Source organism: Protopterus annectens, chromosome 5.part1 (genome assembly GCF_019279795.1).
Source record: "Protopterus annectens isolate FY-2018-M chromosome 5.part1, PAN1.0, whole genome shotgun sequence".
NCBI classification, from domain to species: Eukaryota; Metazoa; Chordata; order Ceratodontiformes; family Protopteridae; genus Protopterus; species Protopterus annectens.
The window spans coordinates 620,938,992-621,083,170 of NC_056736.1; positions in this window are offsets into that span (position 1 = coordinate 620,938,992).

Below are 144,179 nucleotides of genomic sequence, written 5' to 3' on the forward strand. Positions count from 1 at the left end.
GTTTCCTCTTACCTTCTTCCTATCTGTCCGAAATCATCTTCACCAGATTGCCTTCTGCTTTCCTGCACATTTGCTCAAACCACTGTAATCTGTTCTCTTTGACCTTTTCTGCAATTAGAGCTACTTGAAGCTGTTAACATGTTCCACTGTTTTTCCTTTTATCTCAGTTACCAGCTTCTACTGATTTCCCCCATTTACTGCAATTACAGCTGTCATATCTGTACACAGTTCCATCCCGTGAGCCTTCAGTTTTGCATTCCATTCCCACATCCTTTGCTGAAGTTCTTGCTCAGAGTCTCCCTGTAATGACTGATTTTTTGATTGGTTCCATTCTGACCTCTTTGCTAATATAGTCCATCACCAGTACGACCAGCAGTGGCTTCAGAGCTGAAACCTGATGCAAACTCAGTCCCACTGAGAACCCCTTTTTAAGACTGAACACTGTTCATACCTGAGTCCTTGTACATGACTTACACTAATTCAATCAATGTTTCTAGGACTTTACCACCACAGGACTTCCCAAATCAGCTTTCTTGGGACCTTGTCATATGCTTTTTCCAAGTCTAGGAATGTCTAGCTGGACTCTTTCCACATTTCTAGCTTTTTCTCAAGTATCTGCCTCACGACAAACATTAGGTCGGATGTGCTGTATCATAATCCGAATCCAAGCTTCTCATTTCCCATATTACTTTCTACTATACTGCATATTTGTTTATGAATCACCCTCTCCAGAACTTTGATACAGTGTGATAGGAGTTTGATACCTCTGTACTGTCCACAGTTGTGAATGTCCCCTTTGTTCTTTAAAACCGACAATAGAATGCTTATTCTCCAAGTCATTTGGGATACATCTTTCTATCCATACTGCTATGAATACCCACAGGAGCCATTTCTCCCCATCTCACCCATCACCTTGATCATATCTGCTGTGACCTCACCTGAGCCTCCTACATGTCCTGACTTCATTTTCCTTAGTGCTGTTCTTACTTCTTCTAGGGTGGGCTCCCCCTCTTCTCTCACTGTAGGCCGTGAAATATATACAAAAAATATGCAACTAAATGGGTAAAACACTGATTATGCAATAGCATACAGTGAACCAAGTTGGAGATTTGCACTATTTTCTCAGAAATAAAAGTGGAAAATGAACTTCAAATATTCAAATAACTTGACGATTTCATCCTAGATACTATAATTATCTCAATAAGATATGCCACAGTACTGCAATATGATGTACAAAAATGCATACCTGGTGCTGTAGTAATGACCTCAGTTTTAATATCATTAACTTTATTTAATTATTTATTTTTAACTGGGTAGAACACTCATCCATGGTAGGACCTACTTTTGACGAAGCCCTAAATAATATGTACAAGGTACTACTGATGTATGTTAGATAGTTATAAAGACAAATTAATAGAGTGCTCTGTTTAGACAAGAAGACAGCTAACAATAACGCTTCATTATTTACAGGAAATTCTGACACTGTTGGTATACAGTATTTACAATAGTCATGTCTTGGCTAATCAAGTTAAACAAAGTCAGCAGGAGAACTGTAAACGTTAGAAAAAGTAATGATACAGCAAACATTGAAAGAACATAAGACAATGAATTAGATGAGTCAGAGGCAGAAATGTACGAGGTGTGTAATAGTGTGTGGATGATTAACGTGTATGGGGGAGCTAGAAGGCGTGAGAGGGGCTGGGTTATAGGAGACGGAGCGTCAGTGATAACAGAGTAAGCTGAGTGAGCATAAAATATAGGTTAGGCAGCTTTTAAGTTATAATGATGTCATTAAGGCAATGGCATTCTGCTTCTTTTGTTTAGGTGCTGTTTACATCTTTTCCTGAGCACTGGAAGGCAGGATGATTCTTTCACAGAAGGGGAAATATTTTCCCACAGTTTGGGATCTATGGCAGAGAAGCTGTGTTGACTTCAACTTTTGCCAGTGAAGATGGTGTGCAGAATCGTAGCTTGTGAAGGCTAAGACTTGAGGATGCTTGCTCTTTGTCAGACTGTGAGTCTTCCAGACAGAAATGGGAATGAGTTTTACTTTAGACATTTGAAAAGGATGGAGCCTAAAAGAACTGATCTTTGGATGGACTGGAAGATGTTTTTTTTTTTTTAAGGACCAAGCAGTGAAAGGGTATAAATTATGACTCAAATATAGATCCATAAATAATGCAGGGGTGTAGGGGGTGGCTGCCCCTAAGCATAAGCTATAAGGGGATGCAATGGGTGGTGCCAGTGGTGCAATGATGTAGTATCATTATTAAGTTATGAAGCATCAGGGATATCACAGTGTTATAAATAAATGCCAATACTGCATTTGTGGCAATGGCTGAGGCACTGAAGCAATCAGTGTCTGAGTGTGTGATACTAACACGCACAAGAAAATAAAAGACAGAAAGGTGGCCAAAAGGACCAAAACAACAAAAAAGCAATATCAAAAGTAATAAACCACCGGTCCAACTGTTAGAATATATTTATTAAAAAACAGCAAAGCTTTCAAGCCACTCATGACACTTTATCAGTGTTACAACTAAAAGACATTCACTTCCTATTTAAAACCAAATCCAGCCTATCAAAGTACTTGTGACAAACACATGGCTTAGAGATTTATAAAATCACATGACAAAATAGTATCACACAGAATAAAAATCACATAAAAATCAGTAATAAATAATCACTGCACAAGAAATCTGAACAAAGGGAAAAATAATGGGAGTCCAAAAATAGGCACGGATTATACATATCGCTATTATAAGAGGTGCATGACATGTAGTAACCCCCATGTAAACACCCAATTATATCTGCTTTGTAAACACAACAACCTCTGCATACATTTCTTCCATTTTCAGCTGCCCTACATGTAATTCAATAAAGAGGCCATGTGTGACTGTAACAAGAAGGCATGCAAATTTATTATAAAAGATAAAAGGAAATGTCCTTCAAATATAAATGGTGCAACTTCAGTAGTAAGACTTTAAATGTCCACTTAAAAGCTAGCCATGGGGTATCTTTTGGAGTGTCCTAATCAGCTCTGGAAGTAGAATAGGAGTGGTGACCACACAAGTAATACTTGCATCGAACTTATGTTAATTATACTCAGGCAGGAGACAAGGTGGAGACTGAATGAATTCAGGCATGGTCATGTAATATAAATAAGCATTACGATGGTCATGTAATACAAATAAGCATTACGATGGTCATGTAATATAAATAAGCATTACGATGGTCATGTTATATAAATAAGCATTACGATGGTCATGTAATACAAATAAGCATTACGATGGTCATGTAATATAAATAAGCATTACGATGGTCATGTAATATAAATAAGCATTACGATGGTCATGTAATACAAATAAGCATTACGATGGTCATGTAATACAAATAAGCATTACGATGGTCATGTAATACAAATAAGCATTACGATGGTCATGTAATACAAATAAGCATTACGATGGTCATGTAATATAAATAAGCATTACGATGGTCATGTAATGCAAATAAGCATTACGATGGTCATGTAATACAAATAAGCATTACAGTGGTCATGTAATATAAATAAGCATTACGATGGTCATGTAATACAAATAAGCATTACGATGGTCATGTAATATAAATAAGCATTACGATGGTCATGTAATGCAAATAAGCATTACAGTGGTCATATAATATAAATAAGCATTACGATGGTCATGTAATGCAAATAAGCATTACGATGGTCATGTAATACAAATAAGCATTACAGTGGTCATATAATATAAATAAGCATTACGATGGTCATGTAATGCAAATAAGCATTACGATGGTCATGTAATACAAATAAGCATTACAGTGGTCATATAATATAAATAAGCATTACGATGGTCATGTAATACAAATAAGCATTACAGTGGTCATGTAATATAAATAAGCATTACGATGGTCATGTAATATAAATAAGCATTACGATGGTCATGTAATACAAATAAGCATTACAGTGGTCATGTAATATAAATAAGCATTACGATGGTCATGTAATATAAATAAGCATTACGATGGTCAGGTAATGCAAATATGCATTACCATGGTCATGTAATACAAATAAGCATTACGATGGTCATGTAATGCAAATAAGCATTACAATGGTCATGTAATGCAAATAAGCATTACGATGGTCGTGTAATGCAAATAAGAATTACGATGGTTGTGTAATGCAAATAAGCATTACGATGGTCGTGTAATGCAAATAAGAATTACGATGGTTGTGTAATGCAAATAAGCATTACGATGGTCGTGTAATGCAAATAAGCATTACGATGGTCGTGTAATGCAAATAAGCATTACGATGGTTGTGTAATGCAAATAAGCATTACGATCTTAGAAGAAGACTCTAGTCCAGTCTCACAAAATGGTTAAAAGTTGAAAGAAGCACTTATTTACAGGTAGAAGTACCACACTGAGGAGAAATGAAAAGTTGACTTTGATCTGCATACATCAATCTCGCCCAGGGTCAAAATCTGACTAGACATACCAAATAGACAAGATCACGATAACACACACGTGACAGTGAAACACTAAAATGGTAAGGTAATGTTTTGAATACAACGTAAATCCAATGTATTGATTTCCAATACATTCAAAGACATTAAACCATTTTAGAAATGGAAGTAGGATAAATTACAGATGAGGGAAGGAGCAAAAGATGTCAATAGCTGAGTCAGAGTGGAAACCTGATAACAGCATATCAACAATATCATCAGAAATAGTTCTAAACCCTTCAGAACTAGTGTTCGGTCCACTGCAGTGACCCATGAACAGACAATAGCACCTGAGAGTATGTGCAGTTACAAACACTGGTGACTCCATGTGTCATTTCTTGCTAGGGGACAATCGGTGGTTGTAATTCCAATTTCACTGAGTCACCCTTGTTGCCTTACTAGACTTCACAGCAAATCTTTTTAGTCATACTTTGCTTTTCTTGCTGTATTTCACTGAGTCACCCTTGTTGCCTTACTAGACTTCACAGCAAATCTTTTAGTCATACTTTGCTTTTCTTGTTGTATGTGAGTGCATGCAGATGACCTGTATGCATGACAAGGTCACTGGTTAGTATAAGAAATCCTTCACTTTCCACCACCAAGAGACAAAGATTAATCAGTTGGTGCATTTGAAGGTTTACTAAAAAGGGTCCCCTGAAACTTAAAAATTGCTAACTTCTCATGAATCAGCCACATTTCTTTATAGGTTCATAGGTGGGTACTAGGCTAATGGCCCTGGAGCCAATACAAGCCTAGCCCAAGAATATTCCCAGTCGTATTGTTGCCAGATGTTAGGTCCTTGTGCCCCTATCAAGCAAGGCTGTTGAAGTGATCCCCAAGTGGCTGTATTTCTTGATGTTAAAATGCAGCAAACAATATACACACCATTTATACAGTACAAAATTCAAAATACAACCATACACTTGCTGAGAATTCTTAATGGCTAGGTCCTTTGATTTGTACAGGTCACTCAGTTAATTAATACCCCTTTCAAATATAAAACACATTTCATATTCTGCTTATATGGTCTTTCTTACACGTGGTTCCCCCACTGTCCAGCATATATTTTTATGGAAAAAAAGATTATTAATATGCTGGACATCATTAATAATGGATTTCCAATTCACAAAAATCTGTAGAACCATCTTGGTTGAAATTGGCATTTAGAGACAATGTAGCATTTGTTGCACATTTACTGATTTTGTGTTCATTGTGTGAGAGATGTGGTTATATGATGCTATTAAAGGCAAACCTCTAACACATAGTTACTACAAACAAGAATCAGGTTTTCAGTACCATACAACAACATACGAAGGCTATCACAGAGCTCATACATAACACAATGCTGAGAATCTTAAAGTAACCCACCTAACCAAAAAGGCCTCCAAAATGTAACATAAAAAACAAGAATCCTCAGCAACCTGACAAACACACAGAGGCAGCACATACCACAAAACATGCATTCAGAAGACACACTGTCACAATCCAAAATGTCAAAAGACTGAAATCTACACAATCAAATATCCTAGTTACTGTACAAGGCAAATTCATAGTGCAGCACAGTGATATACCATTCATCAGGCTGTGCAAAGAGTCACGGTCATAGTTATAGGTAAATCCATAGTGTGACACAGTGATGCACCACTTATCAGACTGTGCAAACAAAGAGTCACAATCATAGTTATAGGTGCATCCATAGTACGACACAGTGATGCACCACTTAGGCTGTGCAAACAGAGTCACAATCATAGTTATAGGTAAATCCATAGTGCGACACAGTGATGCACCACTCATTGGGCTGTGCAAACAAAGAGTCACGGTCATAGTTATAAGTAACAGAGTCACAGTCATAGTTATAGGTAAAACCATAGTGTGACACAGTGATGCACCACTCATCATGCTGTGCAAACAGATTCACAGTCATAGTTATAGATAAATCCATAGTTAGACACAGTGGTGCACCACTTATCAGGCTGTGCAAACAGACTCTTAGTCAGAGTTATAGGTAAATCCATAGTACAACACAGTGATGCACCACTCATCAGGCTGTGCAAACAAAGAGTCACGGTCATAGTTATAGGTAAATCCATAGTGAGACATGGTGATGCACCACTTATCAGGCTGTGCAAACAGAGTCACAATCAGTTATAGGTAAATCCATAGTACGACACAGTGATGCACCACTCATCAGGCTGTGCAAACAAAGAGTCACAGTCATAGGTATAGGTAAATCCATAGTGAGACACAGTGGTGACCACTCATCAAGCTATGAAAACAGTCACAGTCAGTTGCCTATTGAATGCCAGTATTTGCCACATCATACATTCTTGCAAGTCCTTGGCCAGAAATTCACAGGTACACATCTAGCACACTGATAGCGCAGGTGTGCATAAATGACTTAAGATGTACCACTCCCTGGAGTATATAAAAGACAGGATGGAGCTCTCAGAATATGTTTGAGGCCAGTATGAAGCTAGCGTTGACCAACATTGTAATTTTACTGAGCGTGATGCTGCACTACAAAAGTGTGTTGACTTCAAATACTGGGTTAGATTTCTGGTGGCATTCAACGAGTGTCCCATATACATATATCAGCCTTGCAGGAGATGGTAGGCTGTCATATCTGCTTTGCCAAGGATGGTCAGCAACTATCCACCCAAGATTTTTGTATATTAGCAAAGACATCATACAGCAACATAGTCCCTTTTTAGGCATCATATGTCTTTAAAAAACATAACAGTAGTTCTAAGCATTGCAGTCAAGCTCACTACAATAAATAAAGACAGTGTTGTATCCATGTTCGTAAAATAAAATCTCATCCCTAAACTCATTTCAGTGAATAATGACCTGGATCTCCCCCATATCCAAATTACTGTTAACAAACACCCGTGTCACATCATGGGCAGTTATAGGAACCCCTGTATGTCCATAATGGCCTATACCTCCTACATGACTAGTATGGAGTCCCTATTCATTTAGCCATGCACAAATCTCACAGGGGACTTCAACTAACCCTCCATTAAATGGAAGGTTTATGCATCACCTAACATGTACAGCCAGAAAATTTCTGTACTTCATAAATACAAGGTTGCTGGACCACCCAGTGCACTGCCCAACTATGGTCAACAAACTAGTTGTCTTTGGTCTAACCTATATGGAAAAGCACAGTTCACTAGCAGTTGTAACTTCCTTCCTAGACAAACTGGACCATAAATCAGTCACATTCACCATAAGAATGAAATCAGAGACATCTTCCAATAAAACATTATTCACAGATTATGTTAACACTCCTACATTAAAACTGAGCAATGACTAGAAGAAATTCAACATCCATTTCAACCCTGATGACCCCTCTGCATATGCAGAAGCCATTACTGTCAAATGCGATGCATATGTAATTAGCTGCATAGATATAACTCTCCCCCTTCAAAGTAAATGGAATGCCAAATTAAGAATAGACCCTTATGTTTGAGCCCTAATATAAGCTGTCTCTGTAATAAAAGAAAAACGTATTTCTACACACAATGAGTGTTTTAACTATCTAGACGTTGAAAGTGTCTTTGCTATACTTAACAAGGAATTCCAGTCCTTGATCAAATCAAATAATTCTAGATGTAAGGTAAAAACTAGCCATCCAGGCAAGTGACAATAGTATTCTTTAACAATCTGATAAGGTTCATAGGTGCTTACTAGGCTAATGACCACAAGGGCCTTTTTAAGCCTAGCCATGCATTCCAAATCTATGACAAGTTCTGATACATTTGAAGTGTAAGCATTGGCCTGGGAGATGAACCATTTACAGGGTACCTGTGTCCATTAGAGACATAGATGCCAAACGAGGGAAGAATTTCTGGTTTCTATCCAGTTGTCCAAGTTGCACTTGAATTGGGTTAGGCAGGAACTCTGCTCCACATGGATGGGGAACCTGTTCCATAGATGGGCTAGTCTCTGGGCTACATACCTGTCTCTCCAAAAGGTCCTATTTGTATCACAGGCAAGGTTTAAGTCTTTAGAATGGGTAAGTCTGGTGCTGTTTTTTTTGTGGATACAGAGAAGGTCCATCAGAGTGGGGTCTAATAATGCACTGTATGCCAAGCATAGATCTCCCCTCAAAATCCTGTAGGAGAGGCGGTCTGCATAGGACATTTTACTTATGCCCTGTATTCTTTTAGTGAGGAACCTCTGTGAATGTTCCAATTGTTGGATGTGCCTGGTCAGCTACATGCCAAAGGGGGCAGTGGACCAAAATGACAGGTCTGATAAATACCGAATACAGTGGAACAATGACTTCCTTGTACTCAGGTGTCATACCTTTGTTTATAAGTTGCACAACATAAAATGATTTCCTCACCACTGTAGACACGTGATGGTCAGAAGCTAGATAACTATCTGTGTGTGTCGTGTCCCTAAGTCCCTGACTGCTGGGTCAACTCTAAGGGATGTGTTGTCAATATGATAGTTACCAGGGATGGATGACTTCCCAAAGGACACTATTATGCATTTCTTTGCATTTAGTTTTAGTCCATGGCTCTGACACCAGTTGTTTGTCTGTGTCAGCCCCTCCTGGAGAGCATTTGTGCCAATGTGAGATTCAGTGACAGCTCCTAATTTGCTGTCATCTGCAAATTTAGTCAGCCAGAGACCACTGACATTGGCCTTGACTTCTGTGAGGTAAATGTCAAAAAGAAGCTGTCCAAGGGCTGATCCTTCAGGGATTCCACTTGTGACATGACTCCTTGTAGAGGTGGACGCACCAGTTCTAACTTCCTGGGTCCTATCTGTAAGCCAGTTGGCTATCCACTGGGTGACATATGGGTTTGTACCGAAAATCTTGAGTTTGTCAACAATGCCTGAGTGTGGTATTGTGACAAATGCTTTGGCCAGGTCAGGGTAGACAGTGTGAATGATTTTGCCCTCATCCATTGCTTTGGTGACCTTCTCAAAGAAGTCCAACAGGTTGAGTAGGCATGATCTGTCCTTGACGACCAAACTGGTTTGAGTCCAGTGTCTGGAGGTTTAATATATCTCTGTTGATCATCTCCATGATAATTGTTTCCATGTCTTTACATATAACACTAGTGAGACTTATACGTCTGTAGTTTCCAGGGTCTGTAGACGGTCCACCTTTATACAGAGGGATGTCTGTTACCTTTCTCCATTCATGAGGCATGAAGCCTGTTTGGAGGCTACAGTTAAATAGTAATTCCAGAGGCCCTGATAGGTCATATCTCATGCTATTTAGAAGGCATCCTGAGAAACCATCTGGGCCCATTGATGCAGTGTTCTTAGCTTTAGAGAGAGCATTAAGGACCTGTTCCCTACTGATAGTAGAGGGAGTTATATTTGATGATATTTCCTGAGGGAAGGTTGAGGGGGAAAGGAGTTAGGTTGGAGCTGAATTTATCAGCCAGGAGGTTTGCTATATCTTATGGCTCAGTGTAGGTGACTCCGTTTACTATGAGCTCTGCACACAAGGTTGTGGAGATAGCTAAAGAATGCTTTGTGGTTGTCCTTGGCCTGGGAGGACAAACTTACCTCAAATTTGGCTTTGGTAGACTTTATTTGTCCTCGGAGTTGTTTGTTTAGCTTGATGAGAGTACTTTTATCCTGCTGGGTGCTGCACCTCCTAATTTTTGCATGATTTTCTTCCTCCAGTTATATAGCCTATTGATTTTGTGATTCCACCAGAGTGGCTTGTTTTTTGAGTTAGTTCTGTACTTCTTCCTGGTGGGTACAGCTGCCTCTATGCAGCTATTAACATGCTGGTACAGGGATTCTGTGAACAGTTCTGCATAGGCAGCAGTATTCTCAGGGTTTATGGGAGCTTTACATTTGGCCAGGTTCTCACTTAATAGCAGGAGGTTAGCCTTAGAATAGTTCCTGAATATGCCAGGTTTAGCTGGAGGTTCAGGTTTTATTTTTACTTCAAAGGAGAACATTTTGTGGTCTGACCTTACCAGGGAAGGCATTACACTAGGGGATGTGCAACATTCTCCCATATTAGTGAGGACCAGATCCAGTATGGTTGCACCCCTGGTTGGTGTACTGGCTATCTGGTCCAGGGAGTTTGTGTTTACAAATCCAGGAATCTATGTGCATGTACGTTTGGTGTAGTATAGGATTCCCAGTTAATAGAGGGGTAATTAAAGTCACCCATGAATATGGTATTGGGTTGAATGGTTAGCGTTTCTAATAATTTTAAATACATGGTATGGGTTTTCTGGGTCATGGAGGAGGACCTATAGCTTGCAAGGAAGTGGTATTGGATTTTGCCTGTGGTGATATGAACATGGAGCAGCTCAAGTGGATTGCCCTGTTTGACCAGCCTTTAAATATATTTATTTTTGATGTAACTAGAGACACCTCCACCTTTAGTCCCTGCCTGTGAAGTAGCTGGCCTAAATGTGTGGAAGGCATTATAACCTTGCACTGCTGGTGTGCTCTCCACAGCTTTAAACCAAGTCTCAGTGACCACACAGATGTCAGCATTCTCTAGGGTAAAGACAGCTTCTAGGGAGTGGAGTTTTTTGTTTCGACTCCTAGCATTGAGCAGTAATACCTTTAGAGTTTCTTTGTGTTTGATTTGCTATGTCAGAGGTACATTCAGTTTGGCATTGCCTTAAAAAGGCACTATGGGGGAATGACAATGTTTTATCTAATATTTGAAAGCCTAGATTGGAGAGGTGCAGACCATCCCTGGCAAATCTTAGTGGTCTGTTAACTGTCTCCTTCCATGCTGACAAATATTGTACCCCCTTAGAATGACACCAGAAACTAAGACAATTATTAATCATCTTTTGTTTGTATTGTGGCATCATCCTTGGAGAAAGTAAAATGCTGCTCAGTGCTAGGCTCATAACAGCCTGAGACACATATTCCGAGAGCTCCATGTTATCTCTCTTTATATAGTCTAGGGAGGTACGTCTCAGATCATTTACTCCCACGTGGACTATGACTGAGTCATATTGGTAATTGTGGTCCAATGACCTGAGTGCATGCATAATGTGGTGGAGCCTAGCTGTCAGAAAAATATGTATTAATGTGTTTATGCTTAATGCTAATTAGAAGCTAAATGAGTTAACACGTTTCTAATTCTATTTTATATGCACTGTTTTATATATAAATTGAGTTTCATATGAGACTGAAAAGATGCTTTTTAAAACTGCAATGTGCTTTCTGAAACTTGCAAGATGCCCTCTGACCTAGTAATTGCTAGCACAGCAATATTCATGTTTATGCCTTTTGAAAATGTACTTGAGAAGCAGGTGCTTATCTGCTAGGTCAGGAGAGAATGAATGAACAATGCTATATCCTGTAAATGTAATGATTCTAAACAATCAGCTCTGTTCAAAGTATGAGAACATGTACAGCTGCAGAAGCTTAGAGATAATGTAGACAAAGGATTATTAGAAAAATGAACTGCTAACTTTGTGCTTGAATTAACCATAGTACCTTGAATGGTAACATTGCATGTATCTAACCGGTGGTAGCCAAGGCCACGTTGTTTTCCTTAGGAAGTTTCTCATAAAAATTGATAAATCAGCAGAATTTCATGAGAACAATTATTAGTAAATAATGATGAAAAGACTTGTGATTTGTTACGTCAGCTTGGTAGGCAAAGTCTTATTAGAAAGGGTATAAAAATGAAAGTATTTCCTGTTTCTAGTTAGACAAACTCTGTATTAGTACGTTTTTGTCTCCTTGTTGCAAGATTAAAGTGCCTTAACCTGAACCTGCTGTGTTTTGATCATTTTTAAAGTATATTTTTCCTTTGACACTAGCCCCTGATAAGCAACTGACTGTGACTTTCTCCTTACTCAGCCTGGTAAGAGGGACACCAGTGTGCCTCATGATAGAGTCTCCAATGACTAGAAGATTGGATTGTGTGATGGCTTCCCTTATGGGCTTAGAAGTAGAAGATCCATGAGATGTGGCTGCATGTGTTGATGTGTGGGGGGGGGTGTTGAAAGAGTGCATTTGAGGCTGCTGAGGGTATTTATGTGTGCTTCATCTAAGAGGTCTTTGTGGTTTAGGAAGATTACACTTAATTACCTCAGCATATGTGGGTTGATATGTCTGCTTTGAATTGTGTGTGATGGATGCAGCGTGTTTGCAACTGACAACCTTATTGACATTAGGAGTACAATTATGTGACAGCTTTGCCACCAATGACATTGTGCAAATGCATCTCTCGCATACCATATCAGTTTATTTGAGAATTAACTGGTTGTCAGTAAACATGAGGTAATTTCTACATTGCCTCAGGATGCCCATTTCCACCAAACTGGTAACAGAGACAGTAGGACAGTTACTATCCATGGCAACAGATCCTTTTTTATTGATTGGACAGTTGGAATGAGAATATCAGTCACTGTCAGGAGTAACTGGTTTGCAACTATGGGGATAGTGCTTGTCACTGCAAACTAGTTGTCCAATATGCAACTAGGTATTGGAGAAATTTCAATTGTACTTTTACAGGAAAAAAGTCACTGAAGGTGGCTGAGTCTGTACAGACTACTGCCAAACATTTGAGGGGAAACTAATACATAGACACTGAAAATTTAAGGATGAAGTATTTAGGCAGAAATTCTGAAGTTAGGAACAAAGCAAGCAGTATTTACTAAAAACAAAGAATTAGCTTATCAATAATGAGGAAAAGAGAGGAGTCATAGTAATGGCTACTGCCTGGCTACTTCTAATGCTGTATGTGAGGTATGTGAAATTCATATTCACACAATGTCAATGGAGGCATACCACTCTCACATACAAGCACTCATAACACAAATCAAGTTGTCAGTAATAACACACCCCACATACAGTATGGACCAAATCTTGAGACCCAAATAAGCTAAGTCTCTTATATGTAATCATTCTAAATCCCAAAGACCTCACAGACATCACACCTACAGCAAGTAATTCTAGACAACTGTAAAACATTCTGACAAAATGACCAGCACAACATATACAACCACAATTCACAAAGCCTCGTCGTATAAGGCTGTAGGGCAACCCACCAAACAACCTAATATTTGGGGGGCACAGAAAACTTAATCGTGAGACACACGGATGTCACCCCCACAAGACTAAGTAGGGAGAATATGCTGGCAACTTCAAAGCAAAGCGAGGCTGCACAAAGCAGCTGAATGGGTGGTACCAAATACCATGTGGTGAGACAGTATTACAGCAGCTCAATAACCATTTCCTGTAGTCCAACAGATGTGGCCACTCACTTTCATCCATAGAGTGCTTCAGTACACCAACCCACTCAAAATAGCCACTTTACTGACTATATACAACAAAGATGTTTCATAGGTTCATAGGTAGGTACTAGGCTATTGGCCCTAAGGCCTATATAAGCCTAGCCAAAGGTACCCTGGCTTTCGCCAAACAAGAAAATTATTTTCCGGTGCCACTGTCGAGCAGAGCCACAGAAGTGATCCCCGGGGTGAATTTCCTATCTCCCATCCAATCATCAAGATTTTTCTTGAACAGTGCTAATGAGGAGCTTTGTTTGATATAGAAAGGTAGTTTGTTCCAGAGTATGGGAAGTCTCTGGGACAGGAATCTATCCCTCCAGCATGTTCTGTTTATTGTGGTGCGAGGTTTAGGTCCCTAGGCGTGTGGCTCGTAGGGATTGGGATTTCTTTAAGTGGAGCATGTCTAAAAGCTCTGGGTTTGACATAGCTTTGTGTGTTAGGCAGAGATCGCCTCTGAGTAGGCGATATGCAGGAGTAGCGGCAGTTTTGAGACGGTCTGCATAGCGCATCTCTTTGAGGCTGGTAATCCTCTTTGTGAGGTATTTCTGTGGCCTTTCCAATTGTTGTAGATGTCTTGTGAGGTACATACCAAAAGGGGAATTGTACTCTATAATGGGTCTAATGAGTGGCAGTAGGGGAACAATGACCTCTTTTTTTCTGGATGAGAAACCTTTTGTGATGAGGTGTGCCACATAGAAGGATTTCCTTACTACTGTGACGATGTGATTATCAAAGGAGAGACTACTGTCCACCTGTGTCCCAAGGTCTTTTATCACACTTTCGGTGTTAAGTAGACTACCACCTATGTGGTAGTTCATAGGTTCATAGGTTCATACTAGGCTATCTGCCCTGAGGCAATTATAAGCCTAGCCCGATTCTGTATGGCTTACGCCACCCCTTGATTTGAGTATACTGTGCCCTTTTTAAGGTTTAGTTTACTGTGCCTCTGTCTAATAGTGACATGGGAGCAATCCCTATGACAAACCTACGATCCCCCATCCATGTATCGAGATTCTTCTTGAAGAGATTCAGTGAGGTGCTCTGCCTCACATGAACTGGAATTCTATTCCAGAGCGAAGGGAGCCTCTGGGTTATGAACCTGTCCCTCCAGCAAGTTCTATTTATTTCTGTGCTGAGGTTCAAGTCCGTCGAGCGTGTGGCTCTAAGGGATTTAGATTTACTGAGGTGGAGCATGTCCATTAATTCTGGATTTGACATAGCTTTGTATGTCAGGCATAGATCGCCTTGAAGTAGGCGGTATGCAACTAAGTAGAGCTGGAGTTTTTTTAACCGAGCAGCATATGGCATCTGTTTGAGACCTTTGATCCTCTTGGTGAGATACTTTTGGGGTCTTTCTAATTGCTGCAGGTGTCAGGTAAGGTACATCCCAAAGGGGCATTGTATTCTATGATGGGCCTGATGAGGGATGAATAAAGGGGCACGATTACCTCTCTTGATCTAGATGTGAAACCCTTCGTGATGAGGTGGGCCATGTAGAAGGTCTTTCTAACCACTTTGGCAATGTGGTTTTCAAAGGAGAGATTGCTATCAACTTGGGTCCCCAGGTCCCTAATAACTTTCTCTGTACTTAATGGGTTTCCGCCTATGTGGTAATTTGTGGGCACATTGTTTTTGCCAAAGGGTATGACTATATATTTTTTGGCATTTAGCTTTAAACGATGGTGCTGGCACCAGTTAGCTGTCTCTGTGAGACCTTTTTGAAGGATGTTTGTGTCAGCTGGAGAGTTGATTATGGCGCCCAGTTTGCAGTCGCCTGCAAACTTGGTGAGCCATAGTCCTCCCACATTTGCCTGTACCTCGGAAAAGTATATACCGAACAAGAGTAGTCCCAGGACAGAACCCTGTGGGACACCACTTGTGACCGGTTTCGAGTCTGACATGGCTCCAGCAACTCTCACTCTGTGGGTTCTGTCTTTGAGCCAGTTTGCGACCCATCTTGTGACATAGGGGTTTATATTTAAGCTGTATAGCTTATCTATGATGCCCAAGTGGGGTATTGTGTCAAATGCCTTTGCAAGGTCCAGATAGGCTGTGTGGACTACCTTCCCTTCATCTATGGCTTTGGTGACTGTTTGAAGAAGTCAACCAGGTTCAAAGGCAGGATCTGCCCTTGACAAAGCCGAACTGGGTAGGATCTAGTGTCTGTAGGTCCCCAATGTCTTTGTTTATGAGCTCCATGATGATCCTCTCCATAGCCTTGCAGACTAAGCTAGTCAGGCTTATGGGGCGATAGTTTCCAGGGTCCGTAGAGGCTCCACCTTTGTGGAGTGGGACCACTGTTGCTGTACACCATTCTGTGGGCACATATCCTGTAGTGAGGCTGAGATTGTATAGCTGTTTTATTTGAGGGATTAGTTCCTCTTGGAGTTCATGTAGGACGCAACCTGGGACGCCATCTGGTCCCATGGAAGCAGTGTTTTTGCTTTGGAGAGGGCAGCCTTCACCTGAGCATCAGAGATATTTGGGAGGCAGCCCTCTGCTGGGATAGATACTTGCTCTTCTGTGGGGGAGGGGTGGAGAAGTTTGCACTGAACCTGTCTGCCAGGATATTGGCGATGTCTGTGGGTTCAGTGTATTTTTTGTCGTTTAGAATCAACTCAGAACAAGTCTGGGAGTTGCATCCCAGGTTTCTAACATAACTGAAAAAAGCCTTATGATTGTCTTTGGTGTCCTGTGCAATTTTTCTCTCGAAGCTGGCCTTGGAGGATTTTATGAGGATCGTAATTTTTGCTACTACTGATCAGAGATGCCTTCCCTATTAGGGATTTTGCTCTATCATGTAGTAGCTTCCTCCTTCTGTTGTACAGTTTATTTATGGCAGGGGTCCACCAGACTGGACACCTGCCTTTGGATGATTGGGTCTTGGTTTTGTTTGGGATAGCATGATCCATGCATTCCTGGAGATGTCCGTAGAATGCGTTTATATAGGATTCTGCAGTTTGGGCCATAGTTTCCACTGGCCCTGGGGCCTTGAAGGATTCCACTTGGTTTTGAGAAGTGAGAAGTTCGCTTTGAGAAGTTTTTCACTGTGGTTTTCTGGGCTGGGGTGGGGTCGGGATGTGGACATCCAGTGAAATTAATTTATGGTCTGATCTTACCAATGAGGGATATACTTCTGGTGTGGAGCATAGAGTCCCCATGTTGGTAATGATCGGGTCTAGTATGTTGTCCCCTCTTGTGGGAGTGGTGACTAGTTGTTCCATAGCATTTGAGTTTATAATTTCCAGGAACCTTTGGGCTAAGGTGCTGGGGCTTGAGTAGTGCTCCCAGTCAATGTTTGGGTAGTTGAAGTCCCCAATATAATGGTGTTCGGAGAGATCTTCATGTTCTCCAATGTTTTCAGGAAAGCTGAGTGGGATTCCTGACTTTGAGAGGGTGGTCTGTAGGATGCTATAAACTGAAAAGCAGTCTTGCCCACTGTTAGTTGCACATGGATGGTCCCGATACTTCGTGCAATGCCACTAACCTGGAGGTGTGGATATCCTTGATAAATATGGAAACTCCCCCTCCTTTTGTGGTTCGGTCCAGATTTTGGGGCCGAAAAGCATGATATGAGGTATAGCCTGGTAGTGCTGGGGTGCTCTCTGGAGCCTTGAACCAGGTTTCTGTCACTGCACAGATATCGATGTTCTCCATACTAAGGAGAGCTTTGAGTGCGTGCATCTTGAGGTTAAGACTTCTGGCGTTTAGCAGCATTACCCTTAGTTTCTTGTTCCTTGTACTGTCTATGGGGGTGGGTTTGACTTTTGAGCCTTGCCTAAACAAGGCACTATGGGGGTGGCAAGAGCCTTTGCCAATATCCGAAAGCCCAGTGGTGACAGGTGCAAGCTGTCCCTAGCGAAGCAACGTGGCTTGTCGAGCATGTCATCCCAGGCTGACAGACACTGGATCCCCTTTGAATGACACCAAAATTTTAGCCAATTGTTAAAATCAGTCATTTTGTCTTTGTACTGTGGCATCATTCTAGGTGAGGGTAAGATGCTGCTCAAGGTCAGGGTCATACCAGCCTGGGCTACATGATCAGAGAGCTCCTCTATGTCTCTTTTCATGTAGTCCAGGGAGGTATGTCTCAGGTCATTCACACCAGCATGTACAATGACCGAGTCATATTTGTATTTGCTTTGGAGTGACCTGAGTGCTTGCGTTATGTGGCGGATCCTAGCACCCGACAGGCAGCTCACCGTGACCTTCTCTTTATTCAGCCTGGTGAGCAGGACGTCAGTGTGTCTGACAATAGAGTCACCTATTACAAGAGTATCAGGTGTGTTATTCAGCCTTAAGGGCTGTGGCTGCTTGGCACACTGACTTTGTGGGCTATGTGTTGTGCGTGTTTTGTTTTGAGGTAGCGTTTGCTTGGATGTCTGCTTTGGAGGTCTCTGTTGCTTAGGTAGATTTTTATTTAGAGCCTCCGAGTACGTTTTTGTGTATTTATGTGTTTGGTTCGCTGATGTGGTGGGACTATGTGATACTGGAATTGTGTTGTGTGAGGTTACCTTCTCCTCCTGACTGGTTACACCAGTTTTGAGATGAGAGAGCTTAGCCTCCAGTTTGGCTAAATAGTTGCATCTCTCACATATATTTGAACCTGTTTGGAGGAGGAGAGGGTTGTCCGTGTACATGAGACAGTTGTAACATTGCCTCAAAATTCCCAGATTCACCAGCTGGACTGGAGAGGAAACCATTGACTGACCTTTGGACATGTTAGAGTAATATAGGGAAATTGAATTTAAGACGGACCAATAGAGGACAGGGTAATCGTAGAGAGTATAAGAGTAAGTAGTGCTTATGGTTTAATAGTGCTAACTTGTAGGATTACTTAATTGGACCAGTGAAGGGCCTTAGAATGAGAATATGGTGTTTAAATTGAGAGATACAGTAGTTCTAAGGGAAAAAGTGAAGAGCAGACTTTGTGGAGCCAGGAATAGTTTAAACCCAATTAGGCGCTGCCGCTGTTGCGCTATGCAAAAAAGCTAAAACAGCACAAAAGAGGGTTTTAAGAGAGGAAGATGAAGGAGTTTTGGAATTGACCCAAAATGGCCAATAAAACTACAGTTTCAAGTCAGTAACCACTCCCACAGGGGCAGGCAGGCTGCTCAATGTTTTTCACTGCCACTGATCAACAGAGAGACTTCCCTTTAGCCCAAGCAAAAAATGGCCTCACAGAAACTTACAAACAGTTCAAGAACAGCAAGCCTGTAACTGAACTTTTTTAAATCTCAGAAAAGTGGGAAAAAGCAAGATTTTTTTTGTTTTTTTTTTTTCAGAGATAGCAGAGGTTCACAAGTATCAACAAGTTATAACAGTGCAGTAAATGACCCCACACAAGAGTGCTAGGCCAAAGACAGATAAAATGCAAGTTTTGAGAAAAAATGATTTTAAAAATAAGTGCAAACAGGAAATTCAGTAAACAGCTCTAGGTTGTGCTCTAAATACAGTTACTAATGCAAAAATCAAGTTTAACAAGCCAGAAAATGCTCAAAATAGGTGGTTATGCAGAAAAACTTAGCAAATAAACAGAGGAAAATACTTAAAATCTCAAAAGTGGCTCCTTTCTTCTCTCAGCGTTTTCTCCTCTTGGTGGGTGCTTCACCAACAGCCAACAAGCCTGAAAAGATGCCAAAACCACGAGGCAACCAGGTTTTAAGAGAGGAAGATGAAGGAGTTTTGGAATTGACCCAAAATGGCCAATAAAACTACAGTTTCAAGTCAGTAACCACTCCCACAGGGGCAGGCAGGCTGCTCAATGTTTTTCACTGCCACTGATCAACAGAGAGACTTCCCTTTAGTCCAAGCAAAAAATGGCCTCACAGAAACTTACAAACAGTTCAAGAACAGCAAGCCTGTAACTGAACTTTTTTAAATCTCAGAAAAGTGGGAAAAAAGCAAGATTTTTTTTTGTTGTTTTGTTTTTTTCAGAGATAGCAGAGGTTCACAAGTGTCAACAAGTTATAACAGTGCAGTAAATGACCCCACACAAAAGTGCTAGGCCAAAGACAGATAAAATGCAAGTTTTGAGAAAAAAATAATTTTAAAAATAAATGCAAACAGGAAATTCAGTAAACAGCTCTAGGTTGTGCTCTAAATACAGTTACTAATGCAAAAATCAAGTTTAACAACCCAGAAAATGCTCAAAATAGGCGGCTATGCAGAAAAACTTAGCAAATAAACAGAGGAAAAATACTTAAAATCTCAAAAGTGGCTCCTTTCTTCTCTCAGCATTTTCTCCTCTTGGTGGGTGCTTCACCAACAGCCAACAAGCCTGAAAAGATACCAAAACCATGAGGCAACCAGGTTTTAAGAGAGGAAGATGAAGGAGTTTTGGAATTGACCCAAAATGGCCAATAAAACTACAGTTTCAAGTCAGTAACCACTCCCACAGGGGCAGGCAGGCTGCCCAATGTTTTCACTGCCACTGATCAACAGAGAGACTTCCTTTAGCCCAAGCAAAATGGCCTCACAGAAACTTACAAACAGTTCAAGAACAGCAAGCCTGTAACTGAACTTTTTAAATCTCAAAAAGTGGGAAAAAGCAAGATTATTTTTGTTTTTTTTTCAGAGATAGCAGAGGTTCACAAGTATCAACAAGTTATAACAGTGCAGTAAATGACCCCACACAAGAGTGCTAGGCCAAAGACAGATAAAATGCAAGTTTTGAGAAAAAAACGATTTTAAAAATAAGTGCAAACAGGAAATTCAGTAAACAGCTCTAGGTTGTGCTCTAAATACAGTTACTAATGCAGAAATCAAGTTTAACAAGTCAGAAAATGCTCAAAATAGGTGGCTATGCAGAAAAACTTAGCAAATAAACAGAGGAAAAATACTTAAAATCTCAAAAGTGGCTCCTTTCTTCTCTCAGCATTTTCTCCTCTTGGTGGGTGCTTCACCAACAGCCAACAAGCCTGAAAAAATGCCAAAACCACGAGGCAACCAGGTTTTAAGAGAGGAAGATGAAGGAGTTTTAGAATTGACCCAAAATGGCCAATAAAACTACAGTTTCAAGTCAGTAACCACTCCCACAGGGGCAGGCAGGCTGCTCAATGTTTTCACTGCCACTGATCAACAGAGAGACTTCCCTTTAGCCCAAGCAAAAAATGGCCTCACAGAAACTTACAAACAGTTCAAGAACAGCAAGCCTGTAACTGAACTTTTTTAAATCTCAGAAAAGTGGGGGAAAAGCAAGATTTTTTGTTTTTTTGTTTTTTTCAGAGATAGCAGAGGTTCACAAGTATCAACAAGTTATAACAGTGCAGTAAATGACCCCACACAAGAGTGCTAGGCCAAAGACAGATAAAATGCAAGTTTTGAGAAAAAAAGATTTTAAAAATAAGTGCAAACAGGAAATTCAGTAAACAGCTCTAGGTTGTGCTCTAAATACAGTTACTAATGCAAAAATCAAGTTTAACAAGCCAGAAAATGTTCAAAATAGGTGGTTATGCAGAAAAACTTAGCAAATAAACAGAGGAAAAATACTTAAAATCTCAAAAGTGGCTCCTTTCTTCTCTCAGCATTTTCTCCTCTTGGTGGGTGCTTCACCAACAGCCAACAAGCCTGAAAAGATGCCAAAACCACGAGGCAACCAGGTTTTAAGAGAGGAAGATGAAGGAGTTTTGGAATTGACCCAAAATGGCCAATAAAACTACAGTTTCAAGTCAGTAACCACTCCCACAGGGGCAGGCAGGCTGCTCAATGTTTTTCACTGCCACTGATCAACAGAGAGACTTCCCGTTAGTCCAAGCAAAAAATGGCCTCACAGAAACTTACAAACAGTTCAAGAACAGCAAGCCTGTAACTGAACTTTTTTAAATCTCAGAAAAGTGGGAAAAAAGCAAGATTTTTTTTTTGTTGTTTTGTTTTTTTCAGAGATAGCAGAGGTTCACAAGTGTCAACAAGTTATAGCAGTGCAGTAAATGACCCCACACAAAAGTGTTAGGCCAAAGACAGATAAAATGCAAGTTTTGAGAAAAAAATTATTTTAAAAATAAATGCAAACAGGAAATTCAGTAAACAGCTCTAGGTTGTGCTCTAAATACAGTTACTAATGCAAAAATCAAGTTTAACAACCCAGAAAATGCTCAAAATAGGCGGCTATGCAGAAAAACTTAGCAAATAAACAGAGGAAAAATACTTAAAATCTCAAAAGTGGCTCCTTTCTTCTCTCAGCATTTTCTCCTCTTGGTGGGTGCTTCACCAACAGCCAACAAGCCTGAAAAGATGCCAAAACCGTGAGGCAACCAGGTTTTAAAAGAGGAAGATGAAGGAGTTTTGGAATTGACCCAAAATGGCCAATAAAACTACAGTTTCAAGTCAGTAACCACTCCCACAGGGGCAGGCAGACTGCCCAATGTTTTTCACTGCCACTGATCAACAGAGAGACTTCCCTTTAGCCCAAGCAAAAAATGGCCTCACAGAAACTTACAAACAGTTCAAGAACAGCAAGCCTGTAACTGAACTTTTTTAAATCTCAAAAAGTGGGAAAAAGCAAGATTATTTTTGTTTTTGTTTTTCAGAGATAGCAGAGGTTCACAAGTATCAACAAGTTATAACAGTGCAGTAAATGACCCCACACAAGAGTGCTAGGCCAAAGACAGATAAAATGCAAGTTTTGAGAAAAAAACGATTTTAAAAATAAGTGCAAACAGGAAATTCAGTAAACAGCTCTAGGTTGTGCTCTAAATACAGTTACTAATGCAGAAATCAAGTTTAACAAGCCAGAAAATGCTCGAAATAGGTGGCTATGCAGAAAAACTTAGCAAATAAACAGAGGAAAAATACTTAAAATCTTAAAAGTGGCTCCTTTCTTCTCTCAGCATTTTCTCCTCTTGGTGGGTGCTTCACCAACAGCCAACAAGCCTGAAAAAATGCCAAAACCATGAGGAAACCAGGTTTTAAGAGACGAAGATGAAGGAGTTTTGGAATTGACCCAAAATGGCCAATAAAACTACAGTTTCAAGTCAGTAACCACTCCCACAGGGGCAGGCAGGCTGCTCAATGTTTTTCACTGCCACTGATCAACAGAGAGACTTCCCTTTAGCCCAAGCAAAAAATGGCCTCACAGAAACTTACAAACAGTTCAAGAACAGCAAGCCTGTAACTGAACTTTTTTAAATCTCAGAAAAGTGGGAAAAAAGCAAGGTTTTTTTTGTTTTTGTTTTTTCAGAGATAGCAGAGGTTCACAAGTATCAACAAGTTATAACAGTGCAGTAAATGACCCCACACAAGAATGCTAGGCCAAAGACAGATAAAATGCAAGTTTTGAGAAAAAAACGATTTTAAAAATAAGTGCAAACAGGAAATTCAGTAAACAGCTCTAGGTTGTGCTCTAAATACAGTTACTAATGCAGTTCCTGGATACTGAGTTTTTACCAAAAGGAATGACAATGCACTTTTTGGCATTGAGCTTGAGGCCATGGCTTTGACACCAGGCATCTGTCTCAGCAAGTCCCTTTTGTAGGATGTCCACATCTTTTGTAGTTTTGATTATGGCTCCTAGTTTGCAGTCATCTGCGAACTTCATTAGCCAAAGACCTTTTGTGTTGGCCTGTACTTCAGAGAAGTAGATACCAAACAGGAGAGGACCCAAGACTGAACCCTGTGGTACTCCACTTGTCACTGGTGTGAAGCTGGATTTGGAGTCTGCTATTTTCACAGTGTGGGTTCTGTCAGTGAGCCAGTTGGCAACCCATCTTGTGACATAGGGATTTATACCTAGTTTAGTGAGTTTATCTATAATTCCAGAGTGGGGGATGGTGTCAAAAGCCTTGGCGATATCTAGATAGGCTGTGTGAACCACCTTACCCTCATCTACGGCTTTGGTGACTGCTTCAAAGAAGTCTATCAGGTTTAGGAGACATGATCTGCCTTTTACAAACCCGAACTGGGTGGTGTCCTGAGTTTGGAGATTACCAATGTCATTGTTTATAAGTTCCATGATGATATGCTCCATAGCCTTGCAGACCAGGCTCTTTAGGCAAATAAACAGAGGAAAAATACTTAAAATCTCAAAAGTGGCTCCTTTCTTCTCTCAGCTTTTTCTCCTCTTAGTGGGTGCTTCAACAACAGCAAACAAGCCTGAAAAGATGCCGAAACTGCGAGGCAACCAGGTTTTAAGAAAGGAAGATGAAGGAGTTTTGGAATTGACCCAAAATGGCCAATAAAACTGCAGTTTCAAGTCAGTAACTACTCCCACAGGGGCAGGCAGGCTGCTCAATGTTTTTCACTGCCACTGATCAACAGAGAGACTTCCCTTTAGCCCAAGCAAAAAATGGCCTCACAGAAACTTACAAGCAGTTCAAGAACAGCAAGCCTGTAACTGAACTTTTTTAAATCACAGAAAAGTGGGAAAAAAAGCAAGATTTTTTGTTTTTGTTTTTTCAGAGATAGCAGAGGTTCACAAGTATCAACAAGTTATAACAGTGCAGTAAATGACCCCACACAAGAGTGCTAGGCCAAAGACAGATAAAATGCAAGTTTTGAGAAAAAATTATTTTAATAATAAGTGCAAACAGGAAATTCAGTAAACAGCTCTAGGTTGTGCTCTAAATACAGTTACTAATGCAGAAATCAAGTTTAACAAGCCAGAAAATGCTCAAAATAGGTGGCTATGCAGAAAAACTTAGCAAATAAACAGAGGAAAAATACTTAAAAGCTCAAAAGTGGCTCCTTTCTTCTCTCAGCGTTTTCTCCTCTTGGTGGGTGCTTCACCAACAGCCAACAAGCCTGAAAAGATGCCAAAACCATGAGGCAACCAGGTTTTAAGAGAGGAAGATGAAGGAGTTTTGGAAGTGACAAATTGATTTATACCTAGTTTAGTGAGTTTATCTATAATTCCAGAGTGGGGGATGGTGTCAAAAGCCTTGGCGATATCTAGATAGGTTGTGTGAACCACCTTACCCTCATCTACGGCTTTGGTGACTGCTTCAAAGAAGTCTATCAGGTTTAGGAGACATGATCTGCCTTTTACAAACCCGAACTGGGTGGGGTCCTGAGTTTGGAGATTACCAATGTCATTGTTTATAAGTTCCATGATGATATGCTCCATAGCCTTGCAGACCAGGCTCTTTAGGCTAATGGGGTGGTAGTTTCCAGGGTCTGTGGTGGCTCCCCCTTTGTGGAGTGGGATACCTGTCACTGTGCACCATTCAGTGGGTACATAACCTGAGGTGAGGCTATGATTGAACATGGTACTTAGGTGTGGTGCCAGTTCGTTCTGCAGATCATGTAGAACACAGCCTAGGATGTCGTCAGGTCCCATGGATGCTGTGTTCTTGGCTTTGGATAGTGTGTTTTTTACCTGTGCAGCCATGATTACAGGAACTTTGCATTCTTCTGGTATAGAGATGGGCCCTTTAGGGGATGACAGAGGGGTAAAGTTAGCACTGAACCTATCTGCCAGGATGTTGGCAATATCCGTTGGTTCTGTATATTTAGTGCCATTGTGCTGTAACTCAGAGCAGATCTGAGTGTTGCCATTGAGATTCTTGACATAGCTATAGAATGCTTTGTAGTTGTCTTTAGAGTCAGTGGCGATTTTGTTTTCATAACTAGCTTTGGATGATTTTATGAGGGATCTCAGCTTCTTACTGAAGCTGACTAGGGAGTTTCTCCAATCATGAGACTTTACTCTTTTTTGCAACAGTTTCTTTCTTCTGTTGTAGAGTTTGTTTATGGCAGGGGACCACCAGATTGGCTTCCTTTTTTTGGAGGATAGCATCTTGGTTCTGTTGGGGATTGCATGATAAATGCACTCATGTAAGTGCTTATAAAGTGCATTTGTGTAGGATTCAGCAGTCATATCTCTATTGTCCGTCAGCATGGGTGTTGTGAAGTTTGCCACTTCTGTCTTAAGAAGCGTGAAGTTGGCTTTGGAGAAATTTTTTACTGTGGTTTCCCTACTGTGGGGGGGAGGATGTGGACGTCTAGGGTGATCAGCTTATGGTCGGATCTGACCAACAAGGAATTGACCTCTGGTGTGGAGCACCAGTTGCCCATGTTGGTAATAACCAGGTCTAGGATATTGCTGCCCCTGGTGGGGGTGTGGATAAGTTGATCCATGGCATTGGAATTTATGAATTCCAGAAAACGTTGAGCACAAGAGTTGGTACATGAGTAGTTTTCCCAGTTAATGGTAGGGTAGTTGAAATCACCCATTATTAGGGTGTTAGGTTGTACTCTAATATTTTCCAGTGTATTAAGAAATGAGGAGTGGGAATCCTGGGGCATGGTGGGGTATCTGTAGCAAGCTACAATTTGGATTGCGGTCTTGCCCAGAGTTAGTTGCACTTGGATAATCTCAGATGCATTATACTGAGCAGCTAGCCTGGAGGTGTGGATATCCTTAATGAATATGGACACGCCTCCGCCTTTAGTGTTTCGGTCCAGGTTAGGTGGCCAAAAGGTGTGGTATGAATTATAACCTGGTAATGCAGGGGTACTCTCTGGAGCCTTGAACCAGGTCTCTGTCACTGCACAGATGTCGATGTTCTCCATTTTAAGGAGTGCCTCGAGAGTGCATTTTGAGGTTTAGACTTCTAGCATTGAGTAGCAATACCCTCAGATTCTTCTTGCCTGTACCTGTTAGGGTGGTGAATTTGTCATTTGAACCTTTCCTAAAAAAGGCACTATAGGGGTGGCTAGAGCATTAGCCAGTATCCGGAATCCCAGGGGCGACAGGTGCAGGCCATCTCTGGCAAAGCATCGTGGCTTGTCGATCATGTCATCCCAGGCAGACAGATACTGGATCCCCTTAGAATGACACCAGAAGCTTAGCCAATTGTTGAAGTCAATCATTTTGTCCTTGTACTGTGGTATCATTCTGGGTGATGGCAGGATTCTACTCAGGGCTAGGGTCATACCTGCCTGAGCTACAAGATCAAACAGCTCCTCCATGTCCCTTTTCATGTAGTCCAAGGAGGTACGTCTCAGGTCATTCACACCAACATGGACAATGACAGAGTCATATTTGTACTTGTTGTGGAGTGACCTGAGTGCATGTGTTATTTGGCGGATTCTGGTACCCGACAGACAGCTGACAGTAACTTTCTCCTTGTTTAGCCTGGTGAGTGGAACATCAATGTGCCTGACTATAGAGTCACCTATGACTAGAGCGTTGGGTACGTTGTTATGCCTTATGGGCTGTGGTTGAGTGGCACACTGAGTTTGTGGGCTATGTGTCATTTGGGTTGTGTTGGGGGGGGGTTGCTTGTGTTTCTGCTTTGGAGGTCCCTGTTGCTTGGGCAGGTTTTTACTGAGAGCATCCGCGAATGTAGGTGTGTGTTTTGTGTTTCTATGTGTGTGTTTTGGTGGTGTAGGTTTTGAGGGACTATGTGCTGAGTGTGGTGTGGTGCAAGTGTTTACCTTCTCCTCTTGACTGTCTAGTCTAGTCTTGGGTGAAGAGAGCTTTGCTTCCAGTTTGGCTATATAAATGCATCTCTCACAGGTTGTAGTGTTGGGTGGTAGGAGGAGAGGGTTGTCTGTGTACATGAGGCAATTACTGCATTGCCCCAAGATTCCCAGATTCATCAGGTAGACAGGAGAAAACACCGGGAGCTGACCCTTAGACATGCCTGGATAGGTGCTTATTTGTTAAGTATTCGAAACTGTTTTCCTCTAGACAGTGAGGAAAGTTGAGTGTTGTAGTAATTTGTAGCTTATTTAGTGCTTACAATAAGTTCTGAACAAGTTTAGCCATAATCAATACTCCATACATACCTCTTAGTGCAAGAAATCTGGACACAGCTGGAAATACTGAGGGGACAAGGGTCCAAAAATAGGGACAGATTGCAAATATTGCTCTTATAAACTTATAATGCTGGATTTGTGTCAGGATGCATTTTCTGAAGGACATGAGGAAAGAAACATGTAAAATTACAATTTATGTCATTATTTAATGACTTCAATCCTCATTGATTTGCCAAAAAAACACAGACTTTAAGAAAAATGTGAAAAACATGAAGGAAAACTATGGAAATTCTGCAAAAATCTGGACAGTTGACAGGTATGAATCCCTGCTATCCACTTGTTTCCCCAGCACTCCTTCCAGTGACCTCCTATATTTTCTCCTCTTGCTGGCCCCACACCATACAGATTACTTCCTTTTCCGTACTTTGTCTTAATTTTTACCACCCTACCATGCTTTTAATGTTCTGCAACTGGCCAAGACTCCACTGAAAGTTCAGTATGGAGAAGGTAACTGAATTAAGATACGGCTATGCTAGGACCATAGAAATCATAGAATTGTAGCTGCACCAAGGTGCAACATAGATTTTTTAACTACCTTTTGACTTAATGATGATGGCCTGACCAAAGTATTATGAGAAAGGAAATATGGTCAGTCTTTCTGGGAATCCTACCTGCCTTCCTAAAAAATCCAAAAAAAAAAAACAGTCATCTACAGTGTACGACTCTGGTGTCAGATATGGATGAAAAGTAAAAGAACAAATGGCCAAAGGTATATAATATAATGCTGAGGGTCTGGGAGAAGAAACGAAATGTGGATAACATCCAAAAAGAGGAAATGGCCTCAAATAGAAGAAATGAACAGCCAATTATTTTCACATTTATCTCTTCAGTAGTTTATTCATGCATGCACAAACAGTAAATGCTACCCTTTCCTACCGATCCCTTCTGGAAGTTAGCCATCTGTGCACAAGCACTTAAATGACTGTTTTCCCACTGATTCCTCCAGTAGTCTGCACATGTATGCAGAAGTAGTTAAATGACACCAAACTGAAACATTTCCCCAATGACCCCATCAGCAGTTTGCCTGGGTACACACAAGCAGTTAAAATCACATCATAATGAAACCTTCTACCCAACCCCCCCAAGTAATTTGCCCATGTATGCACAAGCACTTAAATAACATCAGAATGAAACCTTTCCCTGTGACCCCTCTAGCAGCTTGCTTTTGTGTGCACAAGTGCTTAAATGACACCAAAATGAAACATTAGCCAAAACAAACCCTCTAGTAGTTTGCCCATGCATGCACAAGCACATTAAATTACATCAAAATGAAACTGTTCACTCTATGAACCCCCCCAGTAGTTTGCCCATCTATGCAGAAGCACTTAAATGACCCCTCCAGTAGTCTCCCCAAGTATGCACAAGCAGTGAAATGATACCAAAATGAAACATTTCCCCCAAAAGCCCCTCCGGTAAATTGCTCAAGTATGCACAAGCACTTAAATGACATCAAAATGAAACCCTTCCCTCACAATCTCTCTAGCAGTTTGACTATGCATGCACAAGCAATGTAATGACATCAAAATGAAGCATTAGCCCAAATAACCCTCCAGTACTTTGCCCATGTATGCACAAGCATGTAAAATGACATCAAAATGAAACCTTTCCCACTATGACCGCTGCATAGTTTTCCTGTGTATGCAGATACACTTAAATGACCCCTCCAGTAATCTGCCCATGTATGCACAAGCATTTAAATGACACAAAAAGGAAACAATAGCCCAAACAAACCCTCCAGTATTTTCCCATCTATGCAGAAGCACTTAAATAACATGAAATGAAACTTTAGCCCAAACAATCCCTCCAGTAGTTTACCCATTTATGCACAAGCACTTAAATGACATAAGATTGACACCTTCACCCAAATGACCACCCAAGTAGTTTGCACATGTATGTATGCACAAACAGTTAAATGATACTGCAATGCAACACTTCCACAGCAACCCCTCCAGTACTTTGTCCATTTGTGCACAAGTACTGAAATGACACCAAAATGAAACATTTGCCCCAGTGACCACTACAGTAATTTCCCCATGTAGGCACATGAATGACATGAAAATGAAACATTTCCTACACGACCCCTCTATTAGTTGGTGCATGTATGCCCAAACTTTTAAATGACACCAAAAGAAACATTAGCCCAAATGACCCCTCCAGTAGTTTGCCCATGTATGCCCAAGCACTGAAATGACATCAAAATTAAATGTTTCACAAATTACCCCTACAGCACTTTGTCCATGTATGCACAAGCTAAAAATAATGGGTGGACAAAGGCCCAAAACCAGGAACAGCTTTTAATTATTGCTGTTATAAACAGAGAGATGCTAGAATATAACAATAACCCACACCTGGGTGTGGATTTACCCACGGTTGGTGTGGTTTGGTCACGAGAGAAGCCCGAGTGGCCAAACAAAACAACCGGGTAAATCCAGCATTACCACACAAAGTGTTATTGCTATTATACAATGACATTATTTAAGAAAACAAATACTTACCTTTCTTAAATACTGGCATTGTATAATGCCTCCTTGCTGCCCTTCTGCAGCTGCCTGATATTCTACGGCAGTTCTGATGCACTGCACATGCATATGCTTACGCAGTACATCAGAGCTGTGGGTGGAAGCAACGGAGAAAGCAAGATGTCCGCTGCTTTTTACAAAGTGCCTCACTATGTTAAAGGAGTTTAACATAGTGAGACAGCTTTAGAAAAAGCAATGGAGAAAGGAGGACCTCCGTTACTTTTTTTAAAGCTGTTTCTCTATGTTAAACTCCTTTAACATAGCGAGACAGTGTCTAAACAGCAATGGAGATCTTGCGTTCTCCATTGCTTTAAAAAAAAAGACATACTAATGGAAAAAGTCTGGGCAACCGGGCCTTTTTCCATTAGTATAAGTCTGATTTACAACGTGCATGCTGACTAATCAGCATGCACATTTTGGAATATTAATGGGGGGGTCATTGTATAATAACAAGTTATGAATTAAAATGCATTTTCTGAAGGATATGAAGGTTCATACTCAGAGTAAGTCCAAAATGATTTGACACAACACTGCAAATCTTATAAGGAATGACTCAAACATCTAAGGCAAAAATCTGGATGATCTGTGAAAATTCAGACAGTAGAGAAGCCAATTTTCCATGCTGCTACTTCTTACCCATGATAATCCTCAGTAATAACCACTGTTTGCTGTCTTGTTCTCACTGGATCTTCCACATAATTTTAATAAAATAAAGCAGGTGATTCCTGGTCCTTAATGCTTGCGTTCTGAAAGCAAAGCCTAAAATAAGACAAAGATTTAAAATGTGATCACTAAGTGAGTTTAACAAAAACAACAACAACAAAAAAAGAAATAGCAATTGCTGAAATGGTTTTGTTATAAATCATTACCTGGAGAGAGAAGACTGCTTTCCTTCCTTGCAACTGCTATGCACCATGGCTTTAGGAAAGGTACTATTACAAAGTAATTCCCTTGCAAAACACTTTACAAACTTAAAAAAATGTCCCTACATTGAGATGTTTGCTCTCGGGGTTGCTGACTTCATGTTGTAGGTGGCTACAAGCTTGTTAGGAGTACTGACGTCAGTCTGGGGGTGGGAAAAAAAAAACTTTTCTGAACAGTACCCATGACTTAACCAAAAGAACAACAAAAGCTACTGTTTCCTAATTGTGAGATGGATCGATTAAGTCCAGTGACTTTGCTGTATGCTGCTAACAGGAGGATTGTAAACAAAAAATAGTCATAAGTGAAACAGTAACATACTGTCCTTTGGATTTTTAATAACATGATTGCTAGGAAGGAATGAAAAAAATGTCTTGGGCAAGGCTGCATGTTCCAAAAGGCATGGTTCCCCTTTAAAACGCCATGCAAAGAAATCCTTACTACAGTCACTTGGAAGGTGTTTCTATAGGCAGGTTAATCAATAATACAAACAAATCAGGTACCATGACCATTTCTGAGGAGAGCATATGGCTAATTAACACTGACTGCTCCCCAGGACTGCGGCATTACTATGCGGCTTCACCTACAAGACAGCATCTGTGCTAAGGCCACCATGATGGGCAAATGTCAGCAGTAAAGTTGTCTCTGAATTCAAAAGGCTTAGCATGAAGGGGAAACCTTTGGAGGTAAAGTTTCTGCATCTTGTTAAGCCTTACCGAATCCCAGTGTTAGTCTTTTTTTTTGCCTGAATGACTACCCATCCTCTGCACAAACAGCTCCCACCCCATCTTCTATAAAGGCCCTCAAAGACAACATCCTAGAATGAAATCAGATAGGACAAATAAGCTAATTAACCTCAGAGAGTGTGCATAAAGCACTTAACACATTTTGTAGGCAAAAATTAGGACAAAAAAAGACAAAATGTTTCTCCTAGGAGTGGATATGATGTCTCCACTGGTGAGCCACAATAAACAAACATCTCAGAAATACATGGCTCCACTCACTCCTCCTTCATGGGAAAACTACTTACAATGCATATGTGCCAACCCCTCCCCCCAGTCATCCGCTGGTTATTGTGTCTACTAAGCATGTTTTGTTATACTTATCAGCATTATGTGCATTTCACTAGCTAATGTGATTTACTTGATGATTCACCCTAACAACAATAGGCATTCTTCACATTACTCTGATTGTATCACAGCACAAGGCTTTAACAGCAGCATTCTGCAAATGTATGTTTCAAATTTGCTTCACTCTCCTCAGCAGGATCTAAGACTTAATAGTATTTTTTGTCCTGCTATTTACAAAGCCATTTTGCACTCATGCTGTTACATCACAGTCTAGTTTTTTATTAATGGTGCTTGGGCCATTATTTCGAGCTATTTGCTAATGAATGTTTTACAGCTGTTTGGAGTATATCTTTTAGTAATATTTATTTTTTTATTTTCAGTATTATCAATTATAGCCTAGTAGATCCAGAAACTGACAGTGATGTTATTAGTTGTAATAATGAATGCCAGAAATGAATTTTTCTCTAGCTGCTAATCACAATCATGCCATGTTCCTTCATTCACTTAAGAACTTATAGCTTCTTTCTTTTCTGAGTTGCCTGCACAACAGAAGCAGTAGCTGGAAGATATTATAGCGTACTTTATATCCACACAATACACCTAGTTTTCTGTTTGTAAGTTAAAGGAGCCTACTGAAATGCATTGGCAACCTCAATTAAAGAATTAATGTAGTGGCTATCATGACAACATTATTTAATGTTTGTGACCATGAAGCACTGAGATGAACAGCCTTCAGACATCTCAGCACATTGACTGCCTCTTTCAGTTGCAGCCTTATTCATGCAGAAAGCTCCCAATATGCACTGTGATGCATCTACAGAAAATGTCTTCAAATATAAAAATCAATTTTGTATTCTGTATTAGTTTATTGCCTTTTTATATTTTGAGTGCTGTGATTTGTTTTCTTTACCTTATGTGTTTTGCTTGTGTTCTGCTTGTAACTGCATATTAAAACTTCAAAAGAGACTACAGCTCTGTCTCTTGTGAGTCAAGCAGAAATTAGAACTGATCAATTAATGACTAATACATAAGACAGAAGAGGTCACTTACGGTTAATCATTTGTGAACTGAGGGAGTGTAGCTAGGAACTAAACCTTCTATTTAAGGGGTAAAATAAAACATTTCATAGCTTTATTGGAAAGGCTCACCCAGACTCTGCTACACTTTGCTGTGAAGGAAAGATTGGTTTGCTTTTTATTTATTGTATTTTGCATTAGTTTATTGCCTTTTTATATTTTGAGTGCTGTGATTTGTTTTCTTTACCTTGTGTTTTGTTTGTGTTCTGCTTTTAACTGCATATTAAAATTTCAAAAGACCCTACAGCTCTGTCTCTTGTGAGTCAGGCAGAAATTAGAACTGATCAATTAAGGACTCATACATAAGACAGAAGAGGTCACTTACGGTTAATCACTAGGTAAGACTGCAATCCAAATTGTAGCTCGCTACAGATCCCCCACCATGCCCCAAGATTCTCACTACACATTTCTAAAAATACTGGAAAATATTAATATACAACCAAACACCCTAATACTGGGTGATTTCAACTACCCTGCCATTAACTGGGAAAACTACTCATGTACCAACACCTTTGCCCAACGGTTCTTGGAATTCATAAATTCCAATGCCCTGGATCAACTAATCCATAGTCCCACCAGGGGCTTCAATATCCTAGACCTGGTCATTACCAATATGGGAAATCGATGCTCCACACCTATGGTCACCCCCTTGTTGGTCAGGTCAGACCATAAGCTAATCACCCTTAACATCCACATCCCACCCCCCAGTAAGGAAACCTCCATAAAAAACTTCTCCAAAGCCAGCTTCATGCTACTCAAGTCAGAAGTTAAAAACTTCATGACACCCATGCAGACGGGAACTGAAAGTTCGACTGCTGAGTCCTACACTAAGGCACTGTACGAGCACATCCACTCATGCATGAATCGTGCCATCCCAAATAGAACCAAGATGCTCTCCTCCAAAAAAAAAGGAAGCCAATCTGGTGGTCCCCTGCCATAAACAAACTTTACAACAAAAGGAAGAAACTGTTGCAAAAAAGAGGAAAATCCCAGGATGCAAAAAACTCCCTTAACAGCTTTAGTAAGAAGCTGAAAATCCTCATAAAATCCTCCAAAGCTAGTTACAAAAATAAATTTGCCAAAGATTGCAAAGACAACCACAAGGCATTCTATAACTATGTCAAGAATCTAAATGGCAATGCTCAGATTTGCTCTGAGCTACAACAGAATGGCATTAAATATACTGATCCAAAGGATATTGCCAATATCCTGGCAGATTGATTCAGTGCCAACTTCACCCCCCTCTCACCCCCTAAATGGCCCATCTCAATACTGGAAGATTGCCAAATTCCGGTAATAACGGCCACACAGGTAAAAGACACACTCTCCAAAGCTAAGAATACAGCATCCATGGGACCACATGACATCCTGGGCTGTGTACCACATGAACTAAAAAACGAACTGGTACCTCACCTAAGTGTCATGTTTAATCACACCCTCACCTTAGGCTTCATGCCCACTGAGTGGTGCACAGCTACAGTTATCCCACTCCACAAGGAGGGATCTACCTTGGATCCCAGGAACTACCGCCCCATCAGTCTGACAAGCTTAATCTGCAAGGCCATGGAACGTATTATCATGGAACTTATAAACAAAGACATTGGCAACCTTAAAACACTGGACTCCACCCAGTTTGGGTTCTTGAAGGGCTGATCTTGTCTCCTGAACCCAATTGACTTCTTTGAATCAGTCTCCAGAGCTGTGGACGAGGGTAAGGCAGTCCACACAGCCTATCTGGACATCGCCAAGGACTTTGACACCATCCCCACTCTGGAATCATAGATAAACTTACTAAGCTGGGCATTAATCCCTACATCACTTGATGGGTTGCCAACTGGCTTACTGACAGAACCCACGCTGTAAAAGTAGCTGACTCCAAATCCAGCTCCAGACAAGTGACAAGTGGAGTACCTCAGGGTTCAGTCCTGGGACCTCTCTTGTTTGGCATCTACTTCTCAGAAGTATAGGCCAACACTAAGGGACTCTGGCTAACAAAGTTCGCAGATGACTGCAAACTGGGACCCATTACTGAATCCCCAAATGATGTTGATACTCTACAAAAGGGCCTTACAGAAACAGATGCTTGGTGCCAGAGCCATGGGCTCAATGCCAAGAAATGTATAGTCATCCCCTTTGGGAAAAAACATGTACACGTGAATTACCACATAGGTGGCAGTACACTAAACACCGAAAGTGTGATAAGAGATTTAGGGACACAGGTGGACAGTGGTCTCACCTTCAATAACCACATCGCCACAACAGTCAGGAAATCCTTCTATGTGGCACACCTCATCACTAAGGGCTTTTCATCCAGAAAAAAGGAGGTCATTGTCCCACTGTACTCATCCCTCATTAGGCCCATTATAGAATACAACACCCCATTTGGTATGTACCTCTCAAGACATCTGCAACAACTGGAAAGGCCACAGAAATACCTCCCTAAAAGAATCACAGGCCTAAAGCAGATGCCCTATGCTGACCTCCTTAAAAAACTCCAGCTATACTCTGTCACATATCGTCTACTCTGAGGCAATCATTGCTTAACATACAGAGCCGTGTCAAACCCAGAGTGCTGTCCTCTCCAACAATGTATGCGGTAAATCAACTGCAGTGTCTGTACATTGCACAACAACCAAAGCTATATACTGCATATTATCCCTTTTTGTGTCAATATGAGTTTTCACCAATTGTTTCAGATGCCTACCAAATCTCAAAGACACACCATAGATAACTTGAAGGCTTTCCATATCTCACATACCTAAGTGTGGTTGTGTGTATGTGTGTGTACATGTGTTTCAATGTGTTTGTTTGTGTAGGGGAGGGACACACACACACACACACACACACACACACACACACACACACACACACACACACACACACTTGCAAAGGGCATCTATCTTGTCCAAGACTAGATTCTCTGCCTTGTACCCATTCAGTACCAGTACAGGGTACAGGTCCCCCACAACCATGAATTAGGGATGTAGCAAACAAAATCCATTTTGCACTCACAACCTCTTAGTGCTATGCCCAAAAATGGACACATCTCTCAAAATGCTGCCCTCCCAAGAAATTAATAAATGTAAGTAAAATTTTCAGATCATCCCCCTAAAACTATTAAAAATATTGTTTTTAGATTGGCAGTATTGCATCTGTTCTTAAAGGCATTTATTTAAACAGTTGAAGACATACTATGTCTTGGAAAAAAAGACATGTTGATACAATGCTAATGTACTCAGAAGAGTGCAAAAAGTCTGCCTGGCTACACCCTTGCCATGAATTAGATAAAGTGAATATTGGGGCAGGAATGAATGTATAAATGAATGATTGTTATTTGCCTGACTTTTAGGCCCTAGTTCATCTAGTTTCCTGCTATATATACATGTCTCCTGTGTCACGTTATAAGTCTAGCATGTATGTTCTCCCAGTATCTCATCTAGTGCACTTTTTGATATAGACTTCCTAGGGAATCTCATTCTACACTTGTAGCAACACGTTACAATCTAAGTACAAATCATATTACTGCAGTCTCGTATAATATACCACTACGTGCTCTAGTATAGAGCAGTTATACTACTAAACCTCAAGTTATAAAAACACAAGGACCAAAAAAATTGAAAACAAATGCCCAAAAAGAAAAGGAAAACAACACAAATTATAAATATTTTTACAGTTCAAGCCCCCTGCACTACCCCAAGAGGGAGGACAAGCCACCCACACACCCCTAAACTTATAGATACCAACACCATGGTCATGCAAACAAAAAAGAAGGAAGAAATATCACAAGAAAAATGAAAAACTTCAGACACTATATGCACCAGCAGTGATTTTCTAAACTTAAAAAAAAAACAGCCATTGGCATTCTGTTCCCAGATGTCTTGTGTGTTGGGCTACTGATGCTTGGAAAACTGGGAAATAAAAACTTTAATACCTAAAGAGAAGGCTTACAGGGCACATGTCTGTTACAATTTTTACTTGTGAAAGTTGTAATAGTCATACTCTGATATTGCTAACATTCCCTGTAGCCAATTGTAAGTCACCAAACAAGCTCCACAGGTAGGGCTACACTAAGAACCACTTGATGGATATACCTGAAGGTAACACTGTCAGTCAATAACACTGAGAAGTTTACATTACAAAGAGACATGTGGGAACCCTGTAAAAATTCACCTGTCTACAGGATTCAGTCCTTGCTTTCTCCCTAAGCTTTTCTAGTTTGTATGTGCAGAAGCAGTCCTCCCCATTTCTGTCATTTTTTTTATATACAACATGTTAGAGTTAAAATCAGGCAGTTAAAATGTAATTATTAACCCTCAGACAGCAAGCACATGAGGCACTTTAGGGAATTTCAGTACAAGAAAAAGATAAGATCATAGCAAGCAAATGGGGCAAAATATCTTCTTTGGAGTGGATATGAACTCTACATCATGGTGTAAGTGCATGGCCAGTTCAGAGGAATGAACTGTCTGTTCCTGCTACTTACCACAACCATATTCTCTTCCAAGATTAGGTTAATATTTACTTTCCACCCTTTCCTTCCAAGCTACTTGAGTCCAGTATTGTTTTATAGACAGAAAGACCTTCCTATAGCCATTTTTCTTTTTCTCATTTTGGAAAGAGTACAATATTGACTAGTTGGTCTCATTAAACCAATTCACTTTTAATTGTAGCAGAAATATATCTTTCCCTGTCTCAGATTTTCCATCTATGTCATCGCTGTCGTTATCTTTCGGCTTTTCCCGGTTAGGGGTCGCCACAGCGAACTCTGGTCTGCTAATGATTGGCAGTAGATTTTCACAGTGTCGATTTGCCAGCTCGACGCTCAACCTTCAATGAAGGCATGCCCATTCACGCATGTCTTTCGGAATGCCACTCGACCCACGGGGAGGACATGCAGACTCCGCACAGAAGGCAGTCCCCGCACACTAGCTTTGAATTAAATGGGAGAACCTCTTGCTGTGAGGCAACAACGCTACCGCTGCACCACCGCAGAATTTTCCATCTATGTAATGCCTAATATTTCTGTCTCCCACCAAGGACCATTGTCTTCTATTTGATTTATTACAGTAAGAACTTTCATCTCTGTAATCAGAACTTTTAAGTTACCTTTCTTCAGTCATCATAAACAATAAGTCATATGACATTCCTAAACCATAACATAAAAATAAAATTATTTTAATTCACTCCAGTCTTCTGGTAATACTCACTATAATACTGTACCCAAACAATTTTAATGCCACACTCAATGATTTGTATGGTCCAGTGAGGTGTAATCCATCTGTTCTAAAGATAACATATATCGATAATCATAATCTGTATGACAAATTCACTTTTTCCCACCACTGGATATACCTGTATACACCAGATATAACTGTTGTCTTTGATACCTAGTTTATGACCCTATGGATGACGTTAGAATGTTATTGCCAAGCTAAGACCTCCTTCAATATGATTAAATGTGTAAGAGTACAGTAAGGAGAAAACAAATCACCTGCATTAATACTGTCTTATGCAGCCATTGCCTGCAACAACTTCTTACCACAATACATACAGGCAGAACTCTTGTTTCTCTCAGAATAAATGTGCAAAAATATCTCACTTGACTGTATTGATATACCAGCAGACACCCCACAAAGATACAGCCAAAGATACCCTCTGCTGGTTGCTCATTAATATGAAGGAAGAAGTGGGACTTGTATGTGACTTTAATATAGACTGGTCATAAACAAATTATATGAACACCTTTCACCCAGCTGCCAGACTGTTGGCACTTGAGCAACTCTGATACAGTCATTAATTCTGATAAGGTGTCCAAATGGGAAGGTACGCAATAATGGATACTCTCATCTGTCCTTAGCAACAACCCATCTGCTAATGCCATTGCCAGCTGTCCCTAGCAACAACCCATCTGCTAGTGTCATTGCAAGCTGTCTCAGTAACTTTCACCCCAACTTTGTAATCGAGTCTCAAATGAACCTCAGAAGACAACACAACTTTAGAGTTTCCAGGAATATTTTTTAAATACCTTTATTAAATTATCACTCAAGACATTGTCAAACATACATTAACAGAAAAGAAAAAAAATATTAAAATGTTTCCATTCACATACACATTATACAGCACATGCCTTTTCTTTCTTTGTAATTGTCATCAGTCCAATGTTATATAAATTGCAAAATTCCTGCCTTCCCTTAAACCTCACTCCTCCTCCTCCTGAACATTATTCTGCATGTATTGTTCCCACAATTTCCATTTATTTCTAAGTAATGTGCTTCTTCCCTTTTCTAAAGATCGCTGTTGCAGTTATTTTATCTCTTTTATAATATTCAATACCTCAAATGCAATTGGTTTAGACTTTGATTTCCATTTTGTAGTAATTGCTTTTTGGCAGCCATCAGAATTAAACTTAAGGCCTTACTATATCTAGACAATTCAGATCCTATGTCCCAACTCTAAAGGATCATTTCCTTAGTTACATTCATTTTTTCACCCAATATTTCTGGTAGAGTACTCTGTAGGGATTTTTTTTTTTAAATCTGCCAACCCATTCTTTTTTTCCTGGTTAGGGGTCACCACAATGATTCACTCATGATTGACAGTGGAGTTTTTACAGTGTTGAGTTGCCAGCCCAGTGCCCAACCTTCCACAGAAGGCACACACACACACACACACACACACACACACACACACACACACACACACACACACACACACACACACACTCACACACTCACACCTAGGGCCAATTTGGAGTGTCAAATCCACCTACAGCATGTCTTCGGGAGGAAACCCATATAACCACAGGGAGGACATTCAGACTCTGCACAGAAGGCACCCCAGCTGAGGATTGAACCAGAGAACCTTTTGCTGTGAGGCGGCAATGCTAACCGCTGCACCACTGTGGCAGCCTGAATCTGTAAACTCATTACAGTCCCAAAACATATGTTCCCAGTTACGTCTTTCTTCCCCATCACACCTCCAACATTTGCAATCTACTTCTGGAAATATTCTTTGAAGTATGCTTGGGGTATAAAAATACCTACACAAACACTTCCAAGGAAAAATCTTTAACATTCTGGGAGTTTCCAGGAAGGAACGATATAAACATTTGTGCATGGAAAGCCCAAATACTGAGTTTCCAGGAATATTAAGGCTTTCCATGTACAAGCATGTATATCTTCCCATATATCAAATGGTGGTCTCTACTTAAGTACGCCTATTGAGATTTAGTAGTTATTTCTATTAATCCTTCTTAAATATTAACAGGTTTGTTCTTGTTAGAAAAAAGAAAACCAGGGCTAAAAATTCCACAATGAATTACTACAAATATTAAAAATGTTCATGAAATAGTGTGATCACATATGGAAATGATTCAACCTAAATAAAATCACCTCCCTCTGTAGTCAATACAAACATCTGCAAAATAAGGAAAGAAATGCTGATTATCATAAAGAAGGAAATCCTTCTTTAACCCTTAGGAAAAGCAATAAAACATAAACATGACAAAATATTTTTTTTTTGGGGGGGGGGCCTTGATGCTTTATTTGTTATTTGCATTCAAAATTTGCACTGATCACAAGTGACTAATTTCAGTCTCAACCCAGCGATATAATGTCAGAATTACGTTTACTGACTGATAGCAAGAACATAATGAAAATACACATCTGAAATACCATGATTCACTAACAAAAATGTAAAGAGTATATACAGTTGTAATATGTATTTTTTTACAAATCTCATTTAGAAAGTGAGGTGGGATAATGACGGCTGTGTGTTGTCTACGTGGGAATGATAGGATAGTTAAGTGGAGTGAAGGATGTTAAACAAAGTTTGAGTAGCTGGAAGGAAAAGCTAGTCTAAGCAAAGGTTTATGTGAGTGAGAAGAGTAGACTGGTGCAAAAGAATATGCCATATGAAAGACAGAAAGAGTATTACTAGTAGGAGAAAAAAAGATTGATAACACCCAGGTTAGGTGATGATATGGCTAGATTAGAGGCAATGGCATTTAGCTGATAAGAGAGACGGGTCTCCAGTTGAGTCTTGCAATTTGGCAATCATCTGCTAGGCAACCCAGAATTTGCTTTTATGCCTGGCACTACTAACCCCTGGGATGGGGCAGCTTTCATGCAAAAGAAAGTTTAGTAGGTCTGTGAGAGTGGGCTATTATAACTACTCAAACTTCTGAAATACAAAAAACATAAAACATGACTAATCAAATAGTAAAAACAAAACGTCACAGCACAGGGCTATTGAAATCCATGTTTTATTGTAAATTTATTACTTTTATTTGAATAAAATATCAAACTTCTTCGGGCAATAATCCATATAAAAACCAAACCTTAAATACTTTTTAAAAAGTCCGAAAAAAACTGCAAAAAAAAATGGAAATGACATAAAAACAATCTCTTCTTTAAGGGAAAACAACTTACATTATCCTATCCTTATCCCATTATTATAAACCCCTAAATTCTAAACCATTCCTTAAACATAAATATTAAATATTAATGTTAATACAATACAATACATATTCTTCACATAAAAAACAATAAGCAGATCAGCATTATTGTTACATCATTCATCACAAAAATTAATAAAGCAAATAAAGCTAATAAATGCAACTTGACAGTTGTGCATATTAATATTAATTAATATAACCTAACTTTTATCTACGTAATGCATTCAGTTTTAAAATACTATTAATTGCACAATACTCATTGAGTCCTGGCCAAACATAAAAATATAACAGCATTTGCTATACTAATTCACTTTTTTCTAATTGCAAAGACCAAAGACCCCCCCCTAATATTTTCATCTACTTGTTGAACAACACAAAATTAAAAGGCATGATTATAATAACTGGCCACATGTTTGGCAAATGGATTGGTTAAATTCCGTTTCCTTATAGCATACTGATGTTCATATACTCTTTGCTTAAATGCTCTCTCCAGCTTGCCAACATAGTAGGCAGGTCAAAGTTTACACATGGCTAAATAGACAACCTTTTTGGGTGTTACAGTTAAACCAGCCCTTTATTTTATACCGTGTGCTCCTTATTTCAAAATATTCCCCGATATACATATGACAGCAATAACTACACATTCCACAATTTTTCATACCAACCTGACTATTAAACCCTTGCATTTTGGTAGTTTCAGTCAGATTCTTCAAACTAACACCTTTTCTTGCCACCATCTTAAACCCATTTGTTGTTCATCTGTTCATTTTTATTTAATCTGTCTGTCTTCATCTATCACTACCCAGTTCTTCAATAATATAGTTCTAATGTCATAATAATCTGTACTGAATGCTGTAATGAAGGTTGTAGAATGATCATACTTATTTTATACCGTTCCATCACGATGTTATTGTTGCCATTGTTGAGGATAGGAGTAAAATACCCACCCTGTTTTTTATGTCTAGCCTCACCATATAATTCATTCAACAATTTTTGAGGATACCCTCTTTTCATAAACATTTTATCAACCTATGACATTCATTATCAAAATCAAAATCTAAGCTAACCATTCTGGCAGCTCAAACAAATTACTACCGCTCTTCTATTATACATCGGGTGTGCACTTTGATAGTGCAAAAATGAATTGGAATATGTTGGTTTTCTATGAGTTCTAGATGTAAACCTACTATTTTTCCTGTCATTTCTCAGATTTACATCCAAGTAATTAATTTCACCCACATTAACCTCATGAGTGGCTTTCAAAAAGTTTGCAGTGACATTAATAAAATTCACAGACCACTCCAATATCGGTAAGCTACCCGTCCATGGAATAAAAATGTCATCAAGGTACTGTACATACATGCTCATATATCTGCCATATTCATGAATACCCATGACAAATTATTTTTCCTATGATGCCATGATCAAATTTGCAAAAAGTGTACCACATGGTGATCCCATTGCCACTCCTTTCTTCTGGAAATAGTAACTGCCATAAAAAAAAATATATAGGTGTTGGATACTACTATATCAAATAAATCACAATGCAAGCTGACTTCCAACTGTGGGACCCCTTGGCTCAATAAATATTTTTCATTCTGCTGTATTCGTTGCTGCTGTGGTATAACCAAAAAAAGATCTTTTATATCTACAGTAAGAAACAGTAGATTTTCAAAATATTGCATACAATTTAATAATTGCAAGAAATGCCATGAGTCTTTACAGATTTGCAGCTCCTTTTCTACATATTTTTTAAGCTTGCTGTCTAAATATTTTGCACAAGCATAAGTTATAGAATTCTTTTTTGTTGTCCGCATATGTTATTTGGCAGAGGTTTTACACCGGATGCCCTTCCTGACATAACCCTCTCCATTTATCCAGGCTTGGGACCGGCACAAAGAAATGCACTGGCTTGTAATGGTGAGTGTGGAAGAGAGGTGAAGAAGAGAGTACAGGCAGGCTGGAATGGGTGGAGAAGAGTGTTAGGAGTGATTTGTGACAGATGGGTACCTTTAAGAGTGAAAGGGAAGGTCTACAAGAGGGTAGTGAGACCAGCTATGTTGTATGGGTTGGAGACAGTGGCATTGACAAAAAGGCAGGAGTCAGAGCTGGAAGTGGCAGAGTTAAAGATGTTAAGATTTGAACTGGGTGTGACAAGGGATGGACAGGATTAGGAATCAGTATATTATAGGGTCAGCTCAGGTTGGAACATTTGGAGACAAAGTCAGTGAAGTGAGATTGTATTGGTTTGGACATGTGCTGAGGAGGGATGCTGGGTATATTGGGAAAAGGATGTTAAGGATGGAGCTGCCAGGTAAGAGGAAAAGAGGAAGGCCTAAGATAAGGTTTATGGATGTGGTGAGAGAGGACATGCAGGTGGTTGGTGTGACAGAGCATGATGCAGAGGACAGGAAGAAATGGAAACAGATGATCTGCTGTGGCGACCCCTAACGGGAACAGCCAAAAGAGAAGAAGAAAATAAGTTATAGAATTACGCCGATCCACAATCGGCTGAAGGGGAAAATCATAAATGCCCTAATGTATTTTGGGGTACCTAATATAATTGGTATAGTAGGCGATATCATGTTCAAGTAGTTAAATAACTCTAAATTAATCCTCTTCTCTAAGATCATGTCTTGTATTAACCCCCTTACTTTTCTACAGGCCATATTAAGCTGATTTTGTTACTTCTTCATACTTGTCAGTATCAAGTATGGCATTTAATCTTCTATTGTAATCAAATATGTCCAAGTTATTCAAACAAAAGCTAACTTTACAATAAAACGTGGGTTTCAATAACCTTGTGCTGTGCCATTTTGTTTTTACTAGAGTGAGCTGTTTCTTGCCCTAACATCACTGCCAAGAGTTACTTCTAGAGGGTGCCACCTTGGTAAGGTGGCAATGTGAAATGGATCTGTGACAGTGGGGGGATGATGGATCTGTGACAGTGGGGGAGTGATGGATCTGTGATAGTGGGGAACAAAGAGGAATTGGGTCACAAGAAATGTCATGCCAGCACACATGCAGCATCAGACATACTGCAAACATACTGCTTCTGCCATGACTATCCCCCCTGACACATTGAGCTGAGATCACAGGAATCACGCAAAGACACTGGCAGTGGCAGTACTCCACCAAAATGATGGTGTCCCTCAAATTGCCAACCCTGAAAATAAATCAGTGCCAAGACTGCATGTGTTTAGTATCACCACCAGCACTTCTATGCCTCATTTATGTGCCTCCAACATATCTCCACATCCTCCAACTGAGGAAATACAACTAGATTAGCCTCATCATTTCTCCCACCATCATGACAGCCCTAGCCTGTGACTAAGCTGCTAATCAAGCAAAGGTCACCTGTCTCAAAGTCACATCTTTAGCTCTCCACTGAAATGGAGTTGGCATCTAACTGCATAATTGCTGTGGAATTCAGTAAAAATTTCCTAAAGGTGTAGCCACTTCAGTGGCAGATTGAATAAAGCCCTAATGGTGGCTCAGCTGACCCAGGATTGACTAGCAGCTTAGGTAACGGATGGAGTAGCAGGGAGGATGGGCATCCCTGTCCTGGGAAGGAGGGTGGTCATCAATGAAGTTCCCTTAGGGAGATACGGTCCATAGATGGGAGTATGGGGGCTGCCGTCAGACATAGTTGATGAATGTGAGAGGGGGCAGGGAAAGGAGAAGTGGGTAGGACATATAAAAAGGAAAAAAATGTATGAAAGTATAGATGGGTGAGCCCTCAGGATGCCCTTAGGATCTATGACTGTCCCCCCACCAAACACTGGAATAGTCCATTGGCTAGGATGATGGCTGGTTTACCCACTGTGGAAATGGGGTACTAGGGACCTGGATGGTACTATGAACTCCAAGGGAACCAAAACAAAAGTTTCCTAAAGGTGTTGTAGTTGACAAGATCCCCAACTACTACCAGAGATACCTTAAATAAATCAGAACACACACAGCTCCTATACTACAGCTCTCACATTATTTTGTGCCTTTCCTCATAAATATATTTATAACCCAATCTTTAAAAATGGATGGCTTCTACTGTGCTTCCAGAATATTAATGATGTCGCTCCACTGGCCAGTCCATTTTGCACCTAATAGGCCTTTTGCCCTCTCTCTTTCTCTTTTGAACATTCCAGATATAGATCCATGGGCAATTTCTGCTGCACCACATTTATAACATCTGTGGCCACTGCTGTGAAAGTAAACTGCTCATCTTTACTATGTCAAAAAACAAACAAACAAAATAATGATAATTCTGTAGGTTCTACCTCCCTAGACCTGTCCAAACACTTTTGCTGCAAACACTCTGGTCTCTCCATGTTATCTATCATGTGGTTCTCAAGCTCCCTTATTGGACATGTACAAACTTTGAGAAGTAATGTTGCATTGTCAAATAATTTTTATTTTTCAAATATTATAATAGTTAACAATACAATCATCAGTGAAAACAAGTATTATAAGCCTTTATGTACACTATGTACAATTGACCTGAACAAAAAACTAAATAAAAAATATGAAATTAATAAAAAAGTATAATATTCAATCAATAAAGTATAAAGTTATACATTAATAAGTTAGAGTTCAGTTTTAATGTCTCAATAAGAGCATTTTTTTTCCAAGGATTGTTTATCCATGTTTTAGGAGAAATTCTTGATTCTTTCACCTTAATTTCTAATGTCGCTGTTTCTTCCATCAGTCTGAAGAATTCTTCCATCGTAGGTTCTTGTGAAGACTTTCACTTTCTAGTTATACATTTCCTTGCCACAGCTAGTATGGACTAAAGTAGGTATAGATATTTTTTATTCATTTCAGTAGTATCATTAACATTTAAGAGGACTAAAGATTTAGTTAAAATAAAGGTGTCTGTGAATATAGCTTGAAGAAAAATAGTAATTTCTTCCCAGAATTCTTTTATGTTAATACAATCAAAAAATATACGAGACCAGTCAGCTTTACAGTTTAAAGAACATCTCCAACAAATGGATTTATCAAGTGAATTAAATTTAGCTTATCAGGTGTAATAAATCCCCTATGAATATATTTCCAGGTAAATATTTTCCATACTTGTAAATTAAATGTTAACTTAATAGAACATAGAAGATTTGTTTTACTTTCAATTGATAGATTGGTGTGACATCCTTTTGCTATGAAATTTCAATATCTTGCATTAGGGTTAGTTTTATATTTTATCAATATTTTGTATAATTTTGAAATTAGATTCTTCCAATTATATTTGTTATAAATAACTTCAAATATTAGACTTATCAAATTTGGACTAGTTTTATAAGGAGAATTAATAATTTTACTGTTAAGATCTTTGGCATATAATAATATGCTTTAAAGTACCAACCAATCTGCCATTGAAATATCATATATATTTTGAATTTGTTGAATGTCTGATACTAGATTCTCTATACAATCTTGCCAACAAGTGAAGTTTTTCCCCTCCCATCTAGTTAGGATAACATTATGAATTTTATTGAAGAAATTTTTTTGTAGAGCTAAAGGGTATTATCAAATCTAGCCAAGTCTTAACGTCCGTGTTAATATATATAAATCTTCTGAATACATTATAAATATTATTTATGTAATTTGTTAGTTGATTTTGTTATATTATATTGAATATTAATAGTCAATTTGTGCCACATCCTATTATTTTGTTCATTTAATATACAATTTTAATTTGTTTTCATTTAGAAAAATAATAGTATGCAATGTTTTCCATGTTGAAGAATAATTAGGATCCATCTAATTAATGAAAGTTCTTAGTATGGAAGCTTTTATGTATGATTCTAGATCTGGGAATTTAATTCCACCCATTTCCCAGGATCTAATATGATGAGTATAGGCTATTCTATTTATTTTTGGGTACCAAAGAAAATTTAATAGAATTTTATTTATTTATTTCAAAATTTTCTTGTTAGGTACTATAGGAATAGCTTGTGCAATGTAATTTATTTTTGGAAGTATTGTCATTTTTATTATTTGTAATCTGTCTTCAAATCTCAAAAACATTTTTTAGCATTTTTATTTTATTAATTGTGTTGTTATAATTTGTCTATTGTAGATTCCAGATTATCACTTAGTGCTATTCCTAAATATTTTATTGTAGGAACTTGTTTTCCTATTACGTGATTTGTTGTTGAAGTGAATTCTCTCTTTTTATTCAAATGCATATAATTAGTTTTTCCCTTATTAAATCTAAGACCAGATATATGATAAAAAACTTTCCACTGTTTCATCTAGTTTTTGTACTGATTTCTCCAAAACAGATAATGTGAGTAAAACATCATCAGCAAATAACATAATTTTTTATTTAAGTTGACCATATACATCTATGCCTGATATATTAGAATTGTGGCATACTAATGAGGCAAATAATTCAATTCCTAAGGCAAACAGAATGGGTGACATCGGACATCCCTGCTTTGTGCCTTTAGTTATTTCAATAGCTTTCGAGGTGAATGGCCCAAGTTTTACATAAGCCAGCTTGTTTTTTATAAATATTCTTTATTAGTGTAATAAAATTAGAAGGAAATTCAAATATCTCCAAAGCCTTAAAAAGAAAGTCCCAGCTCAATGAATCAAAGACTTTTTCTATATCCAAAGCTATTATTAGAGCTTCCTGATTGTTCCTGTTTAAGAAATCTATAAGTGTTATTATTCTTTGTATATTGTCATGTGTGTGCCTTTTATAAATGAATCCTGTTTGATCCTCATTCATTATGTGTGTTAATGATTTTTTTAATTCTACTAACTAGTATTGACATGAATATTTTATAATCGTTAAGTAGAGAAATTGGCCTATAAGATTTACAATGTAAAGGGTCTTTATTTTCGTTTATAATGGGCATAATTAAGGAGTATCTCCATGAAATTGGAATTGTGTTTTGTGCTTGAATTTCATTTAAAGTTCTATGAAATGATGATATTACTGAAGATGGAAATATCTTATACAGTTCATTAATTATTCCATCAATTCCTCATGTTTTATTACTTTTACTTTCCTTAATTTTTGGGGTAATTTCTTTTAGGGATATTTGTTTTTGAATGTCGAACTTTAACTTTTCTGGAATTGCCTTTGTTGTTGTTTGTCTTTCAGCTTTTCCCGGTTAGGGATCGCCACAGCGGAACTTCAGTCCGCTAATGATTGGCAGTAGATTTTCATGAATGCCAAGGTGCCAGCTCGACATCCAACCTTCAATTAAGGCACTCCCTTATGCATGTGTTTTGAATGCCACCCAACCATGGGGAGGACATGCAGACTCCACACAGAAGGCACTCCTTGCACTCCAGCTGAGAATTGAATGGGAGAACCTCTTGCTGTGAGGCAACAATGCTATCGCTGCACCACCGCAGCAGTATAACTTTACTAAATTCAGGTCTAATTTTGTTGTATTAGTTAGATATGAAATATCATTATAATGATCAGTGAAATGATGTTTAAATGCATTTAGTATTTCATTTATATCCAAAATTTTTTCTTTTTGTTATCTCTTCATGTATAATACTTGTAATATTATTTTCAATCAAATGCTTCTTTAATCTTATTGCTAAATTATGCATATGTTTGGGTGAAACTGCATAGGAGCTAAGTTGTAACCTTTCTATAGCTATATTAGTTTTGTGAGTTAGAATTTCATTATATCTTTTGTTTAAGTCTTCAAATGCTTTTTTATGATTATTTTGTGTGTAAGTAGATGAATTAATAGTGAGAGCTGTGATTTGTTTTTGAATGCTACATAATTCAGATTCCCACTCCTTTAGTTTGTTTTTATACCATGAAAGAATTTTTCCATTTAAATAGGCTTTCAAGGTGTCCCAAAGATTAATTATATTTGTTTCAGTAGTGTAGTTTATATCTAAAAAGAGTTGTATTTCTGAATCTAACCAAGGTTTAAATTGTTTTAATTTTATAATGTAAGCTGGAATTCTTGACATAAAGATTAACTTATAATCTGTATGTATTTTGAGAATTAATGAGTTATGGTCTGAAAAGGGACAAGGAATTATGGAGAATTTCATTATTTCTGAATTTAGATCTTGAGATATAAAGATTTTATCAGTTCTTGTATGTGTCCCAAATAAGTGATCTTGGTGTGAAAATAATAATGAATTGTTCTCCTTATAACTATATGTATCAATTAGACTTAAGCTTTCTTCCCATTTCTTAAGAAACTTCCCTATAGAACTTGCATGTAAATTCATTTTGCTTGCGGTCTCTGATTTATCCAATTGAAATCACCTCCCAGAATCAAGTGTCCTTTATACATTCTAGTAATTAGATCCATGTGTTTTCTAATTGTCCCAACCCCAATACCTGGGAACCAATATATATTCACTAATGTCCAGAGTCTATTATTGTATTTTACTATTACTATAGCTAGAAGTCCTTCTTTATCTTCATGTTTGTAAATGATTTGGAGCATAGTGACATTTTTTCCATAAAATTCAAGTTCCCCTAGTATTTTTCTTATATGAAGAGTGAGACAAGGTCATGTATTCATTAGGGTTCCATATAGAGATATCATTTGTTTTGAAGTGAGTCTCTTGAAGAAAAAGTACTTGTAGTTTATTTAATTTCATATATCTTAATAAATTAGATTGTTTCCTTGGATTGTTTAAACCATTAGTGTTTAAGGATAAAATAGTCAAGTCCATTCTCAGTAATTAACTTTACATCATATTTGTTTTGTACAATATATTTGTAATACCATACAATATGTATAATGTGTAACTACTATGTTAATAATTCTCATTGTAGTCAATATATTAATTTTAGTCAGATAACTCAAATTATAATTTAGTTCAGGCCAATAAAAAAAAGAAAAAGAAAAATGCCAAAATTAATTGCATAATAACAATTATACAAATATTTTTGTAAACCCTCTAATGTACATGAAGTGAAATACACTTCCAATCTGTTAGATGAGAAAAAAATCTAACAGACTGCCTACCATAACTTCCCACATGCAAGAAGGAAAAAAAAAACTAACCCCTTTCGAGCTCCAGTATACCTTTTCTCTTGTCTTGGAGATTTCACAAATTTGAATAAAGAAAATGTAAAAAAACAAACAAGTAGTTATTATTTTCACAATATAACCATTAATATTGAATGAACACAGTGTATGGAAATGACTATTAATTTAGTAATACTATTTAAATTTAGATTAGACTTCTTCTTTAGAATATAACAATCCTATCATACACTACTTAAACCTTCATAAAGTAAAATCCCATTTATATCACACCAAATACTAATGATGCCAAAGAGATATCTATTAGGTACCATTTCCTTAAAGGCCATAAACAGTGTAGTCTATGTTGTTTAACATTAGTTCTCTTTAGACTGAGAGCAGTGTATATACATATTATTAATCTCCACTATTATGATATGATCAACACACTGATAATTATGTCAGATAAAACACTCTTCTGCGCACTAAAAATATATTATAACTGAGTGAAGTAGACTTAGAAATGTGTCAGTGAGTGAAGATAAATACAGACAAATCTATTCAGAACACTTGAATCATACTACAAAAACTATGCAGCCCATAGAATGGACCCATGGTGTTGTGTTCACTAGAAATGATAATGTAAACATGTTTGATTAAACAAGACATATCATAACATTTAACCAGTAGAATATTGTTTCATAAAAACATTAGAATGAAATTTAAACATATTTATACCAATTTCAAAACAGTGTATAGATGTTATATGAAACATATTAAATTCCTAAATTCATAGATTCATTGAACACTGCAAGTACTGAAATTAATGCAGTTAAAGATGTGTTTTTAAATAAACAGTTTATATTGTGAAATTATCGGTTAATTGTCTACAGTTTGTAAAAATAGAAGTCAAAACAATTTTAGAGGAATGAGTGTTTCAGTATGTGACTTGAAAAACTGACTATGTCTGAATAGTCTAGTTAAAAAGACAATCACATTGAGAAAACCCATTTAAAGAAATCTCAACCATTAACAGTGTCTCTATAAGTGTATATGTAAATTTCTAGATATAGGAGAACTATCCTGCAATATATAAATTTATCACTAGGTCAGTTGCTAATACATTTTTGGTTAAAACATAAAATTTCTCTTAAATGCCTCTCCCTTATATGATCTAGATGAAAGTTTCTAGTTTTGCAGTTTATCAGACAGAATGCCAGACTACAGACTTTAGCACAGCTGTCCGTGGTGGTGGAGTGGTAGCATTGTCACATCACAGCAAGAGGTTCTCCCATTTGATTCCCAGCTGCAGCACCTTCTATGTGAAGTCTGCATGTTCTACCCGTGGTCGAGTGGCATTCGAAAGACATGCGTGAATGGGCGTGCCTTCGTTGAAGGTTGGGCATCGGGCTGGTACCTCGGCACCGTAAAAATCTACTGCCAATCATTAGCGGATTGGGGTTCTGCTGTAGCGACCCCTAACCGAGAAAAGCTGAAAAGAAGAAGAAGAAGCACAGCTGTCCTTAGATAAAAAAGACATTTCAGAACCCAGCAGTATGTCTTTGTGCACATAAAGAGATCAGTACAAACATCACCAACACTAGTAACAATCAGTGATGTACAATGCAGAGTATAATTTTTTCCTGAACAAAGAATACAGTAAGAATCTCTAAATATCATTCACATGCTTGCTATTATGGACAAATAAAATCATGACCAGATTCAGTTTATTTTATACCCACCCATAAGGATAGTTGTAGCAAAGTAAAAGGAAAAATGAAGAAGGTCAACACTAGACAATAGTGATCACTTATTGATGATGAAACAGCAGTTTGCCCTGAGCAGTAGCCATGTGGATGAACAATTTATAAATTGCTTAATACTAGTGCATAATTATAATATCAATTCATAATATGAGAATATAATTTCAGAATACTGAGCAAAATATAAATCAGGGCAGAGCATTAATGAAGCTGTTCTGAACAGCCACAGTTCCTTAGAACCTTTACAGTGGAGTCTTTGTCAAAAAACTGTGTCATATAGCAAGATGCATGGGTGGGCAGACTCCTGTCCCTGTTATTAAATCGTTAAGAGTAGTGGCACTCTGAGAAAAGTAAAACCTATTAAGCTGGACAGTGCCTTAAGAGATCACTCTGTTTCATATCTAATTAATTAGTGCTCTACTTGAATGCCCCATCATAATTTACTATTTGCAAGTCTGCTTTATTTTTGCTTCTCAATGCAAAAGCAGAACTAAACCATGAAAGCATTTTCCTAGAACCAGCTACTATAAAGAAATAAAGATGGATTTTCAGGGTGAACTCATTATACCAAGCATATCATCAAGAAACTGATGACATTATTATCCAAGAAAGTATCAATATTCAATGAAAATATCATCTGAATAATAGTCAGCTATGCAGCCAATGCCTGCAGAATTAAAGGAAACATTTATTATAAAGCCCTGCCTTAACCAGATGTGCAACATAAACAATACCATTTAGCATTTGCATTTCTTAGAAGCCAATATCTGAAAATGTGTAAGTCAACCTGTTCTCAGAAGAATGTGTGACATGTAAACTGCTTTATTATATTAATTTATGTCTGATTTTGCTATACGTTTCCCTTACTGACTGTTTCCACCTTAAATCCGTCACAACAGACAAGGGAAGTACTGGTGTGAGGAGGGTGGTACGTAAAAGCGAGTGTATGCTTTCACAGGGCTTCCAGTCGTTCATTCTCTGTCTAAATTGCAAGTAAAGAAGGCTGCGAGTACACCAATAAGTGCTAAGGCTAAAAACCGAGAAACAAACTGATGCAACAGCGTAAAATAAAATCAAGAATATTTATTGTAAACAACCAATAACACAAGAGTTTAGCGCTTTCACCCACAATAACAGGGCTTCCTCAGAACTCATGAAACTATTTGATTTAGATACTTAAATAGCTTTTTTGGTGCCAAAAAAAGCATTCAAATATTTAAAGTGACATTGTAAGAAAAACATACTAATAATATCAATAGTATTTAAAAAATGTAAAAAATATAAAAAAATATATATGTATAATACATTTGTTCCTGGTAATCCTACATAGGTGTGAATAATACAAACTATATATTATGAAGGTGTCATAATTTTCATAATATTATATAGAATAACAAGGTTTACTGTTATATAACTTCTAATGTCTATAACGGCTGAAATCTGATATATAATGATATATAAAAATAATGTGTATGAATGTCTAAGTAGCAGTGTAAATATGTATGTTAAAAATAAAAATATATAATGTATAAATATTGTGTTAAAATTTCCTATTAATTATATATAACACTAATAAAAAGCAATATAAAATGTATACTAGTAAAAATTGTTTAAAACTTCAAAATGAATCCATAAATGAACTTTTGTTGTTATTATATATAGTGTAAAATTTACAATTTGTTATTTTTAATACCCAATAATGGTTTTATATATAGTCATTTAGACCAGGGGGGGTGGTGGCGTCAAGATAAATTTGCCACCAAATCTCTCTATAACTTAACCAACCTTTCACATCACCCCCTTTAGGGTAAAATTTGACTATTTCTAAAATAAGGAATTTGAATATATGGTCGTCCCCTTCATTTAAAATGTGCCTGTACAGGGCATTATTTCTATCCTTTGTCTTTATGCTGTACATGTGGTCATAAATTCTTTTTTTAAGATGTCTCTCAGTCTTGCCTACATAAAAATTTGAACATTTTTGACATATACTCAAATAGACCACAAACTTACTGGTGCAATTACCTAACTTACTTCTAATACAGCTTTTTAGTTCATTATTTAAATGAATTATTGACTTATCAGACATATACTTGCACTGATTACAGGCACCACATGTTAAACTCTTATTTATGGCAAAGTTTTTGTCTGTATTTGTACCTTTCTTATATTCTATCATTTGTTTGATATTATTTCCCATTTTAAAAATAAAATTGGGTTTTGTGCCAATAACTTTAGTAATTTGGACATCGTTAAAAATTAAAAACCAAGAGTCACTTATAATTTTTTTAACATAACTAGCTGCCATGTTATATTGAACCACAGAAGATTTTTGAAAATTAACAGTGTTGATGGGTTCCATATTCTTCATAACATATGTGGTATTAGGTTCCTGCCCTGGAAATCTATTATTGCTACCTAACAACGGTTGGTATCTAGTGTGACGTAAGTTTAAAATGTATTGGATGGTATTGTCCATCATATTACTAGGATATCCCCATTGTAAAAATAATTTCTTGATATACTTTAATTCTTCTCTTAAAGCACCATCATCTGAGATCATACGTGCTATTTGTACACATTGTCCTTTAAATATGTTATTTTTTAATTTCTCAGGATGACATCTCATATAATGCAGATAGCTATTTGAAAATGTATCCTTCCTATAAATAGATGAAAAAAGTTGATGAGTTTCATATTTTATTAACGTGTCCAAATAAGGTACACATGTATTGTTATAAGAATAAGTGAATTTTAAATAGTCACTACTGGAGTTCAAAGAATGTATAAAAGTCTCCAGTGTTTGTTTATCTGTCCCCCATAAAATGTAAGTGTCATCTAAAAATCTCGAATAATGTTTAACATGTTGATAAAAATCACTCTTAAATAGGAAATTGTCTTCCCAATATAGCATCACCATATTTGCATAAATAAGGGCTCAAGCAGCACCCATCACTACACCCCTTATCTGTGTGAAAATTTCCCCTTCAAAATAAATAAAATTGTTGTCAAGAACTATTGACATAATTTCTTTTAACAAACGTATATCCTCCCATTCCATTCCGGAATATTTTCTAATACTATTAGTAAAAGCTTCAAGTCCATCATCTCTGGTGATGCAAGAGAATAGATCTATAACATCTATAGTTAAAAATATAATTTTGTTGAGATCTAAATCCATTGGAAAATTTCTGAGAAAGCTCCAAGAATCCTTCACTATATGGGGTACTTTATTATAAATATTTTTTAGTTTTGCGTCAATATATTTCCCTATAGTGTAGGTTTTGGAATGACTTCCAGAAACTATCGGTCTAAATGGGGGATCAGTTCTGTCCTTGTGTACCTTGGGTATACCTACAAATGATGCTAGTCTGGGAAACTGAACCCTTAAAAAATCATACTCTTCTTCAGTAATTCTCCCTTCAAAGTGATATTCCTCTATATAGGAATCTATCCTGTGATATGCTATATTAAGTTCATTAATTGAAATAGGAGTATAATTTCCTGAGTAGTGTAAAATATCATACATTTTCATAGTATATCGAAAGTTGTCGTATAAAACAATACCACACCCCTTGTCTGGTTTCATCACCCTAATATTCAAATTGTTCATAATTTCACTTAATAATTTACTGTCATCTACAGTTAAATTACTATATTTGGTCATTTCTTTTAAATTTTTATATTCATGATAAAAGTTTTTTATAGTCATTTTCTCATATAAATCTACCTTAGGGTGGGAGGGTGGAATGAATGTACTAACTTTTTTCAATTCTGTAGTCTGATTTTCTTAGTTCTGATTTCCTTTACGTGATATCTCTCTTTTTTCAAACAAATGAAAACTTTTATTAAAATAGATGTCCAAATTAATTTTCCTAACAAATTTTTTAAAATCAATAATAGTGTCCACTAGATCAAATTTAGGATTGGGAATATATTTAATTCCTTTGCCAAATAAGTTAAAATGTTTCTTTTCTATATTTAACTCTGTATAATTAAAAATGTTAAAATTGCCAAATGTGTATACATTCCCATTAACCATTATCTCTTTTTCCTTATTGTTGATATCCCAACTCAGCTTTGATTTCTGCTCAATAATCAATCCCATTGATTTTTTCTGTAATTCTGATTGACATTTTGGTATGGTTGTGTGTATTGTTTCTTTCCCCTCTGAAAACCCTTTTTGTTCATATACCTTTTGTTTAAATTACAATTTTCCTCATATTCTAAATTTCTTCTCTCATCACTATATTACATATCGTTTATTTCTTGTCTATTACCATACCTTATGGTTTTAACATTTGGCCAAATATAAACATTATTTGAAGTGTAATGTTCGTTATCTCTTTTCAATTTATTGGATTTACGTTTGATAGTATTACTAATCGATTTTTTTGCTTCATTATATTGTTTATTATATAAATTTTCCCATTGAGGGAATAGCAAATCACTCAAAATATTATTATTCAACTTCTCTGCTTCAGTTATAAGTTTTCCAAGTATTTCATCATTGTATTTGATTAATAAATGCATAAATTTGACACCACAATCATCAAAAAAATCATTAAATTCATTTTTCATATTATCAGTGTAGTCTAAGCCCAAAGGTAACTTAAAAAAACTAACACCTTTTGGGACTATATTCATTTCTATGTTCTTGTACAAATATGCATTATCAATCTTCAAATCATTGATATTTTTTAATTTTTTTCCAAACTTGTATATCATTGTCTTTACATTGTCATCTTCATATCTATCATAACTTATATTAAAATTATCACTTCTAAAATCAGCCATTTTATAGTCAAAAGATAAAAAATTATTAAATTTATTGTCCTTGTCACAATGGTCCTCTGTATCAGCCAAACCACTTGCCCCAGAGGAAGTCTTAACAGTATCTTTGTTAGTCTGTGTTGTCTGTCCAGCAACAGTAGAATATGTTTTAACAGGAATCATTCTTTTTGGTTTTGTCCCTGTCCTAATTGCTTCTTCGTTAATATCATACAATGAAAAATCAAACGTAAAATTAGAAAGGTTGATTTTACTAGAACTATGCGGGTCGTTAATGTCTAGTGTGTTAGCGGTTCTCTGCGTGTAACCTCCTTGACCGTTAGGAATCTCCAGGCTGTCCGATGAAACATTTTCACCTTGTCCGTCCAGTCTAGATGTGAAATTGACTAGAGTATTACCGTCATTGTTCTTGGCAAAAATTAAAAAATATCAAAATTCGAATGGGGGAATTGAACGTATCCAAACTGTCTAAATTGTTTAGCCTTACTGAAAACGGGCTTAGCAGATAAATGTGCTACTATCTCCCCCTGCAATAGCTGTTTGACTAGTACAGTGAGATTATTTAATTCTCCTTTAAGTCTGGAAAGTTCATCATGAATGTTCTTTAGTTCTATAACATCCGTACGCTGTTCCTTTTGATTGTGTTCTCCGCTAGATAGCAATGCACCGGTGTGCTCCATAGCAGATAGTTCAACGAAAAAAATATAAATATAATAGTACTCACAGCCTTCTTTACATAGTTACGCTAGCTTATTTATTATTTGCATTGCTATCTAGCGGAGAACACAATCAAAAGGAACAGCGTACAGATGTTATAGAACTAAAGAACATTCATGATGAACTTTCCGGACTTAAAGGAGAATTAAATAATCTCACCATACTAGTCAAACAGCTATTGCAGGGGGAGATAGGAGCGCATTTATCTGCTAAGCCTGTTTTCAGTTAGACAGTTTGATACCTTTCCCCATTTGGATTTTCAGTCAAACAACAAATGCCAAGAACAATGACGGTGATACTCTAGTCAATTTCACATCTAGACTGGACAGACAAGGTGAAAATGTTTCATCGGACAGCCTGGAGATTTCTAACAGTCAAGGAGGTTACACGCAGAGAACCGCTAACACACTAGACATTAACGACCTGCATAGTTCTTGTAAAATCAACCTTTCTAATTTTACGTTTGATTTTTCATTGGGATTGATTATTGAGCAGAAATCAAAGCTGAGTTGGGATATCAACAATAAGGAAAAAGAGATAATGGTTAATCGGAATGTATACACATTTGGCAATTTTAACATTTTTAATTATACAGAGTTAAATATAGAAAAGAAACATTTTAACTTATTTGGCAAAGGAATGAAATATATTCCCAATCCTAAATTTGATCTAGTGGACATTATTATTGATTTTAAAAAATTTGTTAGGAAATTTAATTTGGACATCTATTTTAATAAAAGTTTTCATTTGTTTGAAAAAAGAGAGCTATCATGTAAAGGAAATCAGAACAAAGAAAATCAGACTACAGAATTGAAAAAAGTTAGTACATTCATTCCACCCTCCCACCCTAAGGTAGATTTATATGAGAAAATGACTATAAAAAACTTTTATCATGAATATAAAAATTTAAAAGAAATTACCAAATATAGTAATTTAACTGTAGATGACAGTAAATTATTAAGTGAAATTATGAACAATTTGAATATTAGGGTGATGAAACCAGACAATGGGGTGGTATTGTTTTATACAACAACTTTTGATATACTATGAAAATGTATGATATTTTACACTACTCAGGAAATTATACTCCTATTTCAATTAATGAACTTAATATAGCATATCACAGGATAGATTCCTGTATAGAGGAATATCATATTAAAGGGAGAATTACTGAAAAAGAGTATGATTTTTTAAGGGTTCAATTTCCCAAACTAGCATCATTTGTAGGTATACCCAAGGTACACAAGGACAGAACTGATCCCCCATTTAGACAGATAGTTTCTGGAAGTCATTCCAAAACCTACACTATAGGGAAATATATTGACACAAAACTAAAAAATATTTATGATAAAGTACCCCATATAGTGAAGGATTCTTGGAGCTTTCTCAGAAATTTTCCAATGGATTTAGATCTCGACAAAATTATATTTTTAACTATAGATGTTATAGATCTATTCTCTTGCATCACCAGAGATGATGGACTTGAAGCTTTTACTGATAGTATTAGAAAATATTCCGGAATGGAATGGGAGGATATATGTTTGTTACAAGAAATGATGTCAATAGTTCTTGACAACAATTTTATTTATTTTGAAGGGGAAATTTTCAAACAGATAAGGGGCATAGCGATGGGTGCTGCTTGCGCACCTATTTATGCAAATATGGCAATGCTATATTGGGAAGACAATTTCCTATTTAAAAGTGATTTTTATCAACATGTTAAACATTATTCGAGATTTTTAGATGACATTTACATTTTATGGGGGACAGATAAACAAACACTGGAGACTTTTATACATTCTTTGAACTCCAGTAGTGACTATTTAAAATTCACTTATTCTTATAACAATACAGGTGTACCTTATTTGGACATGTTAATAAAATATGAAACTCATCAACTTTTTTCATCTATTTATAGGAAGGATACATTTTCAAATAGCTATCTGCATTATATGAGCTGTCATCCTGAGAAATTAAAAAATAACATATTTAAAGGACAATGCGTACGAATAGCACGTATGACCTCAGATGATGGTGTTTTAAGAGAAGAATTAGAGTATATCAAGAAATTATTTTTACAAAGGGGATATCCTAGTAATATGATGGACAATACCATCCAATGCATTTTAAACTTACGTGATACTAGATACCAACCATTGTTAGGTAGCAATAATAGATTTCCAGGGCAGGAACCTAATACCACATATGTTATGAAGATTATGGAACCCATTAACACTGTTAATTTTCAAAAATCTTGTGTGGTTCAATATAACATGGCAGCTAGTTATGTTAAAAAAATTATAAATGACTCTTGGTTTTTAATTTTTAATGATGTCCAAATTACTAAAATTATTGGCACAAAACCCAATTTTATTTTTAAAATGGGAAATAATATCAAACAAATGATAGAATATAAGAAAGGTACAAATACAGACAAAAACTTTGCCATAAATAAGAGTTTAAAATGTGGTGCCTCTAATCAGTGCAAGTATATGTCTGATAAGACAATAATTCCTTTAAATAATGAACTAAAAAGCTGTATTAGAAGTAAGTTAGGTAATTGTAACAGTAAGTTTGTGGTCTATTTGAGTATATGTCAAAAATGTTCAAATTTTTATGTAGGCAAGACTGAGAGACATCTTAAAAAAAGAATTTATGACCACATGTACAGCATAAAGACAAAGGACAGAAATAATGCCCTATACAGGCACATTTTAAACAAAGGGGATGACCATATATTCAAATTCCTTATTTTAGAAATAGTCAAATTTGACCCTAAAGGAGGTGATGTGAAAGGCTGGTTAAGTTATAGAGAGATTTGGTAGCAAATTTATCTTGATGCCACCACCCCCCGGGTCTAAATGACTATATATATATATATAAAACCATCATTGGGTATTAGAAATAACAAATTATAAATTTTACACTACATATAAAAACAACAAAAGTTCATTTATAGATTTGTTTTGAAGTTTTAAACAATTTTTACTAGTATACATTTTATATTGCTTTTTATTAGTGGTATATATAATTAATAGGAAATTTTAACACAATATTTATAAATTATATATTTTTATTTTTAACATACATATTCACACTGCTACTAGACATTCATACATATTATTTTTATATATCATTATATATCAGATTTCAGCCATTATAGACATTAGAAGTTATATAACAGTAAACCTTGTTATTGTATATAATATTATGAAAATTATGACACCTTCATAATATATAGTCTGTATTATTCACACCTATGTATGAGTACCAGGAACAAATGTATTATACATATATATTTTTTTATAGTTTTTACATTTTTTAAATACTATTGATACTATAAGTATGTTTTTCTTACAATGTCACTTTAAATATTTGCATGCTTTTTTGGCACCAAAAAAGCTATTTAAGTATCTAAATCAAATAGTTTCATGAGTTCTGAGGAAGCCCTGTTATTGTGGGTGAAAGCACTAAACTCTTGTGTTATCAGTTGTTTACAATAAATATTCTTGATTTTATTTTACACTGTCGCATCAGTTTGTTTCTCGGCTTTTAGCCTTAGCACTTATTGGTGTACCCGCAGCCTTCTTTACATAGTTACGCTAGCTTATTTATTTATTTAACTTGCAAGTAAACTAATCTCCCTTGGGTTTTTATGAATAAAAAAGAGAAAAGCTCTTCAGGAAGTCCAATAAATGGAATTAACCGCTCCACTACTCGCAATTCTTTATGTACGTGAATGTGCGGACTAACTGACAGAGTTTCAATGGGATATTGTACTTCTAGGTGAAAGTATTGAGTTTTGGCATCTTTTCTTTCCCCTTTTTAATAGAGTGTGAAGAATTCACAGTATCTACAAAGTGACATGTTCTAAATGAGATTATTTGATTCAAGAGTGTGCAAGATAATCTTAATGATTTTTGTTTTTGAAAGGGAAGCTCTAACTGATGCACGAGGGTGTTTCAAATGATAACTTTGTCAAAATCCAGCAACGGAACTCTGTTTAGAGTGACGCTAACTGTTTCTTTCACATTTTAAAGTATGGACATCTATGTTACTGTAAAATGTGAAATTGAATTGCAGTGATGTCAGTAACCCACAGAAACTATAATTAAACGTTTTCAATTCCTATCATACAACAATGTAAAATAATAAGTGAGAAGGTCACTAAAAAAATAATCAGTAAAAAACAAAATGAAAACTCCAGCAAAGCCATAACTTCCACTGAGTGACTTCCCAAACCTCTTGTATCAGAGGCACATTGGATATATGCAAATGACCCTTATGAACATCAGGTGTTTCAACTAATTGTTGATTCTGAATGCCCATGACTTGTTTCATCATTTTAATGGACAATTTCAAGCCAATAAAGCCAAACCCCACTAGCTGTGGATATGCATATTTTGGCCTTCTTATGACCTCATCAGCACAGCACAAGCAGAGAGTTTGATTAAGCATAAGAAACACAGGTCTGTTATACCCAGCTGATGTTCATTATCATTAGGGTCACTGCAAAGATATCCCAAACAGCAAACTAAAACAATAAGTGAGAAGGTCACTAAAAACAATCAGTAAAAAACAAAATGAAAACTCCAGCAAAGCCAGAACTTCTACTGAGTGACCTCCCAAACCTCTTGTATCAGAGGCACATGGGATATATGCAAATTACCCTTATGAACATCAGGTGTTTCAGCTAATTGGTGATTCTGAATGCCCATGACTTGTTTCGTCATTTTAATGGAAAATTTCAGGCCAATAAAGCCAAACCCCACTAGCTGTGGCTATGCTTATTTCAGCCTTATGACCTCATCAGCACAGCAAAAGCAGAGTGTTTGACTAAGCATAAGAAACACAGGGCTGTTATACCCAGCTGATGTCCATTATCATTAGGGTCACTGCAAAAATATCAACAAACTAAAATATCATACAACAATGAGGTGAACTAAATGTTCTACTAATAAAAGGGAGATGAAAAAAAAAGTATCTGTGAAGATGTCTCTATTCATCCTTTATATATAACTAAATAAACTGATGTGAAAGGTAAAATTTGAACCTGATTTTCCTCATTTACTATGAATGAAATTTAACTATATTTTTAAATGTCACTCTAATTTATAAAAACATTTATCACTGTCAGGCACAACCACTAGACTATATATATATATATAAAACCATCATTGAGTATTAGAAATAACAAATTATAAATTTTACACTACATATAATAACAACAAAAGTTCATTTATGTATTTGTTTTGAAGTTTTAAGCAATTTTTACTAGTATACATTTTATATTTCTTTTTATTAGTGGTATATATAATTAATAGGAAATTTTAACACAATATTTATATATTATATATTTTTATTTTTAACATACATATTCACACTGCTACTTAGACATTCATACATATTATTTTTATATATCATTATATATCAGATTTCAGCCATTATAGACATTAGAAGTTATATAACAGTAAACCTTGTTATTGTATATAATATTATGAAAATTATGACACCTTCATAATATATAGTCTGTATTATTCACACCTATGTATGAGTACCAGGAACAAATGTATTATACATATATATTTTTTATAGTTTTTACATTTTTTAAATACTATTGATATTATAAGTATGTTTTTCTTACAATGTCACTTTAAATATTTGAATGCTTTTTTGGCGCCAAAAAAGCTATTTAAGTATCTAAATCAAATAGTTTCATGAGTTCTGAGGAAGCCCTGTTATTGTGGGTGAAAGCACTAAACTCTTGCGTTATCGGTTGTTTACAATAAATATTCTTGATTTTATTTTACGCTGTCGCATCAGTTTGTTTCTCGGCTTTTAGCCTTAGCACTTATTGGTGTACCCGCAGCCTTCTTTACATAGTTACGCTAGTTTATTTATTTAAATTGCAAGTAAACTAATCTCCCTTGGGTTTTTATGAATAAAAAAGAGAAAAGCTCTTCAGGAAGTCCAATAAATGGAATTAACCGCTCCACTACTCGCAATTCTTTATGTACGTGAATGTGCGGACTAACTGACAGAGTTTCAATGGAATATTGTACTTCTAGGTGAAAGTATTGTGTTTTGGCATCTTTTCTTTCCCCTTTTTAATAGAGTGTGAAGAATTCACAGTATCTACAAAGTGACATGTTCTAAATGAGATTATTTGATTCAAGAGTGTGCAAGATAATCTTAATGATTTTTGTTTCTGAAAGGGAAGCTCTAACTGATGCATGAGGGTGTTTCAAATGATAACTTTGTCAAAATCCAGCAATGGAACTCTTTTTAGAGTGACGCTAACTGTTTCTTTCACATTTTAAAGTATGGACATCTATGTTACTGTAAAATGTGAAATTGAATTGCAGTGATGTCAGTAACCCACAGAAACTAAAATTAAACGTTTTCAATTCCTATCATACAACAATGTAAAATAATAAGTGAGAAGGTCACTAAAAAAACAATCAGTAAAAAACAAAATGAAAACTCCAGCAAAGCCAGAACTTCCACTGAGTGACTTCCCAAACCTCTTGTATCAGAGGCACATTGGATATATGCAAATGACCCTTATGAACATCAGGTGTTTCAACTAATTGTCGATTCTGAATGCCCATGACTTGTTTCATCATTTTAATGGACAATTTCAAGCCAATAAAGCCAAACCCCACTAGCTGTGGATATGCATATTTTGGCCTTCTTATGACCTCATCAGCACAGCACAAGCAGAGAGTTTGATTAAGGATAAGAAACATATGTCTGTTATACCCAGCTGATGTCCATTATCATTAGGGTCACTACAAAGATATCCCAAACAGCAAACTAAAACAATAAGTGAGAAGGTCACTAAAAAACAATCAGTAAAAAACAAAATGAAAACTCCAGCAAAGCCAGAACTTCTACTGAGTGACCTCCCAAACCTCTTGTATCAGAGGCACATGGGATATATGCAAATGACCCTTATGAACATCAGGTGTTTCAGCTAATTGGTGATTCTGAATGCCCATGACTTGTTTCGTCAATTTAATGGACAATTTCAGGCCAATAAAGCCAAACCCCACTAGCTGTGGCTATGCATATTTCAGCCTTATGACCTCATCAGCACAGCAAAAGCAGAGTGTTTGACTAAGCATAAGAAACACAGGGCTGTTATACCCAGCTGATGTCCATTATCATTAGGGTCACTGCAAAAATATCAACAAACTAAAATATCATACAGCAATGAGGTGAACTAAATGTTCTACGAATAAAAGGGAGATGAGAAAAAAAGTATCTGTGAAGATGTTGTCTCTATTCATCCTTTATATATAACTAAATAAACTGATGTGAAAGGTAAAATTTGAACCTGATTTTCCTCATTTACTATGAATGAAATTTAACTATATTTTTTAAATGTCACTCTAATTTATAAAAACATTTATCACTGTCAGGCACAACCACTAGACTTATGATGAGTATCTTATAGAAAGTATAAGTTTAAGAAAAAGTATAAATGTCACAAAATAAAATGTAAAATAAATAAATAAATAAAATAAGTATTATAGACAATATAATAGATGAAAATACATACATTTTGGGGTAAAGTCTAGAAGTCTATATCTTTGGTGAATGTTTGAGAGATTTAGAAGACTGCATAGTTTTAGAATCAGTTCTTTGTTTCTTTTTCCTTACATCAGACCAAGTGTTTTTCTCTGGGGATCTTTTCAAATTAGTTGATACAGCCCAGTCCATTTCTTCAGGAATTGTGATGATATTATTATTCTTGATAAAGGTAGAAGCTTCTTCAATGTTGTTAAAGGTTCTCAAGTCATTTGAATAGAAAATTCTGATTTTAGTAGGATATACCATTTGCGTTTTTATTTTATTTTGCTTGAGAAGTTTCACTAATGGCCAAGTTTTATTTTCCTTATTTCTAACACTTTTGCAGAATAATCATTGTCAAATCTAATCTGACTCTGCTTATATATTATGGGACTTTTTCCTCCAGGCTGATTTTAAAATGAGCTCTTTATCCAAAAAGGACAGAAACTTTACCACAATCGATCTTGGTGGTGCATTAGGTCAAGAGGGTATAGATTTTCCTATGGATCTGTGAGCTCTCTCTATTCCATTCGATAATCCCTCTTTTAAATCAAGCACTTCAGGAAGCCAGGAATTCAAAAAGATGATGATGTCTTCTCCCTCAGTTTTTTCTGGAAGACCAAATAGTCTTATATTAGTTCTCCTCTCCCAGTTCTCTAAATCATCCACTTTGTTAGTTATTTTGGTGTAGCAGGAATTCTGTCTGATTTTCCTCTTCTTTGAGTCTTCCATCTAAGTCATTTAGTGATGTATCCATATCAAGTAATTTATTTTGTTGTTGCTGCAGTATTACTTTTAGTACATCTGTTTGCTTTTGGCTGTTTTCCTTGAGACTTTCCAAGTTATCAGTAAATCTGTCCATTTTCAACGACAGTTCATGTAATGTGGAAGACATCAGTTGAATCTCCTTCTTCAGGGTAGTTTTTGAGTGAGAATTCTTTAAGCTGGCCATTACCATACAGTTGTGATTTTCTCCAATATATTTTGACAGGAAAAACGTAATAATATTTCTTGAAATTCGGTAGAGTTGTAGTTCTTAAGTTCCTTAATATTTTTTTGCTATTTCTGGTTTATGAAAATACATTTTTTCCCGTTTTCTAATAGTGTTTTATGGAGCTCTAAAAATGCTGCTTATCTGTTTGCCATTTAGGCTCCATCCCCAATGTTGTATTGTCTTTTTAAAAACAAATTTGAATTGGTGTTCTTCAGAGACACCTTTGTAAATAGCACTGTTATTAACATTGACTTAGCATGCATGATACAATGTGATTGTGGTCTTATTCTGATATACTCACTATCGCACTGATGATTCCAAGGGGCTACATTTGTCAAGTCTAGCAAATTTCTTCTGCATTTTGGAATTCAGACAATTTACTTCAGAGGACTGAGGCTGTAAGCTGCTAATGAGCTTCCATGTCCAACGGTTTGATTCTCTCAGCCTCTGTTTGCCTACTGCTTGACTCTGAGCAAGTTATCTATTCCATGTCACTTCTAAAATGAGCTGTGCTACGTAGGTTTGCCCAGTGAACAAATGAATACAATGAAATGAATCCTACGAAACATAAGACATTTTCCAATGAGTTCTTCCTTCAGTGGAATCCATTCTATGGTCCTCACATAATAGACTGCTGTTTTGAGTTAATGCAATTCCATTGTTTTTGCAATGCCACTGTTTTGACAAAACTCCTTAGTGGCAGCACTCACAATGCTTTTATAGCATTTGAAGAGGTGTATTCATGGGTTTGTCATATAGATAATAGATCTTGGGATTAGTGCATAGAAATTCAAAGAAATGGAGCTGAAAGGAGGAAACTAGGTAGAGCAGAAAATGTTAATATTGTTGCTAAGAGGTGGAGTATAAAGCAGTCTCAGAGACGATTACATATATGGCTATCATAAGGTTATATTACAAGTATATAGGTGGGGGTGAGCAGGGTCACAAAACTATGTATATGAGTGGCAGATGTTAGTAAAACGCAGGTATTGGTGAAGACTGGCTGTGGGCCATAGGACTCTGAATACAGGGAAATAGCTTGATGATCCTAAAAGCTGAATATATATTTGTTTATTTTTTATTTATTAAGTTGACGATATATTTATTTATTTACTTTTTATTTATTAACCAGGTAAGTCCACCAAACAAAAGTGACCCTTTTCATGGATGACCCATGAGCATGGTGTGTTTAAGTTACCTACTCAGTCACAACACAGACAAATGGAGACTGAGTGCATCGAATCCTTGACCAAGAGGAACTAAGACTGAGTGTATCGAATCCTTGACTACCAGGAATCAGCTTATTAAAGCCTCACAGCTTTGATCCTCTGTTCTTACCACCAGATTCTACACATGCACAAACTGTCAGAAGGAATAATGTAATCATTTATAAATACCAACTGCACATTTTGCAAGCTTTGTAAACAATTACGCTGTTACTACTCTATATATTATAAGATGTCATATTAGTCTATGCCACCTGAATAAGATAACAGTGTTTGACTGTATCCATCTGTATACTACTGTAAACATTCTTTGTCTACATTTGTCTTTTGTTGCCACCTTCATTTGGATCATAACTAAAAGGATCATATGACCACCCTAGCTACCTGCGATGCAATGTAGCAATAAATAAAATAAAACTCTGCCTCCTCTGGCTTTCAAACTCTATTTAAATATAATGTTGTACTTGATGTTGTTGCCTTATCAAACTTATACATGTCACAGTATGTCAAAATGTATCAGTAAGACTGTCCTACAGACCTGTTATTATCTTGGCTTATTTTGCTGAATAAAACCCATCCTGTCTAACGAAGAACAGGCCATGGTGGTTTGCAACTTCCTCTGTCCCACTTTACTCAGCTTTCCCAGTAACCTCGTCGACCTGCTGTTTGCTCAGACATCCATTTTATAACAAGTCTACAAGAGAATTGTAAGATTTGCTAACAATCATACCTGAAAAACATAGCATTGCCTCACACTTGAGAAAAGAAACACTGTTAATATGTCATGCAACTGAGCATGGCGCATTCTAATGTTTTCACCTAAAGTAGTTGCCCAGGTCTCAAGATACAAATGGCTCCATTCTGTAGAAACTCCCCATCCAGAGAACTAGTATACAATTTTATCTTTTATAGTATTGGCTAAACTTTTGAAACATGTTGCCTGCATCAGTTAAGGAAATTCCTCAAAATCTCTCCATATAGATGGCACTGCAGTGGAAATCAACTACAACTCTATTTGGAAGTGGAATTGTGCTCTTGGCTGTATCTGAGATACTCAATTCTCCTCTTTCTTACTATTAACCCCCCTGTTTTCCCCTCTCTGCATCTCTGCTACACTTTCCCTCGGAATACTCTTCCAATATTCTTGCATTCATTTCTTTCTTCTTTACTTCTATTGATGTGCTACAAGCTAATATGAACCATATTCTACTTTGTTTTTAACATGCTAGCATATCCTATAGCTTGCAAACTCTTCTTGCTTGTCTTGACTGCACCCGACTTATACATGCCTACTTATTTGCTCTTTTTTCCATTTCATTTTTTGTTTATTTAGTTTAATTGTTTGCTGAAAATCAATTATGCTCAGCTGAACTATCTTGTTCAACAAATTAAGTAATTACATAATCAAATAAATATGCAAAGCCTGCCAGGAAGCTTAAACACCAGTTCCACAAAGAACAAAATTTTAACTACATGGTCAAAAAACAATTCACGTAACATTAGGCTGAACAGTTTTTACTACACTTACTTCAAAGAACAGTTCTTTAAGTTAAAGCTTAATTTAATTCACCTGCATCTTTGCAAAATTAAACAGCAATCTTAAACACCAAGTTTTCTAAGAACAAAGGCTCATTGTGTTGGTCTTAGCCCAGATTGCAAAAATCAAATGTATACCCAGAATATTTCACTTCTAAATGGACAGATCAAGGTGAACTTACATGAAAGTAGGTTTTTAACTAAAAGTTAATCCAATTCATCTGCAGTCCTTGCAAAGTTAATTAACAAAGTTAAACATCAAGTTCACCAAGAACAAATGCCCACACATGTGGTCCAAGGTGCTGTCAGTAAAATTAGGCATAACACAGTATAACTAGGGCTGTGATTCATAAAAACTTTCTGTGTCCTCAAACTGCTGTGGCCAAAATTGGTAGTTTATGTGAAAATGGTATATGTAGTTCAGATACTAGATTAGCTGCAATGAGGAAAGACCACATTACTGGCTAATTTGCATGTCTTTGAATTGCTTGGTGTTAGTGCTAATCTGCATTTGTTATGGTAATTGCCACTGACATCCCATGCATCACATTGGCACAAGCATCCCTCATTCACTTACACACATACACAAACAAACATTCAGATATGCATGCGCACATACCCACACACATACATAAATATAGACAGAGAGATAGATACTTGAGGAAGTGAAATACTAGCTGCACCCAGATAAAGCCCAGAGCTACAAATGGATGTCTTTGCAATGACAGCACATCTATATTCCCCTTATTTGACTGGTCTTACCACCTATTCTACCTTGGGATACAGACCCACAGCTGGCTCATGATGTATGGGAATTTACAGACAGATAAACTGACCATATTCCTGTATTGGCATCCGACCTTGCTACCATGCCATTAACAGACAGGTCATGTGACTTCCTACCAATGTAAACTAGCGGGAGGTATGCCAGCAACTTGTGTTTCCATTCCAAAGTCTCCCTTTCTTTTTTTTTTCTAAAGGTTCACCAACATCCCCATGTAGGGAGTTCTGCTCCTGCAGCCCTGGCCTTAAATTAACTAATTATGGGGATATTACATACTGAATGAAATTAAATCCCTGACTGCAGGAATGTTCATTGATAAAATCCAATCTCTCATACTATGGAAGGCATTTTTTGATCCTATTTGCATTGACAAAGTGAGTGCCTACGGAGCTATTTTTGCCAGAGATGAATACTGCAATTAAGAAAATGGACTTATGACATCAGACCATTTTAAAAATTAACAACACAACCTTAATGTTTGTCAGTGAAGGTCATCCGATTAGTAAAATTAAGTTATGTTTATTAGGATGTTTCATGGGCTTTACTGTAAATCAAAAGGTTTGAAACATTTACTATGAAAGGCTAGCAGTGAGCACTTATTTAATTATTTTATATGGCAATTTAAATGCCAGAGTCAATCTGGGTAGATTGTTTGCATGAATAAAGAGTTCTGCTAATGTAGATCATGCTTAATTGATGATATTTATACTACAAAACTGAGTTAGTGTAATTTGCAGTTAAGAAAGTACATCAGACTAAATTTATCAAACATTATGAATGTTTTAAGTGCCATTGTTGCATGTTAATGTCCATACTATTATTAAACATTTTTTGCTAAAGCACTGTTAATGCTAATACACTTTGTAGTAATGTGGAAAAAAAACTGAGTACTCATATTTTATTTATGTAACATTTATTTAATATTTGTTTACCAGGGAAAGTCTGACTGGTCAGGAATCCATTTTCAGCGGAGGCCTAGGGAGAAAAGCTCCAAACAATACATAAAAATTAATGATAGTGCACATGAACAAAACAGTAGTAGGTATTAATGCACACATTATATAGCATACATAGGTAATGAATACTAAATAAGTACAGAGAAGTAGATACGATAATAAAACATGTACTAGTAGTCACTATTAAAGTAATGTGGTAGATTAAAGTTTTTTTTTTCCTCAGGTTTGCTTAGAGGAATTATGTAGTAGGATGGGAATAGCTAAGGGTGAAGGACTACATAAAGATTTTTAGTTCAGTATGGCAGCAGTTAGTGGATAACCAGTTAATGGATATGAGCAAATGTTCTTTGTAATGACAGTTTTGCTGGCAGCTTTTTGTATGAGATTACACGGTCATGGAATAAGGAGATTTGCTCTTATCCTACAGGTGTGCGATCTTGGAGTTGATATACATGCATGTATATATATATATATATATATATATATATATATATATATATATATATATATATATCATTAGTGGGGGGACATTAGTTTTAATTTGTACAGTTTTCAATCATTTTATATTTGCTATAGATTTGAACAAATATTCCAACTAACATCCAAACCAAAGGATAAACAGGGTTCATTTGTGTGTATCTCACAGCCTCCATTACAGGAAGTTTAATGTATCACACAGTGAAAACTCTAGCTTGGCTGGGCTTTTCTTGCAGTTTTTACTGAATGTTTTGTCTGTGTGACCTTTAACCATTTGGTTTGGATGTTAATTGGGATATTTAGCAGGCACTTTAATCTTTAAGGGCATCAGGAGGTTTAAAGGAGTCTGTGTTTCCAAAGTATAACCAGACTATCAACTTTTGCTGTGCTGAGGATGTCAATAAAATGGTTGAAATATGCATTTTCACAGGTAGCGGGGGTTTGGTTTCACTGGTCTGAATATGACCATACAGACTTAAAAAGTAAAAATGTCATGGACATTCAGAAGCCGTGTAGCTGAAACTCTTGATTCTTTAAGGGATCATTTGTATGTATCCTCTAGTCCTAGTCCTTTCTTAGAGGAGGTTTAATATATCACAGAATGAAAACTCTAGCTTGGCTGAGTTTTTCTTGTAATTTTTAATGAATAGCAGTTAACTTCTGTGAAGTGTAGATAAATACTTCCAGTAATAGTTAACTGTGGCAATCACATCATGTTTCCACAGGCATTTCTCTCCTCTCAGTCTCTCTCCCACAAACACGTACACATTCAGACACAAACATGCACACTCACAGTCACACTACAGACTCTGTACTTGTTCCTAAGTTGTCTGAATGTCCCCAAAGTCTTATTTTCCTACTCTAAGACATCAGAGACAGTTGCAGTCCCACGTTGATGCCATACATTAGACTTCCATGTCATATAATCGTGTCTCTACCCTATTGCTCAGTTGTTCCTCCCATCCCTGATCCCATTCTAAGTGTCGTTAAGACATGAGTATAGTATTCCTGCTGTCTAGTGTTCCCCCACTCCTGATCCCTATTTTTAAAAGCGATTATTGAACAAAAGTAGAGTCTTAGGTGTCTTTGGGATCTCCCAACCAATGCTACAGCCTCTGTTCCTTAGTTCTGGAGTGTGTGGAAGTATGCCAGTCACCCCTACCCAATCACACAGACACACACAGATACACACACACATCCATTCCAGTGGCATTCACTTACACTATTAACCATTCATCCATGCATGCAAACACAAATCTACTGTAATTTCTCTGCCCCTACTGCAACCTCCCAAGCAGACACACATACTCACACTCACACTCAGACATACATGCATGCATACACCCCTAACCCAACTTTACCACTAAACTCCCTAGTCTTTACCTCTACCATAATGGCTAAACATAGCTTTTTGTTCAGCATTTAGAGTAGCAGTGTGGAAGGAGTGCAGATGCCTTCCTGGTGGCAGTCCCAGGGAAGAGAACACATGGCTCATTAGCATATGCCACTTTCCCAAACTCCCTCATTAGCATCTAGCATGGACACAGAGACAGCCTAATGCAGTGCTGCTTGTCTTCATGCAAAGGCACTGCATTATGGCTGTCTCCGCATCTCATGGTAATCTTTATGAATTTGGCCCATTATGGTAATGTTTTTCCAATAAGTTATTCAGTGTTACTATTTCACACATTCATGCTATGTCCATTTTTTGATGGAAAACATGAGTTTCCCCAGTTTCTTTTACATCATAGTACTAACAATTCTAGGAAATGGTCTACCTCATGATCTTATTAGCTAATTCTTTTTTGAGATACTTTGTTTTTTGTAGTAGGTTTAACTACAGCTATTCTTGAAATGCAAGCAAGCCAATTACTATGTCCACCAGTTTAGACTACTGTTTTGAATCAGAACACGTGCAGCTCCCATGACAGGTGAACAAGAGCAGTTTTAAGCCACTTTCCAATTAAACCAGACTACGTAAAAATTGTGAACTGGCTATCAGGATACATACAGGAGTGCTGGTACATGTGTGACCAAGCATAATTCCATTTATTGTGGTGCACAGAGCATAAGATTGCTACACGTGCTATTTCATCTAGTGCACTTCTAATTTTAAATTCTTGTCCTGCTTCCTGTACCTCTTCATTGTGGTACAGAAAATGCCCTGATATGAGAGATCCAAGATGGCCACCGTCCTGTAAACAGGGTAGGACCTCAGCTCTGCATAAATCTAGCAACATTAAATCAGATATTTTGTGAAGAAATCAATATTATCCGGAAATAAATCTATCTACACCTGGAGAATAACCTATCAAGTTTGTATATTAACCAGATTGCTTCAACTATCTTTATAAGTTCAAAAGATTACCTTGGATTAGTTCGGGCCTTCTGCAGCTTTACTTACATGTGCTCACATGTGCTTCAGATATCCAGTAGTTCTGTGTACTGTTTTTTCCTCCTGAAACAAACATTATAGCAATCAAATAACTGGCCTTCCTGAGGAAAAAAGCATTTGCTATGTCTCATCTTTCAGAATCTATGGACTTACAAACCACAAAAGCAAAATTCTCTGCCATTTCTTCTCCAGAGAAAGAAGTTACTACTAAAAGGGCCAGGACTGGCAAACAACAACAACAGCAACAGCAACAACAAGATATGTCTAAATCTACAATGAATTCTGTTACCTCCAAAAGTAGAAGTGACTCAAACAACTTAGATGAGTTAAAACTGGCACTACATTCCATCCAAGAGGCCATTCAAAACTTTTCCACACAATTCAAATCCTTTGGAGACTCTCTGGACAGATTGCTAACTAGACTTTCTGATACTGAAATTAAGGTTGCAAATAATGAGCTCAAAATTCATCAGCTACAAAAGGACTTTGATTCCAACAAATCTACAATTCAGGAATTGCAAGATAAACTTGTGGATCTAGAGGCAAGATCAAGGTGCAATAATATCATTATAAGGGGTATACCTGAATATATTCCCCATAGTTCTCTACCAGAAAACATCACTGAAATCCTATCCATCTTGCTGGAAAAACCAACCCTAGCTGCTCAAATTACTATTGAAAGAGCTCATAGAGCCTTAAGACAAGTCTCTGAAAACTCAAAGAACTTTCCCAGAAATGTTTATGTGAAGATCCTAAACTATCAACATGCCAGCTCAATACTTTCCTCTGCAAGAGCTAAGAAAATGATTATGTGGAAAGACTCAAAAATTACATTCTCCCCTGACCTGCCTGCTTCAATCAAACTCGAAAGAAGAAAACTGTCAGCCTACTGTGCATACCTTATCAAAAAAGACATCAGATTTCAAATGAAGTTTCCGAACACCCTAGCTTTTAATTTCCAAGGCTCCAACTACGAATCCAAAAACAACAAAGATGCCAAAGCGCTGTTTCTTAAAGTATTTAAAGAATGTCCAGAAATATGAAAATCCTTTTTAATCTTACTTTGGTGTCCTGTCTGAGATCCGACGGCGTTCCGCTCCATGGAGGTGCTTTGATCCCGGTTTTTCCATGCTGGAAGACGAGGTAATGTCTTATTTTAATCCCAGGAGTTAGGCCTGTTGAAACGAAGATGTCCGCTCGTAGAGAACTGCATTTCCCACCAGCCACCTGCTTGATGACGCCCATTAACGCGCCACGTCATGCCGCCAACTCCTTTCCATTGGACGAGCTGCTTTATCTTGCCTCCAGCCCTTAAAACGGCAATAACTATCAGCAAGAAGCCATCCCATAGCCAAGCATCAGAAGGGGAATCGTCCTTTGAAATGAGAGCTGTTCGCAGCTCTACAAGGTGGGTCTACCTATCTGATGTATGTTTAGGCACCAGATTGGCGTCGAAAACATGAAAAATTAAGGAAGAAGAGTTTCAAGGCGCTGGAATCGTGGTACGCGCTTCTCCAGGGAGCTGCTTGGGACACTTTAATCCTATGGACTGGGTACTGGTTAATTATTCTGTCATGTACATAGTTAAAACTGTTATATTTTGCAACTACAAGGTATGTTGATAGTTAAACTCTATAGTCAATAGCAGTGAACAGTAAGACTTGTCATTTGATGTTTTGGTCTTTTCATAGTCAGTAAGGAACTACAACGGATCCCCCCTGATGGCATTAATCTTAGTGCAATTGTATTGTAGCCTCCGGGCTTTATAGGGGTGATTCTAATGGTTATCTTCTACTTGGTAGCTTCTGCTGTGGCTATGTTTTGTTAGTATCACCGCATGTTTAGATATTATGCCCTAAGCATAAATTTAAAACTCTAGTCATGTACTCAACTTCTCAGTACCTGTACTGCTCTGGGTGGGCTCTGGCATCCTTAGGGTATGTAGCCTAGGGTTTTTCTTATCAAGATTCCATGCTCTAGATTTTAGAAGGAACCTACAGGTTTGTGTAACAACACCAGCTGTTTAGAATTGAAGCCTACTTCTTTATCTCTCAAACGTCCTGTTGTTGTAGAGGTACAGGTACTATACTCTACGTCTTTCTACTTCATGATTGTAAAAACTCCTTTTCATGTTTTTTCTTTCTTCTTGCAAGGGGTATATAAATAATTGGTTTATAGCACTCTGAATAGCTTTGTTAAGTTGTCTTCTGCCAATCCTATGTCTGACAAGTATTGATGGGTTGGCTCTTTTACTTACCAGATGAAAGTTTTAAAATGTATTGTCAAAGCATATATTGTTGCTGGTCATACTAAGTTAACTTAGGTATATATCCGACAAAACTGCGAAGCGCAGTTCTAGATATTTTGCATGGCATATCATCCTGGTTTCCCATCTTATTTGTTGTACTGAAAGGTTTTTATTGTCATGATGCTGAACAGAAGTTGAAGTTAGTCTTAATCTCCACTGTTAATACCCAAATGTTATTTTTATCTGTAAATTGCTCTGTATGAATCACAATACAGTATCATATATGCGGAGCTGGGTTTGGTTTCTGAACCCTGATTGGGAGGTTTAGCGACCTGGATCCGAGGGTATTTAAGGGGCTTATTGGGGGCCTAGATCTCTCCCATGGGAGAGAGTATCTGTTGATTCTCCCCTTTGACAAGTATATTGTGACAATCTCCCCAGTAATCCCATTCCCTTCTGGGCCTAAGGAGAGGGGGTTATGCTCGGTAGTTAGGCAAGAAGGGTCTTGTTACATAGTATATATAGCCCGAAATCTGTTAGTAATGAGTTTTACATTTCAGGTATGCATTTTAATCTCCAAATCTCTGAATTCTTTCCCCTTAGTCTGTATCACACATCTCTTCCCACCAGCTATTAGGTAGTTAAATGGTTATAATTGACTCATGGAATATTAAGGGATTACAATTGGTAAAAAAGAGGAAACTATTTATGCACTTGTTTTATAAAGCCAAAGTAGATATTTTACTAGTCCAGGAAACACATCTACTCAGTCACCAATGGGAGCAGGAAAAAAGGAGACCATGGGTGAAAATGATAATAGACTCGGGAACCAGATCAAATAGTGCAGGGGTTGCCATAATAATAAAGGAAAAATTCCCATATGATATTATTAAGTTCGATTCGGATAAGGAGGGCAGATGGTGTCTAGTTATTATTAAGCTAACTCAAATTGATAAACCCATTCTAATTATGAATATTTACTCCCCATGCTCTAACCAACAAAATTTTTATATGATTATTTATAACATTCTCTCCTCCTTCCCTAATCACTTTTATCTTATAGGGGGGATTGGAACTCCGTGCAAAACCCTCTTACTGATAGGACTAACTCAAATGCAAACTATAATAAATATGCTGTTTCCGTGATAGCTGAACTCAAAGAAGACTTCAACTTGTTTGACCCATTTCTATCTCACAGAAACCCCTCTAATAATGTAAATTTTACTTTTTTCTCTAACTGCCACAAGGGATGGTCTAGAATTGACTTCTTTCTCCTCTCCTTGGATCTTGCGAATTGCCAAATTGAATTGAATATCGATAACAGAAATCTTTCTGACCATTCTAAGATAGCCCTCTTCTTGGAATGCAGGCAAGAACTTATCAATAGGAATAGACCATTATGGTGGAAACTTAATCCTACTCTTCTTCAAAAGGGAGGGATTCCTGAAATTATAGAAGATTACTTGGACCAGTTCATACAGTCAGCAAAAGGGCAGGATATCCCTATTGACATATTGTGGGCATCTACGAAAACCATAATTAGGGGAATTCTTATTAATAAAGCATCTTATTTCAAGAAGTTATACCACAAAAGGGAATCCAAACTGAATAAAAAGATAGCAGATTGGGAAAATAAATTGCAAACAAAATATGATAGGGAAACAGAGTCCCACTTACTTAATTTGCAGAAAGAGTACCTATCTCTGCAAGCAGATAACATAATTTCACGAAATCAAAATGTTGGCCAAATACTCTGACTGGGCTCAGTTTCCATCTAGATTCCTAGCCAGAATAATAAATCAAACTAAGTCACCACAGGGTATTTCTCAAATTTCATATCAAGACAAAGTCTATCACAAATGCCAGGATATTATAAAAGTTTTCCAAACTATTTACTCCGATTTATACAGCTCCCCCAGTGAACCCATTAACTCATCTGAACTCCTTGATACCCTTAAGGGGTTGTCCTTTCCCAAACTAAATATAGACCATTTCCACATTCTAGACAGAGAAATTACTCTTCAAGAAGTCTTGGAGGTGATCAGCAACTTAAAACTAAACAAAGCTCCCGGTCCTGATGGGTTCACGGCAGAATTTTATAAATCCTTTCCCCACAAGATGTCGCAAGCATTATATCTGACATATAACCAGATTCTTCAACATGGTATAAGAGACCCCCATTTCAATGCATCTAGGACTATACTTATCCCTAAAGGTAAACCAGATCCTACCAAACTGGAGAACTATAGGCCCATCTCCATTATTAATGTGGACTTAAAGATTTTAGCTCAAATTTTTGCCAACAGACTCAAATTAGTACTACCTAGCATAGTCTCCAAAGAGCAATCGGGCTTCATTACAAATAGACAGACATCTGATCACACTCTAGCCCTAGAAGCCATGTTAACCTTCTCATCCCTCTCTAATTATCCTCTCTATACCTTAGCGATAGATGCCTCCAAAGCCTTCGACAGGATGAGTATGAATTTCCTACTTACCATTCTACCCTTCTTTAATATACCTGCTTCGTTTGTGAAGTTTATTGAGACCATATATTATAAGGCATATACAACGCTTCAAGTCAATAATGTTTTATCTGACAGAATTTACTTAGTAAATGGGACCAGACAGGGGTGCCCTCTCTCTCCCTTGCTATTCAACCTTTATATAGAACCTCTGTTTCTTCATATTAAACAACTAACCCACCATTCCATCCCCAAGCTATATAAAACTAGTATTCCCTTCTTGGCATTCACAGATGATCTAAATATTTACCTTTCTCTGCCAAATTCAGATCTGGGAAAGATTATGAGCTCCATTGATATCTTTTCTAAATTTGCCAACTATAAGGTTAACAAGGAGAAATCTCAAATTTTTCCGGTAAATATCACTTCACCTTACCCTTTTTACCACTCCGTTGGAGATATTCCTATTAAACAAACTTTGCATTATCTGGGGGTCTTCTTCTCAACTGACCAAAATGGACTTAAAGAGATGGGCTCAACTTAAGCTACCTTTTTTAGCAAGAACAACTATAATTAAAATGAATATTCTTCCCAGGTTCCTATATATTTTTAATGCTACCAACTCCATTATTCCCTTAAAATTCTTCAATAAATTACACTCCACATTCTCTAAATTCATTTGGTCACCAAAATCGGTGAGAATAGCATACACCAAACTCGTATTCCCGAAGGACTTGGGAGGTGTCTATCTGCCTGACTTCAAATTATACTATGACATTATACAGAGCAGTAGAATTCTTACTATAGCAAACTACAAGAATAAAACAGACATATGGTCCCCCAACTGGGTATTATTACACTTCAATTATATTAGATCTCTTAGGTTTGACCCATCTGCCCTTCCTTTTCTGAATAAGGACAGTCTGGATAAGTTCAAAATCATCTATGGGCTCAAGTATAATGTTATGAGATTTCGTAAGCTATTATTATCTCTAAAGCTTTTTCATGCTTTTAGCTCCCTCCAACTCATACATCTAAACCCCAATCTAACACTGAGTGGTAACATGATAAATCTGGACAATTTTCCCCTCATTAAGGATAAGTGCATTGCCGATTTTTATTTAGTTAAGCACTGAAGATCTCGGAAATTAGGCAAACCTTTAATTTTACTAACAAATATACCTTAATAATCAGACAGATTCTGGATTTAATTAAGCCATACCTTGACCACCCAGAGTTAACCTGGATGATATCGAGACCTCCAAAGTTATTTGGAAACTACTTCTACTAAGGAAGAAGATGATCTCCAACGTATACAAACTCCTGATCTCTATTAGAACTAACAATACACCAATATTTTCCAAATTCTGGGTGGACAAGGACCCGAATATCTCTCCGGCAGTGATGAAAGAAGCATTTAAAATGAGCACTAATTGTATCCCTTTCAGGAAACTGTCCTATACGCAACTTATGATCGTAAATAATGCATATTTAACTCCGGCAATCATTAATAAATTCCAGCCTAACTCATCATCTGCATGTTCGTTCTGTAAGGAACAGGTAGCAGACATATACCATCTATTCTGGAGTTGCAAATGTGTGTACAGATTATGGTGCGCCCTAAGAGTCATCCTGGGGAAAATGGGGTACGAGAAATCAACACTCTCATGGCAATATGCTCTTTTCCACATTCCTCCTGATAATACCACTAAAGCACAGCATAAGGTGTTGATCACTATATTCATGTTTATTAAGTACTATATTTCTCTCCACTGGAAAAGTCAAACAATGCTAACCTGGGAAGGTTTAAAAGATTTGGTACGTAGACATATTAAGGCACAGAAATTCCTCTTTTCTAAAAGGGGTCACAAATATCATTCTGAAAAATTATTGGAATTCTTTCTTTGAACATTTATTATCCTGAAATGTATGAATGTATGGTTGTATCTCCTTCTTTATCTCTCTCTCTATGTATTTGTAACGATTACCTAGATTTGGGCATTGTATAGTTGTACATATTTTCTTTTTGTTTTTGCTGGATGTATTTCTATTTTTTTTTTTTTTTTTTTTTATGTTTTGTTTGTAAAGTTGTTTATTTTTGGAAGTTAAAAAAAAATAAATAAATAAAAAATTTAAAAAAAAAAAGAAAATGCCCTGATATAATTTATTTATTTATTTATTGACATTTGTTAACCGGGTTTGTCCATCTGGGCTTTTGGCCCATTTTCAGTGGAGACCTGAGGAGAAAAGCTCCAGTAGTACATTTTATACAAGTACAATTTTAAACAATATTGATATAATAGCAGTTATAGCAAAAAGATTCACATATGTTGGGTTACATGCATAAAGTTAAAGTTGCATTAAAAAGAAGATAAGTAACAATTTTAAATTGATATAGTTCAATAGGTCAACAATAAAAATGTTTTGTTTGTATAAAATTATGCAAATGCGTAGTAGACGCATTGGAGAGAGAGGTGTAATGAGGTACTAAAAAAACCTTGGAGTACTTATAAACAGCACTCAGTTCACTTGCTTGTGATTTGCTGCTATACTGCTATACCACCTTCCATCTGGCACCAAGACAGACCCACTCTTGTACGCAATTCATAAACACTTTGATATAATGAAGCAGTTAGCACCTCCATTATGCATAATACTATTTTATGCCAGTCATGTGACCTACAAGACTTAAAGGATAATTACCTGCTAATGATAAAGTAAGGAGTCTTTTCAGTTTGCATTCAGAAAAACAGCAATGACAAACCTGCCAAAATGGAATTAAAAGAAGCAGCAGTTAGATAAATAGTTGGCTGTATATTTTAGTTTGACTTATGTTCATAGGTTCATAGATGTGTACTAGGCTAATAGCCCTGGAGTCTTTACAAGCCTAGCCCATAGAAGTGCCCTGGCATCATGCCATGTGATGTTAGTTCCCAGTGCTTCTATCAAGTAGAGCCACTGGAGTGATCCGGGGTGAACCTTCTATTTTCCATCCACTCATCAAGATTTCTCTTGAAGAGGACCAGTCAGGTACTCTGCTTGACATGTATAGGAAGTCTGTTCCAGAGCATGGGTCTCTGGGTTATGAACCTGTCCCTCCAGCATGTTCTGTTGATTGCGGTAATGAGGTTGAGGTCTCTGGAGCATGTGGTGTGGACGAATTGGGTTTTCTTTAGATGTAGCATTTCTAACAGAGCTGGATCAGACATGGCTTTGTAAGTCAAGCAGAGATCACCTCTTAGTAGAGGATGAGACAGAGAATAGCTGGAGATTTTTGAGTCTGTCCATGTAGGACGCGTGTTTAAGGCCTAGGATCCTCTTCATCAGGTACTTTTGTGGCCTTTCCAGCTGTTGCATGTGTCTAGTGAGGTACGTGCCAAATGGGGCATTATACTCGATGACTGGCCTAATGAGGGAAGAGTAGAGAGAGATGATGACCTCTTTCTTCCTGGATACAAAACTCTTGGTAATGAGATGTGCCACATAGAAGGACTTTCTGACCTTAGTGGCAATGTGGTGGTCAAAGGAGAGATTGCTGTCAACCTGTGTCCCCAGATCTCTTATAATGCCTTCAGTGTTCAGTGGGCTCCCATCGATGTGGTAATTTGTGGGAGCTGAGTTTTTCCCAAATGAGATGATGCATTTTTTGGCATTAAGCTTAAGGCCATGGTTTCAACACCAGTCATTGGTCTCAGTGAGGCCTTTCTGTAGGATGTCTACATCATTTGGGGAGTTAATAATGGCTTCCAGCTTGCAGTTGTCTGCAAACTTGGTCAGCCAGAGTCCCTTTGTGTTGGCCTGGACTTCTAAGAAGTAGATGCCAAACAGGAGAGGACCCAGGACCGATCCCTGTAGGGCTCCACTCGTGACTGGTCAGCAGATTGACTTGGAGTCCACCATTTTCACACTCTGGGTTCCATCTGTGAGCCAATTTGCAACCCACCTAGTGATATAGGGGTTGATGCCTAGTTTGGTGAGTTTATCAATAATTCCTGAGTGAAGAATGGTATCAAAGGCCTTGGCCAGATTGAGGTAGGCTGTATGAACTCCCTTGCCCTCATCCACAACTCTGGTGACTAACTCAAAGAAGTCAACCCGGTTGAGCAGGCATGAGCTACCTTTCACAAAACCAAACTGTGTGGGATCTAGAGTTTGGAGATTCCATATATCCTTGTTAATTAGGTCCATAATGATGTGCTTCCTAGCCTTACATATCAGACTCATCGGGTTAATGGGGTGAAAATTCCCAGGGTCTGTAGTTGCTCCCCCTTTATGGAGAGGGATGATTGTAGCAGTGTGCCATTCAATAGGGACAAAGCCTGAGGTGAGGCTGTGACTGAACAGGGCACACAGATGTGGTGCCAGTTCACTTTATACTTCATGTAGAGCACATCCAGGGATATTGTCAGGTCCCATGGAAGCTGTATTCTTGGCCTTGGACAAGGTTCATAGGTTCATAGGTAGGTACTAGCCTATCTGCCTGGGGGCATTTATAAGCCTAGCCAGAGTGTGGCGGCTTTCGCCATCCCATTGGTTAATTAACTGATCCTCTGTCAAGCAGAGCCAATGAAGTGATCCCAGGGGTGTATTTTCTGTTACCCATCCACTCGTCAAGGTTTCTCTTGAAGAGTGTTAGTGAGGGGCTCTGTCTGATGTAATTTGGAATTTTGTTCCAAAGCATGGGGAGTCTCTGTGACAGGAATCTATCCCTCCAGCATGTTCTATTTATTGTTTTGGCAAGGTTTAGCTCACTAGAGTGCATGGCTCATAATGACTTGGATTTTTGTAGGTGGAGCATGTCCGTCAATTCTGAGTTGGACATGGCTTTATAAGTCAGGCAGAGATCACCTCTGAGTAAGCGATATGCCACTGAGTACAGCCGGAGTTTTTTCAGTCGGGCTGCATAGGACATATGTTTGAGGCCAGTAATCCTCTTGGTGAGGTACTTTTGTGGTCTTTCTAGCTGTTGGAAGTGTCTTGTGAGGTACATCCCAAATGGGGCATTGTACTCTATGATGGGTCTAATGAGTGACGAGTAGAGGGGCACTATAACCTCTTTACTTCTAGATGCAAACCCTTTAGTAATTAGATGGGCCACATAGAAGGATTTCCTAACTACTTTGGCAATATGATTGTCAAAGGAGAGATTACTATCTATCTGGGTCCCCAGAGCTCTTATTACCTCTTCTGTATTAAGGGGGCTGCCACCTATGCGGTAATTTGCGGGTGTTTTGTTTTTCCCAAACGGGATGACCATGCATTTTTTGGCATTTAGCTTGAGGCCATGACTTTGACACCAGGTGTTTGTCTCAGTAAGGCCCTTTTGGAGGATGTCCGTGTCAGCCGGAGAGTCAATTATGGCTTCCAGTTTGCAGTCATCAGCGAACTTGGTTAGCCATAGTCCTCCTGTGTTTGCCTGTACTTCTGAGAAGTATATGCAGAACAGTAGGGGTCCCAGGATCGAGCCTTGTGGGACACCACTTGTGACTGGTTTAGAGTCGGACCTAGAGCCCATTATTCTTACCGTGTGAGTTCTGTCTGTAAGCCAGTTGGCAACCCATCTCATGACGTAGGGGTTTATGTTCAGGCTGGTGAGTTTTTCTGTAATACCCGAGTGCGGAATGGTGCCGAAAGCCTTGGCGAGGTCAAGGTAGGCTGTGTGAGCCACCTTTCCCTCGTGTATGGCCTTGGTAACTGTCTCAAAGAAGTCAACCATGTTTAGTAGGCATGATCTGCCCTTAACAAAGCCGAACTGGGTCGGGTCAAGTGTTTGGAGGTTCCCAATGTCTTTGTTAATGAGTTCCATGATGATGTGCTCCATAACCTTGCAGACCAGGCTAGTCATGCTTATGGGGTGATATACTATCTGGTCCCATTGACGCAGTGTTTTTGGCTTTCAAAAGGGCTGTTTTCACCTGTGCGTCTGTGATTTTTGGGACACAACACTTTTCCAGTATTGTTTTGGGCCTTTTTGGAGGTGAGAGGGGGGTGAAGCTTGCACTGAATCTATCTGCCCGGATAGTGGCAATATCAGTAGGTTCTGTATATTTTGTGCTATTTTGCACTAGTTCAGTGCATATCTATGAGTTGCCACTTAGATTCTTAACATAGATAAAGAAGGCTTTGTGGTTATCTTTTGAATCCTTGGCTATTTTTCTTTCGACGTTAGCCTTGGATGATTTCATGAAGGACCTTAGTTTCTTACTGATACTGATCAGGGATGTCTTTCCTTCTTGGGATTTGCTTTTTTTCTGAGTTAGTTTCCTCTTTCTATTGTATAGCCTGCTTATTGCAGAGGTCCACCAAACTGGTTTCCTTCTCTTAGAGGAGTGAGTCTTGGTTTTGCTAGGGATGGCACAATCCATGCATTCTTGTAGGTGCTCATAGAGTGAATTTGTAAAGATTTCTGCATCTTGGGCAGCGTTATCCTTTAGTGTGAGGGCTGTGAAACTTACCACCTCTCTCTTAAGTAAGGTGAAGTTTGCTTTAGAAAAGTTTTTTTACTGTGATTTCCTTAGTTGGGGGTGGTGGGGGGGTGTGTGGACATCCATAGTGATTAGTTTATGGTCTGCTCTAACCAGTGACTGTTTGACCTCCGGTGTGGAGCACCTGTCGCCCATGTTGGTGATGACCAGGTCCAATATGTTTTCACCTCTGGTAAGGGAGTTTACCATTTGATCCAGGGAGTTTGAGTTGATGAATTCCAGGAAGCACTAGACCTGGGAATTTGTACTCGAGTATTTTTCCCAGTGAATGGTAGGGTAATTGAAATCGCCCAATATCAGGGTGTTCGGTAGGACCTTCATGTTTTCCAGTGTCTCCAGAAAGGTGGAGTGGTGGTCCTGGGTCATGGAGAGTGATATGTAGCAGGCCACAATTTGCTTTGCAGATTTTCCTGATGTTAGTTGCACATGGATGATCTCAGAGGTATCATGTCGTGCCACTAACCTGGAGGTGTAGGTATACTTGATGAATAAGGATACACCCCCTCCTTTTGTGTTTTGGTCTGTATTCTGTGGCTGAAATGTGTGGTATGAGTTGTAGCCCAGTAGTGCTGGGATGCTCTCTGGAGTTTTGAACCAGGTTTCAGTTACTGCACAGATGTCGACGTTCTCCATACTGAGGAGTGCTTCGAGTGTGTGCATTTCAAACTCCTGGTGTTGAGTAGCATAGCCCTCAGTTTTTTGTTAATTGTGCTGTTTATGGAGGTGAGTTTGACTTTTGAGCCTTGCCTAAAAAAGGCACTATGGGGGCAGCAAGAGCCTTGGCCAGTATTCGAAAGCCTAGGGGTGACAGGTCTCTTGCGAAGCAACGCGGCTTGTCGAGCATGTCGTCCCAGGCTGATAGGCACTGGATCCCCTTTGAATGACACCAGAAGCTTAGCCAATTGTTGAAATTGATAATTTTTTCTTTATACTGAGGTATCATTCTTGGTGAGGGCAGGATGCTGCTCAGGGTCAGGGTCATACCAGCCTGGGCTATATGATCAGAGAGCTCTTCCATGTCTCTTTTCATGTAGTCCAGGGAGGTACATCTCAGGTCCTTCACACCAACATGAACAATGACAGAGTCATATTTGTACTTGTTCTGGAGTGACCTGATTGCTTGTGTTATGTGGCACATTCTGGCTCCTGATAGGCAGCTAACAGTAACCTTCTTCTTGTTCAGCCTAGTGAGTGGGACATCAGTGTGCCTGAATTGGGGTTGGGAGGGTGGCCTAATGGTTAAGGTGTTTGTCTTACAGACACAAGGTGCAGGGTTTGAGTCTCACAAGGGATAATATGCTAGGCTTAAAATGGCTCTGTACAAGGGCAGTTAGCTTAGTACTAACCTATGAAACTATAGAGTCACCTATTACTATTGTGTTAGGTATGTTATTTTGCCTTAAGGACTGTGATTGTGTGGCACACTGATTTTGTGTTTTATGTGTTGTCGGGTTTATGACAGGAAGTGCAGGTTCTTTGGGTGTCTGCTTTGGAGGTCTCTGATGCTTTTGCAGGTTATTATTTAGAGCCTACGAGTATGATTTTGTGTATTTATGTGTATTTTTTGCCACTGCTGTTTTAGTAGGTCTATGTGCGGCTGGAGTTGTGGTGCAAGTGTTAACCTTCTCCTCTTGACTGTCTGTTCCATTCTTGGGTGGAGACAGCTTAGCTTCCAGTTTGGCTGTATAATTGCATCTCCCGCATATGTTAGTGTTTTGTGGTAGGAGGAGAGGGTTTTCTATGTACATGAGGCAGTTGTAACATTGCCTCAGGATACCCAGATTCACCAGCTGGACAGGAGAATGCACCTGAAGTTGCCATTTGGTCATGCCTGAATAGTAGGGTGAGCTGCTTAGTCGCTTGGTTGGTGAGGGGTGAATAAAGAGCCTTGCCCTGCTGGGCAATCAGTGTCAGGGTATATTAGTGCTTGCTATTAGGTCTGAGCAAGTGCTGGGCTGTAAGATGCTTTTTGAGTGCTAAGGTTGAGAGTTAGACTAGTTTCAATGGAAAAACTGAAGAGGAGACTTAGTGGAGCCGGGAATAATTTAACCATAGCTAACTGGCACTGCCGGTGCGCAAAACCGTGCAAATGTAGTTTTTATAGTATGGATATGAAAGAGAGAGAAATTATCCCAAAATGGCCAATAATCTACTAACTTCTGGGCTGGAACCACTCCTCCAGGGACAGATAGGTTGCTCAAAGCTCCCCTCTCTCACAGGTGAACAGAGAAACTTCCTTCTATCCAAGTAAGGTATGGGCAACTCAGAAACTAGTATCACAACCCTGAATTCAGCACTAGCCAGAAAACTGGACTATACTAGCTTAGAAAGGTGGGAAACAAGGAATTTGTTTTTGTTTTTTTGAAAGATAAGGCAAAAACAGTAAAAAATACTCTTAAAACAGCTTTAAACAACTACAAACGATCAGAAAAGGCTATTGCACTTTAGTGTGTAGCCTACAACAGTTAAACAAATTATTTAAACAAAAACAACTTTTTAAAAGTGCAGGCAGTCAAATAAGTACAATATGTGGAAAAAAACAAGCTTTCAAATCACAATAAATGCTGGAAAATCTGCGTTTAGGTGGAAAACAGTTAAGTACAGCAAGAAAGTACAGAAAACTGATACTTAATCACTCCAAAGTCTCTCTTCTAAGCTAGAAGGCTTGTATCAGTATAAGGGTTTCTAGTGCTACCCGGTAGGTTAGTTACAGGAAAGATGGGAAACAAGCGCAGATGTGGTCTTTTAAACCAGAAAGTTGAAAGAGACAGACAAACTGTCCAAATGGTCAATAAACTACAATTTCTGGGCCAAGAACCTCTCCTCTCATGGTAGACAGGCTACCTAGTGCTTACCACTCCCACTGATAAGATAGAAGGCTTTCGTCCAACACAGAAAGGCTTGCAGAGCTCAGAAGCTTACCAACAGTCCTGGATACAGCAACTCTGTATCTGGTCTAGGCTAGTTACAGGAAAGGTGGGAAACAAGCACAAATGCGGCTTTTAAACCAGAACATTGAAAGAGATGGAAAAAAACTGCCCAAACGGCCAGTAGCTACAATTTCTGGGCCAGGAACCACTCCTCTTGTGGTAGATAGGCTACCTAATGCTTACCACTCCCACGGATAAGCTAGAAGGCTTCCTTCCAACACAGAAAGGCTTGGGGGGGCTCAGAAGCTTACAAAGAGTCCTGGATACAGCAAATCTGTACCTGGACTAGACTAGTTACAGGAAAGGCGGGGAACCAGTACAAACGTAGGCTTTTAAGCCAGCAAGTTGAAAGAGATGGAAAACTGCCCAAACGGCCAAATAAACTACAATGTCTGGGCCAAAACTCACTCTTCCCATGGAGGATAGGCTACCTAGTGCTTACCACTCCCACTGATAAGCTAGAAGGCTTTGCACACAGCAGTGACCTCCTTACCTCTAAGCCTGGATTACCTAACAGAGCTACTCCACAGAGGCCTATCCTTCTCCTCCATTAAGATTCATGCTTCTACCATCTTGGCTCATTACAATACTGAGCCACCTCTATTTTCTCACCCTCTCATCAAACAGTTCCTGTGAAGAGCTAACAACTTAAGGCCCCCAAGGATGGCACCCATCCCTGGCTGGGACCTTAAGTTTGTACTGGAAAGGCTCATGCTTCCCCTTTTGAACCTGCTGCTTCAGCAGAGTTAAAATTACTCTCTTGGAAAACAGCCTTACTTTTAGCCATAACTTCTGCTAGAAGAGTCTCTGAGTTACAGGCAATAATGGCTGTGGAACCCTTCATTATTTTCCATGCAGACAGGGTTTCCTTCAAGACTAACCCGTACTTTATGCCTAAGGTGGTGTCCAGTATGGCTCTAAACAAATCCATCCACTTACCAACCTTCTTCCCTAACCCTCGAAATAAAGGGAAAAGTATCCTGCACTCTTTGGATGTGCACAGACAGCTCAGGTTCTACCTTGATAGGTCTAAGCCTTTCAGAAAATCTGACCAGCTGCTAGTTAGCTTGCTTCAGGGGGAGAAGGTAAGGCCATTTCAAAACAAACCATTTCCAAATGGATAGCACACTGCATCCATTTCTGTTACAAGCACCATGGAAAACCAACCTCTCAAGGAGTCAGGACACATTCCACTAGGGCTACTTCTAAATCTACAGCATTCCTCAGGGGAGTCCCTATCAGGGACATTCTGGGAGCTGCAACCTGGAGTTCTGTACACACCTTCACCAAGCACTACCACTTGCCTATCTTTTCCAAATCCAGAGGTGGATTTGCTACTGCAGTCTTGCAAGGCCTACTAGCCATCCCTAACACTTCTTGACTGCCTCCACCCTTCTTCTGCTTTGGGAATCAACCCAAGTGTGATGACTGCAACAGTGAAACATGAAGAACATAGTACAGTTGTGTACACATCATAAATGTAGATGTTTGAGTATATTCAATGTTGCAGTCCTGGTTTCCCTCCCTCCAGCCCCCTGGTTTTCTCTATCTGTCTACCTCTCATCTCTATGGCTATTACTAATGGCATTGGTATTTACTTCTTACCGGTGGTGATCCCTACCATATACTAGCTCTCTATTTGGGGGCTCCTGACATTTGGGGCAAGAAAAACTGATGTAATGGCATTGGCTGCCTGTTTTATACCCCTGACAACCTGACATCATGGAAGAAGCGACAGCATCCAACGCAGAAATACTAAGACTCTGGTATTCAGGCCGACTGAGGACTACCTGCAGGCAGGATAACCCAAGTGTGATGACTACAACAGTGAATACACTCGAACATCTACATTTATGGTAAGTGTACACAGCTGTACTTTCTGCATTGTGTTTTGATGTTTTTATATTAACTTAATAAATATTCACCATTTGCTCCATGCTTTCTCCTGTTGGTTTGTGCAGTTCTGTTAGTGAGTAGTTCCACTGTGACTTTCTTTAATACATGGTAAATGTCTTACTGATATAATTAGATCTAATTGTTTGGCAGGCTGTATCTTTTTCCATATCCAGTGTAAATTTTTTAAATACATATTCAGAACAATTATTTATTTAGCTGGGAAGGGGCAATTGTGCATATCTTTTGCAACATTTTTAATACTGAGTTAAGGAATGTCTAGTGATAGCCAGGCTTTATACGGAAATATTTTATGTAAGTATACTGTGACTGATTTATTTTTATGTGCACTTCAAATGGTTTGGGGTACTAAATAATGTAACTTTGGATTTAAAAATACATGTTTTAAAATAATACCATATAGGGGGTGCATAAGTGTGTGTGTGTGTGTGTGTGTGTGTGTGTGTGTGTGTGTGTGTGTGTGTGTGTGTGTGTGTGTGTGTGTGTGTGTGTGTGTGTGTGTGTGTGTGTGTATGCACCTCGTATTTATGTATGTGTGATCTCAAAACTTTGTAAATTGCCAGACCCATGATTTTGTCATACTTTAGGCCACATATAAGTTCATAGGTTCATAGGAGGTTACTAGACTAATGGCCCTAGAGCCTTTACAATCTTAACCATGTAAAACCCAGAGTAGTCTGACCATGGTTAGACGGCCATTGTTTGCAGTGTGATACCATGATCAGCACCAAGTGCCCCTGTTTATGAGGGCCATATGTGCCACCCCTGGGGTGAATTTGTGGTTTCCCATCCAATTTTCAAGGTTGTCCTTAAATAGGGTCATTGAGGAGTTCTGCTTCACATGAAGTGGGAGCTTATTCCAGAGGATTAGCAATCTCTGGGAGACATATCTGTCTCTTGCACAGGCTCTATTAATGTCGCAGGCCAGGTTGAGATCTCTAGATCGAGTGACTGTTGTCCCATTTGATTTGTGGATGAGCATTGTTTCCATTAGGGCAGGGTCAGAGACTGCTCTGTAGGCCAGGCACAGGTCGCCTCTCGCCAGCCTGTACAAAACAAAGTACAGTGATAGGGCTGTCAGCCTTTTCATATAGGTCATGTCTTGGAGGCCCTGAATTCTCTTGGTTATAAACCTCTGTGGTCTCTGTTGAGGTACATACAGAGGGGAGCATTGTACTAAATCAGTGGTCTGATAAAGGCCAAGTACAGTGGAGTAATGACCTCCCTGGTCTTGGATGCGATGCCCTTGTTTAAGAGATGGGCAGTGTAGAAAGCTTTCCTTACTACTGTGGACACATTGTGATTTTAGTTTAGGTTGTAATCAGCCTGCAAAGTCACATACCGCTGTTTGAGCTTAGAGGGATGCTGTTTATATCATAACTAGCAGGGGCTACTTCTCTGCCAAAGGGGATAATGAGATACTGTTTTGCATTTAATTTCTGTCCATGGCCCTGACACCAGTTGTTTGTCTGTGCCAGTCCCTTCTGTAATTTGTTGATGTCATTGTGGGACTCTATGACTGTGTCCAGTTTACACTTGTCTGCAAACTCAGTAAGCCACAGGTCATCAACTTTTGACTGGACTTCAGGAAAAATAAATTCCAAACAGTAGAGAGCCAGTGTAGATCCCTGTGATACACCACTGGTAACAGATCTACTGATGGAGGTGGATTTCCCAACTTTAACAGTGTGCACTGTATCTGTAAGTCAGTTTTCTACCCATCTAGTGACAAATGGGTTGATGATACCCAGCTGGGAGAGTTTCACAATGATCCCTGAGTGGGGAATTGTGTCAAATGACAAAAATAACTAAATGAAAAGCCAACGACAAAGAACTGCTGTATATTAACTTTTACTGGTGCTTCAAAACAATAATTTTTCCAAACAACCTTTAAGCTTTTAAAATTACACATTGAGATTTAAATATAAATTCATGCCATTGGGTTGCAGAATTCTGTAATTAATAATAAACCCGGTTTCCATTTGTAATAAAGTATGTACAAAATTATGATTGTCATCAAAATCACTCCTATTATCGTGGGGTTTAGCTAACAATGTTGAGCAACCAGGCTGCCTAGATTACAATTCCTAATATTACCCAAATGCTCCAAGATGGTTAAAAAGAGGATCTTGGAGCATTTGGGTGATGTTAGGAATTATAATCTAGATAGTCCTGTTGCTCAACATTTCCATTTGGCACATATGGGATCTGATAGTACTTTTTCTTTAGTGTCTTAGCCAAACCCCATGATAATAGGGGAAGTAATTTTGCACATACTTTATTACAAATGGAAACCAGGTTGTTTGGAAAAACTATTGTTTTGAAGTACCAGGAAAAGTTAATATACAGCAGTTCTTTGTCACTGGCTCTTTATTTTGTTATTTTTGTGGTTTTACGAATTGTGTAAAATGCCTTCGCTAAATCAAGATGGACAGTGTGTACTGATTTACCCTCACAGGTTCATAGGTAGGTACTAGGCTATTAGCCCTTGGGCCTATATAAGCCTAGCCAAAAAGGTACCATGGCTTTCGCCACCCAAGAAAATTATTTTCCTATGCCCCTGTCGAGCAGAGCAGGGGTGAATTTCCTATCTCCCATCCAATCATCAAGATTTTTCCTGAATAACATACAGTGTATATAACTGAAAGTCAGGCTATTGTAAATATTGTATATAGTTGTTTAAAATGATATTTAAAAATATTATGTAAATGTTATTTTAACTGAAAATAAAACATTTTTTTGAGGAAAAAAAGATTTTTCTTGAAGAGTGCTAATGAGAAGCTTTGTTTGATATAGATAGGTAGTTTGTTCCAGAGTATGGGAAGTCTCTGGGACAGGAATCTATCCCTCCAGCATGTTCTGATTATTGTGGTGACAAGGTTTTGGTCCCTAGAGCGTCTAGCTCATCCAGGGCTTTGGAGACTTTCTCAAAGAGTTTCATCAGGTTTAATAAGCAAGTTCTACCCTTGATGAAACCAAACTGGGTTGGGTCAACAGTTGCCTATGTCTTGGTTAATAAGGTCCATGATGATTCCTTCCAGATAAGGTTGATCAGGCTAATAGGTCTATAGTTCCCAGGGTTGGTTGATGGATGGCCTTCGTGCAAAAGGATTACTGTTGCTGTTCTCCACTCACCCAGCACAAAAACAGTATTCAAGCTGTGGTTAAATAGACAGCTAAGTGGTTCTGCTTGATCTTGTTTTATATTGTTTAGTATGCAGCCTGGGATGATATCTGGCCTCAGAGATGCCATATTTTTGGCCTTGGAGAGCACTTGAATGACCTGTTCTTTGGATACAAATGGTACAGGACAGGTATCAGGAATGTTATGGGGTATGGCTGGTGGGGACAGGGGGGTAAAATTGTCACCAAATCTGTCAGCCAGAATGTTGGCAATTTCTTCAGGTTCCATGTGAGTGCTGCCATCCACTATAAGTTCAGCACACAGCTGGGTATTTCCATTGAAGTTTCAGACGTAGCTAAAGAATGCCCTATGATTGTCTTTAGATAGGGATGCCAGTCTAGTCTCGGAATTTGCTTTAGAGGACTTTATAAGGTTTTTGGTTTGCTTGTTTAGGCTTTGTAAGGTAGTCTTACTTTGCTGAGTACATTCCTTCTTGTTTTTAGATATCATTTATTTTTTTGTTGTATAACATTTATGCTTGCAGTCCATCAGGTGGCTTGCTTTTTACTATTGGACCCAGTTTTAGTCCTGTCAGATACTGCCGAATCAATACATTTGCTTAAGTGGCTATATACAGTGTTTGTGTACTTCTCCGCATAGGAGTTATTGTTGCCTGTGTTAGCAAGGGCTTTGAAACAATTATACCATTCCTTAGGAGGCAATAGTTCGCTTTGAAGACATTTTTTTTTCTTTTTTGCTCCTGTGAGGTTGTCAGGTCTGATCTTTACTTCAAATGAGACAGATTTATGGTCTGACTTGACTAGGGAGGGCAGCACACTGGGGTAGTGCAGTAGCCCAACATGTTGACAAATACTAGGTCCAGGACACTTGAGCACCTTGTCGGGGTGCAGATGAATTGTTCCAGTGCATTTGAGTAAACAAAGTCCAGGAACCATGGTGTGGTTGTGTTTGTGCTCATGTAAGCCATCCAATCGATGGAGGGGTAGTTTAAGTCTCCTATGACCAAGGTGCTTTGCTGTATACTGAGCGATTCAAGCAAGTCCAGGTAGGCAGTGTGTTTATTCTGGTTCATGGTGGGGAACACGTAGATAGCTATGATGTAGTAGGGTGTTTTGCCTTTAGTTATTTGGGCCTGGAATAGCTCAAGAGAGTCATACTGCTTTTTTATTTATTTATTATTTGTTGACCATGAAAGTCTGACTAGGACAGAGCCTATTTTCAGTGGAGGGCACATGCTAGTTCATCAGTTGCGAGGTGTATTTGGCTTTAATGAAGATGGATACACCTCCTCCTTTGGTTCTTTCACACTTGTTTTAAGCTCTGAACATGTGGAAAAAATTGCAACCCTGTATGGCTTGGGTACTCTGTACAGCCGTGAACCAAAGTTCAGTGACTGTACAGATGTCAGCATCTTCCAAGGTGAGGAGTGCTTCCAGGGAGTGCAGCTTACTGTTTAGGGTCCTTGCATTAAGCAGCATGACCTTGAGTTTTTCTCTAGAGTGTTTTTCTTCTTCAGAAGTTTTGTTGTTTTGACATAGCCTAAAAAAGGCCCTATGGGGTGCAAGTGTCTTTTCCAATATCCTAAAGCCTTGAGGAAACAGGTGAAGGCCATCTCTGGCAAAGTATAGAGGTCTGTTGATCATGTCTTTCTAGGCTGACAGATATTGGATCCTCTTTGAGTGACACCAGAAGCTAAGCCAATTGTTAAAATAAATAATTTTGTATCTGTACTATGGCATCATCCAAGGTGAAGGTAGAATATTGCTTAGGGCTAGGGACATACATGCCTGGCACACATAATCTGAGAGCTCTATCATGTATGTCTCAGGCTGGCTTGAGAAATGTTAGGAAACTGACTGTCCATAGCAGCAGGTAATTCCTGGTTTGTGGGATGGCAAAAGACCAGCTATTGCTCTGGGATTAGGAAGGAGACTTAACACTATATTATATTAATGAAGAAAGTTGGGGTGACGCATGACAGTGTTTAGCTGAACTGCCTACAATGCAGCATTGCACAACTGAGCTGCCTGAAGAGCAGCAGAGAAGCCTGAAAGGGTTTCACTGAGTAGTGTTCAGGGAAAAAAAAGTGATTCTAGGTGTTTGCGTCAATGCAAGGCACCTCTAACCCCCGCTGCTCCATGCACAGCTATGCACAAATCCACTGCTTAAATAATTGGGTTACAGTAATCTCAGAGTTAGTATGCATATGTAGGTATGCCCATGCCCTGAGTTACAGCAATCTCAGAGTTAATATTTATAAGTAGGTATGTCCATGCCTGGACTTACAGTAATCTCAGAGTTAGTATGTATAGGTAGGTATGTCCATGCCCGGGGTTACAGTAATCTCAGAGTTAGTATGTATAAGTAGGTATGTCCATGCCCAGGGTTACAGTAATCTCAGAGTTAGTATGTATAAGTAGGTACGCCCATGCCCGGGGTTACAGTAATCTCAGAGTTAGTATGTATAAGTAGGTATGTCCATGCCCTGAGTTACAGTAATCTCAGAGTTAGTATGTATAAGTAGGTACGCCCATGCCCGGGGTTACAGTAATGTCAGAGTTAGTATGTATAAGTAGGTACGCCCATGCCCTGAGTTACAGTAATCTCAGAGTTAGTATGTATACGTAGGTATGCCCATGCCCGGGGTTACAGTAATGTCAGAGTTAGTATGTATAAGTAGGTATCCCCATGCCCTGAGTTACAGTAATCTCAGAGTTAGTATGTATACGTAGGTATGCCCATGCCCTGAGTTACAGTAATGTCAGAGTTAGTATGTATAAGTAGGTATGGCCATGCCCTGAGTTACAGTAATCTCAGAATTAGTATGTATAACTAGGTATGCCCATGCCCGGGGTTACAGTAATGGCAGAGTTAGTATGTATAAGTAGGTATCCCCATGCCCTGAGTCACAGTAATCTCAGAGTTAGTATGTATAAGTAGGTATCCCCATGCCCTGAGTTACAGTAATCTCAGAGTTAGTATGTATAAGTAGGTATCCCCATGCCCCGAGTTACAGTAATCTCAGAGTTAATATTTATACGTAGGTACACCCATGCCCTGAGTTAGAGTAATCTCAGAGTTAGTATGTATAAGTAGGTATGCCCATGCCCGGGGTTACAGTAATCTCAGAGTTAGTATGTATAAGTAGGTATCCCCATGCCCCGAGTTACAGTAATCTCAGAGTTAATATTTATACATAGGTACACCCATGCCCTGAGTTACAGTAATCTCAGAGTTAGTATGTATAACTAGGTATGCCCATGCCCCGAGTTACAGTAATCTCAGAGTTAATATTTATACGTAGGTACACCCATGCCCTGAGTTACAGTAATCTCAGAGTTAGTATGTATAACTAGGTATGCCCATGCCCTGAGTTACAGTAATCTCAGAGTTAGTATGTATAAGTAGGTATCCCCATGCCCTGACTTACAGCAATCTCAGAGTTAATATTTATACATAGGTACACCCATGCCCTGACTTACAGCAATCTCAGAGTTAATATTTATAAGCAGGTATGCCCATGCTCTGAGTTACAGTAATCTCAGAGTTAGTATGTATAGGTAGGTATGCCCATGCCCGAGGTTACAGTAATCTTAGCGTTAGTATGTATAAGTAGGTATGCCCATGCCCCGAGTTACAGTAATCTCAGAGTTAGTATGTATAAGTAGGTATGTCCATGCCCGGGGTTACAATAATGTCAGAGGTATACATAGGTATGCCCATGCCTGGGGTTACAGTAATCTCAGAGTTAGTATGTATAGGTAGGTATGCCCATGCCCGAGGTTACAGTAATCTTAGCGTTAGTATGTATATGTAGGTATGCCCATGCCCCGAGTTACAGTAATCTCAGAGTTAGTATGTATAAGTAGGCATGTCCATGCCCGGAGTTACAGTAATCTCAGACTTAGTATGTATACATAGGTATGCCCATGCCTGGGGTTACAGTAATCTCAGAGTTAGTATGTATAGGTAGGTATGCCCATGCCCGAGGTTACAGTAATCTTAGCGTTAGTATGTATATGTAGGTATGCCCATGCCCCGAGTTACAGTAATCTCAGAGTTAGTATGTATAAGTAGGCATGTCCATGCCCGGAGTTACAGTAATCTCAGAGTTAGTATGTATACATAGGTATGCCCATGCCTGGGGTTACAGTAATCTCAGAGTTAGTATATATAAGTAGCTGTGAAGATACAAACACAGTCTCTTATGTCCGAGGTCTCAGACTTGTGGCTGGGACCACAGACAGGCCATGCACCAATGGATATTCAAAGGGCAATCTCACAGGGAACAACACAGGACCATGTGCTTCAGATCCTCCACAACAGCAAGGGCAGCAGGTGACACTAATACCTTAGCACAATGTACAATGGACCAGCTGAGGTGGTAAAATAGTGTTTGACATCATGCCCTGTCTGCATGAAACATAAGATGAGTAACCAGGTACAGGTACTGCCAGGTGGGCATACAAAACACCAGCAGTGCAACACTAAGTTGTATTAATATAAATAATGATGCACTAACAAAAATAAATAATGAATACCAGCTGTCTGCCACAGGCTACAACCAGTAGGTGCAGAACAGCCAACAAGTATGCAAGTACAAAGAAATGTGTGCTGGTAGGTGAGGTCACATGTGAACCCAAATACAAGTTACCACAAAAGCAAAATCTGCAACAAAGGAAAAGCTCATAAAACCACTTATGACACAAACCAACAGAGCCAGCCTGGGAGAAACTATTCACCGTGAACATTTACTGCGCTTTAAAAATAAAATAATACACAAGAAATATTTAAATCGCTTGCAAATACATCCATTAGATATTCTTACATACTCTTCTCTTTAGAAGATTCAGGGGAGCCATTCCTTTTGTGACTATCTGGTGTCCCTCATTATTACAATGCCTGTCTCCTGGGCCTCCTTTGACACTGTAAGAACTTACAAAAGTTACCCTTCAGCAGGGAATGGTATGGAAGGTGGATGCAGCATGAAGTGGCTGTTCTGATTCCTTTCTGCTCACGTTAGCTACTAGCCCGGTAGCCTTAGATTATTCTTATGCAAGCCCTGTCTGCATTATCAGAGTAGTTTGGAAATGGTAGTAAGAGACTTTATGTACAAAGACATTGCTAACCCATATAGAAAAAAGACAACGTCAAATTTTTTTTTTTAATTTTCCCACTGCAGTTCGACCTTAGAGTTGGTATGTATAGGTCTTAACCATGCAGGTAAAGGACACTAAATGTGGGTGCATGGGAGCTTGCCCAAGAAAACTATTTTATTGTTTTTTTACTTCTTATAGATTTTTTTCAGTTTCACTTCACAACATTAAAAGTTGAATGAGGCATGGCTCACTTGTGAATGATAACCAAACGAAAGTGGTGACAAATACATGCTCTGGGATATCAAATCCTAATCAGTTTGTATGTTGAGGGCACCATAATCCAAAGTTCACTGTAACTTCATGACAGCTGAAGGTCAAATACTGACCTAACTGGTCATGTATTCTATTGGTGCACCATATACTGGGGCATCTAAGATGACCCACCACTAAGGTTTTCAGTTATTTTGGACTGCTATTGCTGCTGTGACACCTCCTTAGTCAGTGATAACACATGTCTCATCACTGTGACCTCCCTTTCATGCTGAGTAGCTCCCAAAATGGCTTCTGCTGTTGCTGGTCATGGATGCCTTTAAGTGACTTACAAAACAAAAGCAACAGAGCAGGCATAGACCTTCTGTACATGCTACTAAGATCCAACTTAAGGAATGCTAACTGTACAGGTCTACTTCACTTCGCCTAAAACTCATATGGTAGAATTTCATTTGACCGAGACCAAATCACGTTGTTGTTGTTATGTCTTTCGGCTTTTCCCGGTTAGGGGTCGCCACAGGAGAACTCCGGTCCACTAATGATTGGCAGTTGATTTTTACGTGCTGAGTTGCCAGCCCTAACGCACAACCTTCAACGAAGGTATGCCCATTCATGCATGTCTCCACATAGAAGATGCTCTAGCTGAGAGTCGCAGAGCTGAGAGTCAAACCGGACAGCGTCTTACTGTGACACCGAGACCAAATCACCTAATTTTCAAATTACCAAAAATTAATTTGACTAAATCTCATTTCACCGAAAGCTTACAATGCTGAATTTCAAAATACTAGATTTTGCACCATAGACATGCACACTTACAACACCAATGACTAACTCTTTCCAGAACTTAAAAGCTGCTTACTTTCCCTCTTAACAGAAACCAAAAATATAAAGCCAAGCTAGGTGGGGGGTGTGCCCCCTACACTCCCCTCACACACCCTCAACTATATATACTAACTCCAGGATTGCACTACAGTGGGGAAAAGGGTATATACCTTTTATTTGCTTTTCAGTACTCAATACACTGCCACTACTGCTGGGAACACACAAAACATCCACCATATTACTTTAGATACTTCCCATAAAAATGTAAAGAGACATACCCACATTTAGAAACACTACAACACTACTTTCTACATGACTATTGGTATTCTGACAGTCAGCACTGTAGTTATTATCACAAGCAAGTCACAGGTGAAGAGAAACCCACATCATGTCTATGGCTTAACCTTCAGTGAAATGAGATTCGGTCAAATGAGTTTTCGGTAATTTGAAAATTAGGTGATTTGGTCTCGGTCAAATGAAGTTCTACCAAACGATTTTTAGGGAAAGTGAAGTAGACCCAGCTGTACATACCTGAATGATCAAGTGTGCACACCTATGATAGAAGAAAAACAAACAAAGCACCGGAAGACATTGCATCTAAAGCATGCAGCATCCAGGTGTCGCTCAGCTTCACTGCCAGGTATATGTATTGTGTAGCAATTGTTAAAAACACTGAATCCATATTTTACTGTAATAAGCATTGAAGTGGATCCCAGTATGGCAAACTCCCCACAGTCAGCCCAAGGTGTGTACTTGATTTAGCATTTGAATATCAGCCATGGAGATGCAAGTCAGAGAGTGAAGGTGCAACTACCCCATACAGTAGATAGCACATCAAGGTGTTCCATGCATGAAGGTATTCAATAACTAGCCATGATCTTTGACAAAATGCAGCAGGACTTTGTTGAATATCTGCTACACTTTTTTCTGAGCAGCAGAGGAAGTCCACAAAGAATGCGTTGCTGCAGTATAATGAGCTGATTCTGCACCCCATAAACAATTCAGGTAATCACTCCCCATAAACAATTCAGGTAATCGCTCCCCATAAACAATTCAGGCAATCTAACTATTCAGCCTGAAAACAAAAATTTGAGTCTCAGGTGACCTTGCCATGCTATTGTGGCTCTGTGGGAAGTCAGAGATAGTAATGTCCCATAAAGACTATAATGCATTTGGGAAGTGGGGTGGCAAATGTTGACATTTAGAGATACTGTTGCAGTATCTCCATAGCCAATGAATAGTATAACTACCTGCATATAATTATGACTGCACCATCTGAAGAGATCCTTAGAAACATCTAACCTATGAGACTCAGCAGTGTCAAATCCAGCCTGAATAGCAGCTTGAGGTAGGAATGTTAAAGCTAAAAGTATTTTAATCACAGGATGATAGTTCTGGTACATGCTATATTTAAGTTTGAAGCACTAGTGGAATCTCCTTAAAATGTGTCTCAGTCACAACAGAACACGAGAGAAGTGCCAGTGGGACACAGCCTTTGCTTTATTCTATATTACTATTTAAAGGTCTGACAAAATGTACTTGGGCTATAGGTGGATTCCAAGAGCCACTGACAAGGCCAACAGCACCTCATAAATGGACTTACAACACACCTTTGATTAGACATTACCACATGTAGCAGAGAGTTAAATCTTTCATTGCTTCCATTAACTGGACATGGTCATCGGGGTAGTAAATGCCTGTCTTTCATCCATAGCCCAGTCCTGGAGATTACCATCTGTAACTAGTACAGATGTAGCCTGGAGATTACCATCAGTAACTAGTACAAATGTAGCCTGGAGATTACTTTCTCTAAGTAGTACAAATGTAGCCTGGAGATTACCGTCTGTAACTAGAACAAAAGTAGCCTGGAGAGTACTGTCTGTAACTAGTACAAATATAGCCTGGAGATTACCATCTATAACTAGTACAAATGTAGATTTCTTACCCTTGAGGATGACATTCCTGCACTAAAAGGATCCATTGTTCATTGACACATGCACATCTCGCAGGTAGGACAATGTTGAGAGGGTCTAATTTGTAAATGGTCAGAACTTATTACATCAGATTGGCTAGGGAATTTTTTTTCCTTGCAGACTTCTGGGTTACCTGTGATGTCTGTTGCTTCAGACATTAACTTGAATTGTGACTTGTCTGCATCTGCCATGCCTGGGAAATGGTGGTGATCAGTGTTCTCATGGACATCACACCTTCATCAGTACAGATTACAATGGCTGTGCTATGACATCCAACTGAGTTATTCATATGGTGAAACTAGCATGTCTTCCATTATTTATTCCTTCATTGTAATACATAAAGCCCTTGATCTGTAACATAGACCTGTCTTTCTGTGACTGTATGATGTGTGCACATCTCCCAAATGTCCAGAGATGTATTACTCAAACTGACTGTCAAACTTAATGACTGTTTTGTGACCTGCAGCCATATTCTATCATCTGCCTTGCTGTGTGTAGCTCCTAATTTGTGCAAATCAGGGACTGGGGATATATTGCCTATGACTGACTGCAAGCCTGTTCAGTGTCCTTTGTTTTGAGTATTTGTTATGTCCTACATTGCTGATGAAATGTGTTTCAATTATTTTCATCTTTGCAACTTGGCACAAGGATCTTTTTACTTTGAATGTTTTTCTCTGCAGACACGTGGTCATATATTTGATCCATCACAGGGGGAGTGCAGTACAGACATGACGACTCATTAACATTTATGAAAAGAGATGCACATCAGACAGCAGAACCGGCAGCATGCAAGGGAAAGCATAGCAAATGCAACATGTAATTATATTATTCTCCTGTGCTGTTGCTACAAACATATCTTCAATCTTCATATCACTAAATAAATTTAAAAAATAAATAAATGTTTCACATCCAGGAAAAAGTGCAGTGATGTGCCAGTGTAAGCACATCTATATGCACACTATGTCAGCAAACACTGTGCACTTATACATGCATAAACACAAATATAGATTGGACACAGCACCCCATAGACAGCTTAGTTGTAGCAATGGTGTCCATATTTGTTGAGTACAAACAGGTATCAGTAGACATCATAACTCAGACATAGCCAATAATAGTGGCATAAGTTTAAAAAAATCTGTCTTGTTAACACCAGGAGCTTTTATCAAGGTGACTATGATAAAATAGCCAAGTAGTTGTCTCCATGAAAGGGCTTCCCTCCCCTTGGTTGAGTGCGGACTGGATGAGTTTTCATCTCATTAAACACAGTTCGGCATTCTGCAAATAAGTATGGTCTCCATCGGGGATCACTGCTGGCATACTTTCTCTTTGAGGGTCAGCAGTGATTCAAAGCAATCTTGACTTGTCATTTTTTTCCCCACAGTCGTACAACTGTTGTCAGTATATTTATAAAAGAGGTCACAACAGTTTAGAAGGTCTTGCTGTCCCTCCACAGAAAACACTTTAACTTGTTTTTGACGGCCTTAATTCATCCCTTTGAAATTTCCACTTGTGATAACTCATTGCTCCAGGATTCATTGTAGAACCACATGGAAATAAGTAGAGGAGTTTAGTTCCAGCTGTACTGAATTTGTTAGTTAACATTCTGAAAGAAATGTTGCCATTTTAGTAATAGATTTACTACAAAGGGTGAGCAGATATTAACTAATAATTTCAAAACAGTTTGGTGGGGTTGGCCCTTTAAGAAACTCCATAGGAAAATGGCACCAGTGGCATATTCATGAACATTTAAAAAAACAGCTGACAGTTTCAGAAGATTTACGGCTAGATGTACTAAATTAAGGAAATATGTAAGAAGACATAATTGCTTTTTAAGTCCTCAGCCAAAAAATGTCAGTAACAGCTTAAAGGCTTTATATGCCTCTCAATTACTAAAAGAAGCAGCCAATGAAAAAAGAAAACATGCAAGACACATTACAGCCTAGTCATGCCTACAGGTGTGTCTGCAGTTACATCAAAGTAACACCTCTAGGCATCTAATATAGTCTGTTCATATTTGAATTAATAATTCCAAAACCATGCTATGTGCAAGCTCATGAAATATTTCATAATAAAACGTATATAGGTTCATAGGTTCATAGGTGTGTATTAGGCTAATGGGCCTGGAGCCTTTACAAGCCTAGCCCATAGGATTACCCTGGCATCATGCCACCCAACCTTAGTTCCCAGTGCCTCTGTCGAGTAAAGCCACTGGAGTGATCCCTGGGGTACATTTTTTATTTCCCATCCACTCATCAAGATTTCTCTTGAAGAGGGCCAGTGAGGTGCTCTGCTTGACATGTATTCCATAGCATGGGCAGTCTCTGGGTTATGAACCTGTCCCTCCAGCATGTTCTGTTGATTGATGGGCAACACAACGTGCACTGATATTTGACCTTTGTTTATTGCTACTAAAGTGATGTTAATTGTTGTTCATATATGATTTTATACTGTCATAATTTTCATATTTCTGAAAATATTTCAACAACCAAATAACACAGAACTGCTTAGCCTCATATGAAGGTTCACAAATTGGCAATCAAATGGATCTAACTACATATGTGTACCTTCTGTGATTACTGATAAATTGCAAGTTGTTTACAAAACATTACAAAATTAATATTTACTGTATTTACTGTAAAGTAGAAAGGGTGATGATGTGCTATTAAAATTTTGTGTGGAAAAGATACATCTGCATATTACATCAACCAGGATCTGAAGATTATTTTTTTTTTCTTGGAAGATCTTGTTAAAAGTGAAAGGCCATACTCTAGCTCTGACTGTAGAATTTGCTTGCCAATGACTTCCACAGATTCAGGTTTGAGGAATCTGCAAAGTTTGTTGCATGAGAAAAGAGGAAGGCTGATTCTGTGCTTCAAGTGATTGGTGAGGCTTGAGATAGAAAGTTTAGATTCATAGATATATAGTTTCATAGACTGTTACTAGACTAATGACCCAAGGCACCAGAATTACTCATTCTAAAGACTTAAACCTTGCCTGTGATATAAATACGACCTGTTGGAGAGATAGGCATGTATCCCAGAGACTACCCTGTCTATGGAACAGGCTCCCCATCCATTTGAAGCATTGTTCTTCCCTAACCAATTCAAGTGCAACTTGAACAATTGGACAGGAAACCGAAAATTCATCCCTGGTTTGGCATCTATGTCCCTAATGGACACAGGTAGCTTGTAAATGGTTCATCTCCCAGGCCCATATTTACACTTATCAATGGTATCAGAACTTGTCAGAGATTTGGGATTCATGGCTAGGCTTTAAAAGCCCCTTGTGATCATTATTGTAGTAAACATCTATGAGCTTATAACCTGTCGGGGGCCTTTCTAAACCTAGCCAAGTTTTACTGAAAGAATAATGATGTCCTGTATCCAAACTGGATATTGACGGCCAGGCATTTAAAAGCTACTACAATCCATAAGGGACAAGAGTACCAGGGCCAGTGTAAATTTCCTGTTCCCCATTCACCGGTCTAGGTTGCACTTAAACTGGGTAATAGACAAGCTCAACTTCACATGGATGGGAAGTCTGTTCCATAGGAGGAACAGTCTCTGGGACAAATATCTGTCTTTCTAGCATGTTCTCTTTAAGTCAGAGACCAAATTTAGGTTCCTAGATCTTGTATTTCTAGTATTGTTTGGATTACAAATATGCAGTAGAATCCTAAGTATAGGGTTTGTGGATTCCTTGTAAGCCATGCATAGATCACTCCTTGGCAATCTAAAGGAGACTGAGCAGAAAGAAAAAGCTTTAAGGCACTCTGCATAAGGCATGTTTATTATGCCTTAAATCCTTTTTGTAAAGAACCTCTGGGGTTACTCTAGTTGTCGCATATGCCTGGTCAGGTACATACCAAAGGGAGCATTGTACTATATGATTGGTCTTATAAGGGCAGTATACATTGGGATAATGACCTCTTTGGACCTAAGTGCCATGCCCTTACTTATAACTAAGTATGTGATCAAGAAAAATACCCGGGTGCTTAAACAAGGGAATAATCTCTATTTATTTATCTTGCCAAGAGAGAAAATGTGCGGACTTTGTTAGAGATTCAATTCAAAATAAGTTGCTTATTATTTAGGTCCATTTGAAGATCGTACTAAAAAGCAGAACTTGTAAAGACAAAACGACTGTCTGTATAAAGAATGAGATTATAGAGATGAAGACCAGAAGGAGGAAAGCTGTAAAACGTGGGCTAAGAACAGAACCTAGTGAGTCGATCAGAGGTTGGGATGGCAGAGAAACAGATGAAAGAACCCAAAACGTGGGCTAAGAACAGAACCTAGTGAGTCGATCAGAGGTTGGGATGGCAGAGAAACAGATGAAAGAACCCAAAAACTGGGCTAAGAACAGAACCTAGTGAGTCGATCAGAGGTTGGGATGGCAGCGAAACAGATGAAAGAACCCAAAACGTAGAACAGAACCTAGTGAGTCGATCAGAGGTTGGGATGGCAGAGAAACAGATGAAAGAACCCAAAACGTGGGCTAAGAACAGAACCTAGTGAGTCGATCAGAGGTTGGGATGGCAGAGAAACAGATGAAAGAACCCAAAAACTGGGCTAAGAACAGAACCTAGTGAGTCGATCAGAGGTTGGGATGGCAGCGAAACAGATGAAAGAACCCAGTATGACTAGCTTGACTCTAAACAATCGATTAATAAGACAAATTTTAAATGAGGTAATAGCGTTGGGGAAAAGCGATCCTAGGATAGGGAAGTAGTTAACCAGATATTATTAGTTCAAGGACCTTTGTCAGATCAATAAACAGTGTATCTGTAAATAAACTTTCATTCATAGCAGTCAAGATGAATTACTTAAACAAAAGGAGCACAGTTTGGTTACTTCTGGCAAGGGTGTCTGATGATATTTTGAAAATTTGTGGTACATATTTAAGGCCAGGTCTATGTTTAACAATCAGATAACATTTGCATTGAATGGCTAAACATTGACCCCTAACCATTGGATGTTCATTCAGCAAATATTTACTTTATTATCAGGGAAAGTAAATAAATAGCTAACACTCTCCCATCCCCAAAAATGCAGCATTTCAAATCTACCCAGGAGGGGGGGGCTTTGATTCCCCACATCCCCCTAAATATATATACCAACTGCACTACAGTGGGTAAAAGGGCAGATGGGAAAGTGTTGGCCAACTAGCTACTTTCCCGTTTGCTGAATGAAAGTTCAATGGTTAGGGTTCAATGTTTAGCCATTTGATGTAAATATTATTTGACGGTTAAACATAGAGCCATTTAAAGACTGTAGGTCTTGTTAATATATAGTTATTTTTTAATATTTGCATGGGTCAGCAGAAAGGAAATGGCTTTATGATCATTGTGTTGCAGGGAGTTTGTTTTAGGTAGGGAATGATTTCTTTCTTTCCAAGATAAGTGAGAATTGACAGCCATAAGGAAAGATTAAAGAGTTTGCAAACTGGGAGAGATCTGATCCAGTTTGAGGAGCCATGGTAAGATGCCATTGCTAACATGTTCACAATAATAAACAAGGCAACTGAATAGTTCTTCAATCTTTTTGTGGGTTATTAATATAAAAAGGAGCAGAGTCAGAGACTGAGAGAGGGATATACATGTTTGGAGGAAAGAAACAATGAGGGATTTTAATTTTTTTTTTTGAAAATTGAATTTTCAAGTTGTCAAGGAAAAAAGGTTTGTCTGAGAGCTCTTTGATTTACCCATCCCTTCATTAAATTATTTACAAAACATTTGCAGCTGGAGTGACACCAAGAATTTCTAATGGAAATAGGCTTTAGGTCTTCTAATGGCTTTTTTTGCCCTTATTCCATAGAATCAATTATTTCGGCCTGGTAGTCTGAGAATCATCTTTTACCATGATGTTCTTGTTTGATCAGAAAGATCAAGGATATGAAGCAGTTTAGGATTCATCTAAGGCACACTGTTGCCTTTTCTATTCTTAATATTTGTGAAGAATATTTGTTTTAGAGGTTCATGATACTATTGTATTAGACTGGCCAGGTCAGGTTATAGTGACTGAAAGAAGGGGGTGTCTTGAAGGAGAAAAGTTTGTTGCTTAAAGATATACATATATATTCTGCAGAATTATTTATGTGTGAGTAGATTACTGGAGGAATTTTTGGTTTCTTTTCTATTTCTTGCCAAAAATCTATACTGTTAAATAACAATCTATTTTTCAGAAATGTGAAATTATATTTATACGTTTTAAGGACAGAAAATACCTTAAAATTTTTATGGGAAAAGGAACATAAAGAAATGAAAACAGTTAACAAAGCCATACAAGATCTTCAAGAATAGCTGTGGACTAACCATGGAATGATAATCTGTACCTTGCCAAGGTAAGGGGAAAACAGCTCTTGTACTTTACAAAAGAAACACCGAACCAGGCATGTCCAAGGGTCAGCTTCCGGTGATTTCTCCTGTCCACCTGGTGAATCTGGGTATACTGGGGCAATGCAGCAATTGCCTCATGTACACAGATAACCCTCTCCTCCTACCACCCAACACTACAACCTGCGAGGGATGCACTTACATAGCCAAACTGGAAGCAAAGATCTCTCCAGCCAAGATTGTGCTAGACAGTCTAGAGGAGAAGGTTAACACCTGCACTACACCTCAAGCAACACATACCTCTTCAAAACTTATGCCACCAACATCCACACAAGTAACACTAAACCCACTTATGCAGAGGCCCTTAACATTAACCTGCCTAAGCAACAAGGACCTCTGAAACTTAAATGCAAACAAACACCAATCACAACCAACGTGAAACATAGCTCAAAACACCAATGTGCCACCAAACAACAGCCCCTAAGGCAAGACAACGTACCCAACACTTTATTCATAGGTGACTCTGTAGTCAGGCAGACTGATGTCCCACTCACCAGGCTGAACAAGGAGAAAATTACTGTCAGCTGCCTGTCGGGTGCCAGGATCCACCACATAATGCATGCACTCAAGTCACACCACAACAAGTACACATACGACTCTGTTATTGTCCATGTTGGAGTGAATGACTTGAGACGTACCTCCCTGGAGTACATGAAAAGAGACATGGAAGAGCTCTCGGATCATATGGCCCAGGCAGTTATGACCCTAGCCCTAAGCAGCATCCTGCCTTTGCCCAGAATGATCCCACAGTATAAGGACAAAATGATTGACTTTAACAATTGACTAAGTTCCTGGTGTCATTCAAAGGGGATCCAGTATCTGTCTGTCTGGAATGACATGATCAACAAACCACGATGCTTTGCCAGAGATGGTCTGCACCTGTCGCCCCTGGGATTCAGGTTACTGGCTAAGTCTCTTGCCACCTCTATAGTGCCTTTTTTAGGCAAGGCTCAAAGGACAAAACCACCACAGTAACAGATATAAGCATGCAAAATCTGAAGGTAATGCTACTCAATGCTAGAAGTCTAAACTTCAAAATGCAGTCTCTCGAGGCACTCCTAAAAATGGAGAACATTGATATCTGTGCAGTAACTGCGACCTGGTTAAAGGCTCCAGAGAGCACCCCTGCAATACCAGGCTACAACACTTACCACACTTTTCGGCCACCAAACCAGGACCAAAGCACTAAAGCCAGAGGAGTGTCCATATTCACCAAGGATATTCACACCTCCAGGCTAGTTGCCCAACTCAATGCAGCTGAAATTCTACAGGTGCAACTAATACTTGGTAAGACTTTGTAGCTTGCTATGGATCCCCCACCATGCACCAAGATTCTCACTTCACCTTTCTAAACATACTGGAAAATATTAAGATACAACCAAACACCGTAATACTGGGTGATTTCAATTACCCTGCCATTAATTGAGAAAACTACTTTGGTACTAACACCTTTGCCCAACGGTTCTTGGAATTCATAAATTCCAACACCCTGGATCAACTAAGCCATAGTCCCACCAGGGGCTCAAATATCCTAGACCTGGTCATTATCAACATGGGAGATTGATGCTCCACACCAGTGGTCACTCCCTCGTTGGTCAGGTCTGACCATAAGCTAATCACCCTTGCCATCCACATCCCACCCCCACTCCCCAGTAGGGAAACCTCCATAAAAAACTTCTCCAAAGCCAACTTCATGCTAGTCAAGTCAGAAGTGACAAACTTCATGACACCCATGCAGACGGGAACTGAAAGTTTGACTGCTGAATCCTACACTAAGGCACTGTACGAGCACATCCACTTGTACATGAATCATGCCATTCTAAACAGAACCAAGATGGTCTCCTCCAAAAAAAGGAACCCAATCTGGTGGTCTCCTGCCATAAACAAACTATACAACAAAAGAAAGAAACTATTGCAGAAAACAGGAAAATCCCATAATGCAAAAAACTCCCTTACCCGCCAGAGTAAGAAGCTGAGATCCCTCATAAAATCCTCCAAAGTTGGTTACGAAAATAAAATTGCCAAAGATTCCAAGGACAACCACAAAGCATTCTATAGTTATGTCAAGAATCTAAATGGCAATGCTCAGATCTGCTCTGAGCTACAACAGAATGGCATTAAATATACTGATCCCAAGGATATTGCCAATATCCTGGCAAATCAATTCAGTGCCATCTTCACCCCTCCTCTCACCCCTAAAGGGCCCATCTCAATACCAAAAGATTGCCAAATTCCAGTAATCATGGCCACACAGGTAAAACATGCACTGTCCAAAGTTAAGACTACAGCATTCCTGGGACCAGACGACATCTCGGACTGTGTACTACATGAACTAAAAAATGAACTGGCACCTCACATAAGTGTCATGTTTAATCATAGCCTCACCTCAGGCTTCGTGCCCAATGAGTGGCGCACAGCTACAGTTATCCCAGTCCATAAGTGGGGATCCACTTTAGATCCCAGGAACTATTGTCCCATCAGTCTGACAAGCCTGATCTGCAAAGCCATGGAATGCATTATCATGGAACTTATAAAAAAAAGATATTGGCAATCTTCAAACACTGGACCCACCCAGTTTGGTTTTGTAAAGGGCTGATCTTGCCTCCTCAACCTGCTTGACTTCTTTGAATCAGTCTCCAGAGCCGTGGATGAGGATAAGGCAGTCCACATAGCCTGTCTGGACCTTGCAAAGGTCTTCAACACCATCCCACACTCTGGAATCATAGATAAACTTACTAAGCTGGGCATTAATCCCTACATCACTTGATGGGTTGCCAACTGGCTTACTGACAGAACCCACACTGTAAAATTAGCCCACTCCAAATCCAGCTCCAGACCAGTGACAAGCAGAGTACCTCAGGGTTCAGTCCTGGGACTGCTCTTGTTTGGCATCTACTTCTCTGAAGTACAGGCCAGCACTAAGGGACTCTGGCTAACAAAGTTTGCAGATGACTGCAAACTGGGAGCCATTACTTACTTAAGACAGAGGTGGTAAGTTTCACAGCCCCCACGCTAAAGGATAATGCTGCCCAAGATGCAGAAACCTTTACAAATGCACTCTATGAGCAGCTACAAGGATGCATGGATCGTGCCATCCCTAGCAAAACCAAGACTCACTCCTCTAAGAGAAGAAAACCAGTTTGGTGAACCCCTGCAATAAACAGGCTATACAATAGAAGGAGGAAACTAGTTCAGAAATAAAGCAAATCCCAAGAAGGAATGACATTCCTGATCAGTATCAGTAAGAAACCAAGGTCCCTCATGAAATCATCCAAGGCTAACTTTGAAAGAAAAATAGCCAGGGATTCAAAAGATAACCACAAAGCCTTCTTTAGCTATGTTAAGAATCTAAGTAGCAAACTCGCAGATATGCATTGAACTAGTGCAAAATAGCACAAAATATACTGAACCTACTGATATTGCCAACATCCTGGAAGATATATTCAGTGCAAACTTCACCCCCCTCTCACCTCCAAAAGGGCCCACAACAATACCAGAAAAGTGTAGTGTCCCAAAAATCACAGACACACAGGTGAAAACAGCCCTTTCAAAAGCCAAAAATGCAGCGTCAATGGGACCAGATGGTGTCCCAGGCTGCATCTTGCATGAAATACAGAGAGAACTAATGAACTAACCCCCCACCTAAACACGCTGTTCAACCTCAGCCTCTCCACAGGCTACATGCCCATAGAATGGCACACAGCAATGGTTATTCCTCTCCACAAAGGAGGGGCCATAACTGGCCCTGGTAACTATCTCCCCATAAGCCTAACTAGCCTGGTCTGCAAGGCTATGGAGTGCATCATCATGGAACTCATTAACAAAAACATTGGGAACCTCCAAACACTTGACCCAATCCAGTTCAGCTTTGTTAAGGGCAGATCATGCCTACTAAACCTGGTTGACTTCTTCAAGACAGTCACCAAGGCCATAGATGAGGGAAAGGTGGTTCACACAGCCTACCTTGACCTCGCCAAGGCTTTTGACACCATTTCCCACTCAGGTATTACAGAAAAACTCACCAGCCTGAACATAAACCCCTACGTCACGAGATGGGTTGCCAACTGGCTTACAGACAGAAATCACACAGTAAGAGTAGCAGGCTCCAGGTCCAACTCTAAACCAGTCGCAAGTGGTGTCCCACAAGGCTCGGTCCTGGGACCCCTACTGTTCAGCATATACTTCTCAGAAGTACAGGCAAACACAGGAGGACTATGGCTAACCAAGTTCACCGATGACTGCAAACTGGGAGCCATAATTGACTCTCCAGCTGACACGGACATCCTCCAAAAGGTCCTTACTGAGACAGACACCTGGTGTCAAAGTCATGGCCTCAAGCTAAATGCCAAAAAATGCATAGTCATCCCATTTGGGAAAAACAAAACACCCACAAATTACCACATACGTGGCAGCCCCCTTAATACAGAAGAGGTAATAAGAGATCTGGGGACCCAGGTAGATAGTAATCTCTCCTTTGACAATCATATTGCCAAAGTAGTTAGGAAATCCTTCTATGTGGCCCATCTAATTACTAAAGGGTTCACATCTAGAAATAAAGAGGTTATACTGCCCCTCTACTCATTACTCATTAGACCCATCATAGAGTACAATGCCCCATTTGGGATGTACCTCACTAGACATTTCCAACAGCTGGAAAGACCACAAAAGTACCTCACCAAGAGGATTACTTGCCTCAAACATATGTCCTATGCAGCCCGACTGAAAAAACTCCGGCTGTACTCAGTGGCATATCGCTTACTCAGAGGTGATCTCTGCCTGACTTACAATGCCATGTCCAACTCAGAATTGATGGACATGCTCCACCTAAAGAAATCCAAGTCACTGCGAGCCATGTGCTCTAGTGAGCTACACCTCGCCACAACAATAAATAGAACATGCTGGAGGGATAGATTCCTGTCACAGAGACTCCCCATGCTTTGGAACAAAATTCCAAATTACATCAGGCAAGGTCCCCTCACTAACACTCTTCAAGAGAAACCTTGATGAGTGGATGGGTAACAGAAAATACACCCCTGGGATCACTTCATTGTCTCTGCTTGACAGAGGATCAGTTAATTAATCAATGGGGTGGTGAAAGCCGACACACTCTGGCTAGGCTTATAAATGCTCTCGGGCAGATAGCCTAGTACCTACCTATGAACCTATGATTGAATCCCCAAATGATGTGGATATTCTATAAAAGGGCCTTACAGAAACAGGTGATTGGTGCCAGAGCCATGGGCTCAAGCTCAATGCCAAGAAATGTATAGTTATCCCCTTTGGGAAAAAACATGTACCCATGAATTATGACATAAGTGGCAGTACACTAAACACAGAAAGTGTGATAAGGGACTTAGGGACACAGGTGGACAGTGGTTTCACCTTCGTTAACCACATAGCCACAACAGTCAGGAAATCCTTCCATGTGGCACACCTCATCACTAAGGGCTTTTCATCCAGAAAAAAAGAAGTCATTGTCCCACTGTACTCATCCCTCATTAGACCCATTATAGAGTACAACGCCCCGTTTGGTATGTACCTCACAAGACATCTGCAACAACTGGAAAGGCCCCAGAAATACCTCACTAAAAGAATCACAGGCCTAAAGCAGATGCCCTATGCTGACTGTCTAAAAAAACTCCAGCTATACTCTGTCGCATATTGCCTACTCAGAGGCGATCTCTGCTTAACATACAAGGCCATATCAAACCCACTGCTGTTGGACAGGCTGCATTTAAAGAAATCTCAATCCCTCAGAGCCACATGCTCCATGGATTTAAACCTGGTCATCACAATGAACAAAACATGCTGGAGGGATAGGTTCCTGACCCAAAGACTCTCTATACTATGGAATAGACTGCCCATACATGTCAAGCTGAGTGCCTCTTTGGACCTCTTCAAAAAAAACCTTGACGATTGGATGGGAAATACCCGGGGATCATGTCAGTTGCCCTGCTAGACAGGGGACCAGGAAAGTAAATATTCTGGGAAGAAATAGCCATGGAATTGTTATGGCTAGGCTTGTATAGGCCCTAGGGCCGATAGCCTAGTACCAACCTATGAACCTATGTATCAATTTAGAAAATTAGCATGCTTTTAATAATAATATTACATTTTCACTCAAACCTGGAAGTCAGATGAATAAACCAAACTAGTCTGTTTAGATGCATTATAACACACATAGTTAAATCCATCAGATACCAATAAGCTTTATACTGCCTTTGTTAAAGTAATTTGTTCAGCCATCAGTTATTGTGTTAAACCTAGCAAGTCACTTGCTTAGATTATAGGTTCATGACCACACATTAATCCTGGAACTGAACTTCCTAGTGTGACTTACCTGGTTAAAAAAAATAAGTCAGAATGAGTAATAATAGGTGACAAGTATAACAAAATATGAGTGTAAGGATGCATTAATGTGGTACATCATTCATTGTAAGAGGGTCCAATTTTATGCCAAAAGCGCACTGTCCAAACCTAATCCACAAAGAAGTTAGTCAAGGGGATTATCCTGCTGAAAAGAACTGTGTAAGAATGTATATCTATAACCAAGCAAACAGCACTGTGCTGTTAAAAGTAGCTGTTAGTTATATCACAGTGGCTCAGTTTGCCTTTAATGAGATAATGCTTCTCAGCCTTTCATTTTCTGCTTGATGTGCCCCTTAGTAAAACTGAACAACAGTGGATAAGATACAAAAGAAAACATTTTAAAACATTAGTAATTTTGCTTATCAGAAGAAAGCAACATTTTAAAGGTCAAGTTAATTTAAATAAATATTCCCTTCCATTTCAGTCACAAAGACAGGAACAGACACTGCCAAATCGCTTTATAGTTATGGAAGAATGGTTACTGACACAGTAAATAAACTGTTTCCAGAACTAAAGCTGTATTCCAAATTATACTGACATAAGAGCTGGGTTTAACATGCATATTTAACAAATCGACTAAATTTAGAAATTATTTTTTAAATCTGTTTTTAATTATTTACTCATGAGCACTAACTCTGATTTTATAAATATATGTTTTTATGTCTGCATATGTCAAGTTTCTCTGGGAACTTTCAATAAAAAGTGACAAGGAGAACTATCTTGAAAGAAAATATTTCTAGCCCATGTTCAGGGGTATAGCCAATGAATTCCATTTTGTATTTACAGATGCTTACTGCTACCCCCTCCCCCTCCAATCTGGTCATATCAACTGAGCTGTTGCCCCACCTCACCCCACCCCAAACTTTGTGTATAACATTTTTAGCTGCTCAGTCAAAAACTATTAGAGTTATTGTTTTTAGATTTGCAACCTTCTCTGCACGTAATGTATATACATGCATGAATCTAGATGGTTATAGAGATCATATGGGTTGATAAAGCCCCAATGTTTCTAATATGTTCTGAAAAGGAGTATGCCTGTTCACATCCTTGTCCACATTTATGTGCTTTTTTCATTTTTCTTCAATTAATAAAAATGTTGCAACTTGCTTTCCCCTAAGCATAATTACATTAGCTGTAGCCTTTTGTATATTTCCATAGTAAAAGGAACTGCAGGGTTTCCTCACTTTCATCAGAGATGCAGGTGTAGTAGATGAAAGGCAATAGTGCTATATAATCGGGGCAATAAATGGTTTCAGTATATTGTTACAAAGAATCTTATATATATTTTTAGAATGAAGACCCTACTAACTAAACTAAGAGGCATGTGACAATGCAAAAATGTTCCTCGCTTCATATTTGCAAAAATGTTCTGTTTTTCTTTGAGAATTTAATTACAGATAGATAAGGAAAGGAGTATTGGGAAAAATATTTAGGCTACCCTACAAGTGGCTTAGGAGATCCAACTGAAAAAAAAAAAAACTCAACTCAAAGGCAGAAGGAAACAGTGCAAATTTCTATTGATTGTTGTATCAGGATCTATTCTGCATCTAAATTTTATACGTTGTTTGATGGCTGCCTACTACATGTGAGATACCAATATGCAAATCTGCCCATTCTTGTTAAAGTGTATCAGGATTTTAAGGAATGCATACTGGTTTAAGAGGAAAACTTTGGATTTTTTTTTTAAGATAGGCATATGGTACGAATGGTATTAATGATCTTAAGGCAACTTGAAAAGGAATGTTAAGTATTAGCTTCACTATAGTATTTTGTATATAAACGATATTGCATACATAGTTTATTGTCTCACTTGAAGGGTGATATCACGTGACTTTGTGAATCCCTAGAGTATATGAGGATCTTGCACTTATTATAGTCAATACAATTATTTATACATGAAAGTGATATGTATGTTGTTTTTGTACTTATGTGAATTCCTCTGTCATGGTGTTTGAAATAATGCCATCAACTCAACTTTTCCCAAACTAACTCTATACACTAATGCCTCAACATTGCTTTGTTCAGGCTTTTCACTGTCTGTTGTACAGTCATTACTACAGAATGGCTTTTCTAGCATGGTTGTCTTTACCTAAACCTTCTCAAAACAGAATACATGCTGATTGGATACATGCCGGCCTCTTCTTCGCATATTCTTCATGTTTATTACCTCTAAAATTTTCTCTTGAGCAAGTTCTGAAATCTGCTAAACATCTTAGGTAAAGAATTTATCATCATCATCATCATCACCTCCTTTTTCCCATTTTGTACATGAGGTCGGGGTGTTGTGTCACTTGTTGCCATCTCTCCCTATTCCATGCCACTCTTACCTTCTTCAACAGTCGTGCTTAACTGTCATAGGTCTTCTCTCACACAATCCATCCACCTCTTTGCTGGATGCCCTCATTTCATCTTGTCTACTTCCTGCCTGTTCCAAATATTCTTCACCAGATTGTACTCTGCTTTCCTACACATGTGTTTGAACCACCTTAATCTGTTCTGTTTGACCTTTTCTGCAACTAGAATTACTTTGGCTTCTGCTCTGGTCTGATGTCCTCATTCCTTCATCTGTCCCACAGTGTGCATCCTAACACCATTCTCAGGCACTTCACCTCCATCACCTCTAGCTTCCTCATCTGCTCTGTCTTTACTGTCCAGACTTCTGTACCATATAGTAGTAGTGGTCACAGCACTGTTTTTTACACTTTACTTTTAAGCTTCTTTGGCTTTCTTCTGTCATACAACAGCCGTAACAGTCTGTGCCATTTGGCTGCAGTCCCCCTGATTCTAGCGTTGACCTCCTCATTCATACTTCCCTTCTCCTCAACTACCCCAGCCAAATACCTGAAGCTGCTAACCTGTTCCACTGTTTTCCCTTCTATCTCAAATTACAGCATCTTCTGATTCCCCCCATTTGTTGCCATTTCAACTGTTTTATCTGTACTCAGTTTCATCCAATGTGCCTTCAGTTTTGCATTTCATTCCCCTACCCTTTGCTGAAGATCTTGTTCAGAGTCTGCCTGTAATGCCACATCATCTGGATACAACAACTTTGTTAATCTGTCCCATTCGACCTGTATGCTAATGTTGCCCATCACTAGTATGAACAGCAGTGGGCTCAGAGCTGAACCTTATTGCACACCCACTCCCACTGGGAACCCTTATGAAAGACTGTATACTGTTCAGCTTGAGTCATTTGGTCTTTGTAGATAGATTGCACTAATTCTACCAATGTTTCTGGGACTTCAAGCCAATGCAGGACTGCCCAAATCAGCTTTCTCAGGACCTTGCCCTTATGAGCATATGTGCATGTGCGCGCGTGTGTGTGTGTGTGTGTGTGTGTGTGTGTGTGTGTGTGTGTGTGTGTGTGTGTGTGTGTGTGTGTGTGTGTAAGGATGATGATTTTCCTTTTTTTTTTTTTATTAAATAAAAACACATTTACCTCAGCTTGCATTTGTATTACGTCTGTGTCAAGTATGCTATTACAATGAGTACCTGACAAGGAACCCACAACCTTACCTGGAATGCAAATTATTGGAAAATACACAGCAAATACTACATATAGATCTAGATCTAGAAATATGAGGACACCAATTTACAAATTAAAAAAAAATAAATTCCATTTTAAGTGCAATTTCCAGTCATTATCAAGATTTCCTAGTGTATCTACATATTTGGAAAACTAAAATAGATTCTAGATACACAATACTTAATACAGCATGCTGACAGTATCACATGTAATACAAGTTGAGGTAAATGTGTTTTTATTTTTCTCAGAAAAATAGAAAATCATCATGGTTACACACCCCAGATACACACACACACATATACACATGCTCACACACACACACACACACACACACACACACACACACACACACACACACACACACACACACACACACACACACACACACCTGCATGTAGACTACCATAACTCAAATCATGCTTCTGCTGGTAACCAGCAGTTTCAAGTGTCTTCCTTTCTACTGATGTATTTCTCCACTCTGAGATCATGCAACATTTGCATATTTTAGCTTCTATGAGGTCTTTAATTAGACTGCCTTCTAGAAGGAATGTGTAGCCTATGATATGCCAGCTACCTCTAGCAAGGTATCGTATTTAAAGCTTTATATTCTATAAACTGCAGATGCCTCAGAGGGATGAAGAATAGTGGCAATGTGCCCCGTCTTTTGACACATCATTGGCTTAGCTTTCGAGAACCTGCTTAGCTGGCTAAGTATTGGCTGATGAAGAAGGTAATATAGTTTGTCTGAGTACTGTCATTCATTGTAAGTTGTTAACAGATAAAGGGAGACAGACTTATTATGAGTCTGGCATGCTTCCACTTACAAGGAGTAAATGGAAAGGAAATTCGGGGCATCATTTAGAAAATAGAGGAATGGTAGTCAGTGGTATATCATGGTCACCATTGTGATACTTGATCTGCATTGTATGCCCATTTCTTCAGTGGAGAAAACCAAAGGATGAAGTCAGAATGTGGCAAAGAAGAGTGCCTATTTCCTGCAAACATAATGTGCTACAGATCATGTTTTTAGGCTCAGAGCTGTTTGACAGGTGATATGCTGTCAAGTAAAATCATGGCGGGGGGGGGGTTGTACACTAGGTTTGATGGAAATTGCTGAAACGTTAGTAATAAGATGGTGGGTAAAGAGCAACGACTGAACCACAGAGGGCATTTGGTACCCTAAACTGAATACATTACCCGTTTCAAAGTTCTAGACTACTGTTTCATTTACAATAATTTAGTGATTTGTTCACATATCATTCATCAGTGAAATCTTGAAAATAACTTGTTTGCACCTGCTACAGTGAAAAAAAGTGATTGCCAGGCACCACTGTGCTCTGTTTTGGGGACATTTTTCCTTCTCCAATATAGATCAGCTTAAGAGTTTGTATATATAAGCTCAGGAGAGGTAGGGAACTTGGGGTGTCCCCTGCAAAATCAATGGTTTCAAGCTGTCCTGGCACTTTTGTGTGTAATAGTCAATTTTCAAGGTTGTAGAAGTGAGCACTTGCAATGCTTAGCATTGTGTTACAATCACTCATATTAGAAGACATTACTGTGGGTGTCTTAGTGCTGCCTATATGGGTCTGGGTCTGCAGTGGCATATTTGGTAATGCTATAATTTGTGTTTCAACCTGAGATGTGTGGTATGCTTGACTGTAACTGTGAATAGTTTTATGGTTTGAATGGCTCATGTTAGTGCTGACTCCTTTGACATGGTGTAAAGGTTTGTTAGCAATGTAACAGCAGTGCAGCTAAAAGCTAGTCTGTGTGTCTAACATTCATGCTTGAGAAGGCAGCTTAAGAAAGTGGTGAGCTGTTTGCTGATGTATTTGTTGAGTGTTATTGATAAAAGAAAGAGCAATTGGAGAACAGTTGTAGATTATACAGATATGTTACCTATGTAGAGAGATACAGTAATGGAGAACTTCCAACATTTAGGAATGGAATTTTCACTAACTGGCTGAAAAATCAATCCTGCGACAGGATAAACAATCCCCGATATGGCTAGAATGAGATGTAGTGAATGGTAGTTGTTGCAGGCTGATTAAGTTGTTTCAGGTTTTGCAATTTGATTTTATATTAGAGAAGCAGTTGGCACAATATTGGCAGAGGAGTCTGGCAGTTGGCACACAGGGTTAAAGTTATGAGTTGCAGTTTATGGGGTACATGGTTTGAATCCTTTTGGCCCCATTTGCCTACTGTATGACTTAGAGAAAATAACCAGACAGTGCTCAAGTATAACTGGAAAACTATGCTGGACTCTTCAGTGGTCTCCTGGACTGCAAGCCTAGAAACTTCTTATGAATGTAATATGTAAAGACCAGACAGACAGAGTATAAGCAAGAAAAGGCTTTTCCTTACTGATGTTGGTTTGTGCGATGTCACAGTAGGTGGAATGGATTTTCAAGTTTTTTTTAATTGAATTTATTAGCAAATTTAAACCACACAGAGGTTAGTTTGTTTCTATTAGCAAATTCACAGGCAGAGTAATTCTGCAGAAGATAAAGGAATGCATTTTTACCTGTGTTTGGCAACTGTGCTATATAATTCCAACTTACTTGGGTGGTTATTGTTTTCAATATGCCAAGTCAAGAAAACTATTTTCTTTGTAGAGGCGAGAAGATTTGAATTTTATAATGAAGATGATTAGTTCTTTTAAGTTAGATCCTACCGATGCATGAATGCTTTGATTTCAGATCTGAGCTAAGGTGTAAGCTTTGGTTTAAATTTTTTGAGTCTTATGGGTGCCAGATTTGTTAAGTACTCAATGGAAGGAGCTGCTAACATATTCAATTGTATCATCTAAATTAAAGTCAGGATGCTATTCTGAACATTTGTGCTGTCTAACTGAGTAGTGACACTAATTATTTAAGCAATGTCAAACAGGTTTCAGAAAGTGTATGTTTAGCCACTGGTTACTATGATCTAATATATATTAAAATCACCTAATGCAATGAACTCCTCAATATTTAAGGATAGCCAGGAGAAGATCTCTTCAGCAGAGGAGTTAAGTGCATCAGAAAGACTATAACTGCAACCCATGGAGACACTTTTGAAACCATTGGCTTTTACTGGTGCTTATAATGCAACTAGGACAAAAAAATAGTAGGAATATGCATATGATGCCTCCAGCCATTCACGGAGCTGTGATAAGTAACTGCTACTCTGCCAACCCCTTTGTAAAGTCTTTCAAGGTGAACATGTTATATCATGCTTTAAGGTTTCATTATTTGAGAAATGTGGCTGGAGCTAGTTTATATTGGTTGACACTTTGTACAAATAACTTAATGTCTGACACAAACTATATTTGTACAATACAACTGAATGTGAAGTTTGTATATCTGTCTGTGAATATAACAACTCTAAATGGCCTAGTACAAATGCTCATTGATTGATTACCTGTTACTCCTTAAAGAGAGAACATTTGTCATTCTGCAGTCATGGCTGAAAATGATCCTAGGACCAGTCCATCTACCCAGCAGTCCACTTAACCAGTTAACAGGGATTAAATAAATAAATAAATAAATATGAACAGTCTTGTTCTAGTTTTAATACTAAGTAATGGCAGATTAAGTGCATCTTGGGTCCTTGGCATTTTTTTAAAACATGGACCCCAACACACACGTGTACTTATTTTTTTCTTTGGATCACAAATAAATGCTCATGTTGTTTTGGATTCACCTTCCTGCCTTAAGACCATTAAAATACTGTCATCATAGTCAACCAATGTCAATACCTATCAATTACAGCCCCTTGAACGCAAACATCTCCAATATCCAATGTGTAAAAATGTCCATATTAAAGTGTTTCAACATGAAAATTAGCCCTGCAAAGCCATCTTCTCCACAGATGGCCCTTGTATCCAGCAATTATAGCCCCATTGTAGACATTCCACACTTCAGCTGTCTAGTATTGGTAGAAATAAATCATTGAAATGACGAGTCCATACAGTAGCTCAAGTATTTAAGCTTACTTCAAACAAATGCACAATAGTTCTGCAAAGTCAGAATGCTTAAGCTGAGTAAACAAGAGGTCAAGTTACATTCATCCACAGACAGCACCCAACCTCACCCAGCTGTTTTAATTACTTTGCCATGTATAACTCATCTGATTGTGCAATACTTCTCAACCTCTTAGTGCAAGAATCTGAGAAAAAGAAAAAAAAATGAGGGATAAAGGCCCAAACACAAAGATAGATTTCTTCAGAAAGTTGCTAGAATAACAATTTTTGCATTAGCATGCATTTTCTGGGTATGAAGTCTAAAACTCAAAAGTCTATCATTTATGATGACTACAATCCTCAGTGATTTGAAAGAAACCACAAATGTTATGAAAAACAGACCACAAATATGTGAAAAATTAGGGGCATTCTGCAAAATCACAGACAGCTGACAGCTATGCAATTTCAGCTTTGTTTCACATAACCAGCAGCCACAGGTATTCCAGCTTATTTCATGCAAATGCAGATTAGTCTATCAATTCTAGATATTTAACTGAACAAATGACAGGGTAAGTCACTTTCTTCCACTAACAGCTCTCAACCCTACCCAGCACAATTATAGACATTTTGTTATGTAAACGTCATCAGGTAATAACAGTAATAATAATAATAATAATAATGATAATAATAATAATAATAATAACATATTTCAACATCCAAGCTCAAGAATTGGAGAAAAAAAATGAAAACACAGAGGGACAGAGGCCAATCCTCAAAGTTTTGCAAGAAAAAAAAAAGAATTTATGAGGCACAGACCAAATCATGATGTAAAGTTAAGGATACTCTGCAAATTCAAGGGCACTTTCAACTTCATCTTTGTTTTGCACACAAGCAGTAGCCAGTTAGCAATACTAAGACTTTAAACTGAGCAAAAAACAAGTTGCTTCTATTCTTCCAGCCATAACATCATGGGAAACTGCATAATTGTTTAGTAGTGTGGTGAAGTCTAGAAGTCAAATCCACAAAAAAAAATTCCAACCCTAGCAGCATGCATGATATGGTTATTGAAGTAAAGTGCTAAGCAAACATGTCAGCTCTCTCTAATTTTGCCTCATATTTTTTGCCCTCTCCCTTGTAAATTTTTTGATTTTCTGGTAAATCACTCAGGTTATAGTCAGTCAGCAATAATGAACATTAGAGTTTCACACTTTTCATTGTTGAAAAAATGCACATTGATGAAAACATGTTATTCTATTAACTTTTTAAGTGTTTTTGGAGTAATATTTTCAAATTGTTCATGATTTTTTTGGTATTTTTCTTCCTGTTAGTTTGACCACTGTCCAGAATTCTTTAATTAAGAAGTTGAGAAATATGGTGTTAAGTGTTACTTTCTGTAGTATGCTGTGTTCGGCATTGCATTGTAATCTTTTTGATTTAAACCTTGTGGTGCTATTAAGATGTTCATTTGCCATAAAAAAATGTGATTACCAAACCAGCATCATTGCACAATCTACTTACATCCATAGTTAAACACCACCTCCATATAGGAGCTGCAATCTTCAATGACTTATCAGAAAACCAAAACTTAAATTAGGTACAGTGACAAACCAAAATGTGATGGAAACCCAGTCCACAAAATTGGGGATATTTTTGATTCTACTTTACATGTGAGCAGTCACAGTAGCCAGAATGTAACACAGTCAGACTTGAAGCCAACAATATGTTTATTTCAACCCCATTATTTACTGACTGCAACTGCAGAGGCCCTATGCTAAGTATATTTGGTTACCTGCCAGGATTTAAAAAAAATATTTATCTGATATCACCACAGCCCTTCACAGCAGTCCTCAGCTCTCCACAATATTCTTTGACATCCATGGATTTCTGCTGGATTGCCTTCCCAATGAAGCATGGTATGGAAACAAACAGAATGTTGCAGCACTATGTCTAAGATTGTTGGTGACTGTTTTTTATTTAATGCATTTATTTTTAAGCAAAGAAACTCTCCTTAACTAAGAAATAAATAAATAAATAAACAGATAAATAAATAAATAAATAAATAAATAAATAAATAAATAAATAAATGTTGTAGTAACACCCAATGGACTAACCGAAGGAAACACACAACTGATAAATCCAAAGTCCTTCAGAATGCTGGTACCAATAAAGGTTGTCCCTCCACAATAAATGAAACACAAGCATATAATTCCACTTCTTTATTCCCAAAAGACAATAAGATTTAATGTTTTTGTCTCCAAAATAGGAAACTTCATCAGAATCAAAACAATCTGTTTCCTATACATTTAAATGCTCAACCAAGTGCATTCATTAGTTCAAAATCTTGTCACTCAATTAAATGTGCCTGTTGTCAGTACTACATTTATCACTCTGCTCTTGCCTGGGTAAGAACTGTCAACAGTAGTACTGCCATGATACACTACATGTCAGTTTGACAGCATGTACCCTTGCCTAATACCTCTGTATGTAACACATTCACATGGATAACAGTGCTGTACAAGCCTCATATACGTATGTGTCCCACACATGACACTCACACCCCTTGCTACTGTAACGACAGCACATAGGCGCATGTATTGTACATGGCATTACATACACATATTACCGATGTCAGACACCCTGCTATGTTATCAGACTGGGTGGTGTGACCTGGTTTCCAGGGCTAAGCCATGCTTAGCAAGTATCAACATTGCTGCAATATAACAGCTGAGCTTATTTGTGCACTGGTAAGCGAAGCCTACACTGTGTAAGCACCTGTGCGTTTACCCATAGCTTAGCACCACTTAGCTTCGCGCAAACCTGCTCAAACCTGCTTAAAGCTGCTCAAAACTGCCTTAACCACTCTGTATTCTACAACCCTTGTAGCTCTTGAACCTAGGACACTGGACACTAAAGTCAGAGCACTTAACCACTACACCATGACCACTGTGAAGACAGCTATTGTTTTAGCAATATAGCTGTCAATACACATATTGAGTAGTACTGAACAATTGCTTTTACTTCCTAAATTGTGTAGTCCTTGTTATTAATATGACTGTTGCATCACATGTTTTATCATAATGTTCACATAGCAGATACATATGGTGAGATACATCTGTGAGGGTATACACAACTGTGAGGTTTACACATGACAGGAAAATGGTTATATACATATAGGGTCTATATTACCAAAGCGAAAAACCCTATTCCCGAATACCTAAACATCGACATCTATACCGCGAACCACGGAAATTCCAAATGCACTAAACTGCGAAGAAAAAATATCGAACTGTCATAGTCAGCCAACCCCCACCACCCACTACATACTACCTATCCAAAGAAAATAAATAAATCACACACATACACTAACCAAACCCTACTTCTAACCTAAGGTAAAGCATCAAAACCCTACCTCTAACCCTACACTAAACCCCACATACACAACTAACCATGCACTATCCTTAACCCCTCCCTAACCCTAAGGTCCATAACTACTGCACACGTCCCCTACACACATACACCTAAACAAAATAAATAATCCACATACATACATTTAACAAAACACTACCTCCAACACTACACTAAACCCCACACACACAACTATCTATGCACTATCCTTAACCCCTCCCTAACACTAAGGTCCGTAACTACTGCACACTTCCCCTACAGACGTACACCCAAACAAAATAAACAATACATATACATACACTTAAAATAACCCTACTTCTAATACTACACTAAACCTTACATACATTACCTATCTATACACTTACCTTAACCCAAATCCTAACACTAAAGTCCTATCGATCGCACACTTACTTTATGGAGCTATACCGCAGATGGGCCAACCACAACAGATTGACATTTCAGAATTTGCGGTTTTGTACGTTCGGGATTTCCATATTTCGCACAATATGTGTCGACATCTTCGTATTAGCTCATATGTTTTTTTGTGTTCATAATATAGACCCATACATATAATAGGTCCATATATGTCTACACATCTGTATAGTGCAACATATATTTGGCCATGTATACATCTCTTCGTATGTATGTATATATATATATATATATATATATATATATATATATATAGATACATATGTATATATAGATACATATGTATATATATATATATATATATATATATATATATATATATATGTATCGATAGATAGATATATATCTATATATATATATATATATATATATATATATATATATATATATATATATATATATATATACATGCACATCCTATGTGTACAGATATGCCTAGTTATGTTGGTATATATGTAGATATCTATAACTATATGTGCATACATATCTATTCTGATATACCTACTACTGTCAATATATATGTAGATATCCATATGTATATGTGCATATGTATCTTTTTATGTATATGTGTAGACATATATTGCTCTGTATATGTACATATCTGAGTGTTGATATGTATATCTATGTACATATACATATCCATCCATGTATGTCTATATGTATATGTGTATATATCTATATAGATATCTGGATAATTATACATACATATATGTTTATCATATGTCCTGAACATGGATTGGAGCCATATATCAGCCTCTATAGTCCCAAATTCATAGTGCAAGGGGATGTCAGGTATGTATTGCAGGTATAATTGTAGACTATTGCTACTGTAATATGGATTGTCTTCACAGACATGGTGTGTGTGGGAGGTCGCATCTGCATTTTAACATGTGTGCCATTGGCTACTGACAGACATCCTAAGGACATCATAGTACAGTACCATTGCTAGCCCAGTAATGCTCCTGTGGACAACAGCAGAGATATGGGCAATATATGTGGACAGTCTGACACACTCTGGACAGTCCAGTGGTATACACAGAACCCCTTAGTGCAAGACATGTGGACAAAGCCTGACAATGTGGATGTTAACAGCCATGTAGATGGGTATAACACATAACTACTGGTATACATTTGCCCCCATATGTTATGCATTCACACACCCCTGTCTGTCCTGACACCTAATAACCGCAGGTACAGAGGTGCCATAGCCACATACTACCCACTAGTTATTGACATACATCTGTACAGTATCCCACTGCTTTGTCTGACATACATGACTGTTATGGTGGCCCAGCAGCAGTACATCTGGCAAGTATCTGGACATGACATCTTACTTGGTAAGTACACTAAGCTGCTAGGCATGTAACAAAGCACTGTGCGGGCTACAGGCAGACTGGATCAGCACTGGCCTACATTTCCTATGGGGAAATACACATGTACCTGCAGGCTCTACAGGTATGTCACAGCACAGAGTAACAGACACCTGTGTGAAAGTGCATAACCACAACCAATGTGAACACAGCCACATATGGTAAGCTAGTGTAATATTACAGTATATGGACTATCTGTTCAACACCATCCTCATATGTGCCGCTCACACACTAACCCTACATATACTGGGCCACTACACAGTGTGGTCTGATGCCTGTCTGTGGTATGAGACATGCGTGTGTTTGGCCCTAAAAACATGTAAGCCAATAGGGTAGCATACAATGGCGCAGCATGTAATATCAGATAGAACAGGACAAAGAACAATGACATCTACCACAGTCTGTACACAGGCCAGGGTACATATTAACAGTACACACACTATCAACAATCACCATAAGTACACAGACCTCAGTACTGTACACACAACCACAGAATGTCCAGGTTATATCATCACATATAACCCCTACTATACACAACATGTGTAGCATTCTGATATCTCACTGGTTTGTTATCAGATATGATGTCACTAAATATGGTGTACAGCACATATGCACCTCTTAATGCATGACATATGTACAAAGGTTGACAGAGTTGTGGCTGGAGGCACAAACACAGGGCCAATATTAACATGTTGCTGTGATAACCTCATACATTTACTGTGGTAACAGGATTTGTTGCAACATATGTCCTATGAGGTATATGAAGTCAGTAACTCTCACGGCTGTCATCATCTACAGACTGCAATCCTCACACTACCTTCTGCAGCTGACAGCTAGGTGCTCTGTGGGTAACACATGAAACAAAAGGCACCACACATTTCCCAGTCTGCAGATTACAGATGGGGGTTTCCTCATAAACATAGCACTGACATGACAGGTATTAAAACGTGTAGTACAGCCATATCCACACACACCCTGTTAAACCAACATTACTCCAAATGCAGTATAGCGGCACTTACAGTCTGTAGTCAGGTCAGGCACACCCCCCCCCCATGTGTTGGCCTGTTTCCACAGTGTATGTTGTTAGAGGTAAATACCCAATCCATCTGTGATGCAGTTTGCCAAACAACAGATCGAGTTCCTGCTCACAATGAATGAAAAGGCCCAACACCAACATGATATTCCTAAATATTGGAGTGTGTTTCCATGCAATTGACTAAGGGAATGTTACCACAGCTGTTTCAAATGCAATCAGCTAGAGGAGGGCTGCAATTCGTGCAGAAGCCATCAGCTGATCGTGAGCATCACTTAAAATACACATGCTGCTGCCTAAGCAAAGCAGGTGTAAGTCTCCACATCCACCAGAGAGGGAGTGAGAGAGAGACAGAGAGAGGCAAATATAAGTCAGGGAGGGGTGGGAGAGTAAAACTTAAGCATGTTTGTGTCACACACCTACCAGTACAGGGTATCTAACCCCTGATGACTATGTAGTGCTATCACATGTCTATGCAGTTACTGGATGCACCACATAGGTTACATGTTGAGGAGCCCATCAAATGTATATGTGATGGTGAGTGACATCTGCAACAGTGATATGGTAGCTATACAGTAGGTGTAGTACACGTGCCTGTCCACATGAACAGGTGTCAGCGTCAACACAGCCACACTCTCACAGGGACACACACACATTGACACACTTGGCAGGGCCAGGAATACAACTCATCACTAGTGAGATTGCCACAACATGGTACTGTGCAGGTATCACATGCACCACAGGGGTCATACAGAGGTTATATGGGCAAAGGGCATGTGGAGGTGTCTGACATCAGACAGCATGCTTCAGTATGCCAATGGGGGTTGTAGGGAGTGTGAATGTGGTCATAGGCATCATACAACACACACACACACAGACACAGGGTGCCAGTACTGACATTCATGGGTGCATTGCTTCACGGGTGTGTAGTGGACGACTGCACCAGACGGCTATACAAGGCTAGGTGATGGGTATACCTTGGCATCAGGCCACATGACAATGATCTGCAGTGTAGCTCAGTGGTGTAGTGTCTGGATTTGCCCACGCAGGTGGGTATTGTATTCACCATCCAGTCACCTGGGTAACTATTGCGTGTGGCCAATGCTGTGTATTGCTTACCATGTATGTGTTCCTTAGTCCATGACATGGATGGTGTCTGGGATGTGCACACCTCCCACATGCATGTACAGTGACATGTGGAACTGTACCTGGGGTGTCTGGCCCATGTTGTGTACACAGATCATTATCATCAGATGTGCCAGTCCTGGCCTAATGTGATGGGAACTGTTAATGGACAGCAGGTTGACCCTGCACCTACATTGATAGCATGATACTGGTATTCCCTAGTGTCAGTGGCATCTGTCCATACAGGGCATGTTTTTCAGGCATGGTATGTCCTTTGTGGGTCACACTTGATGGCACCACAGGTGTTGCAGGTATCCAGTGGGGAACACAGGGAGGGTGCACTGTCTGCATGTACATGCCTATTGGAGTGATGGACAGGATGCCATGCCCTCTGTAGCCCACTGCAATCACAACATGGTTACTATAAGTGGGCAATATGCCGGGTACTACCAACATAGCTGCTGTTGCCTAGGCAAGTGTGTGTGTGTGTATGAGACATGGGTTGAGAGTGTTCTCTGGGTAATACAAGGGTTGCTAACTTTGTTCACCTGGCCTTGATGTCAAATGTAGGGGTATGGATGTGCACCCCAGCCTCTCAGCTATTTCACATCTGTTATCCCTGTACAGTGGACATTGTGATATATACTAGAGCCACCATATAAGAAATTTGCAAAACCTGCTCTAAATTGAGTCAAGTTGTTACACACTCACAACCACCTCCACACAGGATATGAATGACAAACACAGACACATACCTGTCATGTCTCCGATTAGAACTCAAACCTAACTAGTTTATTACACTAAAGCTCTACACAGTTATAGGATGCGCCACGGAGATTACTGGAGTACTCTTTTCCCAAAGGTGTATTCCACAGTGAATGACATCAGCAGGATTGCAAAAGTAGGGCATATGAATTGTAGTGAGTGTGACTAGCCTGAAATGCATTACTCCCTACACAGACATAGAAACACACCCAAAAACATCCACAACTACCATGTGTGGGAATAGAAGCCCTACCAGAGTTTTATATCACACTATAGTATTAAGCTGTTTTAGGATGTGCCACAGGGATTATTAGAATATGCTTTCCCCAAAGGTGCATTTCACAGTGAATGACATCAGCAGGATTACCAAAGTAGGGCATATGAATTGTCGTGAGTGTGACTAGCCTAAAATGCATTGCTCCCTACACAGACATAGAAACACACACAAAAACATCCACGATTGCCATGTGGGGGAATAGAACCCCTACCACAGTTCAATATTTCACTACAGCAATAAGCTGTTATAAGACATGCCACATGGATCACTGAAGTACTCTTTCCCCAAAGGTGTATTTCACAGTGAATGACATCAGCAGGATTGCCAAAGTAGGGCATTTCAATTGTAGTGAGTGTGACTAGCCTAAAATGCATTATTCCCTACACAGACAGAGACACACACACACACACACACACACACACACACACACACACACACACACACACACACACACACACACACACACACCGTTGCCATGTCTGGGATTACAACTCCTACCTAGCTAGTTTATCACACTGCAGCAGTATTCAGTTATATGACGTGCCATGGAGATTACTGTGCAACAGTTTTCTGAAAGGTGTATTTCACAGTGAATGACATCAGCAGCCTTGCCAAAGTAGGGCATTTGAATTGTAGTGAGTGTGACTAGCCTAAAAAGCATTGCTCACTACACAGAGACACACACATAGTTCCCATGTCTGGGATTAGAACTCCTACCTAATTAGTTTATCACACTACAGCAGTTATGGGACGTGCCACAGACATTACTGGGTTTAGCTTTTCCCAAAGGTCTATTTCACAGTAAATGAGATCAGCAGCCTTGCCAAAGTAGGCATTTGAATTGTAGTGTGTGTGACTAGCCTAAAAATCATTGCTCTCTACACATTGTAGTGCATGTGACTAGCCTAAAAAGAATTGCTCTCTACACAGACAGAGACACACAGAGAACAGTTGCCATGTCTGGGATTAGAACTCCTAGCTAACTAGTTTATCACACTACAGCAGTACAAAGTTATAGGATGCACCACAGATGTTACTGGGCAACAGTTCCTATGAAAGGTGTGTTTCACAGTGAATGACATCAGCAGCCTTGCCAAAGTAGGGCATTTGAAATGTAGCGAGTGTGGCTAGCTTAAAAAGAATTGCTCTTTACAGAGACACACTTGCCATGTCTAGGATTAGATCTCCTACCTTACTAGTTTATCACAATACAGCAGTACACAGTTATAGGACACGCCACAGAGATTACTAGGATAAACCTTTCCCAAAGGTGTATTTCACAGTGAATGACATCAGCAGCCTTGCCAAAGTAGGGCATTTGAATTGCAGTGCGTGTGATTAGCCTAAAAAGCATTGATCTCTACAAAGACACACACATAATTGCCAGGTCTGGGATCAGAACTCCTACCTAACTAGCTTATCACACTAGAGCAGTACGCAGTTATAGGATGCCCCACTGAGCTTACTGGGCTACATCTTTCCCAAAGGTGTATTTCAAAGTGGATGACCTCAGCAGGCTTGTCATAGTAGGACTATGGGGAGGGCAATGTGGGTGCATGGGCCATAACCCATTCATCTAGAGGTTGACACTCCACATGCGGCCACATGCAGGGTTATATTCCACAGGTATGTGTATATAGCTTCTAGATGACTACTTCCTTGTACAGTCATTTTGCACAGCTAGCATTTGCACCACATAGTCTGTAATGCTGATGGATACCGGTGGCTAATGTCTACAGTGAGTGACATTTACACCTCATGTGGTTGTAGCCATTTGGCTGTGTGCTGGGTGGGACAGGCCTCATAATGGATGGCTCCTTGTCACAGTCACTCTCTTCCACACATCTATGTACATCTACTTTTGGCTTATTATATTGTGTTGTCCTTGGATATGTGTTTGTATTCCTATCCACTGTGTGTGCAAGGCATGACTGGTACATACCGAGGAGTGTATGCACTAACATCTGCAAATGCCAGATATGTATGGTCCACTGTTGTTTGCAGACATGGGCTTCATTTGTTGAAGTGTGTGAGCATGCCCAGTATGCCCGTCTGTGTTGAATGTGTGGATCAATTCCAGGTAGTTTGTACTCCAGTGCAGACCTTTGTGTTGTACACCTACTGGTAGCAAACTCTTTCTGGAGCATATCTGTCGATCATTTGGCAATATGGGGACAAACTGTGCAGGGGATAGTGTGTACTGTAGGTGATTGTGTCTGTGCTGCTTCAGCTAATTGGTACTGCTGTAGCAGGGATATTCAGACATGTGTACTGTCATACACTGTGATGTTTTCTGTCCTCATGTACTGTCAGGTAGGCATTCTTACTCACAGTGATGTCTTGGGGGACAAGGGTGACTGCAGCTGTGTCCGGTATTGTGGGAAGACACCTATGTATTCATGGTAAGTTATGCCATTCTGGAGGGGGAGCTGCAGTCACTTGCTGCTGGGTCTGTGTATCCAGTTCAGCCCCTTGGTACAGTGCTGGCAGAGGATCCCATATTTGTACATCCATCGACATGACAGTATGGCCTTATCTTGCTGTGGCAATGCCTCACAGCTGTACAGATTCGCACAGGTTACCCAGAGGCAGGGGCCATGGTCAGGACATTACCCCTATTGTGGTGTCCAGGCAGGTGTGTAGCCACCCATTTATGTGTTTGCAGCCAGGGATAGTGTGTGCACAAAGCTTGGTGTCGGACCCTGCACATTCCATATACCCATGTTCCCACCCTCCCCTCTGTTATTCTAACCTCTTCCATACATTATGCATGTATTCTCTGATACTTTCCCTAAAGTGTTAGTGTTGGTCCACAGTTCATGCAGTGGGACATGGTGGACATGTTACTGTGGTTTGTCCACATGGCCTAGGATATGGCTTATGTGGAGTGTGTTACGTTGTTATTTGGGTGTGCATGACATAACATGCCTTGGCAGTACATGTGAAACACAGGCCTTTGGCAGGGGCCTGTGGCCATTAGGTGTTGCTGCAGGCCAGATGTGGCAGGCTGTTGCATTCTGTCAGTCCTACAGTCTCAGACCACCATACAGTATATTCCCTTGGGGTGACAGGGTAGGTGTGATAGGTGTTCATGCCAATACCTTCTATCAGTCTTGATCAAGTGGTGTGGATGCTGGCAGGGTGCTACCTACAACTAGGGACACACCTGCATGGGACACCTGCACTGCATGCTGCATTCTTCTGCTATTGCCATATACAGATGAGGTCATATTTTACCCATTCCCCACAGCAGGGATATGACCAGAGAGGTACCTCTGTGTGGAGTTTGCGTGAGCTGGGTGCATGTGTGCTATGGACTCTACTTGCATCTGACACACAGATATGCATGGGGCATTCCAGTCATGCTGGCATGTGCAGGACCATCAGCTGTTTCCCAATACATCATTCCTACCTCCTTTGTGATCTGCAAGTGTTCGGGCAGACATCACCCCTACTACAGGACCAGTTAATGTGATGCATACCTGTATGTACAATTCCAAGGATGTCTCCATTTCACAGTGACACAATATATACTGTATGTCTGAGGTACTTCCCCCTGTATACTGCTTGTATATCTATCCCAGGGGTCTGCAACCTGTGGCTCTGGAGCCACATGCGGCTCTTCCACCCCTCCTCAGTGGCTTTCTGTAGCTTTGCAAAATAATGGCCACTCTATCGCACAACACACACACACACACACACACAAAATGAGAGTAATCGAGTGATGGACTTTAAATATTGCTCTTATAAACTTGCTAGAATAACATGGTTTCTTTTGCCATGCATTCCACACACACAGACCGATCGAGCAATTCCTTGACAGCATCATCTCCTGAAAGGTTTCTGTACCTCTCCACCATACCTCTGAAACTCTTAACCACAAGAAATCTGGACACAGCCACAAATAAAGGGGGGGGATAAAAATAGGGACAGATTTTAAATATTGCTCTTATAAACTTAGAAACTGTTTCTGTTAACATGCATTTTCAACACACAGACAAACATGGACATAGTTACCCATCAACTGTACATATTTTCGCAGAATGTCCTGAATTTTGCCTCATATTTTTGGTCTGCTTCTCATAAAATTGTGGTTTTCTGACAAATCATTGGCAAATTATTTAGAGTTGAAGTCAGAAAATATAGACAGGCATTTGAGCTTCAGACTTCATACTCTTCAGAAAAGTTATGCTAATGCAAAACCTGTTCTATCAACTTTCTAATTTTGTAAGAGCAATATTTAAAGTGTCCCTATTTTTGGGCCTTTGTCTCACCCATTATTTACGGTTTTGTCCAGATTTCTTGCTCTAAGAGGATGAAAGGTATAACACACACACACACACACACACACACACACACACACACACAAACACACACATATACACACACCGACAGCAATAGAGCAATCCCAATAAAAATCTCAACAAAGGAACAAAAATAGGGACTGAATTTAAATGTTGCTCTTATAAACTTAATTCTTTTATATATAGTATAATAACTATATATAAAACTTAATATGCAGTGTTATCTTTATTTTATGAGTCAAATATGTTTTGTGGCTCCAGATGAATTTTATTTGGTAGGAGAAAGGCCAAAAATGGCTCTTTTAATAGTAAAGGTTGCAGACCCCTGATCTAGCCCAACAACCATGCCATGTCTTTCAGATGGTGACACATATTACCACCATACATTTAAAATGGCTTACTGCTAGCATGTGTTATACTGGTGGGAATTGTCTTTGGCACTGCAGTTGTGAAGGCTTGTCCCTGTCATCAGCAGTAGTGGGCAATGGCCACCAGGTCTTACCTCAAAATGTATACATCCTGACCACTCTCACACAATATGAAACACACACCAACCTAACACACACAGACCTGCATATTGTGCAATTGTTACAACTTATCCTGCTACCTTGGCCACTTCAGGGCATCTGTGCTCCACTGGTATTATACCTACACATACATGTTACTACATTTCTACATAGGGTTGTGGGGGGGCACACATGACTGTTATGACATGTATACATCAGACTGGGGGGGCACACCAGACCGTTACTACATTTCTAAATAGGTTTGGGGGGGCACGCCTGATTGTTACTACATGTCTAAGTTGGGTTGGGGGGAGCGTGTGTGTACAATCCTACACAGGATTGGGGGAGGGGGGGCACATCTGACTGTTACTACATGTCTACGCAGGATTGGGGGAGGGACACACCTGTCTGTTTCTACATTTCTACACAGTGGTTGAGAGAGGGCACACCTGACTATTACTACATTTGTACGCTGGATTGGGGGAAGGGGCACACCTGACTGTTGCTACATGTCTACATAGGAGTGGGGGGGGGTCACATCTGACTGTTACTACATTTCTACATAGGATTGTAGGGGACAAACCTGACTGTTACTACATTTCTATGCTGGATTGGGGGAAGGGGCACACCTGATTGTTTCTACATGTCTACATAGGAGTGGGGGGACACCTGACTGTTACTACATTTCTACAAAGGATTGGGGGAGCACACCTGACTGTTTCTACAGTTCCACATAGGATGGGGGGGCACACCTGGCACTTGCACACATTTGCTATGACTGTACTGGTATGTCAGGTACTTCATTACATTCTGTATTCTAACCTATCATGATGACTAGAGGCATATCAGTGTACTACAGGTCTTAGCTTTGGTTGACCTACAAATTAGTGTCTGACTTCCTACCCTTCAGAACTAACATCCCACTGCCTGACCTGCTGTAGTCTGTCAGTGTAGGCCTGGGGGGGGGGGTTAGCCATAGGCATCATTCAGAGGCCATAGCACAGCCTCTGTTTGTGTTTGTCTACACCTGTCTTACTGGCTGAGACTGTTTTTGGATATGTGAACCTCCCGGACTTGCATGCGTGTATCATATAGACACACATGTCACCCAGCACATTTCCTGCAGTGGGTTTTGTCACCCTGTGTAGTACTGGCTACTATGGTGACTCCAGTATCTGTTACAGATCTCATGGTGCCACTATGGGTGTCTACTATCTGCTGCCATACCATTCAGCCACTGATTCCCTTGCATGCTCACATTCATACCATAGATACAGGTAACGACATAGTCTACTCTGTTCAGCAATTGGTAGGTTGATTGACTTACCTTGTGGGTGTGCCAGTACTGAGGATGGTGCTGTAGGGCTGCCTATGGCAGATGCATATAGTACACTCCCTACACATGGTTGAGCACAGGTAGTGTCATGTTTGGCATCCCTTTTACTGTATGTGCGAGTCAGAGAGAGTTGTCATTCCCTGGGTCCCTACTGTGACAGTGTATGTGCTATGCGTTGCCTCTTTGCCAAGGCCAGGGCATACTGGGCAGACCTCCATCTGCCTACTGGGGCAGGCTCAGGTTGTTCCTCCTCTGAGTCAATCTGTGCCTGTGCACCCTTGGCATTGGTGGGGGGGCTGTGTGACCCTGCCCCGTGCTGTTCCTGCTGCAGCTGTTTCCACAGGATCATATTATGTAGCATGGCACATGCCATAACAATTTGAGTACATGTAGCTGGTGAGTACTGCAAGGCTCCACCGGCTGTGTCCAGGCACCGGAACCGTGACTTGAGCATCCAAAACACACCCTCTATTATAAGTCTAGTCTGTGCGTGTGCCTCACTATGGCATTCTTGTTCGGGTGTGTGCACATTTCAAATAGGTGTCATCAGCCACAGCTCCAGTGTGTAACCACCATCCCCCACTAGGTGGCCATAAGGGATGTCCCCATTGTCAAATCTCTGGTACAGCTGTGTCAGATGCCAGATGTGGTAATCATGATAGCTTCCATAGCAGCCTGCACACACATTCATTATAATGCCCTGGGCATCTCATACAACCTGGCATTTGATGGAGGGGAAGCCCTTGCAGTTGATGTAGACCCTACCCTGATCACCGGGTGGTGCTTTGATGCATATGTGCATGCAGTCTATAGCACCCACTACCACAGGGTATTCAGCTATTTGGTGGAAGAGACGCATATTGCTGGCCAACACCTAACAGGTGTTGAGGAAATATACATGCTCACCGGCATGTGCTGCCATGGTATCCAGGAACTGGTGAAATACTCTGGATGCTGATGCCTCTGAGATCCCCATGATATCCCCAGTTGAGCTTTGGGAGGTACCTGTGGCTAGTATTCCTATGCCTACACATACATTGGTATTCACTGGGATGGGTTCCCCTATGCTAATTCGGTGTGTCAGCCATGGCCGGCACAGCTTAACAATTTGCTGTAGGAGGTCCCTGTCCCCCCTATATCACTGTTTCGAGCTCATGTAGCCCCTGGTAGGTTACCCTGGGTCTGTACACTCTTCTCTGTCTCTTCACTGTGGGTTGGTCAACAGCATTCACATCCTCACCTCCCTCAGCCTCTTCCACATGTTGTTGTATGATGCCTGCTGCAGCCCCTATCATTTTGTTGTTTTGTTTGTTAAAAGTTCCCCGTTTGTATTCACCGGTGGTGTAGAGTATGGGAAAAACCAGAGTGGAAAGTGTTTGCATAGTTTATAGTTGTGTTCTGGGCTGGGCTGGGCTAGCCTGCTGCCTGTGTAATTGGCTGATTCTGATACATTTCACCTGCCAGCTATGCTAGTTCTCCTAGATTACCTTCCTACTGCTGTTTTTCCCTGCCCATTGCCTTCCTCTTTAAGCCTGGGGGAGCGCCACTCAAACACAGTGCTCAAATGTGCACAGAGCTACTATTTCCTAGTTTACTTTTTTTTCCCTTTAAAACCTGGTGCGCTGCATGTACACCCACTTAGGCAATGTAAAGAGTGCTAGGTAACCTCAGACACACCCCCTTGCCTAGCTGTGCTAAGCTAGGAGCAAACCTGTACCACAGGGCTCCAATCCAATTACAGTATGCCTGACACACACCCCTATGATGTCAGCTAACTCCTAGGCTTGCACCAAGCTGTTCCTGCTTTTACACTGTTGGGAGCTGACTAGCATGCAGGGGAAATCTGGGATTCACTATCATTCCCCTCATTTGCATAGGATTGCCTACTAATGCATAATTACATGTCCCACAATGAGCCTCCCCCCTTAGCAACCACTATTCACTGGCCATGTTGTCTTCTGCCTGCCATTGGGTATAATGGCAGAATAGTGATTTTAGTTAGAATGCTTATTGTAGGTTTATTTTCTTATTTTCCTCCCGATCCCGTTTGCGTGCTGCTGCCCTATGCTTAAACAGCCGAGATCGGCTAAAAAAAAAAAATAAAAGTTGATTTTCAAGTGTTTTCCATGCCAATGACCTTATACTTGGCCATCGGCATGCTTTCTACATGATATCCACCCTTTATTTGGAGCTGTCATGGCTCCGTTTTGTAATTTGTAGAAATGCACTCTGTTACTGGCGGAGTACATTTCTTCAGATTACACTAGTCCTGCACGGCCAGTTTCCAGCTTCCTGGATCGCAAATTCACCTCATTTGCATGGATTTCTCCTGCAAATGGGGTAATTTGCATACAGGGGCTGAGTCCGTGCAGGACTAGTGCAGGAGCGCTCATGCACGCCCCTACAGTTTATTCCTGGATTGCACGGCAGACATATTGCCTGCTGGAGCTCCTGCAGTAATCGTGCAATGCTTACAGAATCTGGGGGATTGTGTTTCAGAACTAAGTCTTACTGCATCAAGAAACATTAAGTGACCTATGCACAGAGGCAACACTCACTGGCATTGTTTTTGGAATAGTTATTGCAGTGTTGATGTCTGAATAGAACTAACAATGTTGCCGTACAGTTCCACAAATGGTGCTTGTCAGCCTATTACATGGTGCAACTCTCCATTTGGACAGCCATGCTGAAACTCATATTTTAAGCTTTGCAAGCTTGAAAGATCAGTCTTGAAGGCATTATACAATTCCATCTTGTTGTCTCCTTCCTAAAACAAATGCAGCATATTTGGCACCAACTGTTGTGTAATAAAACAAAGACAGATTTCAGTAAGCTACTGTTTAACTTCTGATATGACATAGTCGAAAAATTGTATGAAAGTGATCCTTTAACAAAACTCTTGTGAATTAGCAGCACCAACGTTGCCTCTCTGTATTGTCTTCTGCATATCTTCTGGCACTTTTTTCAGCCATACCTCAAACTGTCATTTGCTTCACTTCAGCATACAGGTCATTAAAGTCATTTTCTATTAGCAGAATGTTAGAATATGGTGCAACACACTTCTATTAATTTCTGGATGTATTAATGACTTCTGCAGTGCGATTGCAGATACAAACTATGCTTTACCAGGTATGGGATACCAGTTCAGGAAGCTCTGCCAGTGTCTCATAACTCCATGTTTTCCCAACATGCCTGCTAGAATAAACAACATGACTACTGTGTGTGACATCATGCGTCACACAGTACCTAACATCTGCTGTATACTAGTCATACACAACTGCATAGCTGTTGCCAGTACAATCCCACTGTACTCAGTCAATTTCCCATTATAATACACCAGAGCAGCAGTACATGATTTTCCCAAAAACAGCCACTGTAGAATAGGCAGACAGTAGAAAAGAGATGTTATCAACTGTAACATCACAGGACCATAACAACAATCCCTGGATTATTGGAACTAAATACTTTAACATGGTGGGGAATATGTACTAAGCCTGACAATACAACATCTCAGAATGATTTTCTGAGGCACAACAATGTCAAAGTTATCTGAAGTTTACAGGGGTACTCCTCTTTCAAGGTGCAAGTGTGAAGTTTGAAAATTTGTTTATGTGAACTGGAGATTAGTTTTTGATGTTTCAGGATATGCAGTATCCAGAGTCTCACTTCTGGGATAACATTATACTTGCTGTGTTGAGACTTTCATCAGGGGTACATAAATGAAACATGGCAAAAGACTGCTCTGCCCAGCTTTATCAACTGAGTAATAAAACATTATGACTCAAGCTTCTGACTTTAAGGCAAGGTTGTCAAAACCTAAATCACTCTTTAGAGATTAGCATGCTAAACAAAATCATTGTAAAATGGCATACTTTCCACTCTTTTGTAGCTAAATTTGCTGACAGGTCTGCGGTTTCTTACTGCCAAGCATGCTTTACTTTTTTCTGCTTGGCATCTGACATCTATTTGTTTCAATGCTAACTCCATTCTTACAGGAAACACAAGCACACACAGTCAGAAAATGCACATTTTAGCAACATACTAAAATGTAAATGCAATACAATGAAAACTTACATTTTCTGGCCAGCATCCCACCATTATATAAGTGAATCACTGGCATTCACTGCCAGCCATGACCCCATTTTACAACATGAAATAAAAATATTATTATAATTAGTGTGTCTGTATAACATGACCCACGGTGGTGGTGCTGCGGTAGCGTTGTCACCTCACAGTAAGACGCTGTCCGGTTCAATTCTCAGCTAGAGAGTCTTCTGCATGGAGACATGCATGAATGGGCGTACCTTCGTTGAAGGTTGTGTGTCAGGGCTGGTAACTCAGCACGTAAAAATCAACTACCAATCATTAGCGGACCGGAGTTCCGCTGTGGCGACCCCTAACCGGGAAAAGCCGAAAGACACAACAGTGTGTCTGTATAACACTGCTATGTGCATTCAAATCCAGGAATGAAAAGCACATTGGCAGGCACGGCACCGTCAGGTAAACACCACCAACTGGTTGATGACATAGTCAAACAACAGCAGCATGAATGCCTTATGGAGAAAGAGCTCACCAGAATGTTCTGTCTGTATCGTGATATTAACACATTAAAATGAAGTGCGATTAGTAGTGTGTCTATATCTGTATACAGTAAATGATTGTATTACTATAGACAGAAGATGAAATTGGTCAAGACACATTAGTTTGACCAGTTTCATCTAAAACTGCATTAATCTAAAAACAAATTCAAAAAAAGTACAATGATCTGAAATGTAAGCTAACAGTTTATGTTTCTGGTCACAACATTACAGATAAACACGTACTCATAATATAAAAATACACTCACACAGTTCCTCATCAAACTAAATATACATCTGTTTCCACACCTATATAACTTACAATGATCATGATTTGAGTGTATATATAAGGTACAATCACAAACAAAGGGAAACAACAAATTCTGTTGTTGTTGATAATCTATAGCATATTTTGTTCAATTCATCCACTGGTACTTTGTACACCAAAATCTGCATGTGACAAAATAACTATAAAGGTAAATCAATAAACACACACACACACACACACACACACACACACACACACACACACACACACACACACACACACACACACACACTCACACAAACATACACACACAAGCAAGCGACATAGACCTATATATATATAAATCTACATCACTATATCTCTATACATCTATATCTATATCTATCTATAAATATAAATATATATATATATATATATATATATATATATATATATATATATATATATATATAGGTCTACCTGAGAAAAAAAAAAAAACTTACCCAAATCTCTAAACACCAAGATGACTTCACCGAAACCACAGTTTAATGAAACCTTGGAACACTGGAAAGTTACTGTGGGATGGGAGCCACTGGGCCACCATGGAGAACTTCGCCTCTTTCCCCACTGTAGTGTGATCTCAGAGTTGGTATATTTAGTTACGAGGGGTGTGGGGGTGCAGCCCCCCACAAGGGTGAGTGTGATTTGTTTCAGTGTGTATTTTATTGTATGGATGGACTTTGATCTTTTCTCCACTATAGTGCAATCTCGGAGTTGATATATTTAGTGAGGGAGGTGTGGGGGGTGAAGCCCCCCCACTTGGGTGGGTTTTATTTGCTTTGGTTTCATTTTAAAGTGTTGGTGGCCAAGTGGTTAGTTTCCTGGAGTTACATTGCAGTGATCCGGCTGTTCATAAAATTAACTTTTCGTCTTGATGTTCCATCATTTGATGAAGTAGTCTTTCAGGAATTAGAAGTTGATCTATATATATATATATATATATATATATATATATATACACACACACACACACACACATATATATATATATATATATATATGTGTGTGTGTGTGTGTGTGTGTGTGTGTGTGTGTGTGTGTGTGTGTGTGTGTGTGTATATATATATTTATATATATATATATATATATATATATATATATATATATATATATATATATATATATATATGTACATATTATGGAGGCAAGATATATTAAAAATGCAGATTTATTCCAAAGAAAAATGAAAATCACATTACATGTGGTTTTGCTCAGTATTTGCAGGCTTTTTATATTATATACAGTGATGATACAGTTAAGTGTTTTTAAGTCGAAAATAAAGGTTTTTTATTTTATTCTGAGTAGTCATGAAGTTCGTGAAGTTTGTGTCATCCTGTTCCCTCTAAAGTGCCACATTTGGTTGGAATTATTGTTGTTTGGCATATATAATACACCATGTGACATTTCCTTTTGTTGTGATTCAGTATTCAGTGGAAATAACAGAGGGGCAGGAAAACATATTTAATGGAGACAGTATTGATTTGCTTGAAGAAAGTGATCTACAGCAAACATTGGTACAATTTACACAGCTAGTTCAGCTGCTTTCTAACAGATTCAAAGCTACCTGAGCTTGTATAGGAAGTGATTCATTGCCTGGTAGCTAAGAACAGGAGCTCCAAGGGACTATGCATGATCAGGAAGCTGATGAGCCTCCTTCCGCTGTACAGGGACACAGTGGGGAAGAGGAGAATGCCAGCTTATATTTCAAACTTCCTCACATGTTTTGGTCGCAATCTCTAGAACCAACAGCTTCTACACAGAATAAAATTTTAAGTATAAGGAGCAAGACTTAAGGACAAGAAATTACTTTAGAATAACGATGACTGTTTTTCTGATATACACGAACCCCAAACTAATATTAACGATACAAATGGTTTAGGATTTTGGGCTTCGTGATTACAAAATAAGCAATTTTTATTTGAACATTACAATTCAGAGGATATGGACACTAATATTACCTATCAGGTTAATATTGATATTCTATATGATTTGTTGTTGAAATACAAAACCCTCCATATTAGATGAGTATCTAAGAAATGTATAAACATTAAAATAGTACTGAAAGGTCTTAGAGTCTTTAAATACCCAAACAATGTGGTAGAAGGATTGGAATTCCACAAAGAATTACTTAATATTTTTGATAATTGTGGTTTCTGAATAATAAAAGCAATTGCTAAAAACAATGAAAGGCAAATTGATGTATTATACAAATAGAGAAAATGAACAGTAATATTGTGAATGATTTATTATTTACACTAGAAGAAGAAAAGAATAAGTATTATGAGATTAAGAAAAAAGAAAATGGTAAATTGGTATGTTTGGTTAAAAGAAAAAGTAAAAAAAACTAGGGTAGAATATCAAGAAGGAAGACATTACCCTAGACCAAAGAGTTTTAAAAATTATTACACAGGGTATGAGAAAACTTATGAAAATGGGACCATATAGGAAGAGAATATTCTGGGGAAGAACAAGGAAAAAGAGGGTATAAAACACCTAGAGAAATATAATATAGTGAACAAGAGAAGGTTAATGGAAAACATAATGATTCTGGTTTGCATTCAAATGACCCTTTAGAGTTTCCTTCACTGAGGAGATCAGAAAGAAACATAAACAAAACAGTCAATTACAACTACAAGTGCACCAGGGGGATAAAGTAAAGGAGTAATACAGAGGCAGAAAAGTAGGGGAAGAGTGTACCAATATAACTGATAATGTTTATGAGGAGACTATATTAAATAATGGGAAAGTATTCACCTATAAAAATTACAATATTTTTAATTATACTGATATTGAAGAAACTCAAACACGTTTTAGTTTGTTTATGAAGGGGCCAATGTTTATACCAAGTAGAAAGAGTCATATTAACAAGACTATTATTGATCTTAAAATGATCACTAGGAAAAATAATTTAGAATATATGTTTTTAAGGAACAACAAAGAAAATAAAAGTGACAATCATTTAAGAAAGAAAAGTATTTATAATCCCCCCTTACATCCTCAGCTAAAAAATTTTGAGAAGATGGTAGAGAAAGAGCTAAGAACAGCTTCTCAAAAAATTAAAATAGCTTCTAATCTATCAAAAGAGGAAAATAATTATTGGAAGGTTTTAAGAAAAACAAAAATATGCATATCATGAGACCTGATAAGAGAGGGGAGGGATAGTTGTTATGGATAGCATCACATACATAAGTAAAATGATGGAAATCTTAGATGATGACAACAAATATAGTACAGTTTCTAAAAATGAAGCTTCTATAGCTTAGTCTAAGATAGATTGTAGGTTATATAATCTCCTGATAGAGAATTTGATGGATAAGGAGACATAAAAATAGCTGATGATAGATAAACCTATCATACCTCATATTTTTTGGAATCCTGAAGGTCCACAAAAGTATGG